Below are 141,780 nucleotides of genomic sequence, written 5' to 3' on the forward strand. Positions count from 1 at the left end.
TTATATGTTTTTCAAATGAATAATGGAATGAAAAAATATATAAGACTACCCACAGTCGTGACACTCATCCAACCCAACCTTATTCAACTTTTTAATAAAATATCCATTTCTCTCTCATCCACCTACACAACCCACAACCTAATATATTTTTACTCTCAATGGTGACATCAACCCAACCTACATATTTTTTCTTTTCACTTTATTTTTAATTATTTAATATCGAAAATAAAATTAAAATTAAAATTAAATATTTATTTATTATATTTAACAAAATAAAATAAATATTTTGAAAAAAATTGTAATCATATTATAATTAAACATTATCATATATTATAATTGATACTTAACTTAATCACAAATGAAGATTACAAGAATTAAACACATAACTGAAATTAAATAAATCAAAGTACAATACTTGAAGAAAAAATTAAACAAAATGGTAAATTGGGAAGAAATAGAGAAATTTGATTTGTTTGTGAAAATATACAGAAATTAGGTTTTATTTATAGAGCTGGAAATAATAAAAAATTTAATATAGTTTTTATATTTTTTTTACAAAGAAAAATTATAATACAATTTTATTTAAATAAAATTGAATACATCAATTAGACTTTGACACATGGCAAGAGGAGATAAAAAGCTACACCATGACATTGGAGTTGGCTGACATACCGGGTCATGGATATTTGATGACTTTCTCTTTAAATTAATTAAACTTATTATTTTGTCTTTTCTGGTGACCCTGCACCGGGGTCACCGTTGTGGGTAACCTAATACTCCCTCCGTCCGCCAAAAGTATTCCACTTTGGCCGGGCACGGAGTTTAATAAAATGTGTGATGATGTTGATGTAGTGGAGAAAGGGCCCCACCACTTTATGAGATGTGTGGTTGAGATTGAATTTGGGGTGGGTTTTTTGTAAATAAAGAGTGTTTATAAGGATAAAATATAAAGGTGGATGGTGGGACCATGGCTTAAAAAGGAAAGTGGAATACTTTTTGCGGACGCCAAATATAGTAATTGTGGAATACTTTTGACGGACGGAGGGAGTATAATTTTGAGTATTTTTTTTTAATTTTATAAAAAGAATTGGGTTTTCAGGTTTTTCGGATTAATTCAGTTCTTTTGGTTTGGTTCGGTTTTAATTTTAAAAATTTTGATTAATTCGGTTCGGTTCAGTTCGTCGAACCGAATAAATTGAAATTTTTAAAATTCAAACCGAACCGAATCGAAAAATTGAATTAATCCTAAAGAAATCAATAAGTTAGACATATAATTAAAATATTATAATTAGAGTTAGACAATAAGTTATATATTAAAAAATATAATTAAAATATTAAATATATATATAATATAAATATAATTTGATTTTCGGTTTTGTTCGATTTTAAAATATCCAAATCGAATCGAACCGAAAAATCAATTTTTATGGGAAAAAAAAAGCTGAATCGAACCGAAAATCAAAAAAATCGAACCGTATTTGAAAATTTCGATTTGAATCGTTTCGATTATTCAGTTTCGGATGTTTTGTTCACCCCTTAGTGTAGAGCGATTATTTAAAAAGAGAACCAACAATTTCGAAAAAGTATATGTCCAGTCAAATTATAGATATAGACTAGATAGTTGAAATTTTACATTTATATTATGGAAACGAACTTTTATGGAATAGTTTGTATTTTCCAATATTTTTCTCGAATTATACTTTATACCTCAAATAACTTTATACTTTATACATCAAATGACAAGGGATAAAATAATATACGTAAGCCGAAAATTTCAGTTCGATTCGTGATGATTACCAATTAATGATCCATGCAGTATATGTGAATAGTGAAAATTTATTAGTTTATCCTATAATATCGTTTTATAAATAGTACTAGTGTATTACCCGTCGAAATTCGACGGGTGCATATTTTCTTGTAATTTATATATTTTATGTTATTCTTATAATAATTATATAAAATAATTTTTTATGTAAATTATTTATATAATTAATTAAATTAAATTAGTAATACATTTTAAATTATATTAATCTCAACAACTTTTAGCAATTATATTATTAATTTTGTTGAGATCATAAAAATACCCATTAGTTTTCATATGAAATTTTATAAAAAGTTAACGCGTAAGAAAAAAAAAAGAGTAGAAATACATATAAATTTGACATATGTATGATGGCGGATTGATTTGTTGCATTTGTTGTTACAAGATTTATTAATTTTGTTCAATTTTTTTTTATTTTGCCTTTTGACCATAATTTCATATGGAGTTTGAAAAATTATAATTGAATTGTGAGTATCATATAATTCCGAACTTCTAAAAGCATAACTAATTATGAAAATAATCTCGCCTGATATTTAAAAGACCATAACTGATTTATCGAACATCGTATCATTTGGAGTTTTAAGACCAACCAAGTTGTGGGCATCATCTCGTCGCTAACTTGACAGATCATCTCTAACTTCTGAGCATCATCTTGTCTGAAACTTGAAAGAGAATCATCTCGTCTAAAACTTGAAAGAGCATCATCTCGTCTGGAGTTTTGAGCATCATCTCATCTAGAGTTTGAGAGAGCATCATCAAATATGAAATTATATTCAACCATGACTCCAATTGTCAACTATCTAACAAACATAACTCTAACAATTTAGATATTTTATTTATATATGTAATTTTATTAGTTCAAACTCTAGAGAGAAAGGAAAAAGAAGAGTTCTTAAAGCAGTAAAAGAGAGAGCGTGCGCTTTATTTCATCATCGTAGGTATTTATAGGCATTACAGTCGGGGTAAAGTAGTAAATTCGTTTAGTCATCTATTCCGCATGCTCGCCATTAAACTAATTAAGGCTATTATTAGATTATAACTTGTTAGGTCGTTGTCCCCCTAATTACAGAGCCGGATTCTGTCCTCATCATCCTGCTCTATCTAGTAGCTCTGGATTTCCTTCCTTGGGGCAGACTTTTACTCTTTGGCTCCGCTCTGCTAAGTAGCTCCGCCTTCTGCGAATTGTCTCTGGCGTGTGGCTCCGCGCTCTGGCTCCAATAGCTTAGCTCTGACTCTGGATCTGGCGATTTGACTATGGCTCTGACTCTAACGACTTAGCTCTGACTCTGGATCTGGCGACTTGGCTCTGGCTCTAACTTTAATGACTTAGCTCTGGCAACTCTGCTCTGGCAACTTGGCTTTGGCCCTCTGCTCTGGTTAGCTCTGGCTCTGGCAGCTTTGCTCTGGAAGCTCTACTCTGGCAACTCTGCTCTGGCAGCTCTGCTCTGGTTAGCTTTGGCTCTGGCATCTCTGCTCTGGCTAGCTCTGGCTCTGGCATCTCTGCTTTGGCTAGCTCTGGCTCTAGCATCTCTGCTCTGGCAGCTCAACTCAGCGGTGACTCGGCGGCGGACGAACCGCAAGCTCAACGACGACTATTTCGCCGGAGTCTAGAATAAGGAACGACAACTGGTTATAGGAAAAAGAAATCTTAGGGCTCTTGTATTAATTGCTTCAAATGGAGAATTCTCATGGGTTTAAGAAGTGGAAACAGAATCGAACTAATTAAGGAATGGAAGAGGGAGTCAGAGATGAGGCGGAGCAATGCCGCCCTTAGGACGGCGGCAACGCCTGAATTTAGAGGGAGAGAGAGGCGGGTAGTTTAAGGGGGAAATTAGGGCTCAATTTGAGTGTGCAATCGACTTCAGAGAGAGAAAATGATTGAGAGAAGAGAGAGACAGTGAAGGGGGAGACGACGCCGACCTGATTCAGGGACGGCGGCGATGGCGTGAGGAAAAGGGAGGCGTGAGGAAGAGGGAGGCCTGACTTTTGTTTTAAAAGTGAGAATGAGAATATATAGATTGGATTCTCAAATGCCACATTGAAGATTGAGATTGAAAAGAAAGAATTTGAGGCCTGCCACGTAGCCTAAGGCCTAATCGTATTATAGAATAGATATTATTATTATTATTATTATTATTATTATTATTATTATTATTATTATTATTATTATTATTATTATTGTTGTTGTTGTTGTTGTTGTTGTTGTTGTTGTTGTTGTTGTAGTAATGGACGAACAGAAACAAATAAAGTTTGCAGAAATGAAAAATATATTTTTCTTCCCTATATAAATAAAATGTATGGATTTATTTTATAAAAAATAAAAATAAAATTTTAATTATTTTGATAGACATATAATAAGATTTTGTTTTAAAGTAATCAGTTTATAGAATTTGTGCCTTATTATACAAACATGTAAATCAATGACCGGACCCGTTTATAATTTACATATACGTGCATGTCTCAATTCAAACTTAATTCAAAATTAATTTTATTGAAAATTAAGAATATAAATATTATATATATATATATATATATATATATATATATTCATACAATATAATATATTGCAACATATACATATAATATGTACGCTATTGAGAAATATAAAATTAATAACAAATATACATCTAATCACTAACATTCAATTAAAATAATTTATCGTATATAGATTATAATTTTTTTCTTATCAGACATGTAAATCTAATTTTTATCTAGAAAAAATAAATAATAAAATTTATTAATTTAGATTATATGTAATGTTAATATATATATATATATATATATATATTTATTATTAATTATATTTATTATGATTAATGAATCTTTATATAGAATGTAATAGTTAATTAATTAATAAATGATGAAGATTATATATGGTAAATTTTGAAATGGTGAGATTTTAGATATGCCACATAGGTTAAGGCTTAATCCTATTATATAATAGATACCTTTGTATAATGTAACACAATCTCTCTCTCTCTCTCTAATTTTACTGAAGAAATTAATACAAGTGTTTGGCCGAAGATTCAAAGTGTTTTTCACTCGCTCATTCGTTGTTTCTGCATTAGGTTCATCAATACTTCACCATTATTTTATGATTAATTAATCGGGAGTATTATACTAGACGATGAAGCACAGTCTGTTGGTAAGACACTTCCCCTCCAACCAATAGGTCGGGGGTTCGAGTCACCCTAGGAGCTAGAGTGTGAGTGAATTTTTTCCTTTCTTTGGTTGTAACAATTTAAATAAAAAAAATCGGGAGTATTATACTACATACTCCACACTTAATATATTCTATTTTGAATTTTACATATTCATTTATATCAAATATGAAAGCCAAATGTATTAATTTCTCTACTTGCTTACGTTCACACCTCGTACTATCAGAAATTGCATCTCTAAAGACCGAAAACGACCAGATAATGGTCGCGAAAAAAGACGGACCTAACAACCTGAAAATTTGTACTAATTATTTTCTTGTGTATTAATCTTCATATTAATTTAATTAGTTTTGCAGAACTTGGCCAACGCTACTACTTTTTCATCATAAATTTTTCAATTATTTTATTGTGAGCAAATGACTTTGGACGTATCTTATTACTTGTACGCAAAATGAAAATTGAAGGAAATATTGTTGGAATTGAATAATTTATGGGTCCACACTAACAACATGATTAGCTAAATCACATCTGTTGTGCATGAGTTTATTGCCAGCAGAATTGAAATACTTATGCCCATTGCAAACTATAAATTGACAAGTAATTTGTTAATTATAATTAAGAAATTAATCCATATCTATGTTGTGGTGAGATGGAAAACAAAAATATAGAGAAAGGGAAAGTGTGTGTAAGTGGTGGAAATGGGTATGTTGGATCTTGGTTGGTTATGAGACTTCTTCAGCATGGTTATTCTGTCAACACAACTGTTAGATCTAAATCTAATACAGGTCTGTATTTTTTATCAACTTTCATATTTTCCCCCATAGTTTAATTAAATAAATAGTTTTTCAATTGCTTGCGTATATAATATTGATTTGAGTGAGAAATGAGAACTGATTTTGAGTTCCAAAACTAATTTTTAAGCCACAAGGATAATCAAGAAAATGTATTTTAATGTATCTTAAACTAGGCTAATACGTTATGGATATATAATATTCTCTTTGTCCACAAAAAATAATCAATTTTTGTAATTTTGAAATGTGTGTAAAAAAAATTAGGTCATTTTCATTTTTGGAAATTCTCTATCACATGGTGAGCCACTTTCTCCCCTCACAGTACATTTAATTATCATTATTAGCATTACTTTTTAAGTGGGATCCGTTTATCCACTCACAATACACTCAATTATTTTTATTAAAACTAAAATTTGTATCGTCTAACTCCTTCCAGAACTATTTTTTTTTTTTTGTGAACGGAGGAGCATGTTTATATTCAACTAGTAAAACAAAGCACTTTTATTATCAAAAATGATTATTACTCCTAGTTGCATTCATATATTATGCCTCATCTCGATCCCAGTCCCACTATTACTATTACTCAAAAGTTGTAGGACTCCCATGCCTTATGATATAATTAACGTAAATATCATTTTTACCTAATAAATACAAATAAAATTTTAAATAATTATTGCACCCTAATTAGATAAGTGAATCCTAGGTAATAATTTTTTTTTTAAAGCAGCTAGTTTTTATCTTTAAAATACTCATTCCGTCTCATAAAAACATGCATAGTTTGGGACAACACGAGTTTTAAGCAATCATGTAAAGTGTAGTATGAGTGAAGAAATGGTCTCACATTGATTGTGATGTTTAATGAGAGAATTATTACTATATATGCATATTTTTATGGGATGAACGAAACAGAAAAACTACGCGTATTTTTATGGGAACGAGGGGGTATAAAATATGGTTATCTTCATAACTATTAAATCCATGCAACAGAAGTAGGGTTTCTCACAGATCTACCAGGCGCACAAGAAAGTCTTAAAATTTTCGAAGCCGATCTCAATCAACCACACAGTTTCCGAGCAGCCATCGAAGGCTGCGTCGGAGTATTTCTCGTCGCTCATCAAATGCACAACGATACAACCAACCGCGACGATGAAACCTCCACTACTTCCACACTAGCCATTCTGCAGGCTTGCCTCGACGCCAAAACAGTCAAACGAGTCGTCTACACCTCATCCGCCGCCGCCGCCATCTTCGCCGGCAACGCCACCGCCGTCGTCGACGAGGACTCCTGGTCCGATCTCGACCTCGCGCGCAGATCATCGCCACCCGCCGTGGCCTCCTACGCGGCCGCCAAGACTCTGACGGAGAAAGCCGCCTTGGAATTCGCGGAGAGGCACGGGCTGCCGCTCGTCACCCTGCTCCCGACCTTCATACACGGCCCCTTCGTCGGCCGCCGCTGCCCCGCCTCCGTCTACGCGCTCATGTCCATGTTCTTCGGTGATTAATTAATTTAATTAGGGTTTCGAATTTGCAAATCACGTGATTTTTGTACCAAACGTTATGCAAATTTTGATCCAATTGCAGGTGATGACGTGGATCCGTACAAGTATGTAGCAGGTTGGAGTGATGTGGTGCACGTGGATGACGTGGCGAGTGCGCACGTTTTCCTCATGGAGTGTGCTGATGCGAAAGGGAGATACATTTGTTCAGCTGTAGAAACTACCGTTGGGGAATTGTATCAACTGCTTTGTAACAGATACCCACACTATCAAATACCGCCTCCAGCGAACTGGTAAGTAAAATAAATACTCCGAATTTTGATTCGCACGGTGATTTTTTAGTTCGAATTTATGATTATTATAAAACTAGTGTTCAATTTATCGTTCGAATCAAAATTCTCAGTCACTCTTCCGATTAGAAATACAAATATATCGAATTCAAATAGCCAAAATTAAGTCGGATTATCATATATACATAGCTCAACTCGTCATGTGTCTGGATGTATAAAACTCAATCGGATGATCAATCTAATTTGATCGAAAAATTTGACTCGGGCTGTAAACTAAACAATAGAGATGAATACATGCTATTTTTGTAAATAAATTACTTTATCTACTTTTGTCTTATCTCTATTCTCATTTACTTTATCTTCGTTTACTTTTCTATTATTCACTCTATTTATCTATTCATTTACTTTATCTTTATTTATTTTATTTCATTACAAAAAAATTTATACCACTGACATGAGACTTGGTAGCTATTATGTGCCTTAAAAATTAGTGACATTTGATGATGTAGCTAATCACTAATAGTTACATTTTCAAACGTCACTAATTTTTACGACACGAATATTAGCTATCAAACTTTATGTCAATAATAAAAACTTTTTTTTGTAGTGTCTATATTTTCTTAATTTGTGTATTTCATTTTTTTTTAGAACGTTATAATTGAGACATAGAGAAAATATGTGATTATATATGCGTTTTTGCAGTTCTTTGGGAGAGATTGGAGGGGGGAGAAGATATCAGATTTCGTCCAAGAAGCTTCTGGAAACAGGGTTCAAGTATAATTATGGGCTCGAAGAAATGTATGATGGAGCTATTGAGTGTTGCAAAAAGCTTGGACTTTTGTAGTTTTGGTACAAGAGAAGTGCCAAGGAAGAATGTGGAACATTATATATATATATATATATATATATATATATATATATATATGATTTAAATGGAATATTATACTATATTTAAGGCTAATAACTTTAATTTGAACTCCAAAAGTTGGGACCATATATATTTTTAACAGTGCGAAACCTTTTGGTCTTGGATCCGGATTAATTTATAGAAGTTAATTCTAAAGTGAAATTATGACTGTTAGATTTAATTACTAAAAGCCAATGAAACCAACCTCTTAGCAAAACAATTCCCTTAACTAAACTAAGATGACGTAATCTATTTTTTTTATAAATTAAAACCAAATAGTTTGTTGACTTAAGAATCTAGCTAATTGAATTATTGATCAGAAACCAATTTCGAAAGCAGTATCACCAAATTTCGAAAACCAATAATTCAGTAGGGAAACAAATTCAGGTCAAAATAACATAAAATAGATTCAACTAATTAGCCGAAGATTTACCGTAAACACTGTTTACTTAAAAAGAAGGTGGATAGCTTAAGGTAAATTTCCAAACGCAACCGAGGAAAAAAAGAAAAAAAAAATAGGAGAATATGTGACTGCGTATGAAATTGTGTTATAGAACAACTGTTATAGCTATGCAGTATCCACTACAAGAAAACACGCAATTAACGACCGAAATTAAGGGCCGTTAATTTTGCGGCCTTAACGACCGATTTACGACCGTTTCACGATCGATTTTTTTTATTTTTTAACGACTGAAAATTCGGTCGCTAATTATTTTTTTAATATTTTAATATTTTATTTTTTTTCTTAACGACCGAATTTTCGGTCGTAAAAATTATTTTTTTATATTTTAATTATTTTTTAAAGTTTAAATATATATATATTTTTTTATTAAATTAATTATTTTTTAAAAAAATATATTTTTTTTTCAAAAAAAATTAAATTTTTTTAACGACCGAATTATTCGGTCGTTAATATTAATTTTTCATTTTTTTTTAATTTTTTTAATATTTTTTAAATAAAAAAAAAATTTTAATTATTTTTTTTAAAGACCGAATTTTTCGGTCGTTAAAATTAATTTTATTTATTTTTTATTTATATTAATTTATTTATTTTATTTATTAGCGACCGAATAATCGGTCGTTAATATTAATTTTTAAATTTTTAAAATTTAAAATTTTGTCATTATTTTTATTTATTTTTATTTTTTGATTATATATATAAATATTTAATTATTTTTTTATTAATTTTCTATTGAGTTATTATTTTTAAATTATAGAGAATATTTTAAAAATGATTGTTATTTTCATAATATTATTCTAAAAAATAGATAATATCGATTATTAATAAAAATGTGATATTATTTGCAAATAATAATAAATTATTAGATTTATTAGATTTATATTATAATAAATTATTAGACTTATTAGATTTTCTAAATTATTAGATTCATTATTTTCAAAATATTAATAATTTTATTATTTTAAAATAATAAAATTATTTTTCAAATATTAATTTTATTAATATTGATTATTTGATTTAATATTGATTTTGTTGTATATTTAATTGTTATTTTTCATACTCAAATTTTCTTTTCTTTTTTTAATTACGATAATATTAATTTTTTATTATTTTAAATTTGATCGTATATTTACCTTCAATGTTTCGCCGGCACCACAAATCTTAGTTATTATCTCGACATATTATAAGGTTATAAATGATTAATGATATTTTATATTGAATTAGAGTTTAAATGAATTAATAGGTACTATATATATCAATAATACAAGTGTTCTGTACTAGTGACTACTCGAAAGGAACTTCAAGGTTAAGCGTGTTTGACTTAGAGCACAAGTAAGATGAGTGACCTACTGGGAAGTTCGTCAAATGGTATGCAATTAAGGTCAAAATACATTGGAAATACACTAAAAATACTTGTGGGATACAAAGATATATAAAAAAAAATTATTTTTTTCGAAAAAAAAATATTTTTTTTATTAATTTTTAACGACCGAAAATTCGGTCGTTAAAAATAAAATTTCGGCCGTTATTTAAAAAAAATAATAATAAATTTTTTATTTATAGTTTTTTTCTCTTTTTAACAACCGAAATTTCGGTCGTTAAATTTAACGACCGAAAAAACGGTCGTTAAATCGGTCGTTAAAAATATTAACGATCGATTTTTGGGTTTTAACGACCGAAATTTCGATCGTTAGAGCCGCATTTTCTTGTAGTGATCATATCATAGCTATGCAGCAGTTAAACAAACAATTCTGATAATATGATATAGAAGGCCACCATGAAATGATCATTTGTTTCGTTATCAAATTAGTTTCTTTCAAAATTAGATAAAACCAGATAAGTGATTGAAAATTACAGTTGAAATAAGCAGAAACTTTTAATATGGGAAGATCAAGTCAAAGCCAACAGAAGAAGGGTTTTCTTAAAATATACTCCCTCCGTCCCGCCCAAGATGCTACATATTCCTTTTTGGGCCGTCCCAACGAAGATGCTACATTTCTATATTTGGCAAAAATAAGGAATTGTAAACACTTAATTAACACTAATTAAGTATTTCTTTATTACATTCTCTCTCCTACTTTATCACTTTATTACCTTCTTTTTCTTACTTTATCACTTTATTACTTTCTCTCTCATACTTTATCATTTTATTATTACACACTTAAAACATTAATCTACAACTCCTTAAATCCCGTGCCAAGAAGCAAATGTAGCGTCTTGGCCGGGACGGAGGGAGTAATTGTAAGTACTCACCTAAAATCTAAACAGAGTGAACCAATACTATGTTCTATATATCACTCTGTTTTCTTTTAGCAGTTTAGCAGCTTAGCCTACCAAATAAAATGAGAATATACGTACATTACATCTGTCAAATTCTATTAGGTAGCAACTTAGCCTACCAAATACCAACGTTGATGATTCATGGCCCTAGACGTACCCTAATGACGTTGGGGTGAAGGAACTGAAAAGATTAAGTTTTGCCGGGAGTAAGGTTGTTGGTTTTGCAGAATGAAACCCAGCCTCCATTGACCATAACCCGTGGAGGCCGCTCCTTCGCCAAGACCAACCGGGCTTCCTCATACTTCCCGCCGCCGGGATAGTACTCCAACCATAGTTTCATTCCCCCACTCAAACCATGCGCCTTCACAAAATCCGTTGGAAGACGCTGAAAAGAAACAATGCCTTTTCTTGAAAATATTGAATGTTGAATTGAGCTCAAAAAACACCCACATATACACGAGTTTAAAATTATTTCAGGCCATTATCTTATGGCGATTTGCAAAAATAGGCCACTATTTTACGGACTTGCAAAAATAGGCCAATTATTTTAGTTTTTTGCATTTTTAGGCCACATTTGAGCTCAATTCTTTTTGGGGTCAAAATGTGGCCCAAAATAGCCTGATTGGGTACATATGTGGCCTAAAAATACCAAAAACTAAAATAATTAGCCTATTTTTGCAAGTCCGAAAAATAGTGGCCTATTTTTGCAAATCGCCCTAAGATTATGGCCTTAAATAATTTTAAACTCTATATACACCCATAAAAGGCGTAAAAGACTAACTAATAAAATGAATAACTTCAGCTAACACTACAATTTTATTTTATATTTTAACACCTTTTAATCAAACACAATCTATACTGATATAAAAATAGTCTTGAATAGGAGAGTGGAGGATCCTTACCATTTTACTATAGTTACTTGGTTTCAACACAAATGGGAAGCGTGGATTCCCCGTAGCTCCGGAATCGGTCTGCTCGCCGCCCTTTGTCGCGCTCGCGCCAATGTCCAACTCCTTCTCCAAGCCCGTGGACAAAAACACGGACACGTCGAATGCAGAGTTTCCCGAGTAGGAAAAGACAAGCGTGTCGGAGATTTGAAGCCCCATGTCTCGACAGAATTTGGCCCATCCTCTCGTGAACAAGTAACCGCCGCCTTCTTCGAGTTTCTCCACCCATACCTTCCATGTAGCGCCACCGCTGATTCTTAGCTCGACTTCTTCCGGCAAGATTTCGTTGTACTTTTCCATGAAAGCTTGAGGCAATCCCTACATGCATTGTACAACATTATCAAACCACAAAAATTTGAAAAAGATAACGAATTGAAAGAGAAAGGGAAAGGAATTACAAAATTGCGATTTAGCTCAAACAAACACTTGCAGAACTTAGGTGTAGAGGCCATGGATGGACTCTGCACAAGGAAGACTTGTAGAAGAATAGAGGGAGAATTTTCTTTTTCTTTCTGTAGACTAAGAAGAGCAAGATTTTGAGAGAGATCGAAATGGAGATATGGAGAGAGAGGGCTCTGGTACATGCTATCACTTATAAGAAGCCAAAGGCAGAGGGAAAAGCAAAATAATTTTTGACTTTTACCTATTTTTGTGAAAGTCTGTAGTTTGAAGGAATTTGTGGCAAAATAAGTATTTCTCGGTGCATTTATTAAAAAAAATACTCACTATGTCCACGAAAGAACTTCCTATATTTCCTTTATGGGACGTCCACAAAAAACTTTCTACCTATTTTTGGACTATACCCCACCACTTATATTTACTTACTTTCCACTTTTTCACAACTCTCAATATTAATTATAACACATTTTCACCACTTTCAATACCCTCAACAACTTTTTCTCCAGTCTCAATACACTCAACAACATTTTTTTTAAAACTCGTGTCACTCCCTCCCCTCCTAGGAAGTTCTTTCATGGACGGAGGGAGTATTTTCAGTGTCAGCTTTTTACTAGTATTTGTAAAGCTATAATTTGGAGGAATTTGTGGTATTAATCGAGTTTTATAGCTTATTAGTGGATATGTTGTATTGTAAATCAGAAGATGAGTAAAAATGGCGTCATTATTGTCTAATATGTATAGAAAAATAATTCTTAGAATTCGGTTGCTTTTTTTTTTTAATTTCATCTATTTTTTTTTTTATCATAATGAACAATTTTTATTTTTCCTATTTTAAAGTGGTTAGTTTTAAAATCACTTTCTAAGCATTTATATCCATTTTTTTTCCCCAAAGACCTACACAAAATCTTCCTCATCCCTAGGTCTTCTCTCTCTCTTCCCTCTCTCTATCTATTTGCAGATTTTGTGTATTCCCTCCCAACACCCTTTTCTTCTTCATTTAATTATTACACCAAAACTTAATTATTTTCCAACAACCTCAAACACTATGGCACTATCTAAGAGTTGAATACTACTCCACTATTTGGGTTGGAATGAGCGAAAATTTTACTTTTTTTATATCGTTATTTAATAATATACTGTCTTATTCAGTACTCCCTTCGTCCACCAATTTATGTCATAGAGGGAAGGGTTATTTATCACTTCCATTAGGACACAAATTGGTTGACGGAGGGAGTTCTATATACTAACTTCTTCATCATTAATCTCACTTCTCACAAAAGATAGTAATCTCACTAGAAAAGTATAATTGAACAAAGTGAAATAAAAAACGAGTGAGAATGTATACAGTGAGAATAAGTTAGGTTTTTAGTTGTCAGGTTTTTTATTTCACTTCTCACAAAATAAGTTACAGTAAGAATGACTATTTTCCTATTTTTGTAAGAAATGAAAATAATGATTAAGTCAATATAAATATACAAAGAAGTTGGTTGTAATGCACGAATAATGTATTTGATTAATATGTTGAAATTTTTGCCCCTTCAAAATTTGGACCTGGTTTGAATGAGTCGAACAATTATCTATGTATTATTAGCTGCTTTTTCTTAGATATATATTGGCTTATTCGTGGATGTATACTGCCTTATTCGTTATTTTACTTTTATACTATAAATTTGAATAAATTAATATTAGTCATAGGATTAGAATATCTAAAGTTCTAAATTCATTCTAATTTTCTCGCCACGTTAGTCACTCTCAGTGAATCGTTACTCTATATATATATGTATATCATAAACATAAGATACCATATTAGTGTGTGTGAGTAAATATATAAAGTGCAAAGAGCTAAGAGAGTTGCGAATTATATTATGATGGATGAAGAAGAAGTGTTGGAGCCTATGAGCCCAAGTGCTCAATACTTGAAGAGCTCTGCGTTATCACTCACAATTTTGGGAGTTTTGGAAATGGAAGTTGATATTGATGATTCCACGCCCATGTCTCTCATCAAAGATGTCTTCTTGCCTATCAACCTTGTTTCTCCTCGATCATGGTACGTTATATACTACGCCGTTTTAATCTTAAATATGATACTCGATTTACTTCACGAGCATCCACAACGCCCTACTCGATCTCCCCGACTCGAGTAAGGGCGAGATCGAGTAGGGCGATGCAACCCCCCCCCCCTACTCGAGTGCTACCCGATAGAACGGGTAAGCACGATGCGCAACACGTACCACAATAAAAAAAAAATTCAAATTCAAATTTCATTCCAATGGCTTTGTCCGATTTTTTTATTTTTTTTTCCTATCTATAAATACCCCTAAACTCCTTCATTCACACAACAACAATTCTTCTCCTTCAATCTTTCAATATTTCCTTCTTTTTCTTCAAAAAATGGCGGAACCGTTGCACAATTCTTCGTCTGATTCATCCAACGATGTAGCTCAAACGATCATAGAAGAGAAACATCCCTGGACCTGATGTCGCGGGTGAGCTTCTGTTTAGCATCTTGAAGATCGAGTATCTCCTGGAGTTCAGCAACGGCTTCGAAGAGCTGACTCTGAGCAATGATTTCTTTGGCAGAAGAGGGGGAGGAGTCTGCCTGAGCAGGTGTTGGGGATTGTGATTGCGAAGACAAGAAGGAAGGCAGAGAGCCTCGAAATGCACTGATCCAATGTGGACGAGACTTCAAACATTTTAGAGGCAAGAGATGCCATTTGAAGGAGAAGAGATTGAGCTCTGGGGAGAGGTGGTAGGAGAGGAAGGAGTGTTGATGAAACGCAGGGAGTCGAGTTTGTGGGTTTTGAGACGAGAATTTAGGTGGGTGAGTGTTATGAAGAGATGGAGAGTTGGGGTTTGGCACAATCTGGTGGGGAATGCTTTGCAGCATTCTCTCAATATAAGAACTCCTGCAAATAAACATGCCATAAAAGAATACCTGCAAGCAATATTAAAGATAGCATAAGCTCATGCTCCCAATTTGGCCAAAGGAAGAAGATAAACAAAAACCAACGATACTCCAACTAATGTCTTCTTGAACTCCATAGACAACATTACCTTATGATCATCAACATAATAGTTATCAAACAGAACATATCCAAATTTGCATCTCTTTTTTTGGCGGGTAAATAAATACATTAAAATAACATAAACATACAAGTTACTAGGAAGCAGGTCAGTCATTAATTTTGAATCTCCTGAGGGTGAAGGCACAAAATATCTCCTCAGCACAATACACAAAGAAAATGTAGTCAACAGAGAAGGAGCATCATAATGAAAATGTAGTCAAGCTTTAGATATAGAAAAAATATTTTTTTCAGAACTAAACCATGAGCTCTACAATCTATACAGCAAGATAATAGAGAAAGTGATAGCAAATCAGATAAAAGGGGCAGCTTCGAGTGTGCCTGACTCCAGAGAGAGATATTCAGAGAGAAAAGAGGATAATTATCATTCATGTACTCTAACTCTGATACAAGAGTCCTGCTATATAGCCAAAAGGGGCGACAAGCCCGTTGCTACTGCAAGTATCAATAACAGAAAAGAGAGAGAACTAGGGGGGGACCAACTATTCAGATCTCTATCTCTAACTCATAACAAAATCCTTGAAATGTGTTGGCAGCGTCTTCTTGCGCGTGGGCTTCCCTTTGTCAGTTGGGCCTTCTTGTTTTGGGCTTGCTTCTCCACCATCACTCCCTTCCACAGCCCTTTCAAGCCCACCTCCATCAGGTCCAGTAGGTGTATCATTCCCTTTTCCTTCGCAAAGAACCTTGTCCACAAGGTTCAAGTTGGGAAACTGGCGTAGAATCTCAGCCTCAGCTTCCCACGTAGCATTCTCAGGGGGTTCCCCTTGCCATTGAACGAGCACCTGCTTCTCGAAACTGGCTGAAGTGAGGATATCACGCGTTCCACAGATGGCTAGAGGATGATGCGTCGGTCGAGAGTCCACCGAATCAGCTGGGAGGGTGCAAATCGGTGGGCAGTCGCTTCCTACAAACGGGCGTAGTTTGGACACATGAAACACCGGATGGATTCGACTGGAATCGGGTAACGCCAAGCGATACGCTACTTTGCCCACTCGAGCGGTGATCACGAATGGTCCGTAATAGCGTTGAGCTAGCTTGGGGGGTCGCCGGCCACGAACAGAAACTTGTCGATAGGGTTGAAGACGCACCAGAACCTTGTCGCCAACCTGGAATTCAAGATCGCGACGATGGCGATTTGCTTGTTGTTTCATACGAAACTGAGCTTGCTGGAGATTTTCCTTCAACTGCTTGAGGAGGGTATCACGCTGCTGGAGTAATTCATCAAGTGCCTGAATTTTGGATGAGCCGGCGGTGTACTTGGGAATCATTTGCGGTTGCCGAGCAAAGAGGGCCTCATAAGGCGTCATGCGGATGCTGTGACAGTAAGAGGTGTTGAGGGAGTACTCTGCCCATCCCAGCTGTGTCACCCAACTGTTAGGCTGCGCTAATGTGAACGAGCGAAGATATTGTTCGACGGTGCGATTAGTAACCTCCGTCTGGCCATCTGTTTGCGGATGGAAAGCCGTGCTATGCTTGAGAGTAGTGCCGCTGAGCTTGAACAACTGCTGCCAAAAAGCACTAAGAAATATCGGATCGCGGTCAGAGATAATTGAAGCAGGGAAACCGTGTAATTTAACCACTATATCCAGAAAGAGAGCGGCTGTTTTAGCTGCTGTGAAACCTGTAGGAAGTGGTCCAAAATGAGAAAATTTAGACAATCGATCAACCACCACCAAGATCACTGTGAAGCCTTTGCTAGGGGGAAGTCCAGTGATAAAATCCATCATGACGTCTTCCCAGACTGCACTCGGGATTGGGAGTGGTTGCAATAGCCCGGCCGGGGGAAGGGTGGAGTACTTTGTTTGTTGGCAGGTGACGCATGCCGCAACAAAATCCTTAACAGCAGAGTGCATTCGGGGCCAATAGAAGGAGGATGCCAGCCTGACTAAGGTCCTTTTTACCCCTCCGTGTCCTGCCATGGGAGTGGCATGAGCCTCGTGTAGGAGACGGGGAATGAGCTGCGAGGATTGACTAACATATAGTCGATGCTTAAATCGGAGAATCCCATCTGCGAGTGAATAAACTGAACCCAATTCACCCAACAAGAATCGGCGGTTAAGCTCCCGAAGGTCAGCATAAGTCGAGTTCTCTTGTCGAAGAATTTCTAGTACCTCGGAGATCGGCGAACTCTGAATGGCGTACGCGTGAACAGGGGATTCATCGGCCTCCATAGGATCTTTCCCAGGACGTCGGGAGAGAGCGTCAGCAGCCAAATTCGAAGCACCCGAGCGGTATTCCACACGAAAGTGAAACCCCAATAACTTGCGAACAAACTTCTGCTGTTCCGGAGTTTGGATTGTCTGTTGTAGAAGCTCCCTGATACTCTGCTGGTCGGTCCTAACGATGAAAAACCGCCCAAGCAAGTATTGGCGCCACTTATGCACCGACTCTACGATGGCGAGTAACTCCTTGGTATAAACCGACGCGGCCTGCAGGCGGGAGCATAGTTTCTTGCTGAAATACGCAATGGGTTGTTCCCCTTGCATCAATACCGCTCCAATCCCTGTATCCGAGGCGTCCGACTCAACGATGAAAGAAATAGAGAAGTGACAAACATGGATTTCATACCTCAATATCACACGAATTGTTGTCATTTTTCCCCATGAATAGATTGCATATATGTGTTTGTATCCCAATTTTGAGTATTTATGTTTTGATTGCTTGGTATAGTTTTTGAGTATTTTCAGGGCAAATCAAGAGTTGATTGGAGAATTGTGAGAGCATAGGATCGAAGTACGTCTCGAGAGGAATCCATGAGCGTGAACGGCGCCCGAATCGGAGCTCGGACGAGGGAGAACGGGGCCGACAAAGTCAGCCGCGCACAGAGGCCGCGGCCGCGGTCACGCGTCCGTGGGGAAGGTATCGCCCGCGGTCACCACCCGCGGCCGCGGGGTGGGACCGCGGGCTAGGTGCTCAAATCCAGGGGTGTACCGCGGTCACCACCCGCGGCCGCGGGCTGGGACCGCGGGTCCCCCCCACGGTCACCACCCGCGGACGCGGGGCGGGACCGCGGGTTCCCTGAGTTTTGCCCACGTTTGAGCACCACGGGCGCGGGCCATGACCGCGGGAAAAGAGCGGAGTCGCGTTTTTCAGCCCTTAAACCCCATTTTTTCCCCTTTTTCTCTCATTATTCTTCTTCTCCATCACTCATCTTCCCCAACACTCCACACACTAAACCCTAGCCTCCTTTAACACACCCATCTACCATTGAAGACCATTGAAGAGAAGAGAAGGAAGAAGAAGCTCATAAATTGGATTTGTCATTTCTTACTCTCTCTTTCATTATGTACAACTTTAACTTTGATTTATTGTGTTTGAACATGTTAGGCTAAATTTCTCTTTGATTTGGGGATTAGGCTAGATGATTATTGTAATGGATTGATTATTTATGCTCAATATAAATCTTGTTTGTTCATTTGCACATTATCTTTTCAAACCCTTGATTTATTTCTTGTATGGATTGTTGGCCACATTCTATGCATTTCTAATTTGCACTTTGAATCGGGAGAGGATAATTGCAATAGATAAGGTGTTTGAAACATATCAATTCGATAACCGGGAGGTTGAGAGTTGGGTGAGAGTATGTCGATCTTTGTGTGCTTTTGGGAGTTATAGGTTAGAAGTTGACCGGGGACGGCAACTATGACCCGTAATCTACCGCTCTAGTCGTCCGGGAGGGGGCTAGAACTAGTTGGGAGATCACTCTAGATAATTAGGATTGTCAAGATTAATATTGAGCTATAATTGAAGTCTTTTGCTTAATCATCGATGCCTAGTCCCTAAATCATCTTAATCATCATATTAATCCACTTTGCTTATTTGGTTTTATTTGTCTTTGCATTTGTTAAGTAATTAGTAGATAATCAAACCAATCACTCCATCGTTTAGTCTAAATAGCTATAGCATAATGACTTAGGATAATCACTAGATTGAACTACTAATCCTTGTGGGATACGACCTTGCTTCCATATATTACAACTACCCGTATACTTGCGGCGTGGTGAAAATAATAGCGAACAAGTTTTTGGCGCCGTTGCCGGGGATTAGTTTAGTTTCTTTGCTTGTGATATTTTGCTTCATTGTGCTTAACTACTTTAGACATTTTACTTGCTTTAATTTTTGTTTTCTATTTTAAGATTGTGTTTTGACTTCTTGTTCTTGTTGGTTGATAGGTAGTGTATGAACACAAGATCTAAGGGTGCACCTCTTATACCTATAAACCTTGAGGTTGAAGCTTTTTGTCGACACAACAAAGCAAGAACAAGAAGAGATAGAGAGTTGGAGGAAGCTATGGCGGAAAATCACGACTTAATCCGTCAACTTCAAATGCAATTAGAAGCCATGCAAGGGCAAATCAATGAGCAAGAAGCTCTAAGAAATGCACCTCCACCACCACCTATTAGCAATATGTTCCAACCCATTGTCCAACAAGGAGGAGTGCATGCCCCGAGAATCAACGCCACCAATTTTGAGCTCAAGCCGGCCCTCATAAATATGGTACAACAAAACCAATTCGCCGGTCTTTCCCAAGATGACCCGAATGGACATCTTGGAAACTTCTTGGAGATATGCGGCACCATCAAGATAAATGGAGTCCCGGAGGATGCCATTCGACTTCGACTCTTCCCCTTTTCGCTAAGGGGCATGGCCAAGACATGGTACCAATCTTTAGAGGGTGGTTCTATCACTACATGGGAGAACATGGCTCAAAAGTTTCTCAACAAGTTCTACCCTCCGGGTAGAACCATGAAGATGAAGAAGGACATAGTCCAATTTCACCAATTTGATGGAGAATCCTTCTACGAAGCTTGGGAGAGATTCAAAGAGATGCTAAGGAAGTGCCCTAACCATGGTTTAGATCAAAACACAATCATTTGTGTATTCTACACCGGGTGTAGTGGTGAGATGCAAAGAGACATGAATGCATCGGCCAATGGAGCATTGTTGGAGAAAAGCCACGCGGAGGCCGCTCACATCATAGAGAACTTGGCCACCAATTGCCATCAATTCCCAACGGAGAGGATCATCTTGAAGAAGGTGGCGGCTACAACAAGCTCGGATCCGATAGCTCTTTTGACGGCTCAATTGACCGCCATGAATAGCAAGATTGATGCTATATCAATGTCAAGGGTAGAGCCCGTGGTTGAAGAACAAACTAGCTTCGAGGATGTGAACTACATCAACAACAACAACAACCGAGGCTATGCGAACTTCCGGCCCCAACAACAAGGTGGCTACCAAGGGCAAGGGCAATACACTCAAGGATTCCAACCTAACCGCCACCCTAACCTCTCCTATAGCAATCCAAACAATTTCTTGCAACCACCGCCCGGATTTGCGGTGAGCCATGGCATGATCAAGGAAGAGAAGAAGCTCAACCTTGAAGAAATATTGATGAAGTTCATGACCACGACTCAAGCTCACATGACAAGAACGGATGAGAAGTTAGAGGCTCAAGCCAAGCAATTGAAAATGCTTGAGATACAAGTGGGACAAATTGCCGAGTCTATAAACAATCAACGCCAACAAGGGCAATTCCCAAGCAACACAATCGTGAATCCCAAGGAGCATTGCAAGGCCATTGCTCTAAGGAGTGGGACAACATATGAAGAGCCCAAGATGCCCGACGAAGAAGATAGAAGTGGTGTTGTGGTTGGAGTTGGAGATGGCAACCCTTCCAAGGAACAAGGAGATAGAGGAAAGAAGAAGGAGGTGTACGTGGCTCCACCACCTTATTGCCCACCAATCCCTTTTCCTCAAAGACATCAAAAGAAGAATGTGGAGAATGAATTCTCCAAGTTTCTTGAGATTTTTCGAAAGGTGCACATCAACATTCCACTTATTGAAGCTTTGAAACAAATGTCCTCCTATGCAAAGTTCCTAAAGGAGGTCATATCAAACAAGAGGAAGATGGGAGAGAATGAGACGGTCAATCTAACCGAAGAATGTAGTGCCGTTCTCCAAAGAAAAATCCCCACCAAGATCAAGGACCCCGGGGGCTTCACAATCCCTTGTGATATTGGGAATGATCGTTTTGGGAAAGCTTTGTGTGATTTGGGAGCAAGTATAAATTTGATGCCGCTCTCAATCTTCAACAAGCTAGAGATTGGCACCATCAAGCCAACCACAATTGCCCTTCAAATGGCAGATCGTTCCGTTTCCTATCCAAAGGGGATAGTAGAAGATGTCCTAGTGAAAGTCAACAATTTCATTTTCCCGGTGGACTTTGTTGTTTTGGACATGGTGGAAGACAAAGATGTGCCTTTGATTCTGGGGCGCCCTTTCTTGGCAACGGGGAGAGCCCTCATTGATGTTGCTAAGGGCGAACTCACCCTTAGAGTGAATGACGAGAGCTTCACATTTTCAATCCACAAGGCTCTCAAGTACAAGGAGGAAGAAGAAAAGAGGGTTGGTGAATGCAAGATGATGCAAGTGATAGAGTCTTGCATCAACATGGATGAGTACCACACCTACAACAATCCAATGGACACTTGCCTCCTAAACCCTCTATTCTCTTTTGTTGATAATGATGAGTTTAATGCTTCTAACTTATTTATTGAGGCTAATGAAATGAACTTTGTGCAGAAAATTTCACAAGGAGAGGCATGTTTCTTGGACTTGAGAAATGGAGAGCCGAAAGATGAAGGAGTGGAGAAGAAGACTCCCAGCTTGGAGTTAAAACCTCTCCCCGAACACTTGAAATACGCCTTCCTTGGTGAGGATGAGGCGTATCCGGTAATTGTATCATCCTACCTTTCTCCTCATGAGCTTGATCAATTGCTAAATGTTTTGAGGAAGTATAGGTCCGCTATAGGATGGTCAATTTCCGATTTAAAAGGGATTAGCCCATCCATTTGCATGCATAGGATTTTGATGGAAGATGATTTTAAACCTAGGAGGCAAGGCCAAAGACGGTTAAACCCTATTATGCAAGAAGTAGTAAGAAAAGAAGTTCTCAAATTGCTAGATGCGGGAATTATTTTTGCTATTTCGGATAGTGAGTGGGTTAGTCCCACTCAAGTTGTTGCTAAAAAGGGGGGGATAACCGTCATAAAAGATGAGCATAATGAGCTAATTGCAACTAGGTTAGTAAATGGATGGAGGATGTGTATTGACTATAGGATGTTGAACACAGCTACTCGAAAAGATCACTTTCCTCTTCCTTTTATTGACCAAATGCTTGATAGGTTGGCGGGGTATGAATTTTATTGTTTTCTTGATGGGTACTCCGGGTATAATCAAATCATGATTGCCCCGGAGGACCAAGAAAAGACCGCTTTCACTTGTCCTTATGGCATTTTTGCTTATAGACGCATTCCATTTGGTCTTTGCAATGCCCCCGCTACTTTTCAACGATGCATGATGGCCATTTTCCATGATTTAATTGAAAATGTAATGGAAGTTTTTATGGATGACTTTTCTATCTTTGGCAATTCTTTTGATCATTGTCTCCATAATCTATCTATTGTGTTGCAAAGGTGTGAGGAAACTAACCTTGTATTGAATTGGGAAAAATGTCATTTTATGGTTAGGGATGGAATTGTGCTTGGGCACAAGGTCTCCAAAGCCGGATTGGAGGTGGATCGAGCAAAGATAGTGGCCATTGAGAAGCTTCCACCACCATCCAATGAGAAAGCCGTGAGAAGCTTCCTTGGACATGCCGGGTTCTATCGAAGATTCATCCAAGATTTCTCAAAGATCACCAAACCCTTATGTCACCTTCTTGAAAAAGATGCAAAGTTCAACTTTGATGAAGATTGTTTGGTGGCCTTTGAAAAACTCAAAAAGGCTTTAGTGAGTGCTCCCATCTTGATCACACCGGATTGGTCACAACCGTTTGAGCTCATGTGTGACGCAAGCGACATCGCCGTCGGGGCCGTGTTGGGGCAAAAGAAAGACAAGCTATTTAGAGTCATCTACTACGCTAGTAGGACTCTAGATAAGGCTCAATCAAACTACACCGTCACTGAAAAGGAACTTTTGGCGGTTGTGTATGCCTTCGACAAATTTCGCTCCTACCTCATTGGCACAAAATCTATTGTTCACACCGACCATGCGGCCATCCGATATTTATTTGAGAAGAAAGATGCCAAGCCGAGGTTGATAAGGTGGATCCTCCTCCTTCAAGAGTTTAATATTGAAATCCGAGATAGGAGAGGATGTGAAAATGTTGTGGCGGATCACCTTTCAAGACTTGAGAATCCCGTGGAAGGGGAAAATGCCGATGTGCCCATCAATGAGAATTTTCCCGATGAGCAAATCTTGCAAGTCAAGACCCACACCCCATGGTATGCGGACTACGTCAACTATCTTGCATCCGGCATTCATCCACCACCCGAGTTGAATCGTTACCAAAGAAAAAAATTCTTTCATGATGTGAAATTCTTCTTATGGGATGAGCCGTTCTTGTATCGACGATGTGCCGACACCATCATCCGGCGGTGTGTACCCGAAGAGGAATGGGGAGCTATTATGAGGGAGTGTCATTCTTCCCCTAGTGGAGGGCACTTTGGCACCAACCGAACCGCTTTTAAGGTGCTTCAAAGTGGCTTCTATTGGCCAACTATTTTCAAGGATTGCCACTCATTTATTTTGAGTTGTGATCAATGCCAAAGAATGGGAGGAATATCAAAGAAGCACGAGATGCCCCTTAACAATGTGATTGAAGTTGAGCTCTTTGACGTATGGGGCATAGACTTTATGGGCCCATTCCCAATGTCTTTCGGCTTCCAATACATTTTGTTGGCCGTGGAGTATGTTTCAAGATGGGTGGAAGCAATTCCTACTCAAACCAATGACTCCAAAGTGGTGATCAAGTTCCTTCAAAAGAATATTTTGACAAGGCATGGAATTCCAAGGGCCTTGATAAGCGATGGAGGATCCCACTTTTGCAACAAGTGGATGGAAGGACTTCTAAAAAAGTACGGGGTGAAGCATAGAGTGACAACGGCTTATCATCCCCAAGCCAATGGTCAAACCGAGTTGGCAAACCGGGAGATTAAACAAGTGCTAGAGAAGACGGTGAATGGGAGCCGGAAGGATTGGTCTCTCTTGCTTGATGACGCACTTTGGGCATATCGAACGGCGTACAAGACACCGCTTGGCATGTCACCATACCAACTTGTATACGGGAAGTCATGTCATCTCCCCGTAGAGTTAGAGCACAGGGCATATTGGGCGGTCAAGAAGCTCAATTTTGATTTCAAGAAGGCCGGCCAAGCTAGAGTCTTTCAACTCAATGAGTTGGATGAATTTCGAAGTGAGGCATTTGCAAGCTCAAGCCTCTACAAAGAGAGGACCAAGAGGTTTCATGATAGGATGATCCACAAACGGGAATTTGCACCCGGGGATGAGGTCCTTCTCTTCAATTCCCGCCTTTCACTCTTTCCGGGAAAACTCAAGTCCAAATGGTCGGGCCCATTCCTCATCAACAAGGTCTCCCCCAATGGAGCTATTGAATTGAAGGGCAACGATGGACGCACTTTTGTGGTGAATGGCCAACGCATTAAGGCATACTTTCGAGCCGAGCCACGAGAGAAAGTGTCCGTCATCATTCTCGCCGAACCAAAGACATGACACCATCATGAAGACGTCGAGCTCACGACGTTAAACTAAGCGCTAGTTGGGAGGCACCCCAACAAGGTATCTTTAATTTTTGCAAGTTCAATAAACACACATATACATAGGTATTATATATTCATCTATGTATATATTTTTATGTGTGTGATTTATTTTGTTTGGAGTTTAATTCCCTTTATCTTAAAAAAAAAAAAAAAAAATTGAGAGAAAAACGCATAAAAATTGAAATTTTCAGAGGTGAGCACTCCCAGGGAGCCCGCGGTCACCACCCCGCGGAATTTCAGAAATGTCCCGCGGCCACCGACCGCGGCCGCGGGCGGGACCGCGGGCCTCCTGGCCCGGGGTTGACCACCTTTGACTCGGGTTTTTAACCCATTTTTCACACTTCTCTACTCACTTTTCACTCTCTACTCACACACCCACGAAATTACACACTCTTCCTCCTCACTTTCACTTCCAAATCCAACTACAAGGTATGTTTTACTTGCTCTCATTCCTTCATTTTTACATTCTAAGCATGATTTAGAAGATTTTTACCGATTATTTTGTGATATTTTGCATTCTACATGTTTATATGCAATTAGGGCTCAAAATTAGGATTTTTCCTACATTGTGCTACATTGTTGAATTGATGCTTTTAATTGCTTCTATGCATGTCTAGGATGATGGGTCTTTCATTTATTCGCAATTTAATCGGTGAATTTATGCTTAATTGACATTCTTGCTTAAGAATTTGCTTGTGTTGGGTGTAGATAAATGTCTAAGTTTGGGGGGGAGATTTTGGTGATTGTGGGCTTAATATTGATGCTATGTGTTGTTGTGAGATGCATTGTGATAGTGTGATTTATTTATGTGCTTTTAGAATAAGAATTCGCCCGTTTCCCGGGTTAAATTGCTTAGTTAAGTTGATAGTTAAATTGTTTTCTAGTATATTATTGTTGTCATTGTTGTGTCAAATAAAGACTCACACTTGGTTTTGTAGGCACCTTTTGCTATGGCACCACGTGTAACAAAGGGCAAGGGAAAGGGGAAGGCCAGTACCTCCCGCGCCGATGAGGTGACTATCACTCGGCACAATCCTCAATTCTATGGGATTCAACTTCCTACTCCGGACTCCCGCGAACGTTGGGAGCAACTTTGTGCCATTCCTCACCGGCAATGCCGGTATATTTGCTCGGAGACTATCGAGGCTATGGGAATAGCCGAAGACATTTGGTCTTTGGCGGATAGAGGCGGATGGCGGCGAGTAATCACCGGGGGATGGTTAGCATACCGAGGGCTCACTCTTGAGTTCCTCTCCACATTCAAGCTCATCAAGTCCAACGGAGCTCCATCAAGAATCTCTTTCCAACTCGGGAATGAGCCCCGAGAGCTAACTATTGATGAGTTGGACGAGATTTTGGGTTGCCCCCAAGGAGGAGCATACGCCGGTGGGTTAGAGTTCAATCCCACCCGTATGTGGGAACGATGTCACTTTCGAGGCGTGGAGGAGATTGCAGGCTATGACTCCCGGCGATCAAAGGCGGCGTCATTGCGCAACCCGGTTATCCGCCTTACCCAACGGGCCTTCGGGTTCACTTTCCTAGGTCGGGAGAATGTGGGCTTTTGTCGGTCGAATGAGCTCTTACTCATTCAAGGCGCCCTCACCAACATCTCCTTATCTCTTGGGTGTCTTTTGGCCGACCAATTCGAATCTCAAACTCACACAAGAGGGGGCAAAATATGCATTGGAGGCATGATCACCCCTATAGCGACACATCTTGGGGTGGCTATTCAAGAAGACCCCATCTCCCGTGACATCCTCCTCGACCGACGTTGCCTAGTGCAACAACACTTTCTCGCCTCCGGGAGACGGCTTTTGTGGATCCTCAAGGGGGACAACGGCAATGTGTACCTTCCATTGCCCAATCCGGCCCTTACCACCATCATAGGCCCCGGGGAGGCCGCTAACCTAGGCATGCGTCAGCCCGTCCACTTTGCCGCCACCATTGCTCACCTCCAAGGCGCACATGAGCAACAACACGCCCCCGAGGGCGAGGAGGAAGAGCAAGCATATGAACAAGGTGGTGAGATACCTCAACCACCCCCGGTGTATCCCGGAGGGGGTGCCAGATTTGAGGATAGGATGATGGGCCGCTTTGACTCCTTCCAAGCCGCAAACATGGCCCGCTTTGATGCAATCCAAGAAGAGCAAAGAAGGCAATATGAAGCCTTTTTGCAATACCAAGAGGATGAGCGGCGCCGCTACGAAGAGCACATGCGCCACTTCCATGCCTTCCATGGCCCCTTCCCGCCACCGTAGTCGTGCACGTACCATTGTGAGTCCGAGCCAACTTATCCTTCTCTTTTCCTCCAACCTTATTTCCACTTTGTGTGAAATAAGTTTGGGGGGGGAGGGGGAAGATGGATTAGTTGTCTCGTTTATCTTGTGTTTTTGCATGTTTTGTTTTTGTTATGTTTTGAATAATTGAAAGACTTTTTGATGTTTTGATTTTTGTTGGGATAATTGTAACAAATTTTGTGAGGATGATTTGTTTGTTATTGGGCTTATGATATGATTGTGTTTTTGAAAAGAAATTGTTATGTATCACTTGTTGATTTTGCATGAAGAGTTTGAACTTGTGATGATGAGCTAAATGTTGTACCTCCAAGAACTTGAAAAAGAAATGAGCTTGTGAGAATTGAGCCTTTGATTGTCATACATTTACAATCTCATTTTGTTCTTGAGTGTAAATCATTTGAGCATGTGTGTTGATCTCTAGAACTTGCCATGAGTCCTCTCTTGAAAATAAAAGTAGATGTGTTGTTAATATTGAAGTGATTTAAGGCCATCTTTGTTAGCCACTTAACTCAAATTGTGTCCAAATTCTCATATGATCCTAGTTTACCCCTTTTGTGCCTTGTAGCCTTTCTTTGAATAACCAATAATAAAGGGGTAGAACCTAGAGTGTTGGTGGTTGCTTTGATGAAGAAAAGTTTGGGAAATGATTGAAAGTGCTTATCAAGCTTTGATTAAGTGAAAATCACTAGTCCCCTATGAGCTCAAAAAGAAAAAGAAATGAAAATGAATGTGAATAAAAGAGCATAAAGGGGAGTGATTTGCCTTTTGAATCATGGCCATGATAGATATCACTAAGGATGAAATGCAGGGATTGTGGTTTATGTTTGATAAGAGAAATAGTGAAGTCGATTTGTTCATTATGATTATTTGATCGTGGGATGAGTCACTTTACCTAAAATCTACTCACCTTACCAAAGAACCCTCATTACAACCCAAGGAAAGCCCTTTTTGATCTTTATTTATAACACATTGAAGTATAAAGAGTTAGGATAAATGGCAAGCTTATGGTAGATTGCATGCATTGTTTCAAGTTGAGTGCAAACACGTCCATTCTAAACACTTGAGAGTTGAGTGCACCATTGAAACATCCACCTTGTGAGGATTCAAGCTTGGAGGCTATAATGTTGAACTTACTATCACTTGTGACTTCTTGAAATGCATATCTACTTGTGATACACTAGTGAAATATTTTAAAAAAATTGAAGCCCTTGAAATGACATCAATTCAGGCTTACATGTTTGTTTACTTTTATTTCTTTCTTTTTGTCGTTTGGGGACAAACAACGCTTTAAGTTTGGAGGGTTGACAAACATGGATTTCATACCTCAATATCACACGAATTGTTGTCATTTTTCCCCATGAATTGATTGCATATATGTGTTTGTATCCCAATTTTGAGTATTTATGTTTTGATTGCTTGGTATAGTTTTTGAGTATTTTCAGGGCAAATCAAGAGTTGATTGGAGAATTGTGAGAGCATAGGATCGAAGTACGTCTCGAGAGGAATCCATGAGCGTGAACGGCGCCCGAATCGGAGCTCGGACGAGGGAGAACGGGGCCGACAAAGTCAGCCGCGCACAGAGGCCGCGGCCGCGGTCACGCGTCCGTGGGGAAGGTATCGCCCGCGGTCACCACCCGCGGCCGCGGGGTGGGACCGCGGGCTAGGTGCTCAAATCCAGGGGTGTACCGCGGTCACCACCCGCGGCCGCGGGCTGGGACCGCGGGTCCCCCCCACGGTCACCACCCGCGGACGCGGGGCGGGACCGCGGGTTCCCTGAGTTTTGCCCACGTTTGAGCACCACGGGCGCGGGCCATGACCGCGGGAAAAGAGCGGAGTCGCGTTTTTCAGCCCTTAAACCCCATTTTTTCCCCTTTTTCTCTCATTATTCTTCTTCTCCATCACTCATCTTCCCCAACACTCCACACACTAAACCCTAGCCTCCTTTAACACACCCATCTACCATTGAAGACCATTGAAGAGAAGAGAAGGAAGAAGAAGCTCATAAATTGGATTTGTCATTTCTTACTCTCTCTTTCATTATGTACAACTTTAACTTTGATTTATTGTGTTTGAACATGTTAGGCTAAATTTCTCTTTGATTTGGGGATTAGGCTAGATGATTATTGTAATGGATTGATTATTTATGCTCAATATAAATCTTGTTTGTTCATTTGCACATTATCTTTTCAAACCCTTGATTTATTTCTTGTATGGATTGTTGGCCACATTCTATGCATTTCTAATTTGCACTTTGAATCGGGAGAGGATAATTGCAATAGATAAGGTGTTTGAAACATATCAATTCGATAACCGGGAGGTTGAGAGTTGGGTGAGAGTATGTCGATCTTTGTGTGCTTTTGGGAGTTATAGGTTAGAAGTTGACCGGGGACGGCAACTATGACCCGTAATCTACCGCTCTAGTCGTCCGGGAGGGGGCTAGAACTAGTTGGGAGATCACTCTAGATAATTAGGATTGTCAAGATTAATATTGAGCTATAATTGAAGTCTTTTGCTTAATCATCGATGCCTAGTCCCTAAATCATCTTAATCATCATATTAATCCACTTTGCTTATTTGGTTTTATTTGTCTTTGCATTTGTTAAGTAATTAGTAGATAATCAAACCAATCACTCCATCGTTTAGTCTAAATAGCTATAGCATAATGACTTAGGATAATCACTAGATTGAACTACTAATCCTTGTGGGATACGACCTTGCTTCCATATATTACAACTACCCGTATACTTGCGGCGTGGTGAAAATAATAGCGAACAAGAAGTCGGGCAAGCGGAGTACCGGCGTGGTAGTTAGTGCTGCCTTGAGATGCTCGAATGCCTTGTCAGCCTCCGGAGTCCAGTGAAAAGCCCCAGCACGAAGAAGATCAGTTAAAGGTGATGCAATTCCAGCATAGTGGCGTACAAACCGTCGATAATACCCTGTTAACCCCAAAAATCCACGCAACTGTTTGAGAGTGCGTGGCGTTGTCCACGATTGCATCGCCTCAATCTTGTCTGGATCTGCGCGGACTCCTCCATCAGACACAATATGCCCCAAGTAAGCAATGGAGGGCTGACCAAACACACATTTAGAAGCCTTCAAGACAAAGGCATTGGCACTAAGTCGGCTGAGGACCTGGTGAAGGTGATAGACATGGTCCTCCAACGAATTGCTATAAATCAAAATATCGTCAAAAAAAACCACAACAAAGTGATGCAAAAAGGAAGCAAACAGTTGATTCATCGTGGCTTGAAAGGTGGATGGCGCGTTGCAGAGGCCGAACGGCATGACGAGGAACTCAAAATGACCATCCGTCGTGCGGAACGCGGTCTTGGCCACATCCCGAGGATGCACCCGTATTTGATGGTAGCCGGCGTGAAGGTCCAGTTTGGTGAAGATGTGTGCCTTTCCCAAATCATCGAGGAGCTCATCGATAGTAGGGATGGGAAAATTATCCTTCACCGTGACGGCGTTGAGCGCCCGGTAGTCGACGCAGAAACGAAATGATCCGTCTTTCTTCCGAACTAATAGCACCGGTGATGAGAACGACGACTGACTAGGACGTATTGTGCCTTGGTCCAACATCTCAGCCACGAGCTTGGCCATCTCCTCCTTCTGAAATTGGGGGTAACGGTAAGGGCGGACGTTCACCGGCGCCGTGTGGGGTTGTAAGTGGATTCGATGGTCAATAGGGCGGTGCGGCGGCAAACCTTTCGGAGGAGAGAACAAGGGCTGAAACTGACGTAGGAGTTGGGCAATTTCTGTAGGTGCCGATTCTGGAGCAGTAAAATGGCCCATGAAATAAGGCCCATCTGTAGCAGTGCAGGCCCGGATGTGAATAACATAAACCATGTCGATCTCGTGGGCCTGGGCCTCCGACTGCAGCTGGGTAAATGAGATGGGCTGGACGTCAATGGCAGGATTGCCGATGAGAGTGGTGACGGTGCCATTGAAATTAAACGTCATTATTTGGGCCGCGTAGTCGTGAGTAACGGGACCTAATGTTTGCAGCCATTGGATTCCCAACACTATGGCCGGACCGGCAATTTGGAGAACGTGGAAATCCACGGATAGAGTGTGGCCCTGTACAACGACCGAAATAGCAAGGCAAAGACGAGAGCATGTGAGATAGTCACCATTACCAACGTAAACTCGAAACGGCGGCACCTCCGTGGTGTGGAGTTTGAGTGAACGAGCGACGTTCGGTTGGATGAAGTTGTGGGTGCTGCCACTATCCACAAGGATGCGCACGGTGCGGAGGTTGACAGTGCCTTGGAGGTGCAGCGCACGAGGGCGGGCTAGGCCGGAAAGAGTATTCAAGCTGGAAACATCCCCGCAGAGTAGGGGGTCTGGATCGGGCTCCAACGCGGCCTGCTCATCGAGTGGGGGGAGCCTAAATCATCCTCAGCGGCGTCGTCGTCGTCGGTTCCCAGCAGCCCATAAAATCGGCTCCGACAACGGTGATTTGAAGACCATTTCTGGTCGCAATTGTAGCAGAGACCTTTCTCTCGTTTATCTCGGAGTTCCTGAGGAGTTAAACGGCGAATCGGGAGAGGAGGCCCTGGGGGAGGGCCTAAGAGCAGCGGGGCTGATGGAGGCTTGGAATTACTGGTGGATCCACCATTCGCCGCCGTGGGTGACGGGGAGATTGGAGAAGAGGGTGAAACTAAGGAGATCGGTGTGGCACGCACCGGCGCACGAGAAAACCAGCGCTGCTCGGATCGGGACTCCGCCAGACGAGCTTCATAAGCCCGAGCCAAAGCGAAAGCTTCCATAAGAGTGGCCGGCTTTGTGAAGGAGAGTTCACGGCGAATATCGGACTTAAGGCCGGTAACAAAGAAGCTAACCAAAAGGGATTCGGAGATGCCCTTTACCTTGTTCATGAGTTCCTCAAACTCTGCTTGAAATTCACTTACTGACGATTTTTGAGTCAACTTGGACAAAGCTCCTTGGGGATCTTCATAGAGCGATGATCCGAAGCGGTGACGGAGGCTGTGTAGAAAGACTGGCCACGTCGAAATGAGTTGGTTAGATTTCATCCATTGGAACCAAGAAGCAGCACGTCCTTCCATATGGAATGAAACAATGCGAAGACGGTGATCGTCCGGTGTTTTGTGGTAGTCGAAGAACTCTTCTACGCAAAAAATCCATCCCGCCGGATCGGATCCATCAAAACGGGGAACCTCCATCTTCATAGAACGAAGCAGCGGCGGATCGGGGGGATCGACCGGAGGAGGAGTGAAATGATGGCCACCAGAGGAGCTGGCAAATCGAGAATCCACCGACGCCATAAACTGTTGAAGAATGGCGTGAGTTTCGGCCACGGCCGTGTTGGTGGCAGTGAGTTGATCAGCAGAGGTGGAGATGTGAGTGGCAAGCTGGATCTTCAGAGCTTTGAGTTCCGCGAGAATATCGGAGGAAGCCATGAAACTCAATGAAAGCACCAATCTGATAGCAAATCAGATAAAAGGGGCAGCTTCGAGTGTGCCTGACTCCAGAGAGAGATATTCAGAGAGAAAAGAGGATAATTATCATTCATGTACTCTAACTCTGATACAAGAGTCCTGCTATATAGCCAAAAGGGGCGACAAGCCCGTTGCTACTGCAAGTATCAATAACAGAAAAGAGAGAGAACTAGGGGGGGACCAACTATTCAGATCTCTATCTCTAACTCATAACAAAATCCTTGAAATGTGTTGGCAGCGTCTTCTTGCGCGTGGGCTTCCCTTTGTCAGTTGGGCCTTCTTGTTTTGGGCTTGCTTCTCCACCATCACTCCCTTCCACAGCCCTCTCAAGCCCACCTCCATCAGGTCCAGTAGGTGTATCAGAAAGCATATCTAAGATAATTAAAAAGAAAAGAAGAAGCATCCAAGGTTCCATTATCGCTTAATAGCGCAAGCAAATTGCCAGTCCCAATTATGATGCCTTTCCTATTCCAGATTGCACAAGAGATGCAGGCCATCTACTTGTGATAATTTCAAGATCCCATATAATTGAAAAGGAGCAGCTCATATTTCCTAGAATCTGTTAGAAGCTAGCTGAAAATGAATAGAGGTTATTAGCTTAATTGATCACGATTTGAAACAAAAAGCAGAAAAAATTATATACTAGTAGTATTATTTTGCAACCGTCTGCACCATTTGAAACAAAATCTACACGTTGGAAAAGGGGGGTCGAGTTTGTTTGCAATCTGAATATATTATTTCAGAAAAACTTAAAATATTAAATTTTAGAAAAGTAGAACGAAGCAACCAACAAGCAGAAAAATTAAGGAAAAATAAATGAAACCTGGAATTGAATTTACCCAACAAGCAGCTAAAATTGCAGAAAAATAGAACGAAGCAACCAAATTAAGGAAAAACAAATGAAAGTACAAATGCTGGCATTTTAAGCAACCGAAATGAAGAATTACTCACCGGAACTTTGTATCGACAGCACCAGAGACAACACTTGAGTAGACGGAGTGAGCCGCGGACTAGAAGTCTAGAAGCAGCAGACGGCGGCGGTAGCCGCTCAGCTCTGGTGGGAAGAGGCGCGGATGGGACTGAACTTTCAGACATTTCGTATATTTAAGGCATTATTTTATTAAAATACGAGTATAATAGTAATAATAAAGAACAATATTTTCATATATTATATAATTTAAATATATAACAAATTAGTTTCAATACATTACAATTTTTTTTGGGACATTCTGTACTTTTAAAGTATTTTTTATTAAAAGACAAGCATAATAGTAATTATAAAGAACAACATTTTTTTTTTGTCAGTTCGTACAAATCAATTTCAATACATTACAATTTTTTTTGTCAGTTCGTACATTTTAGGCATTTTTTATTAATAGACAAGCATAATAGCAATAATAACGAACAATATTTTCATAAATTGTATATTTTCAATAAATTACAAGCTAGAATTAATAATAATAAAAGACAAGCATAGTAATAATAGCAAACAAATTTTTTTTTTGGCATTTCATCCATTTTAGGCATTTTTTATTAAAAGACAAGCATAATAGTGATAATAATGTATACTAATATTTTTATAGATTATACAGTTTTAAATAACACAATTATCCTTAAATTAATTATAAATGGAAGAATATAACAAGCTAATCAACTTTTGTAAAACAAATTTCTTTTATAATATAAACATATATTTATATATATTTAAAAAAAAAAAAAAAAAAAAAAAAAAAAAAACCTCAAAATTTGGGAAGGGGCTTCTGTCCCCGGCTACGCCCCTGATAGCGGTGGTAGGATTGTTCTACGAAATGCTCCGGACATCCAAATCGGGAGATTCGAGATCACATGGAAGGTATTTCTCGCTCATTACGAATTACTACTATCTTGAAGCTAGACTTTGATGATCATTTTGTGCTTTATTTGCTGTTGACTTGTTGTGAGATTAATGTTAAGAGTTCTTTTTTTTTTTAAGAGAAATTCATAATTACCCTGCTTATCATTAAGCTTACATCAAGTTAATCACAAGCTAAAGTTAGTCACTGTAGTTTCTTTGACCATATGTTCTTCAATATATGGAGAAAAAATAGAATTCTAAATTGCAGTCATAATAAATGTATCGACAGCGTAGAATTAGTTAGGCCTAGCAGAATGGCATGACCAAACACTAGAAAGAAATTTTAATGTGCAGATTTTTCGTAAGAACTTTCAACACTCCCAATTTTGGAATTTAGTTTGGTAACAAGACCTATATTTCATTCCAGAGAGCTATATTTTTCATGTTTTAAGTTCTTCATATATACCTCTATACACCACAGTCGTGATGTAATATGGTTTTATTGAACACCACATATATACCTCTGCTGTGTTTTAATAAAATCACCTTTTTCCTGAGCAAAAAAAAATGGTTTTATTGAGTGATTAGTAAGTATTATGCACTATTTTTGTTAATTAATTTTTGTATACACATATTGCCTACGTTTTCTTCTGCAAGTTTTAATTACTAGACATCAAGAAAATGATCAAAGGATAACATACTTCTCCTTGGAAGGTTGAATAAAATAGAATATATAGCATCTTATTGAAGGCAAAGGTTGTCTTCTTCTATAAAGGTCTTCCACCACTGATAAAAAATAGATCATTATAGTTTCAATTCTTCCAATGATATACAATTAACTCTTAGGTTGCGTTCTCTTTGATTGTAAATTTATCATGGGAAAAAGAAAGATAAACAAAATTTCACCCTTTAAATCCTTCATTCTTTTCCCAAATTTCCTACTTGACCCTTACTCATTCCTCATTTACCCTCCAAAAATGGTGTGATAATATTATCCCTCATTTGTAGTGTAAATGAAGAATTAGTAAGGTCAAATAGGAAATGTGAAAAAAGAAAGGAAGGATTTAAAGGGTGAAATTTTATTTCACTACAAGAATCTGGCCGATTATCGACGGAATTTTCCGTCGGTAAAGTGCGAAATTTCGTCGGTAAATTGATATACCGACGGATCAACGACGGCCGCCGCGTGTCGCTGTAAAAGTAGTCGGTAAAAAAATTACTGACGAAATTTTGATCTGTCGCTAAATACCGACGGACCATCCGTAGGTAACACACGACGACGCCGGCGTCGTCTGAAATAGCGACGGAAATGACCGTCGCTAATACCGACGGAAATGAATTCCGTCGCTATTTTTTTTATGAAAAAATAATATATATATATATATATATATATATATATATATATATATATATATATATATTTTAATATCAATCTGGCTTTATTCTCTACAAGTATTTTGAACTTAATTGCATACGTTAAGACGAACTTCCCAGTGGGTCACCCATCTTAGTTGTGCACGCTTAATCTTGAAGTTCTTTTCGAGTAGTCATCAGTACAGAACACGCGTATTATTGATATAACTATCACCTATTAATTCATTTAAACTCTATTTCAATATACAATATCATTTATTCATAGCCTTAGAATATGCTGAAGTCATATCTAAGACTTGTGGTGCCAACGAAATAATGACGGTAAATATACGATCGAATTTAAAATAATAAAAAATATTATTATTATAATTAATTAAATATATATATATATTACTGTTGAAAATAACAATAAATTTAAAATATTCTCAATAATTTAAAAATAAGAATAAATTAGAATATTAATTAAAAAATAATAAAAATATTTTTTTTAAAAATATATAAATAAGAAAAAATTAATACTCCCTCCGTCTCGGTAATCTTGTCCCATTTCTTTTGGGCACGGAGATTAAGGAGTGTTGAGTTAGTGTTGTAAATTGTAAGGTCCCACATGCTTAAGAAAATGAAAGTATAGCTTAACCCCCTTCCCAAACATGGCTCTCTCTCTCTCGGCACTCTCTCCCCCAAACATGAAACATGAATTCTGTAAATTAAAGGCAACAACAAATTATCTACAGATTTCAACAAAAAAATTAACGGGAAGAACAGAAAATGCAGATTTCAACAAGAAATTTCAACAAAATCTTCATCCTCCTCAACAAATTTCAATAATTCCTTCTGCAAATTCCTACTGCCGCCGCTCTTAAAATCTGGCGAGAGGCGAGAGGCGAGAGGGCGGAGGCCAGAGGGATGGAGATGGGAGGGCGGCGGAGACGAGAGGAGGGAGGTGGGAGGGCGGCGAAGGTCAGTGAGAAGGCGGCGAGAGGCGAGAAGGTGGAAGTGGGAGAGCGGCGGAGGCCAGTGGAAAGGCGGCGAGAGGCGAGAGGGCGGAGGTGGGAGGGCGGCGGAGGCCAGTGGGAAGACGGCGGAGGCGGCGAGAGGGCGGAGGTGGGAGGGCGGCGAGAGGACAGAGGGATGGAGGTGGAAGGGCGTCGGAGGGCAGAGAAGAGGGGGAGGCAAGAGAGTGTGGAGAGAGAGAGAGATAAATTAGGGTTTAGGGGGGATTAATTAAGATAGTGTTTAATTAGAATTTAATTAGTTCCTAAAATTTTCCTAAAAAGGAAATGGGACAAGATTATTGGGACAACCCAAAAAGGAAAGTGAGACAAGATTATTGGGACGGAGGGAGTAAATTTACCGACGGAATTACCGACGGATTATTAATTTAAAATAAAAAAATTTAAAAAATTTAAAAAATTTTAAAAAATAAAAAATTAAAAAAAATATTTAGTCCGTCGCTATTTCGTCGATAAATTTAAAAATAAACTAAATGTAATAAATAATATATAACGATGGATTATTTTCCGTCGGTAAATTGCAAAAAAATAATTAAAAATAAATAATATTTAACGACGGAATATTTTCCGTCGTTAATAATTCCGTCGCTATTCCGTCGGTAAAATTTTGAAAACATCTATGTCGGAATTCCGCCGTTGTTCCGTCGATGATTACCAACGGATTATTTTTCATCGGTAATTCCGTCGGTGTTCGATACATTTTTTTGTAGTGTTTATCCTTCATTTTTCTCATAATAAATTTACAATCAAATAGAACGCACCCTTACGTGAAACACTCCTTGAATACTGCTGCTCCTCCTCTGTCCTTATAAAAAATAACCATATGTAAATACCACGTATTTTAATAATAAGATTAGTCATTGCGACTGCGAAGCATCTGCCAGCTGGCTTCGGGACAGCCCCCGCAATTTTTTTTGTATATAATATTGTTTTTATTATGTACGTAATAATATTTTCATGTTTATTTGGTGGCCCTCCTTGATATTCGCAATCTTTTCTAATATATTACTCCTTTTATCCTTTAAAAATCTGTATTTTTTTTGTCAGCTTCTTATTAGTGCAACAGGATCTTTTCTTAAAATAACATGATTCATAAAAATAAAAAATCAAACAGTGACATCCAACCAAAATTTGGGGGCTTGGTCGTGGAATATTTTTTATACAAATTAAGTTTTGATAGTTAAGGCATTCGCCCGTGCAATCGACTTTTGAATGATAATACTTTAACATACAAATAACAGCTAATGATCATAAGGTGTTATTTGTATGTTGAAGTAGTGTCATTCGAAAATATTCAAGTGTCATTTTTCGAATGAAGTAGTGTCATTCTGGAAACCAGTTGCACATGAGTATTTGTGTTGATAGTTTCAGGTTTAAAATAACATTCATCCCAAGCTACCAGTCAAATCATGAATGCACGCCAACATTAAAATTTTTAGGAGGTAATTGCATGTAAATACATAAATTTTGGTTAAAATTAATTATCGACACATACTTAAAAAAAATTAATAAAATATAGTATTAATTATGTATTATTCAATTTTAGTTCCGATGAATCACATAGACTACATGTAGATGTCGTGCCATTTTCGGTGGGCCACATAGACGTCATGTCATTTTTTAACTTGGAGAAAATGAAATCGGTGTTGAAATTGAACAACTAATAAAGTTTGCGTGTTTTATTGAATTTTTGGCCAAAAATGAATTTTGGTCAAAATTGGTGTATTTACGTGCAATTATCCCAGACTGATATGAAAATATATAAGCTTTTTATTTATTGTGATTTTTCATAAAATTAAAATGTCCAAATTTAAGTCGAAATTTGCTTACGTAGATGTTTTCTTCTGACAACAAATTTGCAGTTACAGAAAAGAAATAAAAAATAAAATAAAACTAATTTAAAGAAGACCAATTTCTTTGCAAGATTTGATGGCCCCATCGAACATTTGTTGTAGCCCATTTTCAAAGTTGAATCCACTTTCCACTAGCTTTTGGCTTGAGAGCTTGGGGAATGTAAGCGGTATCAGATCCTCAAACTCACTGCATCAATTCAACATATATAATTAATCACATCTTAATAATCTATAAATAGAAAAAATTACATTAATTACAAGTGACAACTTACTCAGTTGATGGTAGCTCATATTCAGGATATTTAGCTGACAGAAATTCATGCAATTTATCAAGGGCAAAGGTGCAGATTCCCCCCTGTAGTACACCCCCCTAGAGCTTTTAGCCCCCCAAAGTCGGTCAAAGCGCGTTGACCTCCCCAAAGTCCCGGAAGAAGGGTGCAATTAAGTCTGAAGGCCTAAATAAAAAAAAAATAAAAAAATAAAAGAAATTAGGGGGGTGTACTACAGGGGGGCTTAATTGCACCCTTCTTCCGGGACTTTAGGGAGGTCAACGCGCTTTGACCGACTTTGGGGGGCTAAAAGCTCTAGGGGGGTGTACTACAGGGGGGGAATCTGCACCTTTGCCCATTTATCAATCGTGATGTCAACATTTGAACAAATGTATCTCCCTTTTGCTTGAGGATTCTCAAACAGATGAATATGGGCTCTTACGACGTCGTCTACGTGAACCACAACAGTCCTCACCAGCCGCTGGTAACATTCCTTGTTGCCTGCAAACGTTACCAGATCTTTCCTTATAAAATAGGATTAAGTATACTGTGAAAATACAAAGCATAATATTTGATTTTAATCAACTTTATTTTTCATTTTTTTGGGTCAAAAATCAGAATTTAAATCCTCCATATCTCATACATTTATAAGCAATTAACTAATTAACCTTTTTAAAAATGACATGGAACTTTCTTTATTTTTTGAAAATCATGAATTTTATAGAAAATTTTGTTAGAACCGGGTACACGATCGAGATATTACAAAATAAATATTTTGAGATATTACAACTCAAAATAATTGAAAATATTACAAAAGAAAATAATTTGAGAAATTACAACTCAAATAATTTTATACAACTGAAATATACTGTATAAATAAATTATACGTATAATAAGTCGAGTCGAGATGAATCTCTTCCCGCAAGAAGATTATCGCCCCGGTAGTGCTCTTCGGTTTAGGCGTATCTTCCCCAAAGGTAAAACGACTTCGTCTCGTCGGATGTAGCACCACAATCCGGCGAGCTCCGGCGAACTGAATAAGGATCGAAAACTGAGCTAGAGGTGGAATGCAGAATGCAGACTATTTTGTGAGTTGTGAGTTGTGAGTTTTCAGAGTCAATTCTAAAGCTCACCACACACCCATATTTATAGGTGTTAAACCGAGTGTGAACGGATCGGCAGTCAACTCCGGCGGCTGCGGTAGGTGGCCGCAGTCGTTGAACGCAGAAGTTGAAACAGTCAATTCCGGCGGCTGCGGTAGGTGGCCGCAATCGTTGAACGCAGAAGTTGAAACTGATTTTCCCTTTTCAACATCCAAACTTTGACATACAATATCTCACTCACCGGAAATCGGTTTTGAGACTTCAAGTATATCACGTTGATCTACTCGAGATGTAGATTAACATCCAATTATTATTTTAATTAAATAATAAATATTTAATTAAATAATAATTTTCAGATTTGGCATAAAACCATATTTCCAACAATCCCCCACATGAGTGAGAAATCAGTATGCGTATGTATGCAGACATTTAGCTCAGTCTTCTTAAGAAACAACATTGCTTTTGGAAAGGTAGCTTGTGGCTTTGAACCTGCCATAGTCAATATTATCGAGTATACCGGCGGCCTAGTGGATTGTGTTCCTTGAACTAGTCCTCCTCGGTGTATACTGAGTCAATAATATTGACACAATATTGTTTCAATCCTTATTCGTTCTCACGTTTGTGTCCATTACAGGCCTTGGAACACCCCTTTGGATTCATAAGTGTTTCAATCGAAGCGGCCCCACTTCACACTTACATAGGTGACTCTTAACTCAAGTATCCTGCTATACTTGTCCTCTTCGAGGAGTTCTAGAGTCATTAAAAGTCAAAGACTTAACCTCACCACGTGCAGGTTTCCGAACACTCACTGTTCTACAAGGAATAGGCAATTCGAGTGTTCAACACACGGATTTTCATAGCTTAGTTGTCCCATTGAACCAAGTTCTTGGGATCCTCCAGTCATCATGGTTGGGTTGCCACTATGATTATCCTTAATTTGTGGACTTCAAACCCATTCCCCCTAACAGTTTATACATCTGATCTCGATGGATACTTTTTGTCAAAGGATCCGCTATGTTATCAATTGATCTTGTATAATCAATTGTGATAACTCCACTAGTGATCAGATGTCTCACGGTATTATGACGTCGACGAATATGTCTCGACTTACCGTTATACAAATGGTTTTGTGCTCGTCCGATAGCAGCTTGACTATCACAATGAATTATTACGGACGACACAGGTTTCGACCAACATGGAATATCCTCGATGAAATTTTTAAGCCACTCGGCTTCTTCACCAACTTTATCCAAAGCTATGAATTCTGATTCCATGGTCGATCTAGCAATACATGTTTGCTTCTTGGATTTCCAAGACACAGCACCACCCCCCACAGTGAATACATAACCGCTCGTTGAAAACGAGTCTTTGGCATCAGATATCCAATTTGCATCACAGTACCCTTCAAGTACAGAGGGTTCCCTAGTATAATGAATCGCATAGTTTTGAGTATATTTCAAATATCTCAAAACCCTTTCAAGAGCTTTCCAATGTTCATTACTAGGGTTAGCTGTAAAGCTGCCCAACTTGTTGACCGAGCATGCTATATCGGGACGAGTGCAATTTGTTAGATACAACAAGCTCCCAATAATCTTCGCATATTATATCGCGTCAACAGGTTCTCCCTTGTGTACACTCAAATGCACATTAGGTTCCCATGGTGTCTTAGCTATTGGCTTGTCAAAAGCGTTGAATTTCTTTAACATTTTCTCAACGTAGTGAGATTGTGTTATAACAATACCATCAGGTCTTCTTAGAATTTTAATTCCAAGGATAACATCAGCTAAGCCCATATCTTTCATGCTAAAATTTTTACTTAGCATGCCTTTGGTTTCTTGAATCACTCGGGAATTACTTCCCATGATGAGCATGTCATCTACATAAAGACAAACAATAACATATCCGTTATTAGAATTCTTAATGTAGATACATTTATCGCACTCATTGATTCTGAATCCATTTGACAACATCACACTGTCAAATTTTAAATGCCATTGAAGCGGTGCTTGCTTCAACCCATATAAAGACCTTTGAAGTTTGCATACTTTGTGCTCTTGCCCAGGTACTACAAACCCTTCAGGTTGCTTCATATATATTTCATCTTCCAACTCGCCATACAAGAACGCAGTTTTCACATCCATTTGGTGAATCTCGAGATTGTGCAAGGCAGCAATAGCGAGAAGCATCCGAATAGATGTTAGTCTGGTCACAGGTGAATAGGTATCGAAGAAATCGTACCCTTCTTTCTGCCTGAAACCTTGAACGACAAGTCGGGCTTTGTACTTATCTATAGTACCATCAGATTTGTACTTCTTCTTTAGGATCCATTTGCATCCTAAAGCTTTACTTCCAGGTGGTAGATCCACTAACACCCAAGTATGATTCTGCATAATGGAATCAATCTCAATATCGATGGCTTCTTTCCAGAGAGCTGCATCTGAGCCAGACATAGCTTTTTTAATCGTCACCGGTTCGCCATCTAGCATCAAGACAACATAATCCGGTCCATAGACATTAGCTTTTCTAACTCGTTCCCCACGTCTCGGTTCTACATCCATAGGTTTAGACCTTGGTCTTTTCCTATTAGGTGGTACATGATTAGAACCCGTGGCATCATCTACTTGAGTAGAATTACTAGCTACTTCCATAGGTTTAGAACCTGTAGCATCACCATCAACTCCATCATTAGAGTTCGATGTACCTTTATCCTTGTTAGGATAGATATTTTCAAAGAATATAGCATTCCTTGATTCTATCGTTGTCACAACATGTATATCAGGTATCTCCGATCTGTGCACTATAAAACGATAGGCACTGCTATTAAGTGCATGACCAATGAAGATACAATCCACCGTTTTAGGTCCTATTGTAACTTGCTTTGGTAAAGGCACTTCTACCTTGGCTAAACACCCCCACACTTTGAGGTATTTATACGAAGGTTTCCTTCCTTTCCATAGCTCATAGGGAGTTACATCTTTCCCTTTGAGTGGAATCTTGTTCAAGATATAGTTGGCCGTTAAGACAGCTTCCCCCTACATGTTCTGGGGTAATCCCGAACTAATCAACAAGGCATTCATCATCTCCTTAAGAGTTCGATTCTTGCGTTCAGCAACGCCGTTAGATTGTGGTGAATAAGGTGCAGTCGTTTGATGTATTATACCACTTTCGTTGCATAATTCAGCAAACGGAGCTACGTATTCTCCACCTCTATCACTTCGAACCATCTTAATTCGACATCCAAGTTGATTCTCGGCTTCATTTTTGAAGTTTCTAAAAGCTTCAATAGCCTCATCTTTACTTTTCAATAAGTAAAGGTAACAATACTTTGTGCAATCGTCTATAAAGGTGATAAAGTACTTCTTGCCACCTCTAGTTTGCACGAACTTTAAATCACAAATATCGGTGTGAATAAGTTCCAAAGGTTGAGTGCTCCTTTTTACCGATTTAAACGGTAACTTAGCCATTTTGGCTTCAACACAAACTTCACATTTTTCTTGTGAGTTGTATTCATCAACTTTTAGTAAATTCATTTTTACTAATCTCTTTATAGCATTTAGATTAACATGTCCAAGTCTACAATGCCATAAATCAGAACACTCAATCAAGTAAGCAGAAGAAGTTGATGCATCTTTATTGATTTTAGCCTTGGCAGGCTTACAAGCTCTTACACCAAGTTTGAAAAGTCCTTCGGAGGCATAGCCTTTCCCTAGGAACTTTCCCCACTTGCGTATTACAACATAGTCAGATTTGAAAAACAATTCAAAATCCTTATTCGTAAGCCTAAAGCCCGAAATTAAATTCTTTCGGACAGTTGGAACGTGTAATACGTCTTTTAATGTGATCTCCACGCCCGACGTGAGTTGAAGAATCTCATCTCCCATGCCAAGGACTTGGGATGTCCGCTCGCTAGCCTCCATTATCGTTTTGTTTTCCACTTCCTTGTAGTTGTGGAACAACTCACGATTTATGCATATATGGACGGTAGCGCCGGTATCCACGAACCAAGCGTTAGGGTTATCCACATGATTCACCTCGGAGATCATGGCTGTAAAGTCATCGTGGTTCCAATCGTCGAAGTCCTTCTCGACGTTGTTCACGTTGCTCTTTGCCTTCTTCCGCTTTGGCTTGCGGCAATCTTTAGCCATGTGACCTTGTTTGTCACAATTAAAACATACACCATCAAACTTTGATGGTTGACTACCGCCTTGTTTCCCTTTACCCTTATTATTAGGGTTAGGGCGACCACGTTTATTGGAGGGACCGCCTTTCTCGGTGAGATTGGCCTTTGCCTCCATCGGAGCTTTTCCCTTTTGATCACGACTTCTCACGTGATCCTCCATTTGAAGCTTGGATATTAATATCGGCACGGACATCTCCGAGCGCTCATGCTTCAAAAGGTTTTGAAATTTCCTCCAACTAGGAGGTAATTTCTCTATGATGATTGCAACGAGCAATGCATCCGCCAAGGGCATCCCTTCGGCTTGAACCTCATGTGAAAGATTTTGGAATTCTTCCACTTGGTCCATCAATGGCCGGGAGTCGACCATTTTGTATTCCAACCATTTGGCGACAATATACTTGGTAGTATTTGCCTTGTCCACTTGATATTTCAAATCAAGGGCCTCCCACAATTGTTTCGCGGTTTCATGAACCTTGAAAACACGGTAGAGCCGTTCGTCCAGAGACATGAGAACGGTGTTACGGCACAAGTAGTCGCCGCGGCACCAGTTCAAATATCCGGCACGAATTTCTTGGCTTGTCTCCCCTTCCCCTTCACTCGGGGTTGGAGGTTTATCCTCCATTAAGAATCCGGCAAACCCCACGGTTGTGAGGTAGAATAGCATCTTCTCTTGCCAATATTTGAAGTTCTTGCCTGAGAACGTTGATGGTTTCTCGGCAAGACCAATAGTTCTAGATGTTGAGGAAGAAGCCCCCGTTGATGCAAACGAGGAAAATATTGACGACGTGGTTGAACCGATGGTTGCAGAGGTGGTGGAGCCATCCATATTGACGTCGGTGTGAGCCATTTCTCGAACGTGTATCAACGGCAGAGAAATAATCTTCTTGCGATTGTTAGAACCGGGTACACGATCGAGATATTACAAAATAAATATTTTGAGATATTACAACTCAAAATAATTGAAAATATTACAAAAGAAAATAATTTGAGAAATTACAACTCAAATAATTTTATACAACTGAAATATACTGTATAAATAAATTATACGTATAATAAGTCGAGTCGAGATGAATCTCTTCCCGCAAGAAGATTATCGCCCCGGTAGTGCTCTTCGGTTTAGGCGTATCTTCCCCAAAGGTAAAACGACTTCGTTTCGTCGGATGTAGCACCACAATCCGGCGAGCTCCGGCGAACTGAATAAGGATCGAAAACTGAGCTAGAGGTGGAATGCAGAATGCAGACTATTTTGTGAGTTGTGAGTTGTGAGTTTTCAGAGTCAATTCTAAAGCTCACCACACACCCATATTTATAGGTGTTAAACCGAGTGTGAACGGATCGGCAGTCAACTCCGGCGGCTGCGGTAGGTGGCCGCAGTCGTTGAACGCAGAAGTTGAAACAGTCAATTCCGGCGGCTGCGGTAGGTGGCCGCAATCGTTGAACGCAGAAGTTGAAACTGATTTTCCCTCTTCAACATCCAAACTTTGACATACAATATCTCACTCACCGGAAATCGGTTTTGAGACTTCAAGTATATCACGTTGATCTACTCGAGATGTAGATTAACATCCAATTATTATTTTAATTAAATAATAAATATTTAATTAAATAATAATTTTCAGATTTGGCATAAAACCATATTTCCAACAAATTTGAGCTTTGACCTTAATCGAGAATGTTGGACTTTGGCATAAAAAAATGAGTTCCATTACATACAAGAGTCCAGCAAGCTGATTTACCTTTCCCACGTCGAATCCTCAACAACAGTCAAATTTGAATTTTTTAAGAAAATAAACGAACTTAAGCTTGTAAGTGGGGTTTGCAAGAGCTAATTGTCAAAAATAGGACAATAACTTTTAGGCTTGTAACTGGAAGTTCTATAATCCTCATTTTCAAATTTTGTAACACATAATCATCTTTCTGAAATATTAAAGTTTACGATCCTATTTTAACAATTAACTCGATTTACGACGTGGAATCAAGACGAGCATGAATGAAATAAGAGTTAAGATAAATACCTAAAATCAATGACATAAATACGGAGACAGAGTCAGGCAAGTAAGGGCAAATAAAAGGGCCATGAATCCATGTAGGAAGCACCGCCACAACATCCAAACCATTCCTCTCTCCAAAATCCAAAACCATCTTCTCCGCCAAGGTTTTCGTGACCATGTAGGGTCCACCAAACACCCCCAAACTTCTCAGAAATTCCACGTCAGTCCACGAGCTCTCGTCGATGACGTCGACGGCCTTTTCGTTGAAGAAGGCGGCGCAGATGCTCGAGCAGTAAACGACGCGTTTGACGGTCTTGGCGTCGACGCACGCCTGCAGAATGCCGACGGCGCCATTCACCACTCTCTCGATCTTCACCTGCTCCGCTTCCCTCTCCTCCAAGTCGAGGGGGTGCGCCACGTGGAACACGCCGACGCAGCCCTCGATCGCCGCCGCGAAGCTCGCCGGCCGGTCGAGGTCCGCTTCGAAAACCGCTAGCCTTTCCGATGCGCCCTCCAGATTTCTCAGGTAGTTAATGTCCCTTTCTTTCTCTGCCATATCAAGGATGCGATTTTCAAAATAAACGAATTAAACACTACTAGTAATATTTTTGTATTCAGAGATAAAATTGCATTCATCTCTGGATATCATTAATGTAGCGACCACGAAGCGCAGCTCAGTTGGTAAAATAATTATTCTGAAGAGTTCGAGTTACCTAATATAAGTAAATGTGGAGTGTGTGTGTGTGTGTGAATTGTAAGTAAGAAAATAAGAGAAGAAAAGTGATGTAGTGAAGGAATGAACCTGGATGCATTCTGATAGTTGTATTGACATAATAGCCATGTTGGAGAAGCCTTTTCACCATCCATGATCCCACAAAACCACTTCCACCAGTCACACAAACTTTGCCTTTGTTGTTTTCCTCTCCCATCTTTCTCTCTCTCTCTCTAGATCTCTCTCTCTCTAATATTAATTGACGAGAGTTCTAGCAGATGTATATATTCTTGTCATTGAGCTCATTTGCAGTCATTTTCCCACGGAATTATTAACTCTTTTCAACTCCTAATGGTGGAATATGTTTTACTTAGTTAAAGTCAGAATCATCTGATTCATTTTGATTTGGTGGTTAGCCATGTTTCTTTCATAAATAATTAACTATCACCTGCTTCAACATTTAATACTCCTCTTCAATGGCTTGTATTATTTTTGGAAAAGTGTGACAATAATTATATACAAGAACGACATCAAATATCAAATTTATAAATCTCATTCAGTACTGTTATGATTTTGTAAACTCTTCATATTTTCCGTAAAAAAAATAAAAAAAATAAATAAATAATTTTTAATAGCCAGAAACACTTTCATACGTATGAAATAAATTTGTTAATATTTTGATCCAGGATTCATTCATTTATGATTTATCTGGTGAAGTTTTGATGAATCATTTGAGTATTAGCAGCCGCAATATTCACAGTTCAACTTGTAATTTTTAATAGAACCTTTTGTAGAAAAATAAAATAAAAAATTGAATCACGTTCCCTTTGAATCTTGAATATTGGATTTGGAGGTGATTTGTACAGCTGGCTTCGGGGCAGCCCCCGCAATTTTTTATGTACATAATTCTTTAAAAAATTATAGTATATAAATTATAATTTTTCTTGTCAGACATATAGATCTAAATTTTAAATAGATAAAATAAATAATAAAATTTATTAATTTAGATTATATATATGTAAAGATAATAATAATAATAATAATAATAATAATAATAATATTATTATTATTATTATTATATATTTATTATTAATTATACTTATTAAGATTAATGAATCTTTATATGGAATGTAATAGTTAATTAATTAATAAATGATGAAGATTTTATATTTGAAATTATTGAAATGGGACAATTCTAAGCATGCCATATAGCATGTAAATGGTTTTGCTATTATAAAGAAGATTTCCATGTTTTGTTGGTCGTCCGACTTCATATTCGCCATCTTTTCTATAATATATTCCATTCGCTTCGAAATAGTATACTATACATATTTTTTCTATACGAGTTTTAAAAATGATAAATCAGTATATGAGTGGATAAAATAATCGACATTATTTGTATTATTGTAAGTAGAGAAGAAATTTCACAATTAATATTTGTTATAAATAAATTGAGATATTAAAATTAAAAAGATAAGAGGTAAAGTCAAAAATAAATTTTACATATATTTTTGTGGAACGAATAGAGTATACTATGCTATACAAGAACTGTCATGTTCTACCCATATAGTGATATAAACTACTCACTCCGTCCCATTTATATTGGCCCCCTTGCCATTTTTTATTGTCCCTATTGTATTGGTCCCTTTCTTAAAATAGCAAAACAAGGGCTTCTTAAGTTGGCAAAAGTAAAGCACTCCACCTATTTAACTCATAAATAAAGATTTTTTTAATCTCCGTGCCTAAAAGTAAGGAGCAAATACAAATGGGACGAAGGGAGTATCAATTAATAAAGTTTGTGTATTTTATTGAATTTTTGGCCAAAAATGAATTTTGGTCAAAATTGGTGTATTTACATACAATTATTTCAAACTAATATGAAAATATATAAGCTTTTTATTTATTGTGATTTTTTCATAAAATTAAAATTCTCCAAATTTGCAGTTACATAAGACAAATAAAAAAATAAAATAAAACTAATTAAAGAAGACCAATATGTTTGCATGATTTGATGGCCCCATCGAACATTTGTTGTAGCCCATTTTCAAAGTTGAATCCACTTTCCACTAGCTTTTGGCTTGAGAGCTTGGGGAATGTAAGCCGTATCAGATCCTCAAACTCACTGCATCAATTCAACGTATATAATTAATCACATCTTAATAATCTATAAATAGAAAAAAAAACTACATTAATTACAAGTGACAACTTACTCAGTTGATGGTAGCTCATATTCAGGATATTTAGCTGACAGAAATTCATGCAATTTATCAATCGTGATGTCAACATTTGAACAAATGTATCTCCCTTTTGCTTGAGGATTCTCAAACAGATGAATATGGGCTCTTACGACGTCGTCTACGTGAACCACACTAGTCCTCACCAGCCGCTGGTAACATTCCTTCTTGCCTGCAAACGTTACCAGATCTTTCCTTATAAAATAGGATTAAATATATTGGTGATTCGAATTTAATTTTTTTTAAAGGATGAATTACCTGTGAAAATACAAAGCATAATATTTGATTTTAATCAACATTATTTTTCAATTTTTTGGGTCAAAAATCAGAATTTAATTAACTAAATAACCTTTTTAAAAATGACTTGGAACTTTCTTTATTTTTTGAAAATCTTTCATTTTATAGAAAGTTTGAGTTTTGACCTTAATCGAGAATTTGAAAAGTTGAATCAACTCGTTGGACTTTGGCATAAAAAATGAGTTCTATTACACACGAGAGTCCAACGAGCTGATTCACCTTTCCCACATCGAATCCTTGACGACAGCTAAATTTGAATTTTTAAGAAAATGAATGAACTTAAGCTTGTAATTGAGGTTTGCAAAAGCTAATCATCAAAATAGGACAGTAATTTCAGAAAGAGAGAACTATATGCTATACAATTTAAGTTTGTAACTTGAAGTCATGTAACCTTCATTTTCAAATTCCGTAACATATAATCCTCTTTCTGAAAATATTGAAGCTTACTATCCTATTTTAACAGTTAGCTCTGTTTACGACGTGGAATCAAGACGAGCATGAATGAAATACGATACGAGTTGAGATAAATACCTAAAATCAATGACATAAATATGGAGACAGAGTCAGGCAAGTAAGGGCAAATGAAAGGGCCATGAATCCATGTAGGAAGCAGCGCCACAACATCCAAACCATTCCTCTCTGCGAAATCCAAAACCATCTTCTCCGCCAAGGTTTTCGTGACCATGTAGGGTCCACCAAACACCCCCAAACTTCTCAGAAATTCCACATCAGTCCACGAGCTCTCGTCGATGGCGTCGAGACCGCCGACCTTTTCGTTGAAGACGGCGGTGGCGACGCTCGAGCAGTAAACCACGCGTTTGACGGTCTTGGCGTCGACGCACGCCTGCAGAATGCCGACGGCGCCATTCACCACTCTCTCGATCTTCACCTGCTCCGCCTCCCTCTCCTCCAAGTCGAGAGGGTGCGCCGTGTGGAACACGCCCGCGCAGCCCTCGATCGCCGCCGCGAAGCTCGCCGGCCGGTCGAGGTCCGCTTCGAAAACCGCTAGCCTTTCCGATGCGCCCTCCAGATTTCTCAGGTAGTTAATGTCCCTTTCTTTCTCTGCCATATCAAGGATGCGATTTTCAAAATAAACGAATTAAACACTACTAGTAATATTTTTGTACTCATAGATAAAATTGCATTCATCTCTGGATATCATTAATGTAGTGAACACGAAGCGCAGCTCAGTTGGTAAAATAATTATTCTGAAGAGTTCGAGTTACCTAATATAAGTAAATGTGGAGTGTGTGTGTGTGTTGTGAATTGTAAGTAAGAAAATAAGAGAAGAAAAGTGATGTAGTGAAGGAATGAACCTGGATGCATTCTGATAGTTGTATTGACATAATAGCCATGTTGGAGAAGCCTTTTCACCATCCATGATCCCACAAAACCACTTCCACCAGTCACACAAACTTTGCCTTTGTTGTTTTCCTCTCCCATCTCTCTCTAGATCTCTCTCTCTCTAATAATATTAATGGATGAGAGATCTAGCAGATGTATATATTCTTGTCATTGAGCTCATTTGCAGTCATTTTCCCACGGAATTATTTACTTTTTTCAACTCCTAATGGTGGAATATGTGTTACTTAGTCAAAGTCAGAATCATATATGATTCATTTTGATTTGGTGGTTGGCTATGTTTCTTTGAGAAATAATTAACTATCACCTGCTACAACATTTAATAAATCTTCAATGGCTGTATTCAAAAAGTATATTATGATTCATTTTGATTTGGTAGTTAGCTAGCCATGTTTTCTTTAAGAAATAATTAACTATCACCTGCTACAACATTTAATACACTCTTGATCTATTCGAAAAAGTGTACTATTATTTTCAAATAAGTGCTTCATTTGACAATTATATACTCCATCTGTTTCACTTATATATATATATATATATATATATATATATATATATATATATATATATATAGGAAGAGGTTCTAATAAAAATCTCTGTTAAAATGAGAATTAGGAACCTAATCTTGACCTTTTAAATATTAGATCTAATGATTAGGATTTAGTCAACAAAAGAAACTGTGCATCTATTATATTTTACTGTGCACTTAAAAAATATGCAATTTATGCAATTGAAACCAACAATGCAAAATACTCAAGCAAATCGAAATTGTGCATCTATGCAATTGAAACTGTGCATTTATGCAATCGAAATTGTGCATCTGTAGTTTAATCTCAGCCCTCTATTTTATTTAAATCAATGGCTTTAAATTGGTTCCTAGTTTTCATCTTAAGAGGGGTTTTTATATTAACCCTACCTATATATATATATATCTTAGCACATTTACTTTGGACATGAAGATTAAGAATAAAATGTTAAGAATGTAAATGGGTATGTTGGATATCTTGATTCATAGGATAGATACCACTTATTAATGTTTATAGAGAAAGTAGGGATCAAATTATTTTTGAAAAATATCATTATAAATGGAACAAACTAAAAAAAAAAGTTTGACAAAATAAATGGAACTGAGAGAGTACAAAAATGACGTCAAATATCAAATCTATAAGTCTGATAATTCAATAATTTTGCAATCTCTTCATATTTTCCGTAAAATAAAATCACTTTTTTTTTTATAGTATAAGGGTTACTAGCCGGAAACACTTATTTGGGGATGTATGAAATAAATTTGTCAATATTTTGATCCAAGATTGATTCATTTATCTGGTGATGTTTTGATGAATCATTTGAGTATTAATAGAAGCCGCTTGTAATTTTTAATAGAACCTTTTGTAATAAAAAATCGAATCACTTTCCCTTTGAATCTTGAATATTGGAGGTGGGCATGCAGCTGGGTTTGGGGCAGCCTCCCCAATTTTTTTATGTACATATTTCTTTTAAATAATATTTTCATGTTTATTTGGTCGTCCTCCTTCATATTCGCCATCTTTTTGAAAATGATAGATCAGTGTATTGTAAGAGGATACAATAATTTACATTATTTGTAGTATTGGAAGTAGAGAAAAATATTCACAATTAATATTTGTTATAAATAAATTGAGATATTAAAATTAAAAAGATAGGAGGTAGTGTCAAAAATAAAATTTATATATATTTTTGTGGAACGAATAGTACTCCCTCCGTCCGTCAAGATTATGGCAATTTGCTTGGGCACAGGATTTAATAAAATTGGTGATGATTTTGATGTAGTGGAGAAAGGGTTCCACCACTTTATGAGATGAGTGGTTGAGATTGAATTTTGAGTGGTTTTTTTGTAAATAAAGAGTGTTAGTAAGGATAAAATATTAAAGAGGATGGTGGGACCATTGCCTTAAAAGAAAAATGACATAATCTTGACGGACGTCCGATATAGTAATTGTGACATAATCTTGGCGGACAGAGGGAGTATATGTTAGACGAGAACTGTCATGTTCTACCCATATAGTGATATTGTGCAAAGGTAAAATATTTATTGGGTCATTTGTTGTATGACATTTCCTGATATGAGATCTTTCTCCATATAAAAATCTGATGACATCTTTTAAGGTTTTGGGCCTTCAAATTGTTTGGGCATCGGAACTCAAAACCTCAGTTATCTCGAAAACATGCGTATCACATCACATATAAGCAAAATGCATTTGGGTTTTTGCATTTTCTTTTTTATTTCATTAAGTTTCCATATGATTTTGTATTTTATTTTAATAAATATTGCATATTTATGTTCTATTTTACTATAAAAAAAATCCTAATTTATATATATATATATATATATATTACTAAAAAAATGAAATTTATAAAAATTATACCCTAATTATGAATTTATTAACCATAATAAACAATTACGTATTATTTCAAAAATGTAAAAAATAATTAATAAATTATAATTGGAACTTTTTATAACGTACTATTGGCTTTTACAAAACTTATCATTTGTGAAGTACCATTTGCATTTAAGAAAAATATAAAATATTGTTAAGAAAAATAACATTTTATGTCATACTCTATGTATATGATTTTATTTATTATTGATAAAAGTCTTTCTTATTGTAAATAATATTATTTATTATATATTGTGCATTACTTATTCATATATATATATATATATATATATATATATATGATGGAACTGATAGATACGGTTAATGAGAATACATAATCTGTTTTTCTTTCTTCTTTCTCTCCTTCTCTTCTCTCCCTGAATCTTTCATTCTTTACTTTGGAATTGCTTGCTCAAGGGGATATTACAATATTTTTGTTGTTAGTAAATCAATCATTCAATTCACACGCACGAGACCAACTCTTATTACTCTTACTATATCCTATCCATCCAAAAATGTAACATATGATTTGTGGAGTAGTTGAGAGCAGCGTGCCTAAGTGGGGGGCATGATTATCAAATTATTATTTCCCCATTTTAAACTTATACTATAATTATATACTATAGTTTTTAAGAGAACAAATGAGAGAATAGCGGTAACTGGTAAACCTGTTTCCACTGCATTCTCCCTTGTGGTTGACGAAACACAGATGATGTCTCCAATGACTTTGCCTTGTTATTTCCGGCAACATTTACAAGGCCAAAATGTTCTACATTTTAATTACACTTTCTATAACAAAAAAACTGTCACTTTCTATATAATCTAATTCTATATAACTATATTAAATTCAATAATATAAATACGAAACAACACTGTTGAGTTTAATTATTCCTCTTTGGCGAGCGAGTAAAATAACAATGATTATTATCATAAATTTGTTTTTCACTGTCTAATAATTTAAAATGTTTTTCATTATATACTACCGTAGGAAAAAGAAAGGGGAATGTTAGTAATTAAGGCAAAAAATGTGGGTACAAAATGAAATATGAAAAAAACTGCATAGTTGGAGAGATTATGCGCCCCCACAAACTTTACGACTTCTTTCCCTCGTAAAACGGCTCTTCTCTCTCTCTCTCTCTCTCTCATACACATACACGCATTGGAATTTTGAAAAGTAAAACCGTTGATCGCCGCCGGCGCCGCAAAATAGCTAGCTAGGAAGCATGCTGGTTCCCGATTCCGACTTCCTCCACGCCGGAAATGCCAAGACCTTCCGCCAAATCAGCCGCGATCGTAAGCCTCGCCAGCTCCTATCTCTTACTTGACTGTTGATTTATCCTCTTATTTTTTTCCCCGCCAAATTAAGATGATTCGGAGAAGTTCTATTAGTATTAGTTTTTTGAAATGAGATATCGTGAGAATTGAACTGAATAAATTAAAGTTGTGCACTTGTGCTTAGGAATAGCGGTGCTCTGTCTAGTATTTGGATTGATCGTTTTCCTAAAAACCTGCTAGGATTGTTGTACGAAATGCTCCGGACATCCAAATCAGGAGATTCGAGATCATCATGGAAGGTATTTCTAGCTCATTACGAATTACTACTATCTTGAAGCTAGACTTTGATGATCCTTTGTGCTTTATTTGCTGTTAACTTGTTGTGAGCTTAATGTTAAGAGTTCTTTTTTTTACGAGAAATTCATAATTATCCTGCATTCGTGCTTATCATTAAGCTCACAACAAGTTAATCTCAAACTGAAGTTAGTCAGTGTAGTTTCTTTGACCATACGTTCTTCAATTTATGGAGGAAAAGTAGAATTCTAAATTGCAGTCACAATAAATGTATTGACAGCGTCGAATTAGTTGGGCCTAGCAGAATGGCGTGAACAAACACTACCAACTCACCAAGCCTGGATGTTATGGGGCGAGTCGATAGGATATCAATTGATATTCTGTTATAAGAATGATATGTTGTGATATTTGTGTAGTTTTTCCTTGTTGAGCTAATAATTGAAGCTTTTCTTGATACACTGCTAGCTCTAGCTTCCGAAGTGGTTACATAATTTAAGGTAAATAACTCCAATCTGTCAGTCAGCTGCATGAAGTGAGTTAAGCTTGTTGGCTTTATTATTTCCTACAAAGCTTCATGAAAAGTTTGGTAAGCATTTAGAAATAAGAAAAAAAACTGACAGTTTCGAGACTAATGTTTGATATATAGTTCAGATATAAAGTTAGATTAGTCGACATTAATCACTTTGTATCTTATAAGTCACATATCGCGGTTGCTTAGTAAAGTCCCCTAAAATAGTTGTAAATTAAAAAATTATATTTGATCAATTTATTATACTGATATCTAGTTTATTTTATCCTCTATCTTCCCCTCTGTTTACCTGGTTCTCTGTAGGTTCTCATCATGGATAAAGTTACAGTAAAAGTGATGTCATGCTCGTGCAAAATGTCTGATATCACAGAGCAAGGAATTTCATGTAAGAATTTCTGAAATTTAGGAGCCCTTAGCACTTATATATGCTCTCCACTAGTAAGAAATTTTAATGTATAGATTTTTCGTAAGAACTTTCAACACTCCCAATTTTGGAATTTAGTTTGGTAACAAGACCTTTATTCATTCCGGAGAGCTATATTTTTCATGTTTTAAGTTCTTCATACCTCAGTACACCACAGTCCTGATGTAATATGGTTTTATTGAGTGACTAGTAAGTATTATGCACCCTTTTGTTAAGTAACTTCTGTACAGACATTTGCACGTTCTTTAGCTTAATCTTAGTAATGATCTATTTTTTCTCAGTGGTGGAAGACCTTTATAGAAGAAGACAACCTTTGCCTTCAATGGATGCCATATATTTTATTCAACCTTCCAAGGAGAAGTATGTCATCCTTTGATAATTTTCTTGATGTTTAGCAATTAAAACTTGCAGGAGAAAACGTAAGGCAATATGTGTTTCACTTATAATGTCTACTGTATGAAAATTTTATATTAGTTTCAATTCTTCCAATGGTATCAATTAACTCTTACGTGAAACACTCCTTGTATACTACTACTATTTTAATAGGAGGCTTTTCTATACCTTCCCTTATTTCTATTTTCTCCTGCTGTCACTTTTGCTTGTTGGCAGGAACCTTTAAGTTTTACTCTGAACAACTAAATACATTATTGGATCTAACTTAGCTTTGTATTTGTTTTCAGCATCATTATGTTGTTGTCTGACATGTCAGGAAGAGAACCTTTATACAGGAAGTATGTCACAAATATATATGTATATACATTTAATTATCCGTTAATCCCCTGCCCTGCCTATCTAATCCACATAGTCTGACTGGATTGTATCTTGTCGTGGTGTTCTTGTGGCTGCAGAGCATATGTATACTTCAGTTCACCTGTACCAAAACACCTTCTGACTCACATAAAGAACGATTGTAGCGTAGTACCACGTATTGCTGCATTAAGAGAGGTTAGCAAAGCAGTCAGTATTACTGTAAGTACCTTATATATATATTTTTTATTTATTTCTTATTTATTCCTGAAACTTTCAAGTTGCAGATGAATTTGGAGTACTTCGGTATAGACAATCAGGTAACCATTTATTCTTTCAACCACAGATATAAAGTCCCAGGTATGCTTTTCCCACTGATCAGACACTGAGTTTGTGCAGTGACATGTTCATGGGGATTCTAGTCTCTTAGCATTAGTAGTACAGTTCTTTTTCTTACTTTTCCAGATACTGCTTAAAATTTTATTGCCAGGGATTCATCACCGATCATGAAAAAGCACTTGAAGAACTCTTTAGTGACGATGCTGAAAATTCTCGCAGATTTGATGCATACTTGAATGAAATGGCTACAAGAATTGCTACTGTTTTTGCTTCATTGAAGGTATCAAAAGTTCATATTTTTTGGTCTACCCAGATGCTCCAACATATTCCTTTACCTTCTCAAACATAAAGAACTATTAGTCCAAATAGATTAATTTCCTTTGCCTTATTTTTGTCTCATTTTGGAACTAATTTCTATTGTTTGAAATGACCAATGAACATGTAGTCGTGTTTTAAGAAATTGTATCTATTGCCAATTCATTTTAATGTATTGGAATTTCTAGCTGTCCTTGATTATTATATTGATATGATGCATCGCGCAAGATTCGGTTGGTAAAAAAAGAGAATACTGTTCTCCATATTTAGCTAATGCTAAAATTAATTAAAGTAGCATGGATTGTATGGTGTATTTCTGGGATCTTTTATTTCTTGATTTTGTCAGACCATTTGCTTTGTTGGATCTGTATGTAAAATATGATACTAAGTCAACTTCATTTTATATCGAATATTTAGTCTAACATATTACGATTACCAACAACAGGAATGTCCTTTTGTACACTATAGAGCAGCCAAGGGACTTGATGGCACCACGGTGACTACATTCGGTGACTTGGTTCCAACAAAGCTTGCTGCAGCAGTTTGGAACATCATTACAACATATAAAACTTTGATTCCTAACTTCCCGCAAAAAGAAACATGTGAATTACTAATAGTAGACAGATCAGTTGATCAGGTTTCTTAAACATTCTGATAGTAGTCGCAAGCTAATTCATCAGTTCATTTCTTTTCATTTTAATTCCTGTTAAGCTTATGGTTGCATTATTTAGGTGGCTCCAATCATTCATGAATGGACATATGATGCAATGTGTCATGATCTTTTAAATCTGGATGGAAACAGATATGTGCCTGAGGTGACATGTTTATATCAATATACTACTCTATGATACAATCTGCAAAATCTTCTGGTAATACTGAAGGATTTCAGGTTCCTAGCAAATCAGGCGGTACGCCTGAAAAGAAGGAAGTCCTACTGGAAGATCATGATCCTGTCTGGCTTGAGATCCGGCATACTCATATAGCAGAGGTGTCTACTTGCGCATGGGCTTTTTTCCCCATGCCCATGCATCCGTTGAAAGACTTATGTTTTATGAGATCCTGACTTGTCTTTGTTAATGGTTCTCACCTTACGGTTTTCAGGCAGGTGAACGATTGCATGAGAAGATGGCAAATTTTGTTTCGAAAAATAAAGCAGCACAAATGCAACAGAGGTTTGTGATTATGGATGCATGTGTACTAGTCGTATTATGAGTCTTTACAATGTTTCTTGCAAATAGTCTGAACATCAAAACCAGAAAGCATTGCTCTTTTCTTTCTCTTTATTAAGAAATTGTGATTTCAATAGGCCAAACCTTGTTTCCATTCTGTTAGAGGTTAACTCTCATTTTGCATGCCATTTAATTTCTAGTACGAGAAATTGCGGCTGATCAAGGCTTCATTCATATTCAACCGAACAGAATAAAATTTGATAAAATTGAAATTGTTTCCTTCATCAGTTTCTTATATTGACGTGTACTTCTATGTAGAAATGGTAGCGAGCTTTCCACAAGAGACCTTCAGAAAATGGTTCAAGCTTTGCCACAATATAATGAACAGATGGAGAAACTCTCTGTCCATGTTGAGGTTGTTTGTTCCTCCATTACATCTAATGATCATCAATCTATGCAGTCTTAAGATATTCATCGTTACTATACAAAACTGGATAGAGTTTAGTTTTCCTTGGAGTAACTAAGTATGAGATGAAGATACCAACCAAATAAATATGATTTCAGATAATGATTTCAGATAGATGAAACACTCATTCTGACGCTTTCTCTCTGGAATCCAGATTGCTGGAAAACTTAATAAAATTATCAGAGATATGGGTCTACGAGAACTTGGACAACTTGAGCAGGACCTTGTATTTGGTGATGCAGGAACAAAGGAAGTTATAAATTTTCTGAGAAAGAACCAGGTTCTGTCTTAAATCTTAATTAGTAGTTACTACATTCTGAAGTTTTAGCGGCACTTATATTCTTGGTTCTTCTATGAGATGACCTTTCCTTTTACCCTCCAGGAAGAAAGAAACCAGAACAAATTGCGGCTTATGATGATTTATGCTACTGTTTATCCTGAAAAGTTTGAGGGGGACAAAGCATTAAAACTCATGCAGGTTTCCAAGTTTCTCTCCACCCTCGTTGTACATATGGTTTGTGTATATTCATTTCTTGGACAGATTCAATCTGAGCATGAAGCATTTAGTGATTGGTTTTTAAATATACACCACTCTCATCTCGTTGTATTCTGCACAAGAACCAAGTGTTGAATTTTGGTTTGGCTTACACCTAATCATGGAGTTCAAAGAGTCACCTTTATATAACAATAAAAATAAGCATTTTGGAATTTAGCTCCACGAAGTAGAGTAGGTAATTGGGGCTGTAATGCAGTTTGATATTGCATTTCAATAGTTTGACCAAAACATATATAATAATAATTAATCATTTTTTTTTCAATGCACCTTGAACTAATATCCGTATGTTCCCAGCACCTTTGAGCTCCAGATTTGCTCACTTTGATGTTTGGCATGACCCAGCCCAGTCTTATAAAAATATGCTTCAAAGTGATATAACCAATAGACTGGCCCCAGCTAGAATTGATCTGGTTATTTGTGCTTCTTCAGTTGGCAAGATTATCTGATTCAGACATGAAAGCTGTAAAAAATATGACACTGGTTGGTGGATGTGATTCAAGAAGTGTTTCAAAAGGGACCTTTTCACTGATGTTTGATTCAGAAAAGGTGAACCTTCTTACTAGACTACAATCTCAAAAAGTTATGCTTAAATTAAGATGTAACAGTCTATAATGCTGTTTCCATAGCAGAGGAAGTCCATGGCAAGAACGGATCGATCAGGAGAGGAAGAGACATGGGCACTATTTCGGTTTTATCCCATGATAGAGGTTTGGTCGAACTGCAAAGCTTCTGAAATTTATTTAGTGGATACAAAGGTCCATGAGTTATTGTTTCTCATAGTGAAATACTTAAATTCTTGTTGTGATAAGCTCTGTGCAAATTAGTGACATTCATGCTTGAGATTGTCTCTTGGTTGAGATCCCTGTGGTTGGGGTATTCCCAGATAACTTCTCCATATTTTGGAAAAAGTCCATAAATGTCATTTCCAGATCGGTTCTGTTATATTAACTTCGTTTATTTCTCAGGAGTTGATTGAAAAGCTAAGTAAAGGAGAGCTGCCAAAGGACGAGTACCATTGCATGAACAATCCTACTGACCCTTTTAATAATGGATCACGAAAGATTAATGGAGGCGCACAGGTTGCATCAACTAGAGCTGGTCAAGCAACGATTGCACATTCTATGAGATCAAGACGTACTGCAACATGGGCCAGATCACACTTCTCTGATGATGGAAGTTCAAAGTAACCACTCTTTTCTTTAAATCATATTCTGTTAGCTTTGTATGAAGCTCTTGACTGCTTGTATCACTTATCCTCCAAATGCACAACTTATGATAGCATTTTTCCTCCAGTGATTCGGTCTTAAACACTGCACCCGGTGATTCCAAGAAGATGGGGCAGCGCATTTTTGTTTTCATAATCGGTGGGGCAACTAGATCCGAGGTAAAAACTGCTGAACTTTTCCATTTTCAGAAATTAGCTTTGAAACTTAATTATCGGTGTTCTCTTCAGCTCCGGGTTTGCCATAAACTTACAGCAAAATTAAGGAGGGAAGTAATCCTTGGTGCAACTAGCTTAGATGATCCATCTCAGTATATTGAGGTTAACATTGGATTTCTCCTCCCTCTCATTTCCCTCTTTCTTCTCAAAATTATCTGAAAACAACTTCCATCTTATGTTTACTTCAACTTGTTGTCTCATTTTCCCGCAGAAGCTTAAGCTCTTATCAGAAAAGGAGGTTTCAATTAGCAATCTCAAGATATGAAGATATTTTGGTCTGCTTGTACAAATATAATCTTTCCCAATATACCTGGTAGGTTAGGCCTATTTCATGCAAGATTCATCCAATTTTCCTCTATATTTTCGAAACCGATGACAATATTATCATCAAATGCAGGAACTTGGACTTACTTTGCCCCAGAAAGGAAAGAAAGATGAATCGGAAACTGGACTGTCAATTGGTGCATGAGATATGTATTAATCCAATAGCATAGTAGTTGGTTTTCTACATTATGCATTACATTATACATATATATGATATACTACAATGAAAAACGTGAAGTAAATTCTTTTAGTTACCGTCTACTGGTAGAATAAAAGCAGGAAACGAAACAAAAAAAGAATAAAAGCGAAGCAGGAAACGAAATAAAAAAGCATACGCCCACCGTGGGGCTCGAACCCACGACCACAAGGTTAAGAGCCTTGCGCTCTACCAACTGAGCTAGACGGGCTTGTTGTTCAGTAATAAAGTAAAAACATAATGATATTTTCATGAAGGACATGATGGAAAACTGTCGAAGGGACCATTTAAAATGATGTTGTCTGGTTCATTATGCTACTCCCTCCGTCCATAAAAAAATGGGACACATTCTTTGGTCACAGGTTTTAATAAAATGAATAGTTAGTGAAGAATGGATTCCATCATTATTTGAAATGAATGATTGAAATTGAATTATAGTTATTTTTTTGTAAATAAAGGATATTTATAAGGATAAAATGCGAGGAAAAGAGAAAGTGTCTTATTTTTTGTTGGCGGCATATATAGTAATTGTGCCTCATTTTTTATGGATGGAGAGTGTCCATTTTTTCGATGGATTTGGACACGTATAGTTTTAGACAACCACTTCATCATTAAATTTGATCAGAAAATAGACAAGATAGCAATAAGAAAATAATAAAAAAAAGTATTTTAAATATAAATTTTAAAGTTAGTGTATAAAATAAAAATATTTGAAAATTCATTCAGTTATATGCAATTAATAATTTTCAAAAATCTTAAATACCTAAACCCAAGTCTGAAAATTCGCGGTAATAATTGTCAGGTACTATCTAAGATTCTAAGGTAAGGTAGAAACAAAAGTCAGCACACCTAACTCAACTCAACTAGACTTACCTGCCTTCAAGCAAAAAAACTGCCTTGAGATTATTGCTGGGAATCGGTTGCTCAAGTCCATCTGAACTCTACTATGGAAACCAAGGACAACAAGGTCTCTCTCTCTCTCTCTCTCTCCCTCTCCAGATTTAGTTCAGTATAAAGATAATACTGACATGAAGTGATGGAAACATTTTCTGTGGAAAAAACCAGATGCAGATGCACCGCCAAGATGAGTCATCATCATCATCACCATCAGCTCCCAAGCTAGTACTCTACTCCTATTGGCAGAGTTCTTGTGCTTGGCGCATTCGATTTGCTCTGAATCTTAAAGGTCTGCTCTTCCCCCTTCTTGTGCTGCTCTGCCCTCAATTCTTTTATAAAAAATCAATCTTTACACATATTTATTGTTATAGTTTGTCTTTCTCATTTCTGGGGTTTGCAGGGCTTTCTTATGAGTACAGGGCTGTCAATCTTGACAAAGGAGAGCAATTTACTCCAGGTTTCCCTCATTCTGACCCTAAATCAGCCTTTTATTTTCTTTTTTAGTTTTATGGGTGAAATTGATTTTCAAGAAGGAGTAGTGTTATGATTGATATATGTTTCTATTTCGATCAATACTTGAAAGCAGATAATGGTTGTGCAATTTCTGGGAATGTGGAAAAATTGGGACTTTTTGTGATGGGTAAAGTAAAGAACTGTGGATCAATTGAAAATAAATAGGGCACTTAGAATGGGGGGGGGGGGGGGGGGAAGAAAAGGTTCCATCTTGATTGTGGTAGAATAGACACTCATGCTAGATGCTGGCGAATTGCAGCTACGGCTGTCTATCTCTTAATTTCCGTTTATTAGCTGTGACGCGAAGTTTTGGTGCAAAAGAGTGGGTTGCCGGAGTACATATAGAACCGGGAAAACCTCGTGAAAGTGGGGAGAGCCAATAGGATCATACCCTCCTCATTCGTCTTAAGAACCTATAGTGTGTGACTTGTGTTTTGAAAGAGAAAGAACATGTGAAACTATTCTTATTATAGTCCTAAGGCTTCTTGTTTCTTGTGATGTCATGATTTTACAAAAATTTGCATTTGGTTTGCAGAATTTGAGAAATTAAATCCTCTTCACTATGTCCCAGTCTTGGTTGATGGAGATGTAGTTGTTTCAGACTCGTATGCGATTATACTGGTTTGTAACTTTGTTCAACGTAATGTTGGAGTTCACATTTATCTCTTATTTGTTACTGGAAGCAGTGACATGGTTAAGATGCAATCTCTTTTTCCTGACAGCATTTAGAAGAAAACTATCCTCAAAATCCATTGTTGCCATCTGATCCTCAACTTCGAGCCATCAATCTTCAGGTATTTTAAGCCATTTCAGGAAGTTTGACAACGTATCTGTCATTTTAGATCGTGTCTTGCTATGTAGCTTAAGCTTTATTTAGAAAATTGATACGAGGATTGAAGCTATGATCGATATCATGGCTGTTTCTCTCAAAGTAAAACTGTCACAGGCTGCGAGTATCGTGTCATCCAGTATACAGCCTCTTCTCATGATGACGCACCTGGTCAGTTTTCAACGGCATATTGTCTGCAACCGGACATAACATTAGAAACAATTTGATGAGATTTGATGGTTGGGTGTTACTCATGAATGTTGCAGAAATACGTCGAGGAAAAGTTTGGCCCTGCAGAGCGAGCAGCTTGGGTGCAGATCCATATAGGAAAAGGCTTCTCGGGTGAGATTCTTTCAAGCTTTCAATAGTTTCATGATGCCAGTCGTTTTGTTATATCTCCATCTTACACCAACCTTCGTATTGAGCATTTCTTCTCCATTTTAACCTTGTTCTCAACTGATTCTGATCTAGCCCTCGAGAAGCTGCTGAAAGGCCGGGCTGGCACGTATTCTACGGGAGACACGGCTTATATGGTGAGTTTCTTTTACTCCTTCGCAACTGCAACGATTCTAGAAGAATGTATGGCATTTGTTGATGGTGAATGTTATTATGGTAAAATGCAGGCAGATGTGTTCTTGGCTCCTCAAATTGCAGTAGCTGCAAACAAGTTTAATGTTGATATGGTAATTAAATCCTTGAGATTATGGATTATATTATATGTGTGTGATGGAGTTTTGATAATCATATTTATGGAAGATGTGATTGTTTTTGCAGTCCAAATTCCCAACTTTGGATGCAATATATAAGTCGTGCATTGCAATGCCGGAGTTTGAGGCTTCTTTGCCGGAGAGACAACCTGATGCCATCCATGCCTTAGTTCTTTGAATTTTTCATTTCATTTCATGTTTTTTCTAAAAAAAAATTAATCATGAAAGAAGGCCAATAGTTATATTTGGTGTGCACTCAATGAAGCCCTACTTCTAATATGAAGATCTTTTATCAACTTATTTCTTATTCGGCTTTTGAGTTTTCTCAAATGATATTGTATTTAGTTGAGTCCGACATCATCCATATAATTAACTAATGTAAAATAATCTTTTTTTTTTAAATAAATTGTTATTATCGAAAGAAAAAAAAATACATTCACACTCTAATCCTCTAGGTGACCTAAACTTCTGATCTATTGATCAATGTAAAATAATCGTTTACAAGTGTACTAATTAATCAGACATGTTCATAATTATATTCTGAATTATCGAAAAATTCTAATTTTGCCACATTAATTCCCAATTCAAATCATTTAATCACCGAATGTTCGACAACAACGAAATTGACAACATAGGATGACAACCCTAAAATGGGTTTAAAATTTTTTGTTTTGACATTGAATGAATATCTAAATCTCTGCTCCAACTCATGCAAGAGATGAATTTACTACAAATCTATGTATATATTTAAAAGCTAAACTAATTCTCATAAAGATTTTATGCTAAAACTTCATCCATATCATCATTAATAATGATTAACTAAATTATTAATCACATTAATATATATAGCTACATGTATATGCAATTAATTTAATTTAAAGAATTGTAATACATAGTTTTTGAACTGCGTTTTATAGTGTTGCTTTCAAGTTTTAACGCTTTCTCTGAAAAGAAAAAAGAAGCTTAAAAGTGGGAGTATGGTAGAAGAATCTAATACACAGAATCCCGCGGTAAGCAAGTCGAGCACTATATAAATCAATATGTTTGAAGATTCCCAACATATAAACCCTAAACCTCTGGCTCTCTCATATTAGGGTTTCAAAAACAAGGGAAACATTCCAAATCAACCAAACGCGAATGGCTTTCTGGGGTGATCCATCCTCTCTTCTTCAAATTTTATTTTGTGTGTGCTTGTATTTGATATAAAGATGCATTTTTTGTATCTCAAAATTGATAGTTCTAATACTATCCAAGTGTGATTTTTCTGTATTTTGCAAGGGTTTATGGTTAAAATTATTTGAATTTTTTATAATTTTATTTATTTATTGCTTTTTCGAAACCTGTCGTTGAATTTCAGGTGTTGAGGTGAAGCCCGGAAAGCCTGTTATTCATTCTTGTGAGAAGGCTCGAGGAAGACTGCGGATTTCCCAGGTATTAATTTTGATTAGCTGAAATAACAGATTGGCTAAATTTATACTAATTCACACTTTATCTTCTACTGCTTTGTAAGTTGAGGACAATGCATATTGGATTATGATGAAATTCCAAACATTGAGAAAATAGTATTTTGAGTGGTTATGCTCTTTTTTTCTGTTAAGAAAATACATTCTCTGTGTATTTTGTTCTTGAAGTTTATGGCATTTCATCATTATGTGTATCCCATGGTTAAATTGCTTAGGCAACTCTGGGGATTAGTGATGCTACCAAGAAGAGCATAGTACAATGTAATGTGGGTAAGAAGAGTCCAGTCTTGCTCTGTGCTTTGCTTCCCAACCAGACGGAGTCGTGCCATTTAGATTTGGAGTTTGAGGAGGCAGATGATGTGGTGTTCTCCGTCATTGGCCCTCGAAGTGTCTACCTCACTGGTTATTACATTCGTCAAAGTCAGCAGTCTGGTCCTCAAAGTGATTCGTATCCTTTTTTACCATGCTATGTCCTCTTATCAACATTTTTGTCTAAAAATACAATGATCTGATCATATCAACTAAACAGCTATGATGAATCTCATGGTGGGAAACTGCTTTTTTGTTCTCTAGTGAATATCTGTTTACATGTTGAGAATTGTATTTTCCTTCACTTGTGTGTTCAATAGAGAATCATATGGGGTGGATATTCAAGATAGCCAGACAGAGGAATCTAGTTATCGAAGCGATGACGATGACTATGAGGACAGCTTCATTGATGATGATGAAGTGCAAAATTTTTCACCATCCCCTGTTTCAAGAAGCAAAGGTATATTCTACAGACACTTGAGGAATATTGTTTATGTTTCTTACAACTGGATGCGCACCTTGGACTTTGTTAATGTGATTTATAAATTTTAATTATATGGTTCAATTCTTGTTAGAAGATATCTATCTTGTTCAATCTAATACTATTCTCTTCAACATTTCTGAATGGACATTTTTCTTGTAGTTAAAGTGGAGGATGAGACTGCATCAGAAAGTGATAGGCCAAACAATGGAAAGGGTCAACGTAGACGATTTAAGAAGAATCGCCAAGTAGTTGAGTCAGATGATGCTAGTTCAAATGATAGTGAAGATGACGATGGCTATCTATTATCTATTTTCAAAAGTAAAAAAGCTGAGAAGGCATCTTCGACTGGTATAGGAGCCAATATTGTCAACCAGAATGTACCTACTAACAATGGGAAGGACCAGGTGCATTCGTTTGGTCGGTGAGTATAATCTATCAAGAGGCTATGCAAATATTTATACTCCATGCATTATTGGAAACCATTTTATTTTAGATGCCTTTTAGTTGACACCCGATATTTTCTGGAACAGTGAAAAACCAAAAAAGAAAAGAAAAGAACGGGCTGAACAAGAGAAGATCAGTGAAGTTGAAAATGATGAGGGTTATAACGTTCACAGGGAAGATAAAAGGAACGGAGTTGAAGCCTCCAAAAATCTGTAAGCATTTTATAAATTGGCATACTTTGACGGTTGGATGGTGTAACTTTTCGCATGCTAGTAAAACCTACTTATGGGTAAACTTCATCATATAATGCTTACTCACAGGGATATTGAAGCTCATCAATTGGTGGCTCCTCCAGAATTGGACTCTGAAAAATGTAGGAAATCAAAAAGAAGAAGAAAACAACTTCAATCCGAAGGAGCATTTACAGAAGAGATTGATGTGAAATCAGAAATCGTTGCTAAAGATGATAACCTCGAGCAGAGTTTATTACATACTGTCAGCAAGAAGGATGTGAAAGCCGCAAATGGAGATCAAGAACAACATATTGACAAGTTAGTATCATAATCAGATCTTGTTTGCTTTTCTGTTATTGGTAGATTAGAGCAACCTTTTTGGACTCATTCAAGATTAAAAGGTCCATCATAAAGTTGACCGCAAGAGTTATTACTTGTATGAATTTTGGCTATATAAACCCAATCATGTCGTTTTATAAAAGAAGTTTCTACTTGCAGTGACATCAGCATAAAATCTGGGTTACTCGATACTGCTAGTCAGGCAGAGAAGAAAATTAAGAAGAAGACGACGAAGAAGAAGAAGAAGAAAGATCAAGGCAATGGAGAGTCTGAAATGGGATTGCCTGATACAGCACACGATCAAGAAACGGAGCCTGTGAAATCTGAGAATCATATAAATGCAGAGCCAGCACGGAACAGGACCCTATCAAATGGACTCATTATTGAAGAGGTGGCAAATGGACCTCCTGATGGAAAACTAGCTTCTCGTGGGAAAAAGGTAGATATAAATCAGTGGACCAGTTAGAGCTGCTCCATTTTTAATCAGTTTGTTATATTTACGAGCTTATTACCACTTACCGCTCTGCCTAAATGAACTTCGGATCAGGTCAAGATTTTTTACACAGCCATTTTGAAGGAGAATGGTCATGTATTTGACTCGAATGTGGGCAAGCGTCCCCACAAATTTCGGTTAGGTATTAACTTTATTTAATTTGGGCAATTTCCTCTCCTTTTATTTTGCTAGAAGGGTAGCTGGATAGGAAACTGAGTCTATATATATATTTCTGATAAATCATCCCTCCATCTTTACTCAGGCAATGAAGAAATTATCGATGGATGGAATCTTGGCATTGAAGGTAGTTATGCTCGAAACAGAAATATAGTATTCCCTCCTTTCTTCTTCCACATCTTATTTTCTTCAAACTAAGGCACGTGATACGTTTCAGGTATGCATGTTGGTGATAAAAGGAGGCTCATTGTCCCACCATCTATGGGGTATGATTACTTACTTATATCTGATCTATCCACGACTGATGTCCATAACGTCTTTGTTCTGGTATGATGAAATATCTCATCTTAGCTATCATTCATCGCGCAGTTTTGGGGATCATGGAGTAGGCGAAAATGTTCCACCGGACTCATGGCTTGTATATGATGTCGAATTGGCTGGTGTCTACAAATGACTCGATCTTTTCGTATGACTCTCCTGCTCCGTTCTGAATGCTTTCCTTTCAACACCTTCAGTTGGAAGAAACAAGGTCTGAAGCAGACGAGACGAGACTCGTGAGTGGCGGTGGTCTAAAGCCGCATCTCCAACTGCGATTCATATCTAAGGCAAGGCCGTTTCTGTTATCGTATATATGTGTACAAGGATATTAAGTGTACCTTTATCTCTATGCTTAATCTCCAATTTTTGTATGAATTTCTTTTTCTTCACTGCAATACCATAACCACCCCAAGCATCAAAGGTGGGAATATAGTCATTTACATATTGAAATATCTGTTACAGTATCTGCTTTTATTTTCATAGATGCCTGTGTTCATTTAAATGATAAGTAATGTTTCATGCATTATACAGAGGAACAACATATTCCAAACTTTAGTAGATAGAATAAACTAATTGAGTGTGCGTGTGTTGGCCAAACGGTAAGGAGTCAATGCCTAAGGTCAAAGGTCTTGGATTCGAGTTCCCTGTGGCGCGGCCTTTTAATCTTTTTATTTAATATTGTAAATTTATCCCAAAAAAAATAATAATAATAAAAAAATCCCTATTCTCATTTCATTTATAGTTAAGTTAATAGGGAATACTCAAATATATAGGAGCAAATTCTTCTAAAAAAAAAAAAAAAAAAACAAGAATTAGCAAAAGCAGCGGCCACCGGCCACCGGCCACTACAGTACTGCTCTTGGAAAAGTCTCTATAATTTCTCCAAGAACACCTACAAAACACATATCCCCGGTGAGAGAGAGAGAGAGAGAGGTGAGAGAAATGGCTTCCATGGCAACCCTCAAAATTCACTTCTGCAGCCACAAGAGTTACAGAAGAGACAACAATAAACCTTCAACTTCTCGAATCAATTTTCCTATTGTGTCTCACCACAAACAGCTCGAGGAGCCATCCGATGAAGCCACTGCTCACAAGGGTCGAAGGTATACACAAATCCACCAACTTCAATTCTTGAATGATGAATCCAATCGATAATAATAATTTAAAAAAAAAATGAATAATAAGCGCAGGGAAATAATCTTGAGGAGCAATGCAGTTGCTATTCTTGGAGCCATTTTCCACTTCAGGTGTTTATTTAAAGCATTATTATTGGGCAGCAGCAGCTCATCTCATCCACCTTATCCCCTTTCCTTTCCTTCATCATATATGTAATTGCGAATGTTGATTGCAGCGGACCAAAGCCAAATTATTTGGGTGTGCAGAAAAATCCAGCTGGATTAGCTCTGTGCCCTGCTACCAAAAACTGCGTCTCAACTTCTGAGAATATCAGTGATCGAGCCCACTATGCTCCTCCTTGGTCACACCTCTTTCTTCTTCCCTTTTTTATTTACCCTAATCGTGTTTTGCCGCTCAATTTGAAATATGAGATGCAGAATCGAATTCGATTAGTTTCTAATTCGATTTCTCCGACGACTAAAATGTGTGATTGATTCAGGAACTATAACCCTAAGGAGGGGCGTGGGAGTCGAAAACCAGTGAGCAGAGAAGAAGCTATGGAAGAGTTGCTTCAAGTGGTAAATTTCTTCTCTCTCTAAACACCAACACAAACTATATTTATAAGAAAGATGAAGCTGATTTTTGTATTTTTTGTGGTGGAATATTATAGATACAATCAACAAAACCTGACAATTTCACGCCGAAGATAGCAGAGAAAAAAGGTGACTATGTGCGTGTGGAATATGAAAGCCCACTCCTCGGTGTAAGTCTGGAAAAAAAAATGTTTCTAATTTTTCGTGTTTTTGATTCTCACAAATGTAAACAACTTGTGATTTTTCTTTTGCAGTTTGTCGACGATGTCGAGTTTTGGTTTCCGCCGGGCAAGAAATCCGTCGTGCAGTATCGATCGGCGTCGCGGGTCGGAAATTTCGACTTCGACGTCAACAGAAAGAGGATCAAGGTGAAAATTCTCAGCCTTTGATTCATCATTTCATTTGTATGTAGGAAATAAAATGTTGATGAATCTGTACAGGCGCTGCGGCTGGCATTGGAGAAGAAAGGATGGTCTTCAGAGAATAGTTTTTGATTTATTTGAATACAAAAAATTCAGTTACTTCAATTTATTATTGTCATTGTATACTTGGAGTATATTATAATGGATTCATCGGTATCAAGGATTCTACACAGAAGAGAAGTTATAAGACAAGCTTTTATGATATAGAAAGTTGAATATCAAGAAATATCATTTAAGTTTCATATAACTAAAATTCAAAACCAACCCCATAATCCATACATTTGCCACAAACTAAGATCCAAATACATGCAGAGAGACTCGATGTGAATGGTGGTGAAATGAGGAAACTGAAGTGCCCCAAGAAAATTATGTGCTGAATGAGCCCGAATGAGCGTTCATCGACACTATCTATCTCGTTTCTGGGAAAGCTGGAGCACAAGAAACAGGGAATGGGTCTAATCTTTCCTGAGATCCATGAACTCACGACGGAGACCACTAGCGTTCAATACGAGCATCTCCACCTTGTCTCCCTGCAATCGCCAAAAGACCGAGGAAATGAGAATGGTTCTTGGTGGGTAATCAAATATCTAAGACGGTTGATCCTTGAATCTCAGAGAAGAGTGATCAGAACACTAGTTACTCATAAAATATATGGTAAACTTGGTCAATTTATGAGAGCTTATCTCATGATGTTATAGGGCATGAGTAAACCAAAGAAAAATCATTACACTTGGTCTTACTAACTGGATTGCTTGAGTGAGTGAACACAAACTTACTGTGTAAATATCTCTTTCAGTTGCTGAAACGAAACAGGTTTTGACCAAGTCGATGGCTTCTACCTCTGAAAGTGGAGTCACTGCGTCCTGCAGTTATCATCGTTCATTCAGATATTTAAGGCGGAGGCACAAATGAGTCACAAGACAAGGAAATTCAAAAGCAAACCTTTGCAGGCAACAAAAGAGGACTTGGAGATTTCAGTTGGTTGTCCAAGAAGGGTGTGATAAGAGTTGCACCAGAACCTTGGGCACTGTATCCCACCCGTTCGTAAGATCCAACAGCATCATATGTGAACACACAGCCCTTTCCTTCAATAAATTTCAGAAGGCAGGAAAAGATCAACAAACTAGCAGAAAAGATTTGGGATAATATCCAACTGAAGTAACTTTTACACTTACCCTCACTGTCAAGGCCCCCCAAGACATTGAAAGCATAGTATGGGAAGAAACGTTTGAAGTAGAGGGTATTAGAAAGCAACTGAGCCATTGCAGGGCAGCTCATTTGCTTGTTGTGCTGGTGTTGATAAAGCTATAGCAAAGGAAAAAAAGAAATGATAAACTTTTTCATATGTTATAGCTAGATGCAACATATATTGAAGAACCATTCATAAGAAAGCTGTGCATAATATATTTTTCAAATTATCATTGCTTGTATTAATCATATAAAGCAATTAGCTGCCAGCACAATATTATCAGGATTTTCAAACTCATAAAAAAGAATAGGAAACCATATGTGGAGGAGACACAAAAAGGTTGAGCAGTAGTAAAAAAATTAGTGAACACTGAGATTTGCAGTGTACTTATCTTGAGGGTGCCAAGATGTTTTTTTAATTTTATTTTATGCTAAATATTATGAGACCACGACGGAGGGAGGTCGTGTGAAAAGTTGATACGATATAGTTCAATAAAAACAACTGCCTTTGGTGAACTTCCATTTATAGATCAAGAACGAATAACAATCAAACTATAAAGTAATCTGTCAAACGATCAACAAGTCAAGTAGAAAACAAACAAGTACGTGCATTATCCTCAAATGAAAAAGACTTATAAAGCAAACTGTCTAACAATCACCAAACTGTCAGATGGCATAAAACCAGCCAATGGCAGGAGAAAATTTCAATCATTTCATGAAAAAGAAGCTCTTCAAACACAATCAACAAGCCGTATGCTAAATGAATTTTTTTTTAAAATTTTTTAGAAGAATACAAGTCTACGGAGTTGAATGAAGCAACAAGATTTAAAGTTGATCGAGCAGAATATGCCTACCAGGTCTAACTTAGGAATCTTAACCTAATCTCAGCCTCATTTATTATTGGTGGACATTAAGTTGTTAATATAGTTATACTGTCAGAATAACCCAAAAGAAATAAAGAAAAAGCTATTGGCATAGAATGCTGGTAACATTCAGGCATATACTAAAAAGCTGCCACAGCTCATACAAACATATTCAGCAATAAAAGATGATATTAACATTCAAAAAATCAGTAATAGCCTAGATATTGCATATTTTTCAATAACTCACCAAGTGTCTAGCTGCTAAGACCTTTTGCAGAGCTCTTACATCAGCCTGAAAACCTGAGGAGGCCATCACAGATTTGTCCGCTCTACATGGCAAAATGAACCAAATAATCTATTACACATAAATTATGTGACGAAGATATAGAATAGTAAATTTAACAAGAAAATAAAAATCAGTATATGCCATAGGCATTATTACTAAGAGACAAGAAACGGGATAAGAACGACCAATTAAACTTCCAGAAGAATTTTAAAAAAAAATCATACTAGTGGAAAGGTAGCATAATAACAAAATTCACCCCGAGGAAGGCTCTCGGGACATGAAGATTAAATACAGATGAATTTTGTGAAGCAATGGAAATAGTAATAAGAGACCACTTTTATTAGAGAGGGATATAACATGCACAATCTTTTCATATTGTTCAGGGATCAATTACATTAAAAAAGCTAATTCTGATGGAACTCTCAAGTTCAGCAGAAGACATCAAACTGTTAACAGCTAAAGCGACAAATGTTTTATCAAGCACGTGTCCACGCTCCAAGACGCAAATACTTCAATCAATAGAGCTAATTCAGTCCAAATCGAACCATGTATGTAAATCTTGCAGAGAGTTAGCAGATACTAACAACTTATATCCAGAACTCTTTCCAGTTTCTATAAAATTATTTTGGCAAGCCAAATTCTCATTTCCAAGAGCTGAATTGCCAGAGGATGAAAAGTGAATCAAGAGAAAATTGATTAATCAAATTATTTTTGGACCACATAGTATTACAGGCTTCCTCCACATGTTCTATTCACCAAAAGAAGCTTCCCACTCTAGGTATCAATCTAACACCTCTAGTTAGACATCTGATCTTCCTTTCATACTTCAACTTAGCCAGGAGAATAGTTAATCAGAAGGATCACTCAAATGAAGGATAAAAAATTGTTTTTTTTTTTTTTTTCATTATTTCCCACTTGATTCTCCCGACAAAAACATATAATGCCACCTCTAGGTTTCAAGAAAAGCTGTTTACAAAATCGTTTCACAATTATATTTTGCCCGTTCATCTAACACCTTACAAATGTACATTACACCCACACCAGACTACTAATGGGAGCACATCAAAAAGCGAATCAACGGTCAAAACACAGTAAAAAGCGAAAGGATTTACAGCTGAATAATTTTGGAGTAATCGCGAGTAAGAATACTGTAGCCAGTGGACATTCGAGTATCGGCCGCAATCACACAGTAATCAGCTCCGGCAATCGCAACACATGTCCTGCACAGAAAACAAAAATAATCCAAACATATCAGCAGCTAGAATTCGGAATCGGCATTCACTTTGTTGATTAAAAAAAAGATCCAATTAGGGTTTACACTTACCCTCCATTGTTGTCGTACGGAGACCAATTCGCTTGCTGCTTCGGCATCGCGACCTCGAATCAACTAACACAAACAATCAATCGCAGGAAGTGAGAGAGAGAGAGAGAGAGAGAGAGAGAGAGAGAGAGAGAGAGAGAGGGAACGAGAGATGAAATTTGCTGAGGGTTCAAATCGATGAATCGCACTTCCCTTTTGTTAAGCTGTCTTTCCTCTCAAGAAAGAAATTCAATGCGAGGGTACGACGTCGTAGCCACAAAACTATTTTTTTTCTCTCATTTTCCTATTTGGGCCAAAACTAAGCTCGATGGGCCTAGCTCACTCCTATTAAAGCCCGTTTATCTATATAGGCCTCCATAAGGTGTTGGGCCGAAAGGGTATGATAGTAATATGGTGTCGGCTTCATTTTTTATTAAATTTTATAAATTATTATTATTATTCATTTCTAAAGTTCACTTTTAAACTTTGTTGACTTTGTTGAAGACAAAATTCAGAGGTAGGATGTGACTGGATGTGATTAATTAAAGACTTCATGGGTCAGCATTTCCGAATTGAAAATGTCTGATTTTATTTCAAAGTAGGAATTGTAAATTTTCAAAAAAAAAAAAAGTACTAGATGTTTATAAATTAGAGTATATATATATATTTTTTTCTCTCTGTCTTTATCACGAGCTATCCATGCGTTACGCTAAAAACTATATATGCGCATAATTCACAATATATGATTGATTAATTGTAACTATTAGTTACAATTAACCATAAGAAAGCTTCGAGTTAAAACTATATTGTAAAACTTGTAAGCTTCGAGTTAAAACTATATTGTAAAACTTGTAGTCTCCTGTGAAACCGATTTCACAGTGAAATCGACTTTTCAATTACACTACTTTAACATACAAATAACATTTTAACATCTTAATAGAAGATGCATACATCATCTTCTTTAGTTTCATTAAAGTTCCTTCTTGTAACAAATTACTAATTCACCATAGTGATTTACACAGGAAATTAAATATCTAAATGCACTTTTCAATTATATGAGAATTAAAGCTATAACTATATATAATCAGAGAAAGTTCGATCAAATCATAGATCATCATGAGTCAACCTGTCTCATGGAAGTCGTTTTCCTTTTTCAAGAAAGGGGCATGATATATGTATAGGTGGGCGGGGACTAATTAAATGTATAAAATGAGGTGGAAATATAAATACTCCCTCATTTAATCATTTTTTAATATTATTTTTATTTTTAACATCAATATCTCAAATTATGTATAAAAAAATACTCGATAATAAATTTATTTCTCCGCTCACAACATTCTCAACTAATAATAATATTTATTAAAATCCATACTATTTTGAGATAAAATGATAATACTCCATTCGTCTCATAAAAATATGAACATTTTACCATTTTGGATAGTCTCATAAAAATATGAACAATTTTATTCTTGTGCACTATCTCATCATAATTCTTTTACTTATTATCTCTATTTTTAATCAAATAAGATTCATTTCCCATTCATAATACTCCCTCCGTCCACAAAGTATTGCCCCATTTACTGTTCGGCACATGTTTTAAGAAAGCTAATAAAGTGGTTGTGAGTGAAATATAAGGGTAGTTGACTAAAGTGTTAAAGGTATTGTGTGGTGGGTCCACTAATAATAAAGTGTATTAAATATAGAATATAAAAATAAAATAAGTTGTTGTAAGATTGGTCCATTAGTGGCAATTGATGGTAAATAAATGAAATAAAAAAGGATGTAGTGGTACAAAAAGCAGATTAGAGCATTACTTAATGGACGAAAGAAATATATTTTTATTTAATATTTTTTAAAATTCGTGTTAATTAAATATTTATATTTTTATGAGAAGGAGACAGTATCACATTCACATATATGTCGACATAAATATTGGAGGGCGCCCACTCGGAGACAGTAGATATAGTGGGCGGTTAGCTTTTAAATTTTTAATATAACATTGCGACTTTGATATATAAAGTGGGTGACGTTAAATAAACAGTTCAACTACAAATGTTAAATATTCGATTTCCAAACAAAAAATATAGTAATAAGACAAGACAAGACAAGACAAGACAATTCTTTTAAAATTTTATTGGTGCCGTATCTTATTCGGATAAATTAAAATTACAACACCACTTTTGAGCCTTGGCAACACGGGAGCGGATCCCCTACTGTGGAATAAACACAGCACCAGCTACTGTGCTTTAAAACACAGCCGTTTTACTCCACACACAACAGCTTTTAATTTTTTATAATTTCTTTAACTAAAGTCGTTTTTCTTCTCAATAAGCGTGGAACCCATTTTATTTTAGGAGTAGTTCTTTCCACATACAGTACAAAGCGTGGAACCCATTTCTTTTTCTTCTCAATATCTGCAAGCTTCTCTCTTTCTTAAGCAACATTGTAATGCTTCTAATGCAATATATTTTCTTCCACTGCTGCAAGCTTCTCAATATTTCTTTTTCTTCTCAATATTACTTTATTTAAAATAATTATTTCCAAACACAGTACAAAAAATACAAAAAAATCATTAGAGCAATTCAGAAAAGATCAATATCAGAAAACTCTATCCTTTTGTTTTCTCCTGCTGTATATGATCAATATCAAAGTATCATTAGAACAATTCAGAAAAGATCAATACAGAAAAAATACAGAAATAATTCTTTTTCTCCCTATATGAAAACCTCAATGAAACCATGACATATATGCTATATTTCTTGAAAGATAGAACTATTAAGATCGTGCAAAAATATGAGTATCCAACAAAAAACCATAATTACTTTATGATTCATAGAATCCACAATAGTTGAGAACCTTTACTTTTTGCCTCAAACTCAAAAGAATATGACAAATTATATCCCACAAAAGGTATTCATATTAGCATACAAATAGATGAGTAAAGACTAGTTAAAAAAATTACAAGAACTCAAGTTTCAAAAATCTTGATCTTGAATATTGACACTAGATGTATCTCCATTGAAATACATTCCATCAACATAATGTAAAGATTGATGAAGGGGTGCCTATATGAAAAAAAACAGACGAATTAATGAGCAATTATACAAACTATATGCTATAAAATTAATCTTTCGTACCGTCAACAAATCGGTGAAGCTAAATTGATTTGTGGCTCTTTGAAGGCACACATTAGGTTCTGGAGGTGTCGAACAAGAAGCGGATAGTGCACTTTTTGCTCCAAGATTCTACAATAATTATAAAATATTTATCATATAAGCAATCAATAAACTTAAAAGTATAACAAGTCTACATACCTTCACTCTATGATTTGTTTTGTTTCGCTTTGACTGAAGTTCTACCCAACTCTTTAGTCGTTTCGACCCTTTCATTCCAATTCTTTGTTTGAATCCTCTTGATGGCATAGAAGAGATTGATGGAGAGGTCCTCACACTATTCTTATTTTCTTGGCCATCCTCCATTAAACGCATTTCCATCACTTTCTTACTCAAATCATGCATTGTTTCATGCACCAAGGAAAATGTTGATGGGTAAATACAAGCTTCAGTTGCCAATCTTATAAGCATCCGGCATAATTTTCGATACCTCTCTGTACTTTGCAATTTAGGATCTTCTTCAACTTCATTACCTACATAGTCTTGTACTACACCACTCCTAGCTTCTCTTGTCCACCTTTTCAAAATATAATGCTCCGGAAGTATTTTTATATCCATCACATCATACACTTTCACAATATGACAACATATTAATCCAACCATCTCAAATCTTCGACAACTACATATAAGCATCTTTGTATTAGGATCATGTGTCACCCTCCATTCTCTATCATGATTGATCAATCCAATAACATATTCAAAGGATGATGGAGTTTCTTGTTTATGCTTTATGTAGGCAGCTGCAAATAAAACAAACTCTTTTTGAAATAGATCAAAGACAGATGGAGTATAAACCTTGGAAAGTTGTTGCAACATCGGAGAACTCTCTAAACTCAATCTAGGCAATTTCTGGCGTGCTTCAAAATCACACCTTAGCTCACTATATCTCTTCTCCTCCACAACCTGCTCAAAATTATTAAAAAATTGCATAATGTTCAAGTTGGGCTTCATGCACTTCTTGATATCGGAATTGACACTCTCACTAAGTTGTGTGCTTCTCATCCCAAGCGTGAACGCATTCATGTAGCAACCAGCCCATTTCTCCTTTACACTATAAACATGTTTCAACCATGTGTTGTCTTGGAGACTATATTGTGTCAATAAGCTACTCCAAGCCTCCTCAAATTGGGCCTGATCATCAAAGCTATACATACATCTCTTAAAATCTGTTAAAAAACGTGATCCTTCTTTCATCAAATTTCCTAAGTGTTTGATGCCATTTTGCATTAAGTGCCATGTACATAATCCATGAGCTGTCTCGGGCAGTACCTCGTGTAAGGCCTTTGCCATAGCTTGATCTTGATCTGTAAAGACAGTGAAGGGCTTTTTTTGCTTGTGAGCTTCCAAAAAAGTTTCGAACAACCATTTGAATGACGCCGCCGTCTCATCATACAAAAGTGATGCGCCAAAAATCACAGCTTTTCTATGATGATTGAAACCTGAAAATATAGCTAACGGTCTATTTGCACGATTCGTGCAATATGTGGTATCTAATGACACAACATCACCAAAATACTCATAGTCTATCAACATTCTTGCATCTGCCCAAAACACATTAGTTACCTGCTCTTCCATATCCATCTGATTAGCATGATAAAATGAAGGATTTTCAGATAACTTTTGTTGAAAATATCTCATTAGACAACCGGCTTCACCATATACCATGCTTCTTTGCCTTTTAGAACGTAGATAATTCTTAGCATCCAACATGGTGTAACCAATGCCATCTCTCCCCCCTGCTCTTCTAATCAACAAATTATAAGCTGATTTCTGTCTGAGTCCAGCATCCTCTGCCAAATCAATCTCATGTGCTTGAATTTCTGTTATTTTACGTTGGGAAGACAACATATGAACTGTCTCGGGAAGATGGAGAGGATGATTGTGTTCTTCAATAAACTCATTTATTTTATACTTACCATCCATGTAAGTGACTCCCAATCTTACTTTACAATCTGTTCGGGTTTCAAGTCGAGGATTGAGTGCCAAAGAATCTCTTTTGTCTGCTTTACGAATACCCTCCTTACAACAAACATATTTGTATGATGTTATATGACCAGTTTTCTTGTTCTTGTTACTGTAATGTTTTCTCACTCCAAATCCTGATTTCCCTCCATATTGCACCCAAAACATCCAAACCTCATCCAAGCTATCAAATTGCATACCAATTCTAGGCTTCAACTCTAAATCTGAACTAAAATCCATTAATAAAATTGGTGCAACAATTGTCTGTCACATAAAAAAAAAATTAAAATACACACAATATTAATAACTACATCAACTAATATGCAATTACACAATAACAAAAAGAAGTTACGAAAGCAGCCTTAAAACTCTTAAGTTCACGTGAGTTATTTCATTATTTGTCATTGAGCTTCTTCCATTGTCATCTAGGTGATATATTTAAAAATGAAAAAACTTGTAAATCCAACACAGTATTTTTCATGTGAAATTACATCAACTATTAATTTTAATTTTCAGTATATAAATGATAAATTACATCTAATAAATAAAAGAGAAAAGAGAACAGAGATTAGGAAGGGCTACTGTGAATTACCTGAAGTGGACTGATTTAATGAGAGTTACTGTAAGATTATGGAGGGAATAGAGAAAAGAGAGATGAAAAGGTTATGTAGTTCCTTATATGCAGAGAACAAAAAAAAGGAGGGAAAAAAAATGGGTTCCACGCTTTGTACTGTATGTGGAAAGAACTACTCCTAAAATAAAATGGGTTCCACGCTTATTGAGAAGAAAAACGACTTTAGTTAAAGAAATTATAAAAAATTAAAAGCTGTTGTGTGTGGAGTAAAACGGCTGTGTTTTAAAGCACAGTAGCTGGTGCTGTGTTTATTCCACAGTAGGGGATCCGCTCCCTGGCAACACTATACGACGATAATATATCAACCTTTCGATCTTTTGCAATTTAAACCCCCAAATTTGACCTTTTTGTTACAATTTCAAATAAATTATTGTCGGTCCAGCGCATAATTTGAGAAATCAAAAATTGAAATTTGACATATGACTTTATGTTTAATGCTTGATATTCCCTTCGTCCCACGAAACTTGAACAATATTTCGTTTCGAATGGTCCCACAAATTGCTCGAGTACTTTTTTTATATAGCAAAAGTTTTTCCCTTAATTTATTCATATTTTCACTTTTTCGCATATCACACTTAACACATAAAATACGTAATTCCTTAAAGCTCGTGCTGAAAAAAAATTATTCAGGATTCGCGGGATGGAGGGGTAGCTACTATAAAGTTTACAAAATTTGTAAGTATATATAGCTTCTCGTTGTTGAATATATTGGTGCGCTTTGAAAAAATTCATATAGCAAAGTGTAATCTCCTCAAGCTCGTTAAAGTCCAACTTTTGATTTCTTGAAATGAAAACTGAACAACAATAATTTATTTATATCTGAAAATATGATGAATTGGTCAAATTTGAGGGTAATCCCAATTATAATTAATCAAAAGATTATATATGGTGTCACCAAGATTTGAAAACGATATTTCAATTGCAATTTTACGACAACTATATATCCTTTACTTTTATTCAATCGTATTATAGTAATTATCATGCATGTGTGATTCTTGTATCCCTGCAGCCACATTATTTGTGACGATTCTCAACCCCATGTAAAAAAAAAATTCCTAAAAGAATATTTTTGCATTTTATATTGAACAAATTAAAATAAATATATTAGATAATAGCATATGTAAGAGTTTAATAAGTACCTTAAACAAGGAAAGAGTTGTCTTTTCAAATTGTAGTGTAAAGATCTTTAATTTTTGTATGAATCACAAACATCAGATATATTCCCCGTCGCAATACATTTCATATATAATAAAAAATTATTAGGGTTTGTTTGCTAGAGTTGATTAAGGTGTATAACATATATATATATATATATATATATATATATATTTATATATAAGATCAGTAATATGTATCTGCTTTAAAATAAAGATCCTTCTATAAAACAAGAGCACATGGTATATTATTCAAATCTTTTGAATTATGCATATCAACTTTTAGGTGAGATATGCAATAAAAATCTTAATTAAACTATTTATTAATTGATTAATTTACCATCACTACAAAAAAAAATTCCACTAGTGACATAAAGCTTGGTAGCTATTATGTGTGTCATAAAAATTAGTGACATTTGATGATGTAGCTAATCACTAATAGTTACATTTTCAAACGCCACTAATTTTTGTGACACGAATATTAGCCACCAAATCTCATGTCACTACTAGAAACTTTTTTTTGTAGTGCATAATTCCACCTTCCTATCATAAATCAATTGATTAAATTACTAAATCGTTGCTTTTCTGATATAATTTATTTTTATAGTAAATAATTTACTCCCTCCGTTCCACGAAACTTGAGCAATTTTTTCTTGATACGAATTTTAAGAGATTAGTATTTTGTGTATTAAGTGTGGTATGTGAAAAACTGAAAATATGAATAAAGAGAAAAAAAAATTATCATATAAGAAAGATCCGAGCTCAAGTTTTGCCAGACAATCTGAGAAAGAATACTACTGACTAAATACTTCATCCGTCCATAAAAATTGTGACCTTATTATTATATCAATACGTCCCTGAAAATTTTGACATTTCCTTATTTTACAAAAGCTTAAGGTGTAAAACTCAATCTTCACTTAAACACAATTATTATATTTTTTCTTAAAACTTGTGCCCATTTCTTTTAGATTATAATTTTTTGGGAGGGAGGGCGAATAATATTACTCCCTCCGTCCCATGAAGCGTGACTCATTTCTTTTCGGCACGGGAATTAAGAAATTGAAATTTTGTGTGTTAAGTGTGGTAGGTGAAAAAGTGAAAAGGTGAATAAAAGGTAATTTTTTTGCTATTTTTATAAACAGATCAAGCTTCGTGGGACAACCCAAAAAGAAAAGTGGGTCACGCTTTGCGGGACGGATAAAATAGTAAGTACCTTATATACTCCCTTTATTCATAAAGTACAAAAAGAGTCTTCAATATAAAATATGCATGTCATGGTATAGCATGTCATATCACATCACATATTTAATAATAGATGATGCCAACTTTTCTCCTAATATTAACTTATTATTTGCACTTTACATGTGATTCCTTTAGAATTATTGAATTAAAGAAAAAAAGACGGTGAAAGTCTTCTCTCTTATAATTTTAAAAATAAAATAATATCAGTGCGTGTGTTGCCAGTTACAACTAACTAGTATCCATTCGTGCGATGCATGACGAATATTGAAATTAAATGATATATTTAAATATATAAATATAAAGATTAAATAAAATTAAAATATACATAAATACAATTTTTTTAAATAAAATAAAATAATCCACAACTTATTCATTTTAAATTAATTTTTGTTGATTTTTATACTATTAAATTTAAGATGCGTATAATATTTAAAAAATAATTAAAATATAGAAAAACAAAATGAAAAAATAGTAAAATAATTGATGGAAGAAGAGAGAAAAAAAGAGATGGAATAAATGGAGGGAAAAAACTCCTCTTTTATATATTATATAGATTAACTCGTCTACATAATTAAATTAGGCGAGGGATCTTACGTGTAATCCATATGCTACTTCACCTTTTAATATTCCCCATTCTTGACACCCATATGTATATAAACCGATATATATGGGTGGTGTTCGTGGGTGTGACAAAAAACTATAAATTAGACTAAAAGTTCTTAATTAATATTTACGTAAATATATTAATTTCTCACATTTTGGTGCGTATTATATGCACGTCAAACGTCTTTACAATTATAATTAATTTAATCTCAACTCTATGATTAACTGTGCCCATGTGAATGATAGAGGGAGTATCTGTATAGCATTGCATAATTTAAACGTATATATATTTGACAAACTTTTTTATTGTTTATTTCATTTAAAAGAAAAAAACTTATGAACTATGATTTCATACATATATTTTGGTGGATTTTTTAAATATATATGATATAATTAATAAAAATTTACAGAATGAGCAAAGCATGTCTTTCACTCACTCTTAGTCTAAGATGTCATACCAAGGCAAAGTTGCCGGCCCTATACAAATATACAATACTATTTCTAATCTTAATTGGTTTGTGTCTAATATTATTAACAAGATTGTAATAACTATATATATATATATATATATATATATATATATATATGAGTTGGTTTTTGTAAGAACTGCATATATGGTGAGAATACTCAACGTATAAAATTATTGTAGTGAAATTTACTCTACTTAAAAGAAAATTGAAAATTTTGCTCATTATCCAAGATTTGAACTTAGATATTGCATTCATCCATAAATGATGCATCCATCGTAGATCTTGCTAAGAATGATTCTTCATTCTTATTTTAAATAATGGTTCTCATTTGAACCTCCTCATATATAGGACCATATTTTGAAATTGTACTAAAATTTTATTCCTATTTTGAAGTTAAAAAAAAAAAGAACAAATTAACTAGAATTCAATGTGTGTGTGTGTGTGTATATTAAAAATTGACGTTCTTGATTGTAATTTATGATATATGATCAATAAAAGAAAAAAGAAAAATGTTAACGTGAATTATATATGTTGATGCTCACTATAAATACTTACAAACTCATGATAATTAAGCACGTAGCATATACCTCTTTCAATATCTATAATCATATATAGAGTAGAAGATCTTTAGTAGTGGATGGCGAGTCATGAGATGTTACAAATTTGAATCCGACATATACATATCTAATTGATTTTCTGTACTCATATATCAAAATACCTGATGCAGCTAGAAGCGTGAAACATATTTGATATTGATAAATATACGAACTCCGTTGATAACCATTGTATGCCGGAATACGTACAATAAGGGTTAATCCGTTGATTCACTCATGAATACCGGAAGAACACCGCGAGAAGGGAACAATTCCACTCCTACATTTTAACTCGCAATTCGACTCCCCTAAAACATAAATAAAACTCCTATTTATAATAAAACCCTAAACATCTAAAAGGAAACAAACTAACTTGACCAACAAGACAAATCAATAATTAAAGATAGGGTTAATATGCAAAAACACCCCTAATGTTACCACCCCAACTACACTTAAGCCCCTAACCTAACTTTGATAGCAACTAACACCCCAAAGTTCATTAAGTACTACAATTAAATCCATAAACAAAATTTCTTTCACAAAATTAAGAAATTCATTTTTTAAAATTTATATAATATATAAAAGGGGAGTTTTCTCCCTCCATTTTTTTCCCACCATTTTTTCTCTCTCTTATCCCATCAATTTTTTCATATAAATAAATATTTTCACAGACACAAATAAAAAAATTGTAAAATTTTAACAAAGAGAAAGAAAATAGAATATTTTAAAATTTTAATAACTTATTTATTTTAAATTTATTTTTAGTAATTTTTATACCATATTAAATATTTTGTTACAAACTTAAATATAAGATGCTTATTAAATATTTCTTCATAAATTAAATTTGATATTATTTAGAAAACGTATTAAAATTGTAAAAGAAAAAAGAGATGAAAATAATGAAAAAATTGATGGGAGAAGAGAGAGAAAAAATGGTGGGAGAAAACTCCTCTTTTATATATTATATAGATTAAAAAAAATGAATTTCTTAATTTTGTGAAAGAAATTGTTTGTTTATGGGTTTAATTGTAGTACTTAATGAACTTTGGGGTGTTAGTTGCTATCAACGTTAGGTTAGGGGCTTAAATGTAGTTGGAGTGGTAACGTTAAGGGTGTTTTTGCATATTAATCCTTAAAGATATAATATATTATACAATTCTATCTTCATCATTCTCTCCATCCTTGAAACGATTCGTCCTCGAATCGAAAACGTCCTTGATGATGTTCTGCATAGGGTCGATCATATTGACCGTGTAGGAAGTCAAAGATCTCTCGATTCTGTGCTCGTAATTCCTTGAATTGTTGAGACAGAAGATCGTCGTCACGATGGAGATAATCTTGAACATTCTGAACGGTTGATTGACGGGGAGACATCGCGTAGAAGCGTAGCAAGGCTCTGGATACCAACTGATGCAGGTAGAAGCGTGAAATATATTTGATATTGATAAATATACGAACTCCGTTGATAACCATTGTATACCGGAATACGTACAATAAGGGTTAATCCGTTAATTCACTCATGAATACCGGAAGAACACCGCGAAAAGGGAACAATTCCACCCTCTACATTTTAACTCTCAATTCGACTCCCCTAAAACATAAATAAAACTCCTATTTATAATAAAACCCTAAACATCTAAAAGGAAACAAACTAACTTGACCAACAAGACAAATCAATAATTAAAGATATAATATATTATACAATTCTATCTTCATCAATACCGATGCAATTAAATATTTTATAAAAAGAAAAATAATGAAATTAACCAACATGCCCCGGCGCTCACTTTTGAACTCTTCTACTTTGAACTAGAGACATTTAATTGCACCATGTTAGCATTCATTACTTCAGAATTACCGTAGTCATTAATTCATCACTTTTGACTAAAACCTTGCAATTAATGCGTTGAAAAATTTCGTGAACATTTTCAATATATTGTAAAGTCAATACGTCTAGAAATATTATGACTTACACAATAAATTAAAAGGAAGATAATTATGACTTACACAATAAATTAAAAGGTACTATCTTCGTTCCACTTATTTTAAACATTTTTCTTTGAGCAAATATAAAGAGAGAGAGAGAAAGACTAGTGATGGATCCATTGTCCTCAACACGCCGCCCTCTCTTTCCAGTCATTTCTCAGCCGCCGGACTTGCACCGCTCCTCCTATCCCTACGATATGCTCATCTTCCGCCCCTCCGATTCCATTGCCAACGCACCTTCGGCTGTTCTTATAATTAGCTTCAAGACAGAGTGTTTTGGCAATTGTTCATATTCAAATATGAGAGTGTTTTGGGTTTTTTTTTTTTTTTTGTGGGGAACCCTAATTTGTAGAGGGATTTCAGTTCAATTTCATTTAATCCCCAAACAAAATATAAAACGACCACGTTCAATGTTATGACTTAAACACAGTCGTTCAATTCGCCGGAAAATTAAGCCTACGTGGATTTTCGATTGCCATGTCAACATAAGTTTGGGGAAAAATTAATTTTATGAGAAAATTGATAATCGACATCAAGTTCATGGATTTTAACGCAAAATTTTTGGTCAGGGGAAAAACAAGAATCACGCCAAACTTCATAGATTTTGACGCTATTTGTCTTCTTTTTTTTCTTTTTAGTTTGTCTCATTTATAATAACACTTTAAAAAAAATAGTAGTAGTATATTATCCCTATCTTCACTACACTCTTTAAATAAGTGGTTCCCACTCACTTTACAATCTTAACACCTTATTCTTATCTACGTGGCCAAAGCAAATGTGCCAAGATAAATGGAACGGAGAGAGTAATATTGATCGCGTTTAGAATGATACAAAAATATATTCACTCCATTCACAGAAGAACTTACTAGGAGGAAGTAACATGAGTTTTAAGAAAAGTTTTGTTGAGTATATTGAGAGGAAAAAAAAATTATTGAATGTATTGAGAATGATGAAAATATATTTTAATTAGTATTGGAAATGGTGAAAAAGTGAAAAGAAAGAGTAAATGAGATATTTATAAATTGTGGAGTATAGTAAAAAAAAAAAAATAGGTTAAAAAAAATTATGAACATCCAAAAAAAAAAGAAGTTTTTTCGTGGACGGAAAGAGTAATAATATTAAAAACATCCACCAAGAATATTTAAGCAATCAACTCTAATAATCAAATTACTAACTAAATTTTTTAAAATTAAAATAATTATAAATCGTGTTGAGATATAATCAATCACAAAAAATACAAGCAAGTAAAATTTAAAAAAATAGAAAACTTAAAATAAATACTCTATCCGTTCACAAAAAATAATCTTAGAAAGAAACGACACATGTTCTAATAAAAATAGTTGATTAATTTGTGAGTGGAGAAATGATACAATTTAAAATATAATAATAATAGTGATAAATGATACTCTCTCCGTCTCATTACAAATGTCACACTTTCCATAATAAAATGTCTCATTACAAATGTATATGCCCATCCATCATATTCTTTCTCTATACCTACTTAATTTTTAAATATTATTTTAACAATTTTCGTCAACTCATTTTATCTACTGAATCTAACCTAATCGTGAATATGAAAATAAATTTATTATGCATCGCAAAACGATGAAATAGAGGTGGTGGTGAGCTCCAATGCATGAGACGCGGCACCTGCTTCACCATACAATAAAATATAACACAGTCAATAAAATATAACACAGTCTAAACACGGAAAGCCTGATGAAGAAATAGTTTTACTCCTTCAAGGAAGATGACGCCATCAAACATGACGTAATATTATTACATCCATATTTTGTCGTCACAATTAATTGCTTCATAAAATTACAAGTAAACTCCCTCCATCTTCAAACAGTGCTCGTATTTTTTTAAGAAACGAGTTTTAATAATATTAATCGAGTTTATTTTATGTATTTTATCTTTGGAGTATCATTTTCTGCGCCTCGTCTATTTAAATGGGTTGGAGGCCACTTGCGTTTTCATGTGCAATTGAGTGTAGAATGCAATACAAAAGAGCAGCAGCAGCAGGTTTCACTGTACTTCAATTTCTCTGTTTCTTTATTTCTTGCTGATTTCTGCTAAGAATTGAATAATTAATGTGGATATGCACATGCAAATATGCACCAAATTAGTTAGTAATGCTTAGTTAATTAGATCTAAAACTATTTGCAGATCGATCGGTTTGATTTCCATGGCTACTAAGATCATTAGCGGCACCCGATTCTCGAGCCTCCCCGCGAGCTATATCCGCGGCGAATCGGATAGGCCAAATCTGAGCCAAGTAGATGTGTTGGATAACATTCCTCTCATCGATCTCAGCTGCGAGGATCGAAGCCTAGTGATCGACCAGATCGGCCGAGCCTGTCGCGATTATGGCTTCTTTCAGGTGAATTAATCAATGCTTCTGTGAATACAAATACAATTGATCGGTGTTGGATTGATTTCGTGAATCGGTGATTAATAGGTGATTAATCACGGAGTGTCGAAGGAGGCGGTGAATCGGATTCTGGCGACGAGTCACGAGTTCTTCGGTTTGAGCGTGGAGGATAAGATGAAGCTGTATTCCGACGATCCTTCTAGAACCATGCGGCTCTCCTCCAGCTTCAATGTGAGCAAGGAGACTGTTCACAACTGGCGCGATTATCTCAGGCTCCATTGTTACCCCTTGGATAGATACGTGCCGGAGTGGCCGACCGCCCCCTCATCTTTCAAGTAATCAATTAATTGCTGCATTAATCATCGGATTTTCGCGAGAAATTGAGCTAATTAGTTTTGATTTCGATTTGGTAGGGAAGTAGTGAGCGGTTACTGCAGGGAGATCCGGGAGCTGGGGCTGCGATTGGAGGAGGCGATTTCGGAGAGTTTGGGATTGGAGAAGGAGTGTTTGAAGAAGATATTGGGAGGGGAAGAGCAAGGGCAGCACATGGCGTTGAATTACTATCCGGCTTGCCCGGAGCCGGAGCTAACGTACGGATTGCCGGCGCACACGGATCCCAACGCCGTCACGATTCTTCTGCAGGATATGGAGGTGGCCGGCCTTCAGATTCTCAACGGCGGCAAGTGGCTGGCGGTGAAGCCGCACCCCGACGCCTTCGTCATCAACATCGGCGATCAGATTCAGGTACTACTTCATAATTATTATGTCCTCTCAAATGAATCTTTATATAATGATCTACTTTGTTCATAGAAAGAAGTATTATATATATATATTAAAAAACTGCTACATATATATAAGTATTATTTTGTGTTCTTATTTTACTATCAAAATGAATCGAATCTAAATAAATAAACACTCCTTCCTCCCGACAGATTTCGCATATTTTTTTCGTCACGGTTATCTTGATTAATGTGATGTATTTTTGGACGTCACAAATATATAAAAATAAAGTTCACTATGAATTGTGAATTCGAGTGTATAAAAATGAAGTTTTCGTCGCGTACGGAATATAAATTCTACATCATGAATTATTCAGCAAAAAAATGAATTACTATCGTGAACCTTGACGATCGATCTACATGAAAATAAATAATTTGTAAATTTTATACATAAATAAATGGAGTTATGGCTAAAAAATTACAATTTTTTTAGAAAAATTTATAATTTTCATCTGAACTTTTAATTAATTTTAAAAATACATAAATTTATATCTTTGTTCGAATTTTCATCTAAATTTGACTTTCAACGAAATTAGAGCTTAGTTGGCAGTTGGAAAATCACTTGATGTTGGTTTAATTTATGATGATGAGGCGTATTTAGAAGCTCGGAGGTCTAAGAAGGAAAAAGTTAATATATTTCCGTTTTGACTGTTTAATTGAGTGCTTAAGTGAAAATTGCAATAAAAATATAATTTATGTATTTTTTTGACTTAATTAAAAGTTTAGAGGAGAACTATAATTTCTTTTTCAAAATTTGTTTATTTTTTTGCCATAACCTTTAAATAAATAAATGTATTTATTTGGATCACTTTTTTTTATATATATCACTTTTAATTACACACATAGCATAGATGTTTCAAACTTTATACTCCCTCCGTCCTATGAAGCATGACACACTTCTTTTCGGCACGAGAATTAAGAAATTGATATTTTATATGTTACGTGTGGTAGGTGAAAAAGTGAAAATATGAATGAAGAGTAAATTTTTTGCCATTTTTAAAAACGTGTTATGCTTCGTGGGACTGACCAAAAAGGAAATTGTGTCATGTTTCGTGAGACAGACGGAGTAATTAAGATGATGATATTAATGAAGATGAGATGAGTTTGAATTATGTGCAGGCAGTGAGCAACGGCAAGTACAAAAGCGTGTGGCATCGCGCAGTTGTGAACGCGCATAAGCCGAGGCTGTCGGTAGCTTCGTTCCTGGTCCCCTCCGACGCCGCCAGAATCCGAGCTCCGGCGGCGCTGGGAGGGAATACGTATAAAGATTTCACCTACGCCGAGTATTATAAGACGTTTTGGAGTCGTGACTTGGACCAGAAACACTGTCTCGAGTTTTTCAAGAACTAGCTACTGCTTCTATATACGTAGAAAAATTTAATTACTATTGCTGATTAGATTATGAAAAATTAAATTAAGAATAAATTGGGGTGTTCCTTCATTTCACTATTGTAGCATGTGGTGTACAGGTGTCACAAAACATGGGTACACGTGTCGACGGAAAACGGACTTCTCTCTCTCATCACCATTGTCGGCATGCACCGATCGTCTACATCTGCGTTTGACACTACAATTCCACCAAACCAATATAAACGTGTTATAAAAAATACTTTCCTTTCTTTATGAAAGAATTTCATAATAGAAAATGATACTAGAATTTTTAAAAAAAGGTATGTATTTTTTTTTTTTGACTTGGGGGAGTTGGGGAGGGGGAGCAGTAGGGTTTGAACTCGGGACTTCACTGTTCACACACAGGAGGTCGCACCACTTGGTGTCTCATTGGGGACAAAAAAAAAGGTATGTATTGAGGATGATAAAAACATTTTTGAGCGTATTACGGGCGACGAAAATATAATGTAATTAATATTGAAAATAGTGAAAAATAATATATTTATGAATAATGGAGTGTAATATGTAAGTAAAAGAAAATTATATATTATGAAAAGATAAAATAGAAAGTTCTTTCATGTAGAGAGAAAGTATTAACTTAAATCAAAGATAGGGTTAGTCTTCGTGGCACTGTGGAGAAAATGTTGTCTTATACTCCAGTGATCAAGTCGAGGGGTTTAAATCCCAACGAAATATTTTTTTTTTTCAATTTTTAAAAATTGTTGAATTATCAATATTTGGTGTAAATTATTATATAATAATTTTTATTATCAAATTAAATCGTAAAAAAAAAGACCTTTTAAGAATCTTGACTTTAAAGTTTAGAGAATATATGTATATATGCCGGCGATTTTGTGTTGTTTTCATGTATTTCCTCGTAAACACCAATCGAATTATAAATGATTTCGAACTACTATAAATACTCGAGTCTAAATTAATCTACTGCAAAAGTTGGTTTTAATATATTTTTGTCACTTGGGAAATATATAAATCACTAGAATTAGAAAAATAATATCCATACATAAATCAAACTTAATCTGCCACTACTACAGTTAATTGTCTGTAAATTTTCAAGTTATTAGTAAATCCTTGTCTAAAAAACAGCTTATAAACTGTTTAGGAGCTTATACGCTCCTTCAAAGTTTTTGGCAAAATAAGCTCCTAAACAGCTTATAAGCTCCAAGAGCTTATAAGCTCCCCAAAAAATAAGTTCCTCTACCCCCAACTTATTTTTTTATAATCTCATATGCAACAATCTTTTTACAAATATTTTCAGCTATAATTTATTATTTTCATCATATATCATTCAAGTTCATTTTTCTTCGATTTTCTCTCTAGCAAAAAAAATTCTCTCTCTCTAGCAAAAAAAAATTCTCTCTCTAGCTTGTAAGCTCAATTATCCAAACACTTTGACAACTTATAAGATCTTAAAAATTACATCTTATAAGCTCTTGAAACATCTTTTATAAGCTCTTTAAAATATGCTTAGCCAAACACCCTCTTAGTGAGTTTCGAGGGCAATGTATAGGACTTTCTTATACTAACTATCTCGACATTTAAAGATTGACAATTTGGCTTTCAATCTTTTATTGATAATTTATGTTATCAAAATTCCGATCAACTCCGGAAATATAACAGGATAATAAAATACAATTCAATTGATAAGACGCTTTCTCCAATTAATACCTTGGAGATTTCAAGTCACCGTATAAAAGTGGAATGGGGAAAGAAAATAAACTAGGTAAGTATGATATATACACATGAAAATATGGAAAATAACAATGCAAATTGTATACGAAACAAGATCATAAATTACACCACCTATTTTTACTTTCAAAACTGAATTGACCGCCAAAAAAAGGAGAGAAAAAAAAAAAGAGAGAAAAAAAATCTTTATAAGAGGAAAGGTTAGCATGGCACAAGAAATAGTGAAATATTTCGAGGTAATCAAACTCAGATCATGGTTTTGAACAACTCAAACTATATGCATGAATAGTATTGGAAAGCCATAGATCAATGGCCGATGCAAAATAAGATGGACTGCACAAACTAAGCACCTAAAACACCAAACTTCAAACGTCAACAAGGGAGAGTGTCTTAGCAACCGCAAAGCCGGCTCTTCTCTCCTCGTACGAGTACTCCACTTGTTCGGCTGCACGGACGCCCGGCGTGAAGGGGGTTTTAGCCGTCAGCATAGCACTAGACGCCGTTGGAGGAGTGGCCGGCACTGGGACCGGCATTGTCTTTGGCGTTCTGTTCTCATCATTTGCAGAGTACCTCTTCGTTGGCGTTGCTGCTGCCGGAGTTTTGTAGCCACTCTCAGCGCCTTGGCCCACCGCGCTCTTCGTGTTCTGATCCTCATGAATCATGACATTGGAACATAATGAAGACAAGGGAGAGAGGGCCTTCCTCAATGCTGATGATCCAGAGTGGTGATGTGAGATTGATGCATTGCTCGAATGCTGTTTAACTGCCCCATTGTACAAGTTTTTCTTGACTGCAGTGTAGTTGAGACTAATCATAATCAGCACACACACACACATATATATGTGTATAAAGAGTTTGTGAAAGAACTTTACCAGAAGAGGGAGCTGCGCGAAGGTTGTTCAAAGTCTGGCGTTTCACAGGGTTATTCTTGCGAAGGGTGCGAGAAGAGGGAGTGGCTTTGTCGAGTGCAGTTTGGAGCGCAGCTCCTCCTAGTGAAAACCTCTTACTAGCCACGCCTCCTCCGGTTGAAGGTCTTAAAGTCTTGGCCCCGCTCTTGGATGGACTCGGTTTTGAACCATAGATTGCTTCTTGCTCCGCCATTAACTGTCCTTGCAGCTTCTTCTGATCCTACACATGACCATCAAGAGTATTAATATATATACATCATTTTCAGTGAATCCAACACGCGTTCTTATCTTCAACGACGTATAAAGCGTACCCTCTGAATTTGACGCTCTTGTTCTTTCAAGCGCTTCAATTCGCTGTACTGATCAATCATGGAAACTAGACCAATCTAGATCACAAAAATAGAATTACAATATCAATGAACCATGTTATCTCAAAGATATATAGTACAAGGAAATCATAATCCAAGAGGGATTGCTTACACCATCGTACAGGAACTCTGCGTTTCTTTCTTTCTCCCAAGCATTTACCTTTGACTTCAGAGCGTCTACCATTCCTTTGACACCAAGAAATAAAAGTAAGGATTAAGATATGTAATTATTTCAGTTGCAATCTATTAGTATGATGAAGAGTAAGCATGTGTACCTGGAATTTTATTTACAAGCACACGAGCCTTCTCAGCACGCTTAAGCATAAGATGTGCACCTCGCCCAGCGTTATAACGATTGTCATCCTATTTATAAATACCGTTAAGAGAGATAACGATAGGAGGGGGCCAGATTTATGTACTGAAACAAAATGAGTGACATAACATTATGACTAACCCTGTTGTACTCTTCCAGCCAGCATTCCTCTTCGCATGCAGCCAACCATTTCTGGACCTTTTCAAGAATCTCTTTTCTACTGAAAGCTTCCTCTTTAACCTTGGAAATCTGTGCCTCTAATTCTTCAAGTAGATATGATGGATTGATTATCCCTGCAAGATTGAGAGAAAAAGGGGAGATGGAAATGGCCATTTGTCACCTGCTATTCTTTTCAGTATACTAGGTCACAGGAAATGCAAATATTTACAGTTTTGCTGCCTCTTATTTAAAAAACATTATAAAAAAAAAGACAAAAAATCCTTAGCCTGTTAACAGTGTATTGGTTAGGAGCTATACCTGACTCAATACATTCTATAGAAAGATCTTTTCCAGATTGTCCTTCAACAATCATGTGTGATCCCTGGCAAATTTCCTCCAAAATCAATCTCTTTTTTAAAAGGACTTCTTTGATTTTACTCATTTTCATTTCTTGCAGCCTCATAACTTCTGCCTCAGCCTATGGACAAGAAATGTCAGTACATCATGGCCGATTATGAAAACATGGCACGATGTATGGATAAAATCCACATAAAGTGCCTTATAAAAACAACTGAATAATATGAAAGGAGATATAGAAAGATTACATCATTGATTATCTCCAGAGACAGACTGTTGGGCTCAGTTACTTCATTTTCTGCAGCCGCAATAGTACATGTTACATTTTGGAACATTTGTTGCTCCTCAACTGGTGTATCCATCAGAGTCCAGAGTTCTACCATGGTCATTGCAAGATCTTGAAGCTGAAAATGCAACCAATATGAGAGACGATAAATTGCTACAAAGAAAGTTGACTTTAAAATAAGCATACCGTTTGCATGCGCTGCAACTTAACATTCTTAAGCCTACATATCATAGCAGATAAACCTTGAATTGTATCCGCACTTATACTTTTTCTCTCACACGCATTGTCCAGAGACGGATGCACACTGCAAACTGTTGATTTGAAGTCCATCCCAAGCACCAAGCACAGAGCATTCACGATATTCAATAGGTGAAGCAGCTGCTTTAGGCGTTCATCCTGCACAAAAAATCATTGAATTCAATAAGAAAATGAAGTTGGTGTCAACTCTCACTTGCAGCAGAGGGCCCCAAGACACGATGGGATCTATATTCTTCCAAACCAGATCAAGAATCGTAATAGTTTCATTTAAAACTGAGCCCCATGTTTTATGTGGTTGTTTATTTAACCCAAAGGACATTTTGTAGATTTTCTTGTCCAGACTAAATCCTGCAGTATTTTATGTAGTGTTGAAAACTTAATAGATCCATCATTTTTGTATCATCGTCTCTTAACAACTCCGTTAAGTGGCAATTAGCTCTAACATCAACCCAAATGATAAGAGCATAAAGAAAAAGTGGAGAAGGAGAGCAGCACCTTTTCTTTTTGCAGCAAAAGCAACTGAGTATGTAAATCATCTAACTTTTTTATTGACAAATCACTCTCATCAATAGACATTTCATCAAGACATGTTTCCGTGGAACCAGCAAGCTCCTTAGAAATGCTATTAATTTGTTTCAGAAGCTCTGAAAATTGGTTCTTCCTCTCATTTCGTTTCTCTGTCATATCTTCCAGTTGAGGCACAATTGTCTCAAGCTCTTGCTTCAGGCTCCCAGAACTCTGTTTCAAACAGCAAACTAACTACTTATGAAGCATATAAAGGATCTAAAACCTCTCAATTATAATTACTGAAGGCTTTAAAGTTGGCTTCTTTTTTATTTTCCTGCTCTGTGCATTTTCACCTTCTTTATATGAGCTGGTCGGTCTCCCAATGCAGCGCTAATGTCCGCAAGCTGTGCTTCAGCATCAGCAACTGCCTGCCTCAGCTGAGCTCTTGAACGGTTTGCTTGATCCACTTTCCTTCTATATGCATCCAGACATTCTTGTTCAAGCTCAAAAAGCATTCTGTCCCTATCGTTATCAGCCTCTCCAACTTCATCCCATATTTTCTGATCGCGGTAACCATTTCAAATGTGAATATTTTTGTAAGTCAGGTAACAAAGTTCCACAAATCCATATCACTCATAGATATACAAGAAAATATCATCTGAGATCACCTGAAGCTCTAACAAAAGAGAACCACAAGTTGATTCCATTGGCAAACCTTGATCAATACACTGGTCGTACGCGACAAGCCTACTCTGTCAAGAGTCCCAAAAAAGAAAACTATACAAGGTCAGAAAAAAACCATATAAAAAATGAGTGCCGAAGCTTTGATTACATCATACAGCCCCAAATAACAGCTGAAATCTGAGACGGGACTAGACATTTAATCAGGGGGAGTGAAAACTGAAAAAATGATTTCAGAAACAGAAAAATTAGTGGTAAAATAATAGGAAGAGAAATTATAGTACTCACTCCGACTCAATAACATGCAATTCCCATTCCGGTAGTATACTGTACAAATATATATAATATGATCAAGTAGGCGTGAAATTAACAAACATAACAGGGAAAAAAAAAATCGAAATGCTAAGAGAAAATGTCAAGAGAAATCAATTCTCCACAAACCATAACATCACGACAGATAATTCAAGGCGCATTTCAAACCAATAATCCACACAAAAGAAAAGAGAGGGAAAATAACACCGGATCAACCGACAGTTCCAAAAACACAAAATTTCCACACAATCGCCATCATCAACAGCAGTCACACTAGTGATTTCACTCCACATCCAGAAATTAGACACATAACTCCTTTCTTCCACTGATCGTCTCAGAATAAAAAATGATCAAAAAAGCAAACCTGAACTCGAAACCGGTCGATCACAGTTGCAATTGCGGGTCGAACTTGTGGCAGATTGAGCAGAAATTTTCTCTGAAAACGAATTATTCGTATGCAGATTGCGAAAGAGGGAAGTATAGAAACGCAGAGAAATAGGTAACGCTTGTTTTTGAATCAAATATATTGAGAGGGAAATGGTCACGAAAATAAAATCGTTTATTTTTATCTTTTTCCCTTTTTAACGGATAAAGGAAGCGTCCAAGAGAGCGTTTTTGGTCGTTAAGCTTCCTGTGCTGTGGGGTCCGCACACCATTTTGAATTTCAAAGAAGATTTTTTTGCATGGTTATTAAATTTAGGTGAAATTTTAAATTTCGAAATTTCGAATTAATCTCTGCTTTTATTTTTTCTTTACTTTTGTATTTAGGTTTCGGTTGCGAAATAATCAATTTCTTAGAGATAAAAAAGAGAATATGTCTTTGACAAAAGGAAAGAAATATAAAAGCAAAGATTAGTTTGAAATTTTGAAATATCTTCATCATCTATGTAAAAAAACGAATATGTCTTTGACAAAAGAAAAAACAAAGTAAGAGGAATATATTGTACATTAGATAATTTTAAGATTAAAGATTATGCAATCAACCACATAACTAATTAGAGAATCAAAAGCAAAATATGCGAATCTTACTGCAAAAATAAAACATAGCTTGGTATTTTGAATTATAACTCAGCCTCAGGTAATGGATATAATTAAATTAGGGCAAATAGCGTTAAAATACCCAAAGTTTCGCCGAATTCGCGAATTTCCCCTGACATTCAAAACATGGTATTAAAATTCATGATCGTGGTTCCAATGCTTAATTTTCCCCTAATTACGTTTTCCGGCCACTAATGGTTTCGACGTGGCACATACGTGGAATGACTAATGTTGAGTCATAAAACAAGAGCTCACTGGAGCCATACGTCGTCGTTTAACCAATAAATAAAATAACATGGCTGTAATTAGGATTAAAAGGTAAAAACTTGAGAAGTAAAAATACCAACAGTCGCAAGCAATTCTGGACCAGGCAACATGGGAAGCTAGCTAGAAAGCTATAGTGTTTAGAATTTTTGTTGAAGGCTTGAACTTGAACTCTAGTATCAGTTTAGAATGATCAATGGCTTGTTTGTTGCTAGTTTGTAAAGACATATGAATCACAAAATTTCTTGCTAGTTTGGAATAGTTTGTTGTCAGTTTGCAAAGACATATGAATCAATGATGGTTTGTTGACAGTTTGGAATGGTTTCTTGCATATTTATGTTAGTTATCAGTGATGGTTTTTAAACTCGCTTATTGCATACATATGAATCAATATATACTCTGAAATTGGTGAAGAAAAGTTTCATTTCATTAAGCCAATAAGGATACATAGTTGTCTAAAACAGGAAGAACTAATTCCTTACAATTAACTTTCATTTCAAAGCAATGCACACAACAAAGCAAACCATAAACACAACAACCAATCTATACATATTCTTTATCTTCAATGTCAGTTGATTGAGTTCTACTTGAACTTCTCTTATCATTGACTTCATCTCAATATCATCTTCTCCACCATCATGCTCTGTTTCTGCAAATTGAGAACTCCTATGATGCTTCAAGGTATTGAATGCATGCTTGTAGTATGGAGACAGATCGGGATCAATCCAATTCCACAACCCACACGACTACATGATGAACAATCTAAGTGAATCATTCCACCATTTCCAGCGCACCAAAAACCACAGTTCAAGCATTAAAACTTACCGGCGTATGAGGGCATGTAACAAATCGCCCCTCGAGATTCTTCTCAGTGTGCGATACATGCATTGTAGCTGGGAGTCCGTGGCCACAAATTACTCGACCGTCGTGGCTCGAGTTCAGACGGCTTGTAGATGACGAAGACATTGAATTTGATTGATGGCTATTAACTCATGAACCCTAAAATTGGAATGAAGAAGAAATTAGTACTTGATTTACTTTAAATCCTTCAATTCAATATAAAACTACGTCGTTTTAGGGTGATAGGCTAAACTATGTCGTTTGAGCAGCCGGAATTTTAATCCTACGTGGATTCCCGGCTGCCATGTCATCATAAGTTTGACGCCGATAAAAAACTGGGGAAAACCACGTCTCGTCATTAACTTCATGAATTTTAATACCATGTTTTGAATGTCAGGGGAAATTCGCGAATTCGGCGAAACTTTGGGTATTTTAACGCTATTTGCCCATTAAATTAATACCTTTTGTCAGCCAACTTAAAAAATACTCCCTTCTCCTTCGTCCCTAGAATAAGTTCATATTTTTCATTTTTGGAAGAGGTTATTGCCAGAAAATACATATACTTTGTCAATTTTCTGGTTTATATCATGGCCTTATAATTTGGCCAGAAAATACATCAATTTTCAATTTAATTGCAATTATAACATGACTTTATAGTCTGGCCAGAAAATACACCAAGTTTCAATTTATTCTCAATTATAACATGACCTTATTTAGATTTATTTTCATCATAGATGTATTAATATTTATTGTATTTATATTAAATTGTTATGTATAAAATACTTTTAATTGATTGATTAATTTTTATAAAAATTAAGTTAGATGATTAATTATTTCATAATATATATATATATATATATATATATGTATGTATGTATTTTTAAGCCATCAATATAATATCTTGTTGATATATATATATATATATATATATATATATTATAATTGTTATGTATAATATTCTTAATTGATTGATTAATTTTTATAAAAAATAAGTTAGATGATTAATTATTTCATAATAATTATTTCATAATATATATATATATATATATATGCATGTATGTATGTATTTTTAAGCCATCAATATATATATATATATATATATATATATATATATATATAAAAGAAGACCGCATAACCATTTTCAGCCATTCGATCATCAAGATCTACGGTGGATGTATCATCTTGTTGGATGAATGCAGATCCTGGGTTCGAATCCTGAAAGGAGCAATTTTTTTTTTATTTTTTTTAGTGCATTAATTTTAACAGCGAATGCATTAATTTTTACAGTGAATGCATTAGATTTGATGGTTCTCACGTTCTCACATATAATGTAGTTCTCTCTAGAACCACACCATATATATATATATATATATATATGATTTTAATAGTCTATTAATATATTATATATATAATAATAAGTATTTATTTATTTAAATTATGAAATTATAAAATATTAGGACCAATAAAAAAATTACGTACGTATATAATAGAAACTATGTTAAAAAGTAAATAATATTATATATTATTTACATATAGATGTATATTTATCAAATATATATGTATTTATATATAGTATATTGTGAGATGAAAATAAAATTAAAAATATTTAATGTATTAAACTTGGTATTATTATACTAAATTAATTACAAGGTCATGTTATAATTGAGAATAAATTGAAACTTGGTGTATTTTCTGGCCAGACTATAAAGTCATGTTATAATTGCAATTAAATTGAAAATTGATGTATTTTCTGGCCAAATTATAAGGTCATGATATAAACCAGAAAATTGACAAAGTATATGTATTTTCTGGCAATAACCCATTTTTGGAACGTCCATCAAATAAGTTCCTATTTCTTTCTTTCCATTTTTTGACAATTACTCCACCGCTAATAATACTTTATTTATTCTTACTTTTCACTTTTTTTCATCATTTTCAATACTTAATTATAATACTTTTTCACATTTTCACCACTCTCAATACTAATTAATATAACACATTTTTCTCTACTATCAATACATTTTTCTCTACTATCAATACACTTTACCACTTTTCCTTAAAACTTATTTCAGATGAACTTATTTTAGGGACGGAGAGAGTATCATTTTTCGTCAACACAACAACAACAACAACAACAACAACAAAAAACACCTTTTTTTTTTTACTTGGGAGAGTTGGAGAGGAGGAGCAGTGGGGTTTGAACTCGAGACCTCACTATTCACACACAGGAGGTCGCAGGTGCAAAAAAAACAAAAAACACCTTTTGTTACTTGACTTTTGCCGGTATTTGTTACTAACATTTTTCACAAAAAGAAAAAGAAACTACGTGATTAGTTACGGGCTAAAATTGGCCCAATAGAAACACTCGGGCTATTATTCTTTTGAGGCCCAAATTGGATTCGATATATCTTGAAGTTTGTTATTCCTTTGATCATAAATCATAAATGCCCTAAAAAATATTTTCTTCTAATAAAAATTGATGAAAAAAAAATCAATTTGTTTAATCATAAATTCCCTAAAAAATGATGAAAAAAATAATAATAATCAAAAGTACCATTAGCTTCCTTTGATCATAAATCATAAATGCCCTAAAATCAATTTGTTTAATCATAAATTCCCTAAAAATTGATGAAAAAAAAAATAATAATCAAAAGTACCATTAGCTAATAGTGTGTCTTCTTAGAGGGGTGTATTCGTTGTGGAATTTGATGGATTTCTATGGATTTTAAAAGTTTGGGTGTATTCGTTCCAGACTTTTAAAAGTCTGCATAAATCTGGGTGTATTCGTTCAAGACTTTTAAAAGTCCATGTAAATCTGGGTGTATTCGTTTCAGACTTTTTAAAGTTGTAACAGCCCGACTTCCCAAGGGAAAAAGAAATAGGAAAAATAATGGAAAGTCTTAATCAACCAGAATAAACTTGACAATCTACCCATTAAATTGGGTATTCATATTCCAAAGAGATAAGATGAAAGGGGGTAAATTGAAAGGCCTTAAAAGTTGCCAATCAAATGATAATATTCAAATTCAGGATCACATAAGTTTAGTTTCATGCTTCAGATAACCGACATTTCTTAATCAAAATACTTGAGAGTTCAAAGGTCTAGGCTCAACAAAAGATATCGTTTAGAGTCATAACATAAAGGTCTTAAGTCAAGAAAATGAAAGACAGATAAAGGCTAGTACTACAGCGGAAGTCAAAATACGGAGTTGAACCCTAGCCTCAGCTCTCCCCGTCAGCACCAGCCAATGAACCTGAAAAATATTTGAAAATATTTGGGCTAAGTACTAATGTACTTAGTGGGCTGAAATTTTTAAAACATTTCATAATTCGTAAGAGCAGTTTATCCAATCATTCATGACATAACTTAGAAGGTTTTAAAGTAAAGGAACTTCTAAGCTGCTGAAATGAAAATTTTATTGAAAAGAAAGAAAGAAAATTTGTTACAAAACCGGTGTAACTAAAAGCAGTACAGCAAGGGACCAATGTAAGGCGCAACACGACCTAACGAAAAACCAAAAAACAAAACCACAGTTCAGGGGGACGGGAAATTCGCCGCCACAGATTACGGCCAAACCAAAACCCATCGGCGACTCGTCCCCCTAAGCCGGAAGAAACACAGCTCAAGCACAAAAGAGCCAACAACAAAACCCGAGGGGGCTGCACTGGCCATCCAGAGAAATCTGCAGTGGCCGGACCAAGCCGAGCGTGCAGCACAGGATGCCCACCGAACGCATCATGAATCTTCCCTGCACTGGTCACCTCCGGAACCACTGGAGACGCCGCATCAGTGCAAACGGGAAAAAGCGCAGATCTGCCAAAAACCAAGAACCAACGGAAGAGGAAACCGAAACAGCAAAAAAGAGCAAACAAACACAGAAAAGGAAAAAGAGGGGACAACACCACAAAACGAGCCCCAGCCCATGGAGGGAAGACCCAACCAAACAAGACAAACTGGCCACCAAACAAACTTCAGAACAGGTTGAACTCCAGAGGGGCACAACCTCAAAACAAGCACCAACCAAACCCAGGAGCAAAAGATCCAACCATCACAGATGAAGGGAAGAACAAAAACAAGGGACATCACAGCGAGAAGACCAAACAAGACGATCAGACCCAGTTCTCCGCTAGCAGTGAATCTCCTAAAGCAATTACTTTTATAATCAATTCTCAAACTTATTAAGCATATGCTCAAAACGTGCTTTTCAAGGTCAAGATCACGGGATGAAACCATTGGTGGTAACCCAAGTTTTCCCGCGTGATTTCCCATGCTCATAATGAGGGATCCATCAGAGGAGCAAAGACCAGCAGCAAACTCCAATACCAACCAGAGAAGATAATAAGCTTATCGCAGTGAAGACACTCCTGCTAGCATCAACCGGACAAATCACGACAAGCAAGGACCGCCAAGTGTGACTACCCAAACTTTGGAAACCTTCCCAACACCCGGACAGCAGGACCAAAAGAACCAGATTAACAACCCAAACAAACACAAACCAGTGCCCCAAGGAGACCAAGCTGGACCAAAGAAGTAAGAGAGGCAAGAAAGTGCGAAAGGGAGAAGTCATCACACCAGACAGGCAGAATCACTAACAAACAAACGAAACAAACAAAACGCAAGCAAGAAAAGAGGAGAGGAACACCCAAGAAAGAAGAACACCTCAATTGACAACCCGAATGTAAGGAAGTTGCCGCCTGTCATCCTTCACCAACTGTAGGATATCCGGGATCGTAAAATTCCAATAGCCTTCCTCCGCTACAGAAGAAGCCAAACAGTCCGCAACCCGGTTCCCTTCCCTGTAGATGTGAGTGATAATAAAATGAAAACCAGCAAGGGAAGAGAGAACCTTACGCCACCGGCTGAAGAACCTCCAAGGAACCGTGTCTGACCGAGAACTGAAAAGATCCACCAAATAAGCGCAGTCAGTCTCGATCCAAACGTGTCTCCAACCATGATTGACAGATTGCTCCAAAGCAATGATGAGGGCAAGCAGCTCTGCCTCAAAAGCCCAACCACGTCCAGCAGAGAAATGAAAACAACCCAGAACGCTAGAAGAATCTCTGATAACTCCACCAGCGTGAATCAGAGGAGGGGATCCATGAACCGAGCCATCAATATTGATTTTGCGCCAAGGAGTCGGAGGCGGAATCCAGAAAACATAAACAAAAGAGGTCGGGCGACGAGGTCTGCTTGGCACCCCAAGACCATGAAGAATCAGTAAGTCCTCAACAGAGTTAGCCATCTCACCAGTACATAATTGGGAAGTTTCCAAAATAAAAGATTTGATCTGGATCGAAAGTGCCCTCTCAGAGACCGAAGCCGCATCAAATACAACTCTGTTACGAATATTCCAGATGCTCCAAATCGTGGACATAACACCCATTCGCCAAAGATTTACAACCTGCTTGCTAGTCTGCACCTTCATTGCCCAGAGAAGCAGACTCCCAATGTCGTGAATCAACGGACTATCCACCCTGAACCAGCCGAAAAGGGAGCGCCAAATTTGTCGAGCAAAAGTACAGTCCCAAAAAAGATGATCAATATCCTCATTCGCATTCCGGCAGAGAGGGCACCAGCCCGGACCAACCAGCCCCGAACGACGAAGAGAGCTAGCAGTCGCAAGACGCCCCAGAATCACCCGCCAAGTGACAATGGAACGCCGCATTGGGATAAACGGAGCCCAGATCCACTTACCCCAATCAACGGTCGGAAAGCAGGGACGAATATGATCCGAAGCAAGCGACGCGGAGACCTCACCAAAATGAGAATGGGTCCAAGCTCTTCGATCCTCTCCCTCGCTAATAGGAACCGAGACAATATCAAAGGCAATATCCGGAAAGATCTGCAAAAAATTCAAAGTAAAGTGCCAGGTATAATCAAAGTAGTAATCCGAGATCGGCTGCAAAAGAGCATGATGAAAAGTATCCGGAATGCCGATTCTATCAACCAGACGATACCCTAACCAGTTATCAGTCCAAAAAAGAATAGTAGAACCAGAACCAATAGAACAATGAGTGTCGCTGACGAGAGTCTGGATAGCAGCTCGGGTGCCCAACCAAATCGTAGAAGAGAACCAAGGGGACCGAGGTCTTAGGCACGCATCCAGATAGCGTTGGCGAAACAACTGAAAACCCATCGAGTCCGCAGTAATCAGCAACCAGCCTAACCTCAACATGAAACTCTGGCTGATGTGTGTAAAGGATTTCACATTAAGCCCACCCTGAGTCTTGGGGGCGCAAACTCGATTCCAAGCCACAGATGACTTAGGCCTAGAAGTAGTGCAGCCAGTCCAAATAAACGACCGACAAGCTCTATCCAAATCATGAAGAAGCTTAGTTGGCCAACGATATATCAGCATACTGTGAACAGCCGCGCTCTGAATGACTGAAGTGACGAGGCAAAGACGGCCCGCCATAGATAACTGCATGCCCTGCCATCTAGGAAAATGGGCGATGATGCGATCACGAGTGCTGATAAGACGGGCAGCAGAAGCACGACCAGCAAAAATGGGGACTCCCAAATAGATAAAAGGAAGGGAACCAGTTGAGAAACCCAGATCCCGCTGTAGTCGACGTCTCAGCTGAACAGAAACACCTTTGCCAAAGAAAACCTTGGATTTGGCCTTATTGCAGAACTGTCCAGAAACCAAAGCATATATATGAAGAATCGATTCAATCATCCTGCAGCTGCGCCAAGTAGCTTTACAAAAAAGAAGGACATCATCAGCATACAGGAGATGAGAGGGAAAAAGCAAAGAGCGGGACATCCTCATACGGGCAATGAATCCCCTATCAGCAGCGTCCGAGAGCATACTACTGAGGACCTCCTCCGCCAAAGCAAACAGAACCGGAGACAAAGGGTCTCCCTGACGAACCCCTCGAGAGCAACCAAAGTAACCATGCTGCTCTCCATTAAAGAGAACCGAAATTCTGGCAGATTGAAAAATAACTCTAATCCAGTGTCTGAAAGTTTGAAGGAAACCAAAGCAATCCAGCACAACCTCCACAAAATCCCAATTCAGGGTATCGAAAGCTTTCCGAATATCTACCTTAAGAGCCATGTTCCTCCCTTGAATTGAGCGCTCCATGCAATTCACTCCTTCAGAGGCCAGCAGAATACATTCCTGTATAGAACGCCCAGAGATAAACCCAAACTGATTGGCCGAGACAATAACAGCAGCTACCTCGTTCAACCTAGAGGCAAGAATCTTGGTGATGACCTTGAAAAGGAAATTTCCCAACACAATAGGTCGGAAGTCAGAGACAAGAACCGCATCAGTCTTCTTTGGGAGAAGGCAAAGCAAGTTGGAATTAAGGCCCTGGGGAAGATAGCTATGAGTGAAAGCACTCTGTTCTGTTATGTCATGAATGATTGGATAAACTGCTCTTACGAATTATGAAATGTTTTAAAAATTTCAGCCCACTAAGTACATTAGTACTTAGCCCAAATATTTTCAAATATTTTTCAGGTTCATTGGCTGGTGCTGACGGGGAGAGCTGAGGCTAGGGTTCAACTCCGTATTTTGACTTCCGCTGTAGTACTAGCCTTTATCTGTCTTTCATTTTCTTGACTTAAGACCTTTATGTTATGACTCTAAACGATATCTTTTGTTGAGCCTAGACCTTTGAACTCTCAAGTATTTTGATTAAGAAATGTCGGTTATCTGAAGCATGAAACTAAACTTATGTGATCCTGAATTTGAATATTATCATTTGATTGGCAACTTTTAAGGCCTTTCAATTTACCCCCTTTCATCTTATCTCTTTGGAATATGAATACCCAATTTAATGGGTAGATTGTCAAGTTTATTCTGGTTGATTAAGACTTTCCATTATTTTTCCTATTTCTTTTTCCCTTGGGAAGTCGGGCTGTTACAACTTTAAAAAGTCTGAAACGAATACACCCAGATTTACATGGACTTTTAAAAGTCTTGAACGAATACACCCAGATTTATGCAGACTTTTAAAAGTCTGGAACGAATACACCCAAACTTTTAAAATCCATAGAAATCCATCAAATTCCACAACGAATACACCCCTCTAAGAAGACACACTATTAGCTAATGGTACTTTTGATTATTATTTTTTTTTTCATCAATTTTTAGGGAATTTATGATTAAACAAATTGATTTTAGGGCATTTATGATTTATGAGCGCGCTGTTGTCACACTCTGTTCTGTTACTCGCTGTGATCCCGAACCTTTTAGCCACCGACGGATCTCTCATTCCCATGACACTTGCCCTGAGGACGTAACTCAGACAAGTTGAATTGACCTCGGGACGCTACCCAGGCAGGCCTTACATGATACATGCTCCGGAACACATCCAGCCAAGCACCCTTATAACGCCTCTGACATGAATTAGTGCCCGATGGAGATCAACCCACCGAAACAACTAACAAGTGTACACAATTCTCAAACAACGTGTTAGGTCATAAGAGAACCTCGATCGATCCATGAATTGCGAGCCTTAAACATAACAGAGCGCACAAAAATATTTATTGGATAAGCAGTTTTCAATTCATGAAACATTAGAGCTTAATAACTCAAGTATACATTTGGAAAGTAAGCCCACCTGATTATAGCTCTAGTTGTGATGCAGTAGCTCTCGTCTAGGTATTACTCTCGCGCTTGACCTTTATTGCGAGAATTTAAATAAGATATTTGCTCGAGCAGAATTCTCAAATAATGAGAATACAAAATTAAATATGCATGACTCTCTTATGCATGATTTATTATTCTTGATAATTCTATTATTAATCCCAACTATCGGATTGATTAAGCAAGATAACTAACTGAAGCTCGTCTCGTACGATCGGATAAATAACTATGACTAACCCGTTCGTCTTAGGGTGTTCTAACTTACATGGTATTAAAAGATCTCGCTCTATTTCATCGATTAAAAGAAAATAGCTAAGTCGGCTCATTCGCTTAGTAATCTCGAAAAAAAAAATATTCGAGCTTAAAGGTAGTTAGGAATATTAATAATAATCCAATAATTAAGTAAGTAAAAGTGGGCCTGAATAAATAAATAATGGCAGCTCACTACTATATACATTTGCAGCCCAAATGAGGATAATAAATGGCCCAAGTGAATGAATCAGCAAATTGGGCTGGATAATTAAATAATTCTGGGCCAATCAATAAATGAATAATTAGTCCACAACGAACCAATTAAGGGCATGCAACTCATATAATTAAAATGAACTTGGCCCAATAGAATTAAAATAGCAGCTCACTTACTGAATTAAAATAATTGGGCTCAAATAATCAAATACAGTCGGCCCAACGAAATAATTAAGGAGGCTCAAAACAATTTAAAATGCAGACCCAAATATATTAAAAAGAAAAGGCCCATGGAGTGGCCCAACTCTCCCTTATTCATCCCCAACTCGATCCCTCTCTCTTCTCAAACTCAGAACACGCCTCTCTCTCTCGCTCCGCCTCCCAGCCGGCTCCGCCGCGAACGGCTCCGGCGAGGCCGTGCCGGCCGAGGGCGCCGCTTCTCGGCTGCTTCCTCCTCTTCTCAATCTACCTTCCTCACTCCAAAATTAGAACACACATCGCAGCACTACTGCTTTTTCCTCGAAGATTCGCCGCCGTCGCCGCCGCCGACACCTTAAGCTCCATCGCCTTCTCGTCGCCGGCACGAGCTTCTGCTGCTGCCTCTGAGATTTAGGGGAGGCCACCCAAAAATTGAGCCCTAATTCTCCCCCTTCCAAATCGAGCCCTAGCTCTCCCAAAATTAGAAATCGCCGCCGCCGCCCCTGGAATTCTGGTGAACGGCGATCGCTCATCCTTCATTAAGAAAGCTCCGGCGAATGGGTCGGCCTCTCACCACCAGCTTCCCTGCTCCTCTTCTCCCAAGTCGTCTCTCTCTCTCAATCTATGGAGGGGCCGAAGAAAGCTCTTCATTCCTAAGTATGATGCCGCCTCAGCTCAACGCCGCTGTGCTCTGAAATTCCGGTGAGCTGAGAAGGGTCCGCCGCTGTTGTTTTCTCCGGGGTCGAAGGTTCGAGCCAGGTCACGCTGCTGCTGGGTTCGGGTAAAAGTTACGTCGCCGAATGCTGCTACTCCAGAATCGGCGAGGGCCATCGCCGAGGTCAGGAGTCGCCTGCCCTTCACCGCTCGACGCCGTCGATGCTGCTGTCCCCGCGAGTCGCCGCCCAGACGTCGTTTCTCGGCCTGACTAAGCAGGGCAGCGCCCCTCTTTTCTAAAAGCTAAGTTCTACTCCCTTCTACTTCAGCTTCTAGTTGTTAAGGGGGTGGGGGTTCTCATGGCTTTGGTTCTATGTACAATGGTAATATCTCAATGTATGAATCATACTACTGCCGTGAAATGCCATAAATCATCATTCGCATATGTGGGTTGCTATGAGTTCTACACACAAATTCTTACATAAAATAAATGTAACTGGTGTTCTGCATTATGAAGTGTAACTTCGCTGCTAAGTCCATTATGCTTATATAGGTCCTCTATCATTTGAATCTGATCATGTTTGATGGTATGAATGCAAACTGGATTGAACAACTGAGGTCGCATAAATACCTTGAGTATCTAGCTTGTTGGTTGGCTGTTGTTGTTGAATAAATGGGAGGAGATGGAATCTGAAAATAACCCGGTTGTTGTTCTTGCATTAATACAGGTGGGAAATGGAAAAGGTGGAGGGATTGAATAGAGCTTACCCCTTGAGGTTTGCTGGCAGAGCAATGAACGGTTTCCTCTTGCTCCTTGGTGGATTCTACATGAAAAATGGAAGAGAATGAATGTGGTTTGTTGGCTGAAGTTGAGGCTAAGAAGGCAAAGGTTGCTGGTGCACTTGAGTGTGCTAAGAAAATAGGTGTAGAGGTAGGGAGAAGGGGATTGGAGGGAATTGGAGGCTGCTGCAGATTTTGCACAGCCCCACACATTTCATATCTCTCTCTTCTTTTCTTTCATTGGCTTGTTGGCAGATTGTGTACTAGAGTAGGTTCTGTAATAGAGTTGCAGGATATAGGAATAGAAGATTTGGTGGATATATTAGGAAATCCTTCAGTGTTGGGAATTCTAAATCTGTAATATTGTACATGTGTATGTGTATCTGCTATCTATTTCTTGCTTTGCTAAGATAATCTAAATTAAATCCGTAGATTTAATTAACTTCACAAGTCGGAAATAATCCACGACTTAAGTAAAATAATAAAAGTAATTAAAAATAATAATAGAAATAACATTTCTAATAAATAACTTGACTTTACTAAGTCAGTTATAAATCTAAAATAAAGATTATTAATTGTCTCAATAATCCTTATCTTTCTCACGCGAAGATAACAGACATAAAAAAAAATAATAATAATAACTCTACTTCCAATGATATAAATATAATTCAAAATCATAAGCGGATAAGCCTGTTATCAACCTAAATAGCCACTGGGTTTTATTACTGAATTATGCAATAAATAATTATCGCATTACTGGTTTTTATATAATTAAAAGAGCGGGTTATTACAAAAGTCCATACAAATTTAGGTGTATTCGTTATTCCATTGACTTAAAATCCGGAATGACTTTCATGGATTTCATCCAAAAAATACACACGACGAAATCCGGCCAAGAACCACGAGAATTGAAATCCATGAAGTTTTAAGCGAGCGCTGAGTTCCAGCGCCCGCGGCCAAGAAGCCAGCGAGCGCCGGAACTCAGCACCCATTGAGAAAGTCCGGCGCTCGCTGGGTTTGAGCGTGCGCTGGTTCCCACATACATGAACATTATGGCGAACAAAAACTCCACAAATTCTTCAAATGTACCACATACATGAACATTATGGCAGAAAGATAAATAAAAGGGGGACAGATTCTGCCACAAATTCATGGCCAACACCAAATCCAACTACTAATTCCTCTACTTCCTAAAGCATTGCGATCAGATCACATAAGCATTCTAGACAAGCAATGTAAAGAAAAGCACATCAGTAATATCCAACGCCAACCATATCAGTCCTTGAAAACTGCGCAGCTTCACCACCGTTTCCCAAAACCAAAATTCTCCCATTGCGACGCACAGCAACCTCTCTGATTCGACGGACAAGGCCAGTTATCGGATCATTGAATATTTTAGTCTCGAGACTCCCTTCCACGTACAATGTAGAACCGGGGGCAGTTATTTCCAGCACTCGCTGGAACCCAGCGTTCGCTGGGTTTCCAGCGCTCGCTGGATTCCCAGCACTCGCTGGGTTTCCAGCGGTGCTGGGACTCAGCGGGCGTTGGCATCATGGATTTCAATTCCAGAATTATCCCCCAAATTTTTCGAAAATCAGTGAAAATCGGGGTGAAATCCAACCACGAATTCTTTGAAAGTCGTCTGGAATCTATGTGAATTCCATGGAATTTAAAATCCATGGACTTTTTAAAGTCTGTGGAAATCCACAACGAATACACCCCCCTTAGTACCGAGTGTTGGGTTATTGGTATTTTTTAATTTTAAGTTAACAAGGTTAATTATAATAATAAATTTTTTTTGTTGGATTTTACTAATCATTTCTGATTATTTGAAAAAACGATTAAATTCATAAATCTATTACCATTATCGGTCCAATATCCAAATATTAAGTATTTGGTAAATCAAAATTAATCTAAATACACATTGATTTGGTTGATACTGATTTATCCAAACCGTTTAGACAACCCACTATATATATATATATATATATATATATATTCATTCATTGAAAGTGTAGTTTCAAATCACAAATTAATAGGAATTTAATTTAAAATCAATTGAGGGTTTCTAAGTATTTATTTATTTCTTTTCCACGTCTATATAGATTTTGGAGCAATTTTTTATTTTTCTTACTTCAAACCAAAAAAACCCTCTCATAACATTTTTTTTCCAAAAGTTATGCATCTAAATGTTCCCCGTGCATTGCACGGGAAGCATTCTAATTAGACAAAAAACGATAGCCCAACAAATTGTGTAATTATAAATCTAATTAGACAAATAAAATAATATGTGCACACGTGTATTATAGCTGTCATAGTATCCTTAAAATTATATGAAATATATTTATGACTAAGATGCCCTCCAAGTATTTTGGATATATTATTATTATTATTATTATTATTATTATTATTATTATTATTATTATTATTATTATTATTATTAATTATTATTCATTTCATAATTGTATTGACATATATAATATTATATGCTAATGAAGATAAGATAAAATATTTTACAAGATTAAAATTATGAATCAATCATATTTGGAACCAAAGAGAATTTTCAGGCGAGGATAAAGAGGTCCTGATCAAGGCGGTCATTCAAGCAGTTCCTACCTTATGCAGTGCTTTAAACTTCCGATATCCATTTGTGATGAGATTCATCGTCTTTGTGCTAACTTTTGGTGGGGAGACAAGGATGATAAAAAAACATATTCTTTCATTTGGAGATCCCTTCTATTGTTGCGAGCGGGTCGGTAGAGGTTGAGAGCTTTCAAACTGTCTATTCAAATGTACAACCCTCTTCCAACAGTGAATTAAGGCGAATAGTACCAAAGAAAACTCAGATTAAGTCAGAGTGAGTTCAACAAGAAGGATATAACTTTTTTGTTCATCTTATTATCTTCATTGGTTATAGAGATGTTGTCTCATCTTTTTTGTTTGCATATAACTTTTATGGAGGAGAAGATAGAAATTTGAAAATCTAACGTTTCAAATTCATTCTCATTTCTCACCATATTTGTCGTAAACAACAACAAAAAATGGCCAATGAGCACGAATTCTATACCCAGAACCTCAGACACGTCGTAAACAACAACAAATATGAAAAAACAATGAAATGGTGCAGCAAACCAAAAGAATGAAGGAAATATCAATCTGGTGCACATATATGTGGCAACTATAATTTACATAATTACATAATTTAAGGCTCCCAGCGACCAATAAGCTTTCAATTTCAGTGCAAGCTCAGAAAAAAAATTGTTATCTTTATGAAAATAATACTCCCTCCGTCCGCCAAAATTATGTAAAATTACTATATTTGGCGTCTGCCAAGATTATGTCACTTTCCTTTTATGGCAATGGTCCCACCATTTTCTTTAATATTTTATCCTTACTAACACTCTTTATTTACAAAAAAACCCACTCAAAACTCAATCTCAACCACACATCTCATAAAGTGGTGGGACCATTTCTCCACTACATCAAAATCATCACTAATTTTATTAAATCCCGTGCCCAAGCAATTTTACATAATTTTGGCGGACGGAGGGAGTATTAAATTGAATTGTCTGGAATATAGAATACTAGTAATAATATAAAACAGAAAAATAACTTAAAAAGTATAAAGAGCAAAATCTGCAACAAAACTTGTTGTATAGCCACCAGAGTTGGGTGCACTTGATCACCCAATGCCAATACCCATGAGCATCACTTCTTTCTTACAAAATCAATATCTAATAAGTTTTTTACCCCACCCTTTTCAATGACTTCACTTAATATGCCCACTCCTGTAGCTTCTTAACAAAATGTATTGTTACTCTTGCGAGGGATTAGTGGGTATGGAGTTACTTTAATGGTTCAGAGATTATATAAAACCATCTGTACTCCAAAAAAGGAGCTGTATTATGCTTATGCAAGTCGACTAATGGTATTAGAGTGTGATTTCAACTTGCTATGCAAAAGCTATAGTGCCTGAACTTAAAAGGCAAGGCTCCAGAAACATCACATATTACTAGGAACATTTTAGAGATGTCTTGTTAACATTCAATGAGCCTATTCAGAGTACCAAGAGAAACCAACAAAAGAAATAGGGAACTCATATCAGGCTCTGCTTGAACCTCTCAACAAACTCACTATTCTTAATTCCCCCAAAATCTCACGGTAGCCAAAAACCCATCGGTCAATCACCTGTTTTGAAAGCAACCTGTGCCAAGAGAAAATAAGAAAGAAGGCGATATGAATGAAATAGTGGTCTTAAGACAATCATTATGAAATACGAGCACAAAAACAAATTTGATAGTGCTCATAACAAAAGAATTGAAGTCACTAAATCATAAATATTTAAGTCTACTTCTTGTTGATATAGCATATAGCTCTTGATGCATCATACAAAACATAGAAACCTAGCATATTTCTTCGTCTCTCATAATTTGAGCATCTTATCTATCACTCCAACAAGGAGAGAGTGTAAGAAACAACAAAGGCACACTAAACCCTTTTATCCAGTTATCCGCAGCTTGCAACAGAGAATTAGCCAATAAACAACAAAGGCACACTAAACCCTTTTATCTATCACCCTTTCAAGTTTAGCCAATTATCCGCAGCTTGCAACGGAGAATTAGCCAGCTGCCGCTGATTTTGCTTTCCATTCAGGCCTTCTTCTAAGTTCTACAAGACTAATCAATCTACCTAGACAGAAACAAAATACTGATTAATCACCAGAGAAACTTAGAATTGCATCTACAAAAGAGAAAAGGAGAGTAAAATTTTATTTTGAAAGAGAATTTCTTCCAATTAAATTTCTTGTCCTCTCGCATGCAGTAATCAACCTTAAAGTATACCAATTAGCAAACATAAGATCAATCATGGTATGACACTTGAGGACCTTCCGGCAAAAAAAAAAAACCAGTATTTAGGATTCTTGTTCAACATGCACCACTCTAGCCACTAGATGGTTAAAAAGATTAAACTCATTGACCACTATTGGTAAGCTCAAAGTTGACTTGAGTTGCACATTGTGCAGAAAGCATCTGGAAGACTGGAGTTATCACTCTTGAATAACGTGACTAGATTATTAAACAATTAAGTCTACAAAACAGTAGTTTGTGTAATCCTGCCTACCTGAAGGCATGTTTCTTTGATGACATTGAGTCCCTCTAAAATACCAGCTTCTTTGATAGGTTCCTGAAAATTTACCAAAACTAAGTCTGCTGACTAAATTGTATCTTTTAGAAAAATTTCACCAACTCTGGCATATTCTCACCAAGTTCCTCACAGGAGGGAGAGAAACCACAAGATCCACATCGCTAGATGGCAGAGATATAAACCTGTTGCGTTTGAGCCATAAATGCTTGTTCTGGAACGAGGCCATAAGACTTGAAGGGACAGTGCAACACGCTTAACAGCCCAATTAATATAAGGCTTCCGGGCGAGATTCTCTGCAGCAACCTAAGTTTGCAAACGATAGCATTAATACTATTGAGAAAAGTAACTCTTTTATACCAATCTCAGGATGTGATCTAAAATATCGCCAAGTGAAACTTCTAATACAATACATGTTATTGATCCAGCAATAATTACCTGCTTGAAGAAAGAGTTGATTTCATCATGCAGAATATCATGGACCAGTGGCAGAGAAGCCTTGTGAGGGGAATTGTTCTGTGATTCAGGAGGTTGCAGAGGAAATGTAACATCTGGGTGAGGAAACAAGACGAGTTAGAAAGTGAGATATTTTTTATCCCGCAACGCCAGCAGAAATAAGTACATTAGTACAAACTTACTGTGTTCTTGATCACGAGCTAACTGGGAAATTGCAACAAGTCGATCTTGAAGCAACGTTCCTGCTAAAGGCTGCGTAATCTGACGGGATGGAAGGCCTTTGTTCCTCCAAGAAGGCCTTATTACTTCACTCCCTTCCATGGGCATGCAAGTTTCCTCAAAATTGATTCCATCGTGGAACCAACCTTTAACACCCCAGTGCCTTGGGCTTGAGCTACCATATCTAACAGTAGGGAATCCCTCATGTTTCTAGAGTCACCAACAGGAGAAGGTGGAGGTGGATGAGGAACACGTGGTACACATAGGACTACAGGAGAAGGGGGCCTCTTAATCAGAGGCTGATCCCGTCTGTTTGGCGGAACACAGGGACTTTTGTGAACATAACCACGCTTGAACTCTGATCTTGATCTTTCCCTCGACATACCAGGGACGATTAAATAATAGAGTGTATAAAGAGAGGGGCAAATGAGTTTGGAAAATCAGATACAACTTCATTAAAATCTAGCTTGCACTGTGTCAACCAAGAGGAAAAGGTATATTATAGGACCAGAAAGCATAAAATCAGCCCATCATACTAGGAGTAGGAAATATTAGAGTTTTTTTATCAAGTACACTAAGGGTGTAAGCATATCACAAAGGTTGGCGAAAGAATTTTTCAATAACAAAAGTAATCAGATACAAAACACAATACACAATACAAAAAATGGCCATGAGCACCAATTCTATACCCAGAACCTGAGACACATCGTAAATAGCAACAAATATGAACTGGTACAAGGAACTAAAAAAAATGAAAGAAATATCAATGTAGATTAAAGCATCCCAATCTGGTGCAAAAGAAGGAGTTTGTGCACATATATTTGGCTACATGAAATTCACATAATTACATAATTTAAGGCTCCTACTGAACCACCAGAAGTGTTTGTAGTTGCGATTGACACTCAAGCTATTATATCATAAGTATCTACCATGTAAGTAAATACAGGTGATATGAATCAAAATAAATGGCTAAAACTATAAATACTTGACAATCATCAAGTCCAACTTTTTGGAAAAAGAAGAACATGAGTCTATAAGCGATACACGTGACACACATTTTCAACATTATAAGTACCTCTACTGAATAGCATAAATACCAATTAAAGCTGAATGCCCAACTTCCACATGCACAAAGCATAGAATTATCAAAAAAATTAGAAATTGTCAGCACAGAGCAGATTAAAGTATATTAAGAGAAGCCAAAATGGCTATACTTTACAAATTACATGCAATACAGACACCTAAAAGGCTGTTACTGTGATTGTGAGAAGCTGAGAGCTTTCAAACTGTGTACTCAAATGTACAACCCACTTCCAACAGTGAATTAAGGCGAATAGTACCAAAGAAAACTCAGATTAAGTCAGAGTGGGTTCAACAAGATGGATATAACTTTTTTGTTCGTCTTATTATCTTCATTGCTTATAGAGATGTTGTCTCATCTTTTTTGTTTGCATATAACTTTTACGGAGTAGAAGATGGAAATTTGAAAATCTAACATTTCAAATTCATTCTCATTTCTCACCACATTTGTCGGAAACAACAACAAAAAATGGCCATGAGCACGAATTCTATACCCAGAACGACACGTCGTAAACAACAACAAATATGAAAAAACAATGAAATGGTGAGCAAACCAAAAGAATGAAGGAAATATCAATCTGGTGCACATATATGTGGCAACTATAATTCACATAATTACATAATTTAAGGCTCCCAGCGACCAATAAGCTTTCAATTTCAGTGCAAGCTCAGAAAAAAATGTTATCTTTATGAAAATAATAGTATTAAATTGAATTGTCTGGAATATAGAATACTACTTAATAATATAAAACAGAGAATCGTAATAAAATTAATTACTAGGAAATTAGTTAAAGGCGGGATCACCGCAGATGGGGCAGGCGAGATCTAGATAACCACCACCATCCATGATGAAGCGGCGCACAACGCAGTGGTAGTGGAAAACATGGCTGCATCCCCGCAGCGTGGATATGTTACTTCCGAGGAAAGGCTTACCCCCACAAATACCGCATGCCTGCATCGCACCCAATCCCCTCTCCAGATCATGCACCCTGCGCCCCAACAGACCTCTGCCTAAGAAATCCCACAGATCGCAATAATCCGAAAACCGCTTCATATATTCTATATTCTCTATTTCCTCTATGTCTAAGATCTCAATCTCATGGTCCGGCAACGGAGCCGTCAAGTCTTCCACTCCATGCGATCGATACAGCATCTTGTCCACCGCGTGCGGGTCCCGCAGCTCCAGCGGCGCCAGGTACTCCGGCCTCATCGCCCGATCCACCGCCGCGTCCATCGCCTCACCCTCCTCCCGCACGGTGCAGATCTCCAGGTGCACAACCGCCGCCCGCCGCCCGCCGCCGCCGCCGACGAAGGCCTGAGCCTTGTCGATCAATCGATCGATTTGAAGCTCCGGCAGCCAGTAGTCCCTCAGCCTCCCCCCGATATCGTCCTTCAGCCATCCCCCGATATCGCGTCGGAATAACTCGATATTTCCATCCAAAACTTCTGTTCCAAAGCTCTCCGACCCCACCGCTGTTGTTCCCGTCTCTCTCTCCCCTCTTTCCTTTACTGTGAATTTGGTTCTGACCTCAACCGAGAATTTCTTATCCGGCGGCGTAGGCGTATGACTGAAAGGATTAGCGTACAGTGGAATGATCGCTTCGTCCTCTGAGAAACCACACCAATACTCGAATGCTGTTCCACAGCTACCCAAATATTCAAGCTCCAGCTCCGCCGCCATTGATTTTGATTTTGAGGAGTTTAGAGAGGAGTTTGTGTTTACACTAATTTACTCGCATCATCGCATCCTTTTATAGACACAGCACAAGCTAAGGGCCGAGCCCACCGCCATCGGGGCCCAATTATCCTTTTTCTGTTTTTATTTAAAAATTCATACTAGTATTTTTTATTTAATAAACAATAATTATATATGAGTAAGGAGAACAAACTAAATTAAATTATTTAGAATGGATATGAGTGAATATCAAATTAATTTGTGATATTTATAAACGGAACATGAGATCAAGTTGAGATATTTATAAATGGAAAATGAGATAATACAACTATATAGTCTTATACGCAACTCAAATAAAAAGTTAGGTCTTAGATAATAATAGAGCTATGATGCACGAATTCTTCAAAAATTAGCATGTACGGCGAATCGGATTTTTTTAAAGTGCGATTCTCTCGAATTTTCGTCAGATTCGCACCCGATTCGCCACGTGGCGTATCTTTTAAAACAATTTATAAAAATAAATCGAATTCGCAAATTTTATAGGCGAAATTCACGTATCTCGTGCACGAAAGGCCTATATAAGGTTATTTTGATAATTTTATTTTCAGTTATGACTTATATATTGGACTAATAATATTGGAATCGTTATATTGTTGCTCAATTAACTTATATAATTGAAAATGCTTAACTTTTGGGTAATATAAAATGTAAATTACATATAATTAATTTAAGAAAATTTAAATTGTATATATTTTATAAACATTATATATCATAAAATTTTAATAATTAGATGTATTCTTGCCGAATTGCACCCTATAATTTTTAAAAACCCAAATCCCCGTACTCGTATCGTATCGCTCCCGCATCTGCACTTCCGTACCCATGCAACATAGTAATAGAGTGATGCTACTAAATACTCATAATTATGATTGTCACAATGGGTTAGATTAATATTTTTATATTTATTATAATTTATATTTAATTATTAATTTATTATTTGTTACCCCTGTATATAATCTCTTTTCATAATAATTAAAGATTATTTCTTATTTAATTTGACAATGTTAAATTGAGAATCTTATTTATTTTAAATACATCTTTTTTTTTTAATTTGACAATGTTACCAAAAGAGCGTTTTGGTCGTTAAGCTTCCTGCGTTGTGGGGTTCGCACAGCATTTTGAATTTCAAAGAAGATTTTTGCATGCTTATTAAATTTAGGTGAAATTTTAAATTTCGAAATTTCGAATTAATCTCTGCTTTTTATTTTTCTTTACTTTTGTATTTAGGTTTCGTCTGGGAAATAATCAATTTCTTAGAGATAAGAGAACGAATTAAGGAAAGAAATCTATACTATATTAAAAAGGGAGTTCTCAATTTCAATTGATTTCAAATCAATTTCAAAATTAAGTGGCAAATTTGTGATTATAATAAAATTAAAGGTTTGTTTATAAAGTTTATTTATAAGTTATACATCTTTTTTTTTTCGTTTCTTTAACTTTTTATTTTTCTATTTTATTTCTTTTCTAAAATTGTGAAATTCTACTAATTATAAAATATTTAACATGTATATCAGATTAAAGATCATGACAAGAGCTTTAATTTGATACTATATGTTATGTAAATATTATATTTAAAATATAAAAGTTATATTTATTTAAAGATTAAAACTTAAGAAAATTCTCCCTCATCTCTCCTTTTTTTTGAATAAATATATTTTTTTCAATTATCTTTTAACTTATATTGTTTTCTTTTTTCACAATATCAATTTTTATTAATGTGAATTGTTCTTTATTTTTATATAATAATCAAATTAATATCAATGTTATATATAATGAAAAATAAAAATATTTTTCGTGCGTTGCACGAGTGCAAATGCTAGTATTGGACACCGAGTGTCATGTACACTCGGTCAAAACCGGCCGATTCTCATTAACCCATGATTAGCCGATTTTAGAGATAATTGTTTATTTACTCAAATATCCCTTATTAAGTATACTGTTTTCATTGTTTTGTATTTTCATTTTTTTAATATCCGAAATTTCTGCTTTTCAGTTACCTTATGTATTGTTTTTTTGTTTCCTTATTTTTTGGTTTTTTTATTTTCAAAAATTATATAAATCATATTCGAAGTTTATTTTTGGAATTCTTTTGATTATTTGTTTCTTGTTAAAATAATCCTATATTTGTTTCCAGTTTTTTTTTCTGAAATTAATATTATTTATTTTTATTGATGGTTAAATTATTTATATATATTCATAAATTTGTTTTATTTATTTGTTTTCACTAAAGATTCTCTTAAAAATAATCTTTTTTTTGTTTCCACATATTATTTTTTTATTGTTTCGAAAATATTTTTTTTTTGTATTTTTATATTCGAAAATCATGTTAGTTTTTTCCGGAGATTTATTTTTTTTATATTTTTTCAAAAATTATGTTATTTTTATTTGTTTCCACTAATTTGTATATTCTTCTAAAATAATCCTAGATTTGTTTCCACTAATTTAGAGATTCTCCTAAAATAATCCTAGATTTGTTTGCACTAATTTAGAGATTTTCATTCTCCAAAAAATAATCCTAGATTTGATTCCACTAATTTAGAGATTCTTCTAAACTAATCCTAGATTTATTTCCACATTTATTTTATTTTTTGATTATTATATTTTATTTTGTGAATTTTATGTTAATTTTATTTGTTTCTACTAATTTAGAGATTCCCTTCAAAATAATCCTAGATTTGATTCATTTTTATATATATATATATATATATATATATATATATATATATATATATATATATAGGGTCGCATTCAATGGAGACCACTCCCTTAGATAAAGAATAAAGACCAAATCAAGGCCATTCATCTCACTCCAATCAACGATTCATATAATTTCCTGATTTGATTTTACATGTAATTAAATATTGGTTAATTATATTTATTTAATCCAAAAAGGGCAAATAAGTCCACTCAAATCTACTGAAATATGGGATCCCGTTGAAAAATCCCGAAAATTCCTCTTTTCCCATTCTGGGACCTGATCCGTCAATGAACATAATAGATGAACATTAGTATGTTCATTGTTTTCCTACGAACATTTCGATGAACATCAGTATGTTCATTGGTTTTTCTACGAACATATCGACGAATATCAGTATGTTCATTGGCTTTTCTACGAACATATCGACGAACATCAGTATGTTCATTAATTTTCTACGAACATATTAACGAACATCAGTATGTTCATTGATATTTTCTACGAACAATTCATTGACGATATGCAGATCTGCAAATCCGGCGGCGGCGCGGCGCGGCGGTCGCCACCACAAGCGTTCTACCATCGTCGTCTTCATCGGCTTCTCCCTGACGACGCCGGGGCAGCACAGCCTCGAGAATCCCTCCGCATGCGACGCCGGCGGAGCAGTAGGAGGAGGAAGAGGAGATGGAGGCGATAGGGGAGGAAGGCGGTGGAAGGGAGAATGGAGGGGATGGCGCGGAGCAGAAGCGGCGACGGCGATGTCAGATCTGGAAAAGGGAGGCGGCGGCTGTGTGGGAGAGAAAGAGAGCGTGAGTTGGGAAAGAGAGAGAGAGAGAGAGAGAGAGAGAGAGAGCGTGAGTAATGGGAAAGAGAGAGATATACTGTGAGTTGGAAGAGAGAGAGAAAGAAAATACAAATGACAAATCTAACCTTTATTATATAAAATAAATGAAATAAAATCATAATTAAGGGTTAAATTATCACCCTTAGATTAAGCAAGATCAACGCACATGATTTGATCTTTATTCTTTATCTAAGGAGTGGTCTTCATTGAACTCTCCCCTATATATATATATATATTCCAATATTAAAAAAAATTGAAGATGATTTTATTTTAAAAAAAATGAAATACAAGAAAAAGGTGTTTGGGGGAAATAATCCTAGATTTGTTTTCATTTATATATATTTTTTCCAATATTTTTTAAAAAAATCGAAGTTGATTTGAAAAAAAAAAAACTAAAATACAAGAAAAAGGTGCTTGGTGGATTTGAACCTGGGAGACCTCAATAATATGTGAGTTATACTTTGCCACCTTGTCCGGTAGTGGCAACTGCATTAGTTAATTAAATTAATTTTTATTAAAAAGAGAAAGAGAAAAAACGAACCAAGAACCCTTGAGTGCACAAACAACAAACTAAGGGCCGAGCCTCATTAAAACCCTTTTTAAGGCAAACCTGGTCGGAAAATCCTTAAAAGGGAAAAAGAGTACTCGTCTAAACAAGGAGCTGTGTGGGAACGGAAGTGAGACAACTTCAGAGATTCCGGCCGAACCATCACCCCTAAGCAGCTCGGTTCCCGAACACATCAAAGCAATCCAACAAAAGAGAACAAGCAAAGAACAAGCAAAAACACAACCAACCAAAAAGGAACCAAAATGAAAACCAGAAACAGCACGACACCAGCCACAACTAGCGAAGCTAAAAGGAAAATCAGCAGACCAAGAAAAACCATGTAAACGGAAGAAGTAGGAACCATCCCAACACCAACAGACAACCGAAACCCCAACGAAGCAACCGCACCTGTCGCGAGAAGCATCCAACCTATTCGAAACAAACACTAACACCTTAAAGCACCATTCTAACAAAGCTATGGGTAGAAAAATCACGAGCCACCGCATGTTTAATATCGTCAATCGCATAAGGCCACCATCCCTCTTGTCTATCATCATTGGCCATTATGTCCGCGGGGTGATTTCCTTCCCGAAAGATGTGAGTAACAATCAAAGAAAAACCATGAAGACGACGAAGAACCTGCTTCCAGGAAGCTAAGAAACGCCAGGGAACATTCGTGGAGCGATTCTCCAACAACCGCACCACATACATCGAATCGGACTCAACCCAAAGATGAAGCCAGCCACTATCATGAGCAATATTAATAGCAGTAATAACCGCGAGAAGCTCAGCTTCAAAAGCAAACCCACTACCACCCTTGATGTGAAAACAGCCACGGACATAAGCAAAATTATCCCTAAAAACTCCTCCCGCGGCAATACGACCAGGAGCCCCTTTAGCAGAGCCATCGGTGTTGACCTTAATCCAATGAGTCACCGGAGGCCACCAAAAAACCTCCACCATGCGAGGGGGAGGAGCAGCTCGACTGCCAATTCCAAGACTTCTAACAATCACGTAGTCAGTCCAATTATTCTTGATGGTACCAAGCCGTGAAAAATTAGAATCCATCTCTTTAAAATAAGCTTTAACAAAAGTAAGAATCGACCGAGCCTCAAAACGGAGATCATCGAAAACAAGCGCATTCCTACAGTCCCATATCTTCCACAGGATCGAAATAATGCCTCCTTTCCAAAAAGCCAAAATTTGGGGACTGAAGCAAGCATTCCAAGCCAGCACTAAAAAAGTGTGAATATCCAAGCAACTTAGCAGATCCGTTTTATGAAACCAGACCAGAAACGTTTCCCAAATGTAACTAATCCGAGGACAGCTCCACATGATATGCTCAATGGTTTCAGCATCCATATAACAAAAGGGACAACCATTAGGAGTGATCATACCTTGTCTAACGAGAGTATCCAAGGTTGGAAGACGCCCATGAAGAATCCTCCAGCATAAGATCGAACGACGAATCGGAATGTACGGTTCCCAAATCCATGTCCCCCATTTCACCATAGTGTAACGATGACAATTCTTGGAGAAGGCTAAAGCCGCCGAGACATCCCCCTTGAGCGAATGCTTCCAATATCTAGAATCTTTTTCCTCGCTCATAGGAATCAATAAAATATCAGCCACCACCTCAGGAAAATAATTCACAAACGAAGGCGAGAAATGCCACAGACCATCGTAGTAGTAATCTTTCACAGAGAAATGGAGATAATCATGCATGTAGTGAGGAATTTTGAGCTTATCCACCAAAATGTAACCCAGCCAATCATCCTTCCAAAAATAAGTATTAGCACCATTATTGATGCAAGAGTAAGAATCAACCACCAAGGGATCAATCTCCTGTTTCACGCCGATCCAAATAGTCGAATTAGCAATATTTTGCTTAGCATAGCTGAAGGTCGTGAGGTATCTGGACCTCATAATCCGATGAGCCCAATCATCACCTTTTATCATCTTCCATGCCAGCTTCATCAAAAAAGATTTATTCATTAAGGTAAAAGAACGAATGCCAAGACCACCTTCCTCTTTAGGAGCGCACACCCGTCTCCAACTAACAGAACAACGCGGTTGCTGATCAATGCTGCCCGTCCAAATGAAATTACGACATTTACGGTCAAGCGAATGCAATAACGATTTAGGCCATTTATAAACCATCATCGAATGCACAATCGAACTCTGAATCACAGATCTCACCAAACATAAACGGCCTGCGATAGACAGTTGAAGACCTTTCCACCTTGCAAACTTTTGGACAATTTTATCAAAGATCGGCATGAGATACGAGGCCCGCGGACGACCAACAAATATAGGAACTCCCAAATACGTCATCGGAAGATTCCCCACAGAGAAACCCATGACACGCTGAATAGCCCTTCTCCTATCCGTAGTCACGCCCCTAGCGAAGTAGAGATTCGATTTCTCCTGACTGCAAACCTGACCAGAAATCGAACCATAATAATTCAGAATTTCCTTGATCTTTCGAGCATTACGAACCGTAGCAGTGCTAAAAAGGATAATATCATCAGCATAAAATAAGTGTGTTGGAAAATTAGTGGCCCGGCTGAAACCCATCGGACTAAGGTGTCTCGATTCCACACAACTGCTGATAAGGTGACTCAGGACGTCTTCCGCAATCCCAAATAAAATCGGCGACAACGGATCACCCTGCCTAACCCCACGAGAACAAGAGAAGTACCCCGAAAGCTGACCATTGTAAAGAATGGAGAGCCGAGCAGAGCTAAAAATGATCCAAATCCAATTGACGAACTTCTCATGATATCCATTCGCTCTCAAAACTTGCCTAATGAACTCCCAGCGAATGGTGTCAAAAGCCTTACGAATGTCAATTTTGCAAGCCATATTCGAACCCCGATTCGTACGTTGCATCGAGTTGAATCCTTCAGAGCTGAGCATAATGCAATCATGGATGTTGCGACCACTAATGAAACCAAATTGGTTATTAGAGATATGAGTGGACGCAATCCTGCTAAGCCTTGACGCCAAGATTTTGGAAATGATTTTAAAGAAGAAGTTCGACAGAACGATGGGCCTCAAATCAGCAACAGTTGAAACATCCTTCTTCTTTGGGATAAGAATCATTGTACTGGAATTGCAACCAGTAGGTAAATAAGAAGACCGGAAAAAAGTTTGAACAACACTGACAACATCCGTCTTAATAATTTCCCAGCAAGTCTGAAAGAAGGAACCAGAGAAACCATCAGGTCCAGGGGCACTATTAGCGTCCATTCCAAAGACCTCCGCCGCAATCTCACTCTCCGCAGGTATACTGACCAAAAAATTATTCTGAGCATCCGAAACCGCCAGATCAAAAAGTGCCTCAATCTCCAAAGGGTCAGCGGTCGGGCTTCCATCATCCATGAAAAGAGCCGAGAAGTGCCCGATGATATGTTGCTCAATAATACTCGGATCATAGACATCCACACCATCAATATTCAAGCGAGTAATCAAAGTATTCCTCCGTTTGAATTTTATCATTCTGTGAAAGAAAGTCGTATTTCTATCCCCATCTTGCAACCACGAGGCACGGCTTTTCTGTTGAAGAAGATTATTTTTTCTAGAAAGCGCAACATTAAGCTCAGCTGGCAAACGAATCTCCTCATCGAAGAGCTCATCAGTATATCCAGTTTCAGAAATCTGGTTCTGGGTGACCGCCAAATGATTCTGAAATAGACCAATCGAATTATCTACGTTGCCAAAAACATCTTTATTCCAGAGCTTAATATCATAACGCAGCCTCTTGAGTTTCAACATAACACACAGAATAGGGCAGCTAGTGTTAACAGCAACCGTCCACGAATTCTTCACCATATCTAAGAACGAAGGATGAAGGGTCCACATATTCAGAAATCTGAAGTGTCTTATGCCAGATGGAGTAACCTGACGGCACTGCAGAACTAACGGAGAATGATCAGAGGTGAGCCTCGGAAGCGCCGTGGTAACAATAGAATCGCATAAATCCGCAAAACCCTTGGAAAAAAATGCTCTATCAAGGATAGATTCAACATGACTGGGAAAAAACCGACGTCCAGACCAGGTAAAGCGAATCCCTTCAGTCGGAGATTCAATGAATTGAGAATCATCAATGAAAGTACAGAAGTCCAAGCATGAGCTTCTTGAAGGGGACCTAGAACTGATCCTCTCATTAGAGCCTTTGACTGCGTTAAAATCACCAATAAAGACAGTATTACCCGACGTGAAATGTAGAAGATCATGCCAAAGTTGACGGCGGAGGATCTGGTCATTGGCTCCGTATATAATAGCTACACGGAAGTTGTAAGTTTGCCAAATACAATCAACGATCACAGATTGGTCAGAGGAAAAAACCATGGTTGCAATCACATCAGGATGAGCAAGAACCCAAATGTTCGAACTTTTAGATGCTCGACAATTTTGATGAATAGGCACCATAATTAAAGAATTCCAGTAGCTCTGCCTTACCTTACTAAACGCCTTCTTAGGTTCAATCAAACCCAAGATAATAGGAGAAAATGAGCTACAGTGCTCCTTAAGTAACCGCTTGGATTCATCCGTCAAACCACGGACATTCCAGGCGATGATATTCATGAAGATTGATTGAAATGGGCGGAGGAGCCTCCGCATCTTTCCACCTCAGCCGACCAGCTTTCACGGGCGACATTCTCCATCGCCTGAATACAGTCTTTCTTGATATTGTCAATAATAAAAGCTTCCGGATTATTGCCAGCATCTCCAGCTTTTCGAAGACGATGTTTAATACTCTCCTCTGCCTGTTTTGAGATTTGTTCCGCTGCACGATCTGCGAGCTGTTTTTTTGAAGGCCTACCACGCCGCTTAGCTGCCATACCCGAAGTAATTGGCTCCTTAGCCAATGCCAGAATTTGTTCCAATCTCTGAGCCTTCATAGCATTCTCAAAAGCAACCGCATCAGTTGGTTGCTGTCGGGAGTGAATTTCCTCACTTATAACATCCGCTTCAATTGTTTCCTCCTCTTCTGAACTTTCAGAAACATAAACTTCAAGCGGCCTATCGTACACCGATGTCTCCACATTGTTGGTGATAGCGTCCAACAAATCCGGCCCTCTGATATCCTCATTATTCCTCAACTGAAATCTAACATTCTCACCACTGATTCTGTTCTTAGCATTTTCCTCCTGCTCCAACAGATGAGGCGAAGAGCCTCGATGCGAATGCTGCGCAACCTTCTGAGGTGTAGATCTTGGTTCATTGTCCTCACCGGAACTTTGCTGCTGTACGCGCGCGGATTTATCAGTTATCTGCTCAGCCTCCAAGATTTGTAACCCAGTTTCTTCACCTCTCAGGTTTTCCAACACAGCAAAAGTGTTTCCAATCGTAGTCCCCGAGCACTGCTTATCTTTAACCGAATGTTGCTGAATCTGTTGATCGCCGACAGGTTGATTTCTATGCTCATGCAAGGCGGCTTCATGTTCGTTGTTCGTAGTCTGAATATGCTCAATTTCTTGCCATTGTTTTCCCCTTGGCTGTTGCGTGGCAATCTTGACGTGAGTAGTTGTCTCGTCAGTTTCCTTTTGAATAGTTTTGAAACATCTATCAGGAGAGTGTCCTGTTATTTTGCACCTGTTGCAGTAAAGTGGGAGCTTTTCATAAGTGAACTCAATATAAAAAGCGAAATCTCCTTCATCAAAAAGAAGAGTAGTTGGAAGAGGTTTAGACATATCTAACTCGACCAAGACCCTCGCAAACTGTCCAAAATCCTTCTTCACTGAAGCTGCATCGATTCTAATGGGATGCCCAATATATCTCGCAACTCCAGCCAGCACTTCCGCGTGCCAATATTCTATCGGCAAATAGTGTATTCTCACCCACACATTAGCCAACGAAGAATGCTCCTTGAAGGGATCGAAATTCCTTGACCATTCCCTGAGTCGAAGATGACCATTAAGAAGTTCCCAAGTGTTTTTAACCTTGGCACAGGTTTTGTCCGCCTCACTTTGAAAAACCAAAGTGCAGTAGCCTTTTCCAAGGGGAATAAGTTGCCAAGAAGAAGCGATTCTCCATAAATCATTTAACTCCTTTTTTAACATCATTGCCGGCTTCGGTTTTTCACCTTTACGAAGCAGAAGTCTTCTCGTCAAAGCATATTGAAACTCCGAAACTTGTTTGATAAGAAGATCTTTGGGCATTTTGAAACAGAACTGATCACCCTCCTTCATGGGACATAGTGCATGAAAGTTATGAGCAGCTACGTCAGAGCGTCGTTGCCCCCTGTTAGAAGCCATCTCCGCATAGGATTTGTGGGCATCAATCTTCTCTCCCATATCAGTAACTTGTTGACGAACCGAATTCGTGGGAATAGTTGTCGAAGAGGAAGCCGCCGCCCCATTAGGGTTAGGATTGGGATTCCCTTGTGCTTGCGTAAGGGAAGTACCATCCGGAGCCACAAGCGTACGTTGAGGTCCCTTTGAGCCATGAGAAAAGACCATCATTCCAGACTGTTCGTTGGCGTTGTTCAAAGCCAAATTCGGATTAGCAGAAGTAGCAGGTGAAACCAAACTAGGGTGTTTCCTTGGGGAAGAAACATCACGAGCATTCGGGTTAAAATTGTTAGAAACGAGTGGAAGGTTCAGGCCCCCTTTGCCCGACATGATTCAGCAAGAGAGGACGCCGGAATGCGAAAAAGAAACCACAAAGCTTTCACTGGCATTTCATCAAACACCTTATATGCAAACACAAATAAACCCAGAAATTGATTTCACCTACCAGAGTAGCATCGATCCAGTCGAGCAGCAGCTCTAGCGGCTTGTGGCAGCTGCACGTCGGCGTGGAGCTCAGGCGTCGATCTCGAGCGCCGCTGCTGCTGGGACGACCGGACGAGCGAGCCCTGCTGCTTCTGGGACGAGCTGCTGCGTCTGGGAGTGGGTCTGCCGCCTGCCGGTGGGCAGCTGCGCCGGCGCCGGAACCCTGGGGACAAAGGTCTGGTAGCGGTGAGCTTCACCGGCCGGTCGCGAGAGAGTCCGAACTCTGAGGCGAGAACGAAGTCAAAAAAAATTACTGTTCATGCTACAGTAATTATCTCTCGATTCCCACACATTCGTGGCAACTGCATTAGTGAAGCATTAGAAATAAAAATAAAATGAATCATATGATGGGGTATTGATCGAAAAAATAAATAACATATATTTGGATTAAAAGTATTATAATAATGCAGTTAACGCGATATAATAGTAAGAAATAAAGTTTAATTAATTAAATAAAATAAATTAGTGAAGTTGGAAAAAAAATTGTGAATACGATGGGATATTGCTCGGAAAACTATATAACATATACTTGTAGACAATGTATTATAATATAGTATTGAAGTCGATTTGATAATAAGAAAATTAACTACTATAATGTAAATAATGAAGTTGAAATAATTATACTCAATGAACTAAAGTTGAATTAATTAATTCAATTAAAATAGTGAAGTTGTAAAAAAATATGAATCATATGATGGGACATGGATCGAAAAATTAAATAAGTACTTTATTAAACGCGGTATAATAATAAGAAAATGAAGTACTATAGTGTGAGTAATGGAAAAAAATGAAACATACGCAGGGATTTTGGTCGGAAAACTATATAATATATACTTTATTTATTTTTTATTTTTTTAAATTTGTTACAACCAAAGAAAGGAAAAAACCCACTCACACTCTAGCTCCTAGGGGGACTCGAACTCCCGATCTATTGGTTGGAGGAGAAGCGTCAAATAACATATACTTTATTTGAATATATTATAATAAAGTATTGCAATCGATATGATGATAACAAAATGAACCACTATTGTGTGAGTAACGGAGTCGAAATAATTATACTCAATGAAGTAAAGTTTAAGTAATTAGTTGAAATTAATTAGTGAAGTTGTAATAAAAAATGAATCATATGATGGGACATCGATCGAAAAACTTAATAACATATACTTTATTAAAAAGCGATATAATAATAAGAAAATGAACTACTATAGTGTGAGTAATGGAAAAAAAAAATCAAGTGAATCCTACGCAAGGATTTTTGTCGGAAAACTATATAACATATACTTTATTTGAATATATTATAATAAAGTATTATAATCGATATGATGATAACAAAGTGAACCACTATTGTGAGAGTAACGAAGTCGGAATAATTATACTCAATGAAATAAAGTTTAAGTAATTAGTTGAAATTTAAAAAAATGAAGGAAATTTTATTAAAAATGAACCATTATAAGATATATATATATATATATATATATATATATATATGTATATAGGGGGGGGGGTTATAATAGAAACCCCCCTTAAGATGAGAACTAGGAACCACATCTAAACCACTGATTTTAATAAAATCAAGGGTTGAGATTAAATTAGAGATGCACATTAAAATATATACTGTAAATGTAATTTTTAATTAAAAGGGTAGAAATGTAAAGAATTAAATCAAAGATTACAGCCATCGTGATTTACATTTTACTTTCACTTTCACTTTCTAGGTCAAAAAAACCGCAGTCAAAAAACCGCAGTCGACGGAAGACCCATCTGTGCAGTCGACGGAGGACCCATCTGCACGCCGGCGACGAAGGACCCATCTGCACGCCGGCGCCGATCTGTGTTCTCCGGCAACGGTTTCACAGATCTGTGCAAGTGTTGTGCAGTCGACGGAGGACCCATCTGCACGCCGGCGACGAAGGACCCATCTGCACGCCGGCGCCGATCTGTGTTCTCCGGCAACGGTTTCACAGATCTGTGCAAGTGAGGTGCAATTGTCGAAAGTTCAAGGTTCGAAAATTTATTTCACCGATCTGCACGGCGGCGGTTTTAGCGATCTGAAAAAATTGGTCCTCTTCGGCATTCAGGAGGCGGCGGTGGAGGAATTCTGATAAATCCAGGAGGCGGCGGCGTTGAAGAAGCGGCGGCGGCTGAGGCGTCCGATTAATCCAAGGAGGAGGAGACGGAACCTTTGGGCATTTCGAAATCTAGGTATTTTAAGTGCATAGATATGTTATGTAATTGCATAGATGTTTGTTTGATTTGGCTTTATTTGATTCGAAATTGAGATGTCACGACCGGACTTAACTAAGGATAGGTAAGCCGGGAAACCGTGACTAGGGAAGGGAAATTAGGAGAGGGGACAGAAAGGGGTGATAAATAATTATAAATGAATTAAATTAAGATTTAGACATCATATGAGAATAAGTCACACATATATATAGATAATAACGAGTAATCGGTCATGAGTATCCGATTTAAGTGTTTATACAATAACTTGATTTGACAATCCAACATAACAGGATAAACTGCATCATAACTGAGTGTTCGCAGCGGAAATGAGAACGTGATACATGTATGAAGACATGTATCGCCAAGAGTTTATTTAGTAAATATGACAAAGCTCCGTACGACACCCCATCATCACTCATCACTGCTCAACCTGCACATTTAGAAATACATGCAGGGCTGAGTACAAAGTACTCAGTAGACATATGCCGAAAATCATATACATACATAATAACTGTAAATTGTCATGCCATTTCAATAGTATAACCAAGGGTTTTTACTTAAAAAGGCCCTAAGCATACTAAATTCATTTGTGATTCTAAAGTTCGTCTGATCAGACTAAGTTCTTTTGTAATCTATCATATCTGAATCTGTGTGCCGGAGAGGTGGCCATCTCTCACGGTCACTTGACCGGCCAACCCGCTAGATGACTCACGGTCACTGGTGTACACTAGCCAAGGCAGGATAGCTATCAACTGCTCAAGACTCGAATTCGATTACATGATAATTGGCAAAGCCATATCAGATAGATATCATACTGAAATTGAAACATTTTATGGCAAGACAATACTTGAAATAACATCAATTCAAAGATTTTGTCATGAAATAACTTGCTTGAACGTAACATTTAAACTCATTTGATATATATGAAAGTAATGCCTACCTGATTGCAGTGTTTTGCTACTTAAGACAATGATTCTCTTTCCTTAGCGCGATAGGTTACTCAGGCGCTTTTGTTTATTTGAACCTTTGATAACACGAAACATGTGTTCGAGTGAATAATAGAAAAGATAACAACAAATGCAGTGAATCACTTATTCACTCATTTCTCTAACTACCCATATTTCCTTAAACGACTGTATCTAACTCATATACAATCGTTCTTCTTTTATCGAAATACTTCATGTACCTTTGAGGATGTAGGAAATTCCATTTTATATTATTCATTTATTTATCTATTATAAATAAAGAATAATTCTATAAAATATTTTCCTTTTCCCCATTTAATAATGCCAATCAATATATATATATTGCTACTATTAAAAGAACTAATAAGTCATTAATAAATTCTAAACATTAATTCCTGATGAAAATTTCATTGTGAGATTTTAGGAACATTTGTAAAAATATTTTAAAATAATAAAAGGAGTTAACTATAAAAAGAAATTTTCGAGAAGATCTAATAATTTTAATATTTTAACCATTTAATTAATAAATCTTTAATATTTCATTTATCAACTATTCCATCTAATATAATTTTACCAACAAGTTCTCATGAAATCTTTCTCCAAAATATTTATATATCTCAATAGCTCATTTATAAACTAAAAGTGATATTTTATCAACAATAAAACTTTAAAATCCTTAATAGGAATTATTTTGAATCATTTCCATCTCAACAAAACTGTATATATTCAACTTCAACTAATAAACTGCTTTTACTCCGAACTCGTATGGAGTCTAATTTTATATCAATCGAAACCTCTTTGAGTCTAGTTTAATTAAAAAAAAAAAAAGTATGTTGAAAAAGTCCAAGTAGTTTAAGAGATATAGCGATTTTCCCATCGCCTACCAGATTCGACAGTTTCTGCCAACTGAAAGTCCAGATTTTTGAAAAATAGCAAACGTTACCTGAATGAGCTCAAAATTTATATGTAGATAGCTAACACATATATCTTCATAGAATAAAAATTTGAGAGCTAAATATCAACATATGGTTACTGAAATAATTAACCTAATCATCTGCCTCACGACAGTTTTAGCAGATACGGGCAGTAGACTTCTCGAATTTTAAAAGGGTAGTAAACGAAGTTCAAATGATATGAAACTTTGTACGAATATTTACCACACTCCCATCTATACCCCAGAAATTTCTCATAATATAATAGAAACGGGAATGCATCGAAATAAGGGCGTCAACTTACCCTTGTCCAAGTGAGCACTAATGGAAGTTGTTCGCCGGGGTTTTTTTCTGGTCGTCGTTCCGCGATGGGGTTTAGCCGCGAAGGTCTACGACTTAGTTTTCCTCGTGCGAGATAGATCAGGCTACACAACGGTGGTTTCTCGATCCTTTTTCGTCGTAAGGATAGTGAGAAACGAAGGCCGTAAGTTGGCCGGTGGCTAAGTCGGGAATTCGACGTTGGCCTCCGAAGGATATTGTGGCCTTTGGTCGGGAAAATATAGAGAAGGTTTCGGCCTTTCGATTGTTGGGTTTGGTAGCCTAAAGATGGAGGAACGAGTACACGTTCTTGGTTCAGAGCCTAGTGGCCGGTCGACGAAGAAATGGCCCGGCGAAGGGAGCTCACTTGAGCTCTTGCAAGTAAGAAATTTTAAAAAAAATTCTCCTAAACTCTCTCTTGCCTCACACCTCTTGCTGCACTTCTTCCTTCTGCAGAACTCTCCTCAATTTATAGAGGAGTTTCTGCAGACAACAGAATCAAAATGGTGGAAATTTTTGGTACCGGGAGTTGCAACTTTTGAAGATTTGATTGTTGAAATTTGCATCATTTGACAATTGTGATCTTGCCGTGAAATTTCTTTCTCGGCGTGCTGAAGCTTTTGAAAATTGAAGATGAATAGTTGTAGGAGAAAGTTGGTGATAACTGAACTTTTTGCAGAAGAGTTTAAGATGGAAGAAAATGTAGTAAAATGGAGCAATTACACATGCATGAAGATAATGCAACTTTTAAAAAAAAAATTTGCAGTAATGAGGTGTTGGAGGGGAAGGTGGAATAGTGTAGGGAATAGTGTAGGAAATAGTGTAGGAATTGATGTGTTGGATGAAAAATCGAGACATACGTGTAGTGCCGTGATCTAGTTTCTCCTAGTTCCTGTAATAATTCTCCAATTCTCGTTTAATAAATACTCGTCGTATTTATATAAATTAAATCCTCAATCTTGAGATTTAATACGTGAAAGTCGGAATTAATTCGCGACTTAATACCTTAACACATATAACGCGAAATAATAAAATTATTATGCATATGATCTCAAGTTATAATTCTAGCAATTTGATTTAAATAACACGATTTATAAAATCGGTTATAAATCTAAATTTTCTAATAATATTGATTAAATCAATAAACTGGTAAAACAAAGTCTCAAACGTATAGTTAAACCAATAAATTTAATTATTGGTTTCATTCATGACTGAATATTAAATCGCAGCTCTGTATCTCTTATACAGACTTTTGCTGAAATAATATTATCTGAACAAAATAATCACCATAAATAATTAAAAGAATTTTATAACTAATGCACATATTTAATCTAATATGTATTTAAAAGAGCGGGGCATCACATACTACCCCCCTTAAAATAAATTTCGTCCCGAAATTTGCATACCTTCGTTAAACAACTCTGGATATTTTTCTTTCATCTTGTCTTCGAGCTCCCACGTAGCTTCTTCTTGTCCATGGTGCCTCCAAAGAACTTTCACTGAGGTGATTGATTTATTTCGGAGTTGTTGCACCTTTTTATCTAAAATCGCTTCGGGTCTTTCTTCATAGCTCAGGTCTGGATTAAGGATCATCTCATTTTGGTGTATCACGTGCTTTGGATCGAAAACGTACTTCCTAAGTTGTGATACGTGGAAAACATTATGGACATTTCCTAGGCTTGGCGGTAATGCCAGCCTGTAAGCCACTGGGCCTATTCTTTCTAGGATCTCATAGGGTCCTATAAATCGGGGTCTAAGTTTCCCTTTAACTCCGAACCTAATGATCCCTTTTGATGGAGAAACTTTCAGAAAGACTTTTTCTCCATTCTCAAATTGTAAGTCAGTTCGGCGTTTATCAGCATATGACTTTTGTCTATCCTGGGCCTCTTTAATCCTCTGTCGGATTTGGCGAACGATTTCAATCATTTCACCTATTGTGTCTGGCCCTAGGATTTTTCTCTCGCCCACTTCATCCCAATAAAGTGGCGATCTACACTTTCTCCCATACAGTGCTTCGTAGGGTGCCATAGCGATAGTCGCTTGGTGACTATTATTATATGCAAACTCGATGAGTGGCAAAATGTGCTCCCAGTTTTCACCCTGGTCTAGCACTACTGTCCTCAGCATATCCTCCAATGTTTGAATCGTTCTTTCAGACTGACCATCTGTCTGTGGGTGAAAAGCTGTACTAAAATTCAATCTTGTGCCCAGTTCTTTTTGTAAACTGATCCAGAATCTGGATGTGAACTTGGAATCTCTGTCCGATGTAATTGACTTTGGCACTCCGTGCAAACGCACAATTTCTCTAACATAAAGTTGAGCTAACTTGTCGGATCCATGGGTGATTGGGATTGGTATAAAGTGCGCACACTTCGTAAGTCTGTCCACAATGACCCATATAGCCGTGTTACCTCGCTTAGATCTTGGCAATCCTGTGACGAAGTCCATTGCTATATCATCCCATTTCCATTCTGGTATCTCCAAGGGTTGTAGTTCCCCGTAAGGCCTTTGGTGTAAGGCTTTCACTTGCTGGCAAGCAAGACATCGTTCAACAAACGAGGCTACATCTCGTTTCATTCCTTCCCACCAGAAATTCTCTTTTAGATCTTGATACATCTTAGTACTTCCCGGGTGGGCAGTATAAGGGGTATCATGGGCTTCGCTCAAGATTTTATTCTTAAGTTCTTCATCTTGAGGAATGCATATCCTTCCTTCAAAGAGTATGGCATTGTCTGGTGCTTCTTGGAAATCTTTGAGATCTCCTAATCTTATCTTTTCCCGTAATTTTTCCATCTTCTCATCCTTTCTTTGTGCTTCTACCACCATTTTTCTTAAACTAGGTATTGTCTCAACAACGCCTGCTATAGTTCCAGGTGGTTTAATCACTTCTATCTTCATCATGTCAAATTCTTTTATAAGCTCAACTTCTCTCGTGAGAAGATGTCCTAATTTTGACGAGACTTTTCGGCTTAATGCGTCGGCTACTACATTAGCCTTGCCTGGGTGGTAGTTAATACCACAATCATAGTCCTTTACTAATTCGAGCCATCTCCTTTGTCTCATGTTTAGATCTTTTTGCTCGAAAAAGTACTTCAGACTTTTGTGATCAGTAAAAATCTCACACCTAACTCCATATAGGTGATGTCTCCAGATTTTTAATGCATGTACTACTGCAGCTAGTTCCAGATCATGAGTCGGATAATTCAACTCATGAGGTCTAAGTTGTCGTGATGCATATGCTATTACCTTGCCATCTTGCATCAACACGCAACCTAGTCCATTTTTGGACGCATCCGTGTAGATTACATATTCTTTGTCTGGTTCGGGGACTGCTAAAACCGGCGCAGTAGTTAGCATCTTCTTGAGTTTTTGGAAACTCTCCTCACACTCGTCCGTCCAAGTATACTTGATCCCCTTCTTGAGCAGTTGCGTCATTGGCCTTGCTATTTTCGAAAATCCTTCAATAAACCTTCGATAATAGCCAGCCAATCCTAAGAAACTCCTGATCTCGTTTGGATTTGTTGGCGACTTCCATTCTTGTACTGCTTCCACTTTAGCAGGATCTACCTTGATTCCTTCTGATGATACGATGTGTCCTAGAAATGTGACTTCTCTCAGCCAAAACTCGCATTTGCTGAATTTGGCGTAGAGTCGTTCATTCCTTAGCGTTTGTAGAGTGGTCCTCAAATGCTCTTTATGTTCTTCTTCATTTTTGGAGTAGATGAGGACGTCATCTATGAACACTAAGACGAACTTGTCCAAGTAGGGGTGAAAAACCCTATTCATGAGATCCATGAATACAGCTGGTGCATTTGTTAGCCCGAATGGCACAACTACGAACTCGTAGTGGCCATACCTTGTTCGAAAAGCTGTTTTGGGTATATCTTCTTGTCTGACCTTCAGTTGATGATAGCCAGATCTCAAGTCGATTTTTGAAAATACACTCGCACCCCTAAGTTGGTCAAACAAATCATCTATCCTTGGCAAAGGATATTTGTTCTTGAGTGTTAGCTTGTTCAGCTCTCTATAGTCAATGCACATTCTCAAGGTGCTATCTTTCTTTTTGACAAACAAAACTGGTGCTCCCCATGGGGATACACTAGGTCTGATGAAACCTAGGTCCAGTAGTTCCTGCAATTGAATTTTTAGTTCCTCCAATTCTTTTGGAGCCATCCTATACGGTGCCTTTGATACTGGCGCCGCTCCCGGTTCTAAGTCTATGGTAAATTCCACTTGCCTATTAGGTGGCAATCCTGGCAAGTCTTCTGGAAACACATCACGAAATTCTCGTACAATATCCACATCTTCAATTGCTCTTTTTGTCTCAGCTTTCCCGTTTAGGTACACGAGGAATGCCTGAGAGTCCTTCTTATTTATCATCTTTCTTGCTTGTAGGGTGGATATAATTGGTATTCTCCTGCCCATTCTTATCCCGTGAAATTCCCAAGCATTTTTTTCTGGAAATTTGAAAGAGATCTTCCGCTCCTTGCATAAGATTGTAGCGTAGTTTTCAGCTAGCCAATCCATTCCTAGGATTATATCTACGTCCGACATCGGTATAACATATACGTTGTTTGCTATGACCTCTAGTGATCCTATGTTCAATTCTAAGTTCGAGCAAACATGCGTTACTGTCATTGTTCCTCCTATTGGTGAAGAGATACTCATGTCCTGATTAGATCTTTCTATTTTGAGTCCTAGGGTGTCCACACATGCACTTGCAATGAAAGAATGTGAAGCACCCGTATCAAACAGAAGTACAACAGGTGTGTTGAGTAGCATGCCCATACCTGCCAGGTTTCCCTGGTTTTTCTCGGGCTGGTTCTGTTTGATAGCATAGGCTCTTGCGTGATACGGTTGCATCTTTTGTTGCTGCTGACGTGGCTGTGGTTGTGGCAGCTGTGGTTGATGTGATTGTTGAGGCTGCGGCAATTGCAGATGACGTGGCTGGGGTAGCGCTTGGATAGCTCTCAGATGTGGGGCTTGGAATGGTGGGTTTGGCCTTAAGCTCATCCCGTGTTGCTTATTTGGGCAACGATTTGCATAATGCCCCTTCTGGTTACAGATGTAACAACTATCACTGCCAGCCTTGCAGATTCCACCATGGTTTTTGTTGCACTTTGGGCAGGGTGAAGTTTTCTGTTGGTTGTTCCCCGCCTGATTAGGAGCAACTTGCCTTCCAAAGCCCTGTTGCTGGGGTGGTTGTCCCTGCCATGGTTTCTTCTCAGTTTGGCCATTGTAATTGCCTTCCCATTTTCGTTTCCCTTTGTAGTTCTGGGATTGGGCTTGTGGGGGTGGTGGCATAGGTGTTGCCACTGGTCTTTCCCATGGCATTGCTGCCTCAATGTCTAGAGCTCTACTGAGGGATTCAGTATACGACAACCCTCCATGACTAGCCAAAGCCATCCTGATTTCATGCCTCAGACCGGCACAAAATTTTTCAGCCATTTTCTCGTCTGTATCAACTAGTTCTGGGGCATATCTGGACATGTCGCAAAACATCCTATCATACTGTGTAACCGTCATCCTCCCCTGTTTCAGGTTATAGAATTCCATCTCTTTCTTCTTTCGGTAACTTTTGGGTATATATTTATCATATATCCCAATCTTGAACTGCTCCCAGGTGAGGTTTTCTAGTTGATCAGCTGTCATTGTCTTCATTCTGGCTTCCCACCAGAAGTCAGCCGATCCCGTCAGTTGGAAAGATACACAGGTTAAACGTTCCTGGTCGGTGCAGCGCAGAAAGTTGAAGATGCGTTCGATTGCACGCACCCAAGTTTCAGCCTCAGCTGGATCTCCTGTACCGCTGAATACAGGTGGGTTTTGACGTAAAAACAATTCCTCTATTCTACGTTCTGGCCGTATTGGTTGTGGAGCTATTTCTGGTTCTGGCCCTGGTTCTGGACCTCTTTCATCATTTTGTGGGATTCTTCTCCCACCTCTTGGACGTCCTCTCTTTGGTGGCATTCTGATAAGTCAATATAATATGTTTATTAGTACATGGTAGATGTATTCTAACACTCGTTCATTGCTTCTTCAATTCCTTGTACTAGCTATATCGTATGCAAAACTTTTAAATCAACAAAATATAATAAGTACTTAACACACGAATTTACTGAAGGCGTGAATTTATATATAAGTACTTAAAGATTCTGCCTCCTAGAGGCCTCTTCGAATAATATGGAGTTATAGAACGGTCCATAGGTAGTTACCGTTCCTGTAGTAACAACTTCCTAGATAGATGAATATTACAACCCACGAGTTCGAGATACATCATACAAGCAAATACAACTGCCCTAGACTATCGATCCATGGGAGCTAGCAGACTTGCCCTTCTCCGGATCCTCTTCTGGGTCTTCCTCCGGATCCTCTTCGGAGTCGATATCCAGGTAGTAGTCCTCTGTTTCCTCACCCTCTGCCCCGAGCTGAACACGACCACCGAGAAGTCGGATTTTCACCACATCCTTGCAGGGCGTTCCTGCATCGGAGGTCGTAGCACCCTTCTTAAGGGAAAAAGGCTGAGCAGGTAGTGGCTTCCAACTCGCCTTGCCTGGAGTTTTCTTCCTACTTCCCCCAGTGTCATCGTGGGCTGGAGCTTTCCCCTTTTCAGCAGTCTTGAGTGCCTGGCGCAAGATCTCACCTTCATCGTTGTCAGTGCATGCCAGGGCTTTGCCCTTATCAATAAGTTCGCGTGCTTGACGCAAGACTTCTTCTAATTGTTTCATGGCCGCACTGTAAATGGGGTCCTCTTCCCCTGGTGGAGGTGGCTGTATCGGGGGTGTACCGACTGGTGATTGGGGTGGTGGCGTCTCTTTCCTTTGGGTTTTTGGACGTGATGTCCCGGCCTCGAAGTCGTTTCAGCATCGACGACCGAGAACAGACAGTTGTGGGGAAACACTCTGCACTGGGATGGGTGGATCTGCTGTTATAGGAGCCTGAGTAGGCATAAGTGGGGTCCTTTCTTCCGGACGAACTCCAACAGGAGCAAGGTCTCCTGGCCTCATATATGGTCCCCTGAATGCTCTGCCAAAGGCATCATAGGTGTAGTGAATTGCTGCGATGAACCGTGGAAAATCGCCTTCTGGATCAAACGACTCTTCTGCAGTGTGTACGTAGTCACCTGCGAGCTCTGTAGCCCATCCCTGCCAGTCTGGTGGAAGTAATAAGATCAAGCGCATGATCCCGTCATAACCAGTGGCTCCATGGGGATGTGCAGCTTTCCACAGTCGATAATAATGGGCGAGGAACTCTCCTAGGTCATCTCTCCAACAACGTGTGTAGGTTCGGTATTCCCTGAGGATACTTTCAGGACTTGGTCGCCTCGTCATTTGCTTTCTAGCGGTGCGTCGTGTTCTTGCCATCTTTGAAAGAATGACATTCTATAATTAAACTCATAATAAGTTATTATAGCAGTAGGTTTCTAATTACTCTCATGTATTAACAACACAAGTCGTGATCATATCATAAGTAATATTGGTCTTAATCTCTGACTTATGCATAATTAATAATTCTCAAGTCCTAGATCGTGCAGTCATAATCCCAATACTTACATATGTATTGAAATTTTAAGGGTTGAAAGAGATTCAACTCATTGCACAAATAGTAAATCATTCAATGCACTTTTGTCACTACGAGCTATATAATAAATAAATTTATTGGGTAAGGCAATAGTTGATATGTTTGAACAATTCGAACTATGCCCGTATCATCATGAGTGACACGCTCCGTCATGTCTCTATCTTTATACATCCTCGAGTGACGCCTGATTTTCTTTCTTCTATTATGTTTTTCATTTCAACTGTAATGAATGATAACTAAACTCATGTATATGTTTTGCTTCTATGTTCTTTGTAAGAGTGATCAAACATTTCTAACGCATCTAAGTTCATCAAGGAATCTACTCAATCATATAGCATGAGATTTAAGCACTTGTACAAACATTTGAAAATACAACTTTCTCAACATTTAATAAATATTTACCTCTGTTTCTCTGTTGAGCAGGATGTTGTGATGAGGTGCTGAGCTTTTGTCAACTGACCTTTCTAACACTAGTATTCAGTAAAGAATAAATTTTGGGATAAC

The 141,780-nt window shown here is 37.1% G+C and overlaps 14 protein-coding genes and 2 non-coding genes across 27 annotated transcripts in view; 7 read left to right on the forward strand and 9 right to left on the reverse strand.

The window, feature by feature from the left end:
• Positions 1–5,623: 5,623 nt before the first annotated feature.
• On the forward strand, positions 5,624–8,487 carry LOC131020695 (protein BRI1-5 ENHANCED 1-like). Its single transcript, XM_057949683.1, has 4 exons — positions 5,624–5,768; positions 6,762–7,268; positions 7,356–7,563; positions 8,263–8,487. Exons 1-4 carry the CDS (start codon positions 5,633–5,635, stop codon positions 8,402–8,404), a joined length of 993 nt encoding a protein of 330 aa, XP_057805666.1. The 5' UTR covers positions 5,624–5,632; the 3' UTR covers positions 8,405–8,487.
• A 2,910-nt stretch (positions 8,488–11,397) lies between these two features.
• Positions 11,398–12,606, reverse strand: LOC131023624 (putative B3 domain-containing protein REM15). The gene is made up of 3 exons (XM_057953166.1): positions 12,553–12,606; positions 12,110–12,472; positions 11,398–11,592 (listed from the first exon to the last, which is right to left on the reverse strand). The coding sequence occupies exons 1-3, from the start codon at positions 12,604–12,606 to the stop codon at positions 11,398–11,400; spliced, it is 612 nt and encodes a 203-aa protein (XP_057809149.1).
• Positions 12,607–20,385: 7,779 nt separating this feature from the next.
• LOC131023988 (small nucleolar RNA R71) lies at positions 20,386–20,492 on the reverse strand. Its single transcript, XR_009101586.1, has one exon. It is a non-coding gene; the product is annotated as a small nucleolar RNA R71 (small nucleolar RNA).
• Positions 20,493–38,986: 18,494 nt separating this feature from the next.
• LOC131020697 (vestitone reductase-like) lies at positions 38,987–47,685 on the reverse strand. The gene is made up of 5 exons (XM_057949685.1): positions 47,438–47,685; positions 46,660–47,184; positions 39,719–39,862; positions 39,365–39,416; positions 38,987–39,279 (listed from the first exon to the last, which is right to left on the reverse strand). The coding sequence occupies exons 1-5, from the start codon at positions 47,562–47,564 to the stop codon at positions 39,138–39,140; spliced, it is 990 nt and encodes a 329-aa protein (XP_057805668.1). The 5' UTR covers positions 47,565–47,685; the 3' UTR covers positions 38,987–39,137.
• Positions 47,686–49,133: 1,448 nt separating this feature from the next.
• LOC131020694 (vestitone reductase-like) lies at positions 49,134–51,455 on the reverse strand. The gene is made up of 4 exons (XM_057949682.1): positions 51,195–51,455; positions 50,410–50,940; positions 49,558–49,753; positions 49,134–49,469 (listed from the first exon to the last, which is right to left on the reverse strand). The coding sequence occupies exons 1-4, from the start codon at positions 51,319–51,321 to the stop codon at positions 49,328–49,330; spliced, it is 996 nt and encodes a 331-aa protein (XP_057805665.1). The 5' UTR covers positions 51,322–51,455; the 3' UTR covers positions 49,134–49,327.
• Positions 51,456–54,785: 3,330 nt separating this feature from the next.
• LOC131020655 (protein transport Sec1a-like) lies at positions 54,786–61,798 on the forward strand. 2 transcript variants are annotated; one of them, XM_057949620.1, is made up of 22 exons: positions 54,786–54,950; positions 55,173–55,231; positions 56,059–56,140; positions 56,461–56,539; positions 56,860–56,910; positions 57,028–57,124; positions 57,214–57,246; positions 57,417–57,545; positions 58,026–58,217; positions 58,312–58,395; positions 58,470–58,568; positions 58,682–58,752; positions 59,068–59,164; positions 59,370–59,495; positions 59,598–59,693; positions 60,201–60,317; positions 60,398–60,478; positions 60,737–60,954; positions 61,065–61,155; positions 61,225–61,314; positions 61,424–61,529; positions 61,610–61,798. In XM_057949620.1, exons 1-21 carry the CDS (start codon positions 54,881–54,883, stop codon positions 61,475–61,477), a joined length of 2,016 nt encoding a protein of 671 aa, XP_057805603.1. In that variant the 5' UTR covers positions 54,786–54,880; the 3' UTR covers positions 61,478–61,529; positions 61,610–61,798. The 2 variants fall into 2 exon arrangements, with proteins under 2 accessions (XP_057805603.1, XP_057805604.1); XM_057949621.1 differs by having other exon boundaries at positions 60,401–60,478.
• A 72-nt stretch (positions 61,799–61,870) lies between these two features.
• Positions 61,871–61,943, reverse strand: TRNAK-CUU (transfer RNA lysine (anticodon CUU)). The gene has a single exon. It is a non-coding gene; the product is annotated as a tRNA-Lys (tRNA).
• A 496-nt stretch (positions 61,944–62,439) lies between these two features.
• On the forward strand, positions 62,440–64,974 carry LOC131020710 (glutathione S-transferase 2-like). 3 transcript variants are annotated; one of them, XM_057949702.1, is made up of 10 exons: positions 62,440–62,699; positions 62,798–62,918; positions 63,030–63,086; positions 63,678–63,763; positions 63,865–63,936; positions 64,089–64,142; positions 64,238–64,313; positions 64,443–64,504; positions 64,595–64,654; positions 64,746–64,974. In XM_057949702.1, exons 1-10 carry the CDS (start codon positions 62,679–62,681, stop codon positions 64,854–64,856), a joined length of 720 nt encoding a protein of 239 aa, XP_057805685.1. In that variant the 5' UTR covers positions 62,440–62,678; the 3' UTR covers positions 64,857–64,974. The 3 variants fall into 3 exon arrangements, with proteins under 3 accessions (XP_057805685.1, XP_057805684.1, XP_057805687.1); XM_057949701.1 differs by having other exon boundaries at positions 62,521–62,699; positions 64,020–64,142; XM_057949704.1 differs by lacking the exon at positions 64,089–64,142 and having other exon boundaries at positions 62,542–62,699.
• Positions 64,975–65,673: 699 nt separating this feature from the next.
• LOC131020663 (peptidyl-prolyl cis-trans isomerase FKBP43-like) lies at positions 65,674–69,418 on the forward strand. The gene is made up of 12 exons (XM_057949633.1): positions 65,674–65,828; positions 66,036–66,109; positions 66,357–66,589; positions 66,771–66,910; positions 67,094–67,355; positions 67,465–67,590; positions 67,699–67,929; positions 68,110–68,389; positions 68,498–68,585; positions 68,706–68,747; positions 68,838–68,886; positions 68,990–69,418. Exons 1-12 carry the CDS (start codon positions 65,816–65,818, stop codon positions 69,072–69,074), a joined length of 1,623 nt encoding a protein of 540 aa, XP_057805616.1. The 5' UTR covers positions 65,674–65,815; the 3' UTR covers positions 69,075–69,418.
• A 318-nt stretch (positions 69,419–69,736) lies between these two features.
• On the forward strand, positions 69,737–71,241 carry LOC131020720 (uncharacterized). Its single transcript, XM_057949723.1, has 7 exons — positions 69,737–70,041; positions 70,129–70,185; positions 70,290–70,415; positions 70,554–70,632; positions 70,725–70,817; positions 70,902–71,015; positions 71,088–71,241. Exons 1-7 carry the CDS (start codon positions 69,881–69,883, stop codon positions 71,139–71,141), a joined length of 684 nt encoding a protein of 227 aa, XP_057805706.1. The 5' UTR covers positions 69,737–69,880; the 3' UTR covers positions 71,142–71,241.
• Positions 71,242–71,285: 44 nt separating this feature from the next.
• On the reverse strand, positions 71,286–74,989 carry LOC131020722 (proteasome subunit beta type-1). Of its 3 annotated transcripts, none has more exons than XM_057949725.1 (8): positions 74,852–74,989; positions 74,731–74,821; positions 74,519–74,626; positions 73,368–73,449; positions 72,245–72,374; positions 72,012–72,154; positions 71,846–71,932; positions 71,286–71,599 (listed from the first exon to the last, which is right to left on the reverse strand). In XM_057949725.1, exons 2-8 carry the CDS (start codon positions 74,775–74,777, stop codon positions 71,525–71,527), a joined length of 672 nt encoding a protein of 223 aa, XP_057805708.1. In that variant the 5' UTR covers positions 74,778–74,821; positions 74,852–74,989; the 3' UTR covers positions 71,286–71,524. The 3 variants fall into 3 exon arrangements, with proteins under 3 accessions (XP_057805708.1, XP_057805709.1, XP_057805707.1); XM_057949726.1 differs by having other exon boundaries at positions 74,856–74,962; XM_057949724.1 differs by having other exon boundaries at positions 71,286–71,932; positions 74,731–74,979.
• Positions 74,990–77,681: 2,692 nt separating this feature from the next.
• LOC131023625 (protein FAR1-RELATED SEQUENCE 5-like) lies at positions 77,682–80,081 on the reverse strand. Its single transcript, XM_057953168.1, has 3 exons — positions 78,021–80,081; positions 77,844–77,951; positions 77,682–77,771 (listed from the first exon to the last, which is right to left on the reverse strand). The coding sequence occupies exons 1-3, from the start codon at positions 80,079–80,081 to the stop codon at positions 77,682–77,684; spliced, it is 2,259 nt and encodes a 752-aa protein (XP_057809151.1).
• An 8,272-nt stretch (positions 80,082–88,353) lies between these two features.
• On the forward strand, positions 88,354–91,122 carry LOC131020682 (protein DOWNY MILDEW RESISTANCE 6-like). Of its 5 annotated transcripts, none has more exons than XM_057949658.1 (5): positions 88,354–88,556; positions 88,693–88,906; positions 88,985–89,232; positions 89,311–89,641; positions 90,796–91,122. In XM_057949658.1, the coding sequence occupies exons 1-5, from the start codon at positions 88,429–88,431 to the stop codon at positions 91,024–91,026; spliced, it is 1,152 nt and encodes a 383-aa protein (XP_057805641.1). In that variant the 5' UTR covers positions 88,354–88,428; the 3' UTR covers positions 91,027–91,122. The 5 variants fall into 5 exon arrangements, with proteins under 5 accessions (XP_057805641.1, XP_057805642.1, XP_057805643.1 ...); XM_057949659.1 differs by having other exon boundaries at positions 88,390–88,547; positions 88,696–88,906; XM_057949660.1 differs by having other exon boundaries at positions 88,390–88,544; positions 88,696–88,906.
• Positions 91,123–92,941: 1,819 nt separating this feature from the next.
• Positions 92,942–97,472, reverse strand: LOC131020653 (65-kDa microtubule-associated protein 3). Of its 3 annotated transcripts, none has more exons than XM_057949618.1 (13): positions 97,286–97,472; positions 96,597–96,680; positions 96,282–96,488; positions 95,917–96,159; positions 95,350–95,559; positions 95,126–95,281; positions 94,839–94,998; positions 94,503–94,654; positions 94,324–94,411; positions 94,161–94,234; positions 93,992–94,066; positions 93,645–93,894; positions 92,942–93,562 (listed from the first exon to the last, which is right to left on the reverse strand). In XM_057949618.1, exons 2-13 carry the CDS (start codon positions 96,633–96,635, stop codon positions 93,138–93,140), a joined length of 2,079 nt encoding a protein of 692 aa, XP_057805601.1. In that variant the 5' UTR covers positions 96,636–96,680; positions 97,286–97,472; the 3' UTR covers positions 92,942–93,137. The 3 variants fall into 3 exon arrangements, with proteins under 3 accessions (XP_057805601.1, XP_057805600.1, XP_057805599.1); XM_057949617.1 differs by having other exon boundaries at positions 93,645–93,900; positions 96,597–96,675; positions 97,286–97,471; XM_057949616.1 differs by having other exon boundaries at positions 93,645–93,900; positions 97,286–97,471.
• A 5,051-nt stretch (positions 97,473–102,523) lies between these two features.
• LOC131023626 (uncharacterized) lies at positions 102,524–115,131 on the reverse strand. Its single transcript, XM_057953169.1, has 6 exons — positions 115,024–115,131; positions 114,882–114,944; positions 103,737–106,382; positions 103,035–103,378; positions 102,684–102,877; positions 102,524–102,567 (listed from the first exon to the last, which is right to left on the reverse strand). The coding sequence occupies exons 1-6, from the start codon at positions 115,129–115,131 to the stop codon at positions 102,524–102,526; spliced, it is 3,399 nt and encodes a 1,132-aa protein (XP_057809152.1).
• A 15,854-nt stretch (positions 115,132–130,985) lies between these two features.
• Positions 130,986–141,780, forward strand: part of LOC131023627 (uncharacterized) — an 18,157-nt gene continuing 7,362 nt past the window's right edge. Inside the window, exon 1 of the mRNA XM_057953170.1 lies at positions 130,986–131,462. The gene's annotated coding sequence lies outside the window, so the exon portion shown is untranslated. The remainder of the gene's footprint in view (positions 131,463–141,780) is intronic.

The sequence above is a fragment of the Salvia miltiorrhiza genome, chromosome 4, assembly GCF_028751815.1.
Source record: "Salvia miltiorrhiza cultivar Shanhuang (shh) chromosome 4, IMPLAD_Smil_shh, whole genome shotgun sequence".
Taxonomy (NCBI): domain Eukaryota; kingdom Viridiplantae; phylum Streptophyta; class Magnoliopsida; order Lamiales; family Lamiaceae; genus Salvia; species Salvia miltiorrhiza.

Bases quoted from the DNA above. Each gene is read 5' to 3' on its own strand.
- LOC131020710 (XM_057949701.1), top strand. From the start codon at position 62,679: ATGGAAACCAAGGACAACAAG. The intron at 64,505-64,594 runs GTGAGTTTCTTT...GGTAAAATGCAG, and splicing joins CGGGAGACACGGCTTATATG to GCAGATGTGTTCTTGGCTCC. The intron at 64,655-64,745 runs GTAATTAAATCC...TTGTTTTTGCAG, and splicing joins ACAAGTTTAATGTTGATATG to TCCAAATTCCCAACTTTGGA.
- LOC131020697 (XM_057949685.1), bottom strand. From the start codon at position 47,564: ATGGGAGAGGAAAACAACAAAGGCAAAGTTTGTGTGACTGGTGGAAGT. The intron at 39,863-46,659 runs GTATTTATCTTA...TAACGTTTGCAG, and splicing joins ATTTATGTCATTGATTTTAG to GCAACAAGGAATGTTACCAG. The intron at 39,280-39,364 runs GTAAGTTGTCAC...GAATTGATGCAG, and splicing joins TATGAGCTACCATCAACTGA to TGAGTTTGAGGATCTGATAC.
- LOC131020720 (XM_057949723.1), top strand. From the start codon at position 69,881: ATGGCTTCCATGGCAACCCTCAAAATTCACTTCTGCAGCCACAAGAGT. The intron at 70,416-70,553 runs GTCACACCTCTT...TGATTGATTCAG, and splicing joins GCCCACTATGCTCCTCCTTG to GAACTATAACCCTAAGGAGG. The intron at 70,633-70,724 runs GTAAATTTCTTC...GGAATATTATAG, and splicing joins TGGAAGAGTTGCTTCAAGTG to ATACAATCAACAAAACCTGA.
- LOC131023625 (XM_057953168.1), bottom strand. From the start codon at position 80,081: ATGGATTTTAGTTCAGATTTAGAGTTGAAGCCTAGAATTGGTATGCAA. The intron at 77,952-78,020 runs GTATGTAGACTT...TAATTATTGTAG, and splicing joins AAACAAATCATAGAGTGAAG to AATCTTGGAGCAAAAAGTGC. The intron at 77,772-77,843 runs GTACGAAAGATT...TTTTTCATATAG, and splicing joins GCTTCACCGATTTGTTGACG to GCACCCCTTCATCAATCTTT.
- LOC131020663 (XM_057949633.1), top strand. The intron at 66,590-66,770 runs GTATCCTTTTTT...TGTGTTCAATAG, and splicing joins TCTGGTCCTCAAAGTGATTC to AGAATCATATGGGGTGGATA. The intron at 66,911-67,093 runs GTATATTCTACA...TTTTTCTTGTAG, and splicing joins CCCTGTTTCAAGAAGCAAAG to TTAAAGTGGAGGATGAGACT.
- LOC131020653 (XM_057949617.1), bottom strand. From the start codon at position 96,635: ATGGAATCAACTTGTGGTTCTCTTTTGTTAGAGCTTCAG. The intron at 96,160-96,281 runs GTGAAAATGCAC...TGTTTGAAACAG, and splicing joins GACCAGCTCATATAAAGAAG to AGTTCTGGGAGCCTGAAGCA. The intron at 93,563-93,644 runs GTAAAGTTCTTT...ACTACACTGCAG, and splicing joins TCGCGCAGCTCCCTCTTCTG to TCAAGAAAAACTTGTACAAT.
- LOC131020682 (XM_057949658.1), top strand. From the start codon at position 88,429: ATGTATTTTATCTTTGGAGTATCATTTTCTGCGCCTCGTCTATTTAAA. The intron at 88,557-88,692 runs GTACTTCAATTT...AACTATTTGCAG, and splicing joins CAGCAGCAGCAGGTTTCACT to ATCGATCGGTTTGATTTCCA. The intron at 89,233-89,310 runs GTAATCAATTAA...TCGATTTGGTAG, and splicing joins ACCGCCCCCTCATCTTTCAA to GGAAGTAGTGAGCGGTTACT.
- LOC131020722 (XM_057949724.1), bottom strand. From the start codon at position 74,777: ATGCCGAAGCAGCAAGCGAATTGGTCTCCGTACGACAACAATGGAGG. The intron at 72,375-73,367 runs GTGAGTTATTGA...CCTTTGCTATAG, and splicing joins TCTTAGCAGCTAGACACTTG to CTTTATCAACACCAGCACAA. The intron at 71,933-72,011 runs GTTTGCTTTTGA...TGATAACTGCAG, and splicing joins CTCTTTTGTTGCCTGCAAAG to GACGCAGTGACTCCACTTTC.
- LOC131023626 (XM_057953169.1), bottom strand. From the start codon at position 115,131: ATGGCCTCGTTCCAGAACAAGCATTTATGGCTCAAACGCAACAGGTTT. The intron at 103,379-103,736 runs GTTGTCAATTGA...TTGGTATTGGAG, and splicing joins GGCAACTTCCTTACATTCGG to TTTGCTGCTGGTCTTTGCTC. The intron at 102,568-102,683 runs GTGTTTCTTCCG...GTTTTTCGTTAG, and splicing joins GGCTCTTTTGTGCTTGAGCT to GTCGTGTTGCGCCTTACATT.
- LOC131020695 (XM_057949683.1), top strand. From the start codon at position 5,633: ATGGAAAACAAAAATATAGAGAAAGGGAAAGTGTGTGTAAGTGGTGGA. The intron at 5,769-6,761 runs GTCTGTATTTTT...TCCATGCAACAG, and splicing joins TAGATCTAAATCTAATACAG to AAGTAGGGTTTCTCACAGAT. The intron at 7,269-7,355 runs GTGATTAATTAA...ATCCAATTGCAG, and splicing joins GCTCATGTCCATGTTCTTCG to GTGATGACGTGGATCCGTAC.
- LOC131020655 (XM_057949620.1), top strand. From the start codon at position 54,881: ATGCTGGTTCCCGATTCCGACTTCCTCCACGCCGGAAATGCCAAGACC. The intron at 57,125-57,213 runs GTTAGCAAAGCA...TTCAAGTTGCAG, and splicing joins GTATTGCTGCATTAAGAGAG to ATGAATTTGGAGTACTTCGG. The intron at 60,318-60,397 runs GTGAACCTTCTT...CTGTTTCCATAG, and splicing joins TGATGTTTGATTCAGAAAAG to CAGAGGAAGTCCATGGCAAG.
- LOC131023624 (XM_057953166.1), bottom strand. From the start codon at position 12,606: ATGGCCTCTACACCTAAGTTCTGCAAGTGTTTGTTTGAGCTAAATCGC. The intron at 12,473-12,552 runs GTAATTCCTTTC...CAATGCATGTAG, and splicing joins TTGAGCTAAATCGCAATTTT to GGATTGCCTCAAGCTTTCAT. The intron at 11,593-12,109 runs GTAAGGATCCTC...GTTTCTTTTCAG, and splicing joins CAAGTAACTATAGTAAAATG to CGTCTTCCAACGGATTTTGT.
- LOC131020694 (XM_057949682.1), bottom strand. From the start codon at position 51,321: ATGGGAGAGGAAAACAACAAAGGCAAAGTTTGTGTGACTGGTGGAAGT. The intron at 50,941-51,194 runs GTTCATTCCTTC...TTGATATGGCAG, and splicing joins AACTATCAGAATGCATCCAG to AGAAAGAAAGGGACATTAAC. The intron at 49,754-50,409 runs GTATTTATCTCA...TAACGTTTGCAG, and splicing joins ATTTATGTCATTGATTTTAG to GCAAGAAGGAATGTTACCAG.